The 144,179-nt window shown below is 47.5% G+C and overlaps 1 protein-coding gene across 4 annotated transcripts; it reads right to left on the bottom strand.

Annotated features, from left to right (window-relative positions):
• Nucleotides 1–26,637: 26,637 nt before the first annotated feature.
• Nucleotides 26,638–141,301, bottom strand: KCNQ2 (potassium voltage-gated channel subfamily Q member 2). Of its 4 annotated transcripts, XM_029612805.1 has the most exons (17): nt 141,006–141,301; nt 111,419–111,509; nt 107,128–107,254; nt 106,005–106,180; nt 105,513–105,638; nt 101,525–101,635; nt 100,949–101,044; nt 98,356–98,450; nt 83,418–83,441; nt 77,512–77,580; nt 59,077–59,106; nt 47,864–47,917; nt 40,756–40,979; nt 40,201–40,309; nt 37,202–37,333; nt 28,108–28,219; nt 26,638–27,449 (listed from the first exon to the last, which is right to left on the bottom strand). In XM_029612805.1, exons 1-17 carry the CDS (start codon nt 141,299–141,301, stop codon nt 26,730–26,732), a joined length of 2,592 nt encoding a protein of 863 aa, XP_029468665.1. In that variant the 3' UTR covers nt 26,638–26,729. The 4 variants fall into 4 exon arrangements, with proteins under 4 accessions (XP_029468665.1, XP_029468666.1, XP_029468669.1 ...); XM_029612806.1 differs by lacking the exon at nt 47,864–47,917; XM_029612809.1 differs by lacking the exon at nt 47,864–47,917 and having other exon boundaries at nt 40,201–40,306; nt 40,756–40,943.
• Between the last annotated feature and the right edge of the window lie 2,878 nt (nt 141,302–144,179).

Raw genomic sequence — 144,179 nt, 5'->3', positions numbered from 1 at the left:
ACCGTGGCAATTAATGAGTCTTCTTCTTGAGGGCTTTACCAGAGCACTGGTGCAGTATGTTGTAGCTGGTGATGTGGGTCTGAGGAAGTGATGGCAGTAAGAGGATGGTGGTGGGGACCGAAGTGAGGTGGAGGTGACAGTGATGGTATTGAGGGAGGGCTGAGGCTATGCTAACAGAGTTGTTCAACAAAGCCAATCTTAACATTGCCTGAGCAGAATTGTTGTGCTCTAATAATGTGCCATACACTTCTAACAGGAGCAAATACCTTTTATGAGAAAATCTATTTATTTGGTATTTTAGGTGGCTTATTTTACCAAAATAATATGAAAATCTCCAAAGAAGAGGATTAGGTTCAGATTTGGTTTTGCAGGAGGTTTAGTCCTGCTTTGGGAATGTCCATTACATCATGATCTTCTCAGTGCAGGTGGGTATCAGAGTGTTAACACCCTCACCCTAAAAAAATTGTATCTGGCACATTAGATGTAAAACACTGATAAGGAAGAGAATTTGAAAAGAAGCATACTCAAACTAAAGAGTAGCAAATGACCTAGACCAGATGGTTTATACCCCAGAGTTCTGAAAGAACTAAAAAATGAAATTGCTAGTAATTTGTAACCTATCATTGAAATTGTCTACTGTACCTGAAAACCAGAGGGTGGCCAATGTAAGGCCAATCTTTAAAAAGGGCTCCAGGGGTGATCCAGGAAACTACAGATCAGACAGCCTGACGTCAGTGCCAGACAGAAAACATAGAACCTATTCTAAGGCATAAAATTACAAAACATATAATTAGATATGGTTAAAAGGGACTCAGCCAACATGGGTTGACCCAATGGAAGTCTTGCCTCATCAATCTTTTACATTTATTGAAAGGGTTAGTAAATATGTGGATAAAGATGAGCCAGTGGATACAATTTTTTTGATTTTCAGAAGGCATTTGACAAAGTTCCTTATGAGAAAACCCTCAGGAAATTAAAAAAGTCATTCAATAGGAGGCAATGTTTTATTGTGGACTGTGAACTGGATAAAAGACAGGAAACAGAGAGTAGGATTAAATGGTCAGTTTCCCACTGAAGGAGGGTAAATAGTGGGGTGGCTCAGGGATCTGTACTGGGACAGGTGCTTTTTAATATATTTATACATGATATGGAAAAGCAAACACTGAGTGAGGTGATCAGATTTGTAGATGACACAAAATTATTCCAAGTTGTTAAATCATAAGTGGATTGTGAGAAATTGTAGGAGTACCGTGCGAGACTTGGAGTCTAGGCATCCAAATGGCAGATGAAAGTTAATGCAGACAAGTGCAAAATGATGCATTCCCTGCTATTCCAGTACTAGGACCCTCACACACAGCTCTGCCCTGCAGCACCTCCTGCTATTCCAGTACTGAGACCCTCACACACAGCTCTGCCCTGCAGCACCTCCTGCTATTCCAGTACTGAGACCCTCACACACAGCCCTGCCCTGCAGCACCTCCTGCTATTCCAGTACTGAGACCCTCACACACAGCTCTTCCCTGCAGCACCTCCTGCTATTCCAGTACTGAGACCCTCACACACAGCTCTGCCCTGCAGCACCCCCCCTGCTATTCCAGTACTGAGACCCTCACACACAACTCTTCCCTGCAGCACCTCCTGCTATTCCAGTACTGAGACCCTCACACACAGCTCTGCCCTGCAGCACCCCCTGCTATTCCAGTACTGAGACCCTCACACACAGCTCTGCCTTGCAGCACCTCCTGCTATTCCAGTACTGAGACCCTCACACACAGCTCTGCCCTGCAGCCCCTCCTGCTATTCCAGTACTGAGACCCTCACACACAGCTCTTCCCTGCAGCACCTCCTGCTATTCCAGTACTGAGACCCTCACACACAGCTCTGCCCTGCAGCACTTCCTGCTATTCCAGTACTGAGACCCTCACACACAGCTCTGCCCTGCAGCACCTCCTGCTATTCCAGTACTGAGACCCTCACACACAGCTCTGCCCTGCAGCACCCCCCCTGCTATTCCAGTACTGAGACCCTCACACAGCTCTGCCCTGCACCTCCTGCTATTCCAGTACTGAGACCCTCACACACAGCTCTGCCCTGCAGCACCCCCTGCTATTCCAGTACTGAGACCCTCACACACAGCTCTGCCCTGCAGCACCCCCTGCTATTCCAGTACTGAGACCCTCACACACAGCTCTGCCCTGCAGCGCCTCCTGCTATTCCAGTACTGAGACCCTCACACACAGCTCTGCCCTGTAGCACCTCCTGCTATTCCAGTACTGAGACCCTCACACACAGCTCTGCCCTGCAGCACCTCCTGCTATTCCAGTACTGAGACCCTCACACACAGCTCTGCCCTGCAGCGCCCCCTGCTGTTCCAGTACTGAGACCCTCACACACAGCTCTCCCTGCAGCACCCCCTGCTATTCCAGTACTGAGACCCTCACACACAGCTCTGCCCTGCAGCGCCTCCTGCTATTCCAGTACTGAGACCCTGACACACAGCTCTGCCCTGCAGCGCCTCCTGCTATTCCAGTACTGAGACCCTGACACACAGCTCTGCCCTGCAGCGCCTCCTGCTATTCCAGTACAGAGACCCTCACACATAGCTCTGCCCTGCAGCACCTCCTGCTATTCCAGTACTGAGACCCTCTCACACGGCTCTGCCCTGCAGCGCCTCCTGCTATTCCAGTACTGAGACCCTCACACACAGCTCTGCCCTGTAGCACCTCCTGCTATTCCAGTACTGAAACCCTCACACACAGCTCTGCCCTGCAGCACCTCCTGCTATTCCTGTACTGAGACCCTCACACACAGCTCTGCCCTGCAGCACCTCCTGCTATTCCAGTACTGAGACCCTCACACACAGCTCTGCCCTGCAGCATCTCCTGCTATTCCAGTACTGAGACCCTCACACATAGCTCTGCCCTGCAGCACCCCCTGCTATTCCAGTACTGAGACCCTCACACACAGCTCTGCCTTGCAGCACCTCCTGCTATTCCAGTACTGAGACCCTCACACACAGCTCTGCCCTGCAGCACCTCCTGCTATTCCAGTACTGAGACCCTCACACATAGCTCTGCCCTGCAGCACCCCCTGCTATTCCAGTACTGAGACCCTCACACACAGCTCTGCCCTGCAGCACCTCCTGCTATTCCAGTACTGAGACCCTCACACACAGTTCTGCCCTGCAGCACCTCCTGCTATTCCAGTACTGAGACCCTCACACACAGCTCTGCCCTGCAGCACCCCCTGCTATTCCAGTACTGAGACCCTCACACACAGCTCTGCCCTGCAGCACCTCCTGCTATTCCAGTACTGAGACCCTCACACACAGCTCTGCCCTGCAGCACCTCCTGCTATTCCAGTACTGAGACCCTCACACACAGCTCTGCCCTGCAGCACCTCCTGCTATTCCAGTACTGAGACCCTCACACACAGCTCTGCCCTGCAGCACCCCCTGCTATTCCAGTACTGAGACCCTCACACACAGCTCTGCCCTGCAGCACCTCCTGCTATTCCAGTACTGAGACCCTCACACACAGCTCTGCCCTGCAGCACCCCCTGCTATTCCAGTACTGAGACCCTCACACACAGCTCTGCCCTGCAGCACCTCCTGCTATTCCAGTACTGAGACCCTCACACACAGTTCTGCCCTGCAGCACCTCCTGCTATTCCAGTACTGAGACCCTCACACACAGTTTTGTTCTGCAGCACCCCCTGCTATTTCAGCATTGTTCTTAAGATCTTGTAACATATTTGTAAAGATGTTACTCTTTATCCTCTGTATTCATCAGAAAATAGTTTTAACCAAGTTATTATTTACATCCTGTGATCCGATGATTCATATTCCTCAACACAAGCTTTGGGAGAAGGATGTGTCTGACTGTCTGTAGCCCTGCAAGCAGCAGGAAACTTAGCATTACAATGTCAGAGGCCTGGGTGTTGCCTCGCTGGTACATTTCCCTGACAGCGTGCAGTGTGAGGTAGTGCTACAGCCTGTTTATATGAGAGCTGTGAGCTGAGCATGGAGTGAGCTATCCCTCCCTCTCTCCAGTAGCGTGTGTTAGCTCTGCCATCTAGTGAGACTTTACAGCCCCTGCAGGGATTGTGGCTCTGCAGAGTCAGTGGCACAGCTCTTCAGTACGGGTCTCTGTGCTTCCCCTGCTAAACTTACAGACAGCAGACAGAGGGGCTGGGTGCCTTTCTAGGTATCGAAGCATGGATGCTCGTTTGCCAATGTGTTCAGAGCAGCAGTACAGCTGCTTCAAGCTCCCGAGAACAGCAAGGAGTGGCAGCGGATGCAGGGCTCTGGCATATTCTGAGGTCTTACTGGGAAGAGGTGGCACAACCCCCTGGCATGGGCAGCAGACAGGAGGAAAGGAGAGGGAGTGAGCGCCTGCCTGCATGGCTGACAGCTGTGAGACAGGCAGGGACTACCGGGCCAAATGGTCCTTCTCTGCTGCCATGCACGCTGCGCCTGCCTGCAGTGCCTGCCGAGGGTTCAGGAGGGACTCGGCCTTCAGCTCTGGGGTGTGACGTGGAAGCTGTGAGCCGCTGGCAACAAGGGCGATGGAGTCAGGCGGTCAAAAGCAGCTCTTGGAATCAGGAGCATGGATTTCCATGGCTCTCACAGAACGTTCAGCAGTTCCCCGCTGCTAATGGGCACAGGAGTCACGCAGAACATTGTGGAATTTGAATGCATTTTAGATTGGTTTAAAAAAAAAAAATAAAATCTCTGTTTCCTTTCAGCAAGCTAAATCATCTCCTGCAAGCAAATTGTCTGATGTAAGCCCATCGCTCCCTGAGCCTGTGCTGCAGCGGTGGCCCCTCAGTCTGCCAGGCACTAGGATCGCTGAAGCGGCTCACACGACCTCTGGAAGCGGGGCCGTAGAGCTGACCACTGCTCCAACAGTAACAATCAGTGACTAATGAGAGACGGGGCTGGTGCATCCCCCTCCCCTAACCTACCTGTGGCACAGCGCCCCCCCCGGCAGGGGTTTGGCTCTCTTAAAGGAGCTTCTACCTGAGCCATTGGCCAGGGTCTGAATCTGAGTCTCTGCAGACTACAGAAAAGGTGGTTTCTGAATGACAACAAAGAGGTTGATATCCCAAAACATCTGAGGGCCTAAATTTAGAATCTTAACTTTGATTTCCAAGTTTTCAGTTGAAAATTCACTTAAATTTAGGGGCTAAAACCTTTGGTTGCAGAGTTCAAGCCTTCTATTCCTTTGCCTAGATGTGAGCTCCGGAGTTAGGTGTCTAGTTCTGAAAATCAGCGCTAAGCTCCTAACTTTGGGGCTCATTTTTACTAAGCTGCCGCATGTTTCTTGGAGGGTACTCGCGTGATAGGGACGTAAATACAGAAGTGGCTGGCTAGTGCCATTTTTCAGCGACGGGGCAAAGCAGGCGATATCGGGGCGAAATAGTGCATACCTTGGTTTATTGCGGTCTTAAGGTGTTTACCACAAGCTAAATGACCCCTATGGTTCCTGCCCTAACTCCGCCCCTGTAGCCACTCATATTTTAGCTCCCTAAATTTAGAAGCCTAAGAAAACCACTAGGAGTCTAAATTACACACTCAGCTCTAGTGCATTTTCAGAAGGGCCAATTTAGAAGCCGAAACCCTTTGAAAATTGGAGCAGATTACACGAGAACTCCCTGGTGAGATCTGGATGCTGAGAAACAAGGCAGGGGGGGGGGGGGGGCCTATAAAGAACAATGGCATTGAATACTTGCTGGAGCTCACCCCAGGTCACCCAAACCAGGTTCCATTTCATGCATGGAGTCCTGCCTTTCTTAGAGAAATGGGAAATAGAAGTCCTAGACACAATGGGGCAAAACAACATAGGAGTCATATTCTCCAAGTCAGTCCTCGTGATGCTGCATCATGGGGGGTTATTTTCCCCCAGTCAGTCATTGTGATGCTGCATCTTGGGAGTCATATTCTCCCACTCAGTCTTTGTGATACTGTATCGTGAGGTCATTTTATCCCAGTCAGTCATCATGATACTGCATCATGGGGGTCATTTTCTCCCAATCAGTCATTGTGATGCTGCATCATGGAGGTTTTCTTCAGTCAGTCACTGTGGTGCTGCATCGGGGGGGGGGGGCATTTCCCCCCAGTCACTGTGATGCTGCATGGGGGGGGGGTCATTTTCCCCCAGTCATTTCTGATGTTGCATGGGGGGGGGGGGTCATTTTCCCCCAGTCAGTCCTTGTGATGCTGCTTGTTGATATCAGGCACATTAGTTGTCTCCTTTCATCTGGCCCCGTCTCTTTGTTTCACTCTGCAGCTGACAGTTTAAACATGATTTTATACATCATTTCTTCCTTCTAGCAATCTCCCCAGACAGCTTAATTATGATTTCCTGAATATGAAATCTTTCAAATAAATCCTCTTATCTAGTCCTAGAGAACACACCATGTGCAAAAATCAGGCTGAGATAGGAAAAAAGACTCATTCTTATATGTAGAGAAGCTTACAGTCAAGTATACTGTTACACATAAAAAAGATTGAAAAGGTGAACACCGGTACCAAAGGCATTTTGTATGAAAGATTTCTTTGGAAAACAAAAGTGCAAAATAAGCCAAGGCAACTCAGCAAATAAAATGAAGCAAAGTGACTGTCTTTGCTTTCAAGGACAACCCAACTTTAACCTGGTTTCCTGTGAGTGGTGAGGGGTGACTTTGTGTCATAAGGGCAAGGCTAAGTTGTTCTTGTTATTTGTACTAGCAAAAGATTTGCTGTTACCATCTAATCTGAAATTGTGCATCAGTCATTCTCTGCGTGGGACTTTCTTCATGGCACATTTTCCTTGGCATCTTCTTGTCACATTAGTCATGGCACGGCCTCTACAGCACACTCTCCTTGGTGTATTCTCCACAGCACACTCTTCATGGAACACTCTCCATTCTCAACATACTCTCCTCAGTACATTCTCCATGGTACATTCTCCTTGGCACACACTCCATGGCATGTTCTCCATGGCACATTCTCTACAGTATGCTCTTCTTGGCACATTCTCCATGGTACATTCTCCCTGGCACACTCTCCATGGTACATTCTCCTCAGTACATTCTCCATGGCATGTTTTCCTCGGCAGATTCTCTACAGTATGCTCTCCTTGGCACATTCTCTATGGTACACTCTCCATTTATTTATTTATTTATTTATTTATTTATTAACTTTTATTTACCGACATTCGTGCAGCACATCATGCCGGTTTACAAAGAACTCAGGTGGGTGATACAATAAAACAATAAAACAAAAAAACAATGTACAAAGAATAAAATAAAAGTAAAACCATAACGATGTAACCTTGGAACAAAATCCATGGTACATTCTCCTCAGTACATTCTCCATGGTACATTCTCCTTCGCATACTCTCCATGGCATGTTTTCCTCAGCACATTCTCCATGGTACATTCTCCTTGGCACTCTCTCAATGGCATGTTCTCCTCAGCACATTCTCCACAGTATGCTCTCCTTGGCACATTCTCTATGGTACATTCTCCTTGGCACACTCTCCATGGTATGTTCTCCTTGGCACATTCTCCATGGTACATTCTCCTTGGCACACTCTCCATGCATGTTCTCCATGGCACATTCTCAAAGGTACATTCTCCTCAGTACATTCTCCATGGTACATTCTCCTTGGAACACTCTCCATGGCATGTTCTCCTCAGCACATTCTCCACAGTATGCTCTCCTTGGTACACTCTCCATGGTACATTCTCCTTGGAACACTCTCCATGGTATGTTCTCCTTGGCACACTCTCCATGGTACATTCTCCTTGGCACACTCTTCATGGCACATTCTCCATGGTATGTTCTCCTTGGCACACTCTCTATGGTACATTCTCCTTGGCACACTCTCCATGGTACATTCTCCTCAGTACATTCTCCATGGTACATTCTCCTTGGCACTCTCTCAATGGCATGTTCTCCTCAGCACATTCTCCACAGTATGCTCTCCTTGGCACACTCTCCATGCATGTTCTCCATGGCACACTCTCCATGGTATGTTCTCCTTGGCACACTCTCCATGGTACATTCTCCTTGGCACACTCTCCATGCATGTTCTCCATGGCACATTCTCTACAGTATGCTCTCCTTGGCACACTCTCCATGGTACATTCTCCTTGGCACACTCTCCATGGCACATTCTCCATGGTATGTTCTCCTTGGCACACTCTCCATGGTACATTCTCCTTGGCACACTCTCCATGCATGTTCTCCATGTCACATTCTCTACAGTATGCTCTCCTTGGCACATTCTCTATGGTACATTCTCCTTGGCACACTCTCCATGGTACATTCTCCTCGGCACACTCTCTATGCATGTTCTCCATGGCACATTCTTCACGGTATACTCTCCTTGGCACACTCTCCATGGTACATTCTGCTTGGCACACTCTCCATGCACATTCTCCAAGGTATACTCTCCTTGGAACACTCTCCATGGTACATTCTCCTCGGCACACTCTCTATGCATGTTCTCCATGGCACATTCTCCACGGTATACTCTCCTTGGAACACTCTCCATGGCACATTCTCCTTGGCATACTCTCCATGGTACATTCTCCTCGGCACACTCTCTATGCATGTTCTCCATGGCACATTCTCCACGGTATACTCTCCTTGGCACACTCTCCATGGTACATTCTGCTTGGCACACTCTCCATGCACATTCTCCAAGGTATACTCTCCTTGGAACACTCTCCATGGTACATTCTCCTCGGCACACTCTCTATGCATGTTCTCCATGGCACATTCTCCACGGTATACTCTCCTTGGAACACTCTCCATGGCACATTCTCCACGGTATACTCTCCTTGGAACACTCTCCAAGGTATGCTCTCCTTGGCACATTCCCTTTGGTACACTCTCCATGGCATGTTCTCTTTCGCACATTCTCCGCAATACACTCTTCATAGCATTTTTTGCATATATCATTTTTTGCATGGTTTTATGCTCACAAAGATACCAATAAGATATTGGCCTAAAATGAAGATGGAATAAACATTGCTGCCTAAACCATGATAAATGATAATTCAGGTGTCATTTCTCCTTCTGAATAATCCTTATCCTTTCAACCACTCACTGCTTCAGTTACAAATGCTTACTGGTTTCCATATTATATATATATATATATGGAACTATACCTAAATCCATATCCATAAATAGTACAAACAATACTATAGGACAAGCTATTAAGGATGAAAAAACTGGTTCATAGTCTGTTTCTCATGCCAAAATGTGACCTTGCTCAGTGTGCAGAAGCATCATAGAAAGCAAATAGGATGCTAAGGATTATTAGGAAAGAAATGGAGAATAAAACAGAGAATATCATAATGCTTCTGTATCGCTCCATGATGCGACCTCATCTTGAGTATTGTGGGCAGTTCTGGTCACCACATCTCAAGAGAGATATAGCAGAGTTAGAAAAGGTACAGAGAAGGGCAATCAAGATGATAAAGGGGATGGAACAATTCCCCTATGAGGAAAGGCTAAAGAGGTTAGGACTGTTCAGCTTGGAGAAGAGACGGCTGAGGGGAGATAAGATAGAGGTCTATAAAATAATGAGTGGAATGGAACAAATAAACGTTAATCAGTTGTTTACTCTTTCAAAAAGTCAATACACAAGAAACTGTAGGGCAGAAAACAATCTCCAGGGTCCATGTACTTGCAGACTTAGAATATGTTTTAATCATAATTCTCAGATGTATCATCAAACTATTTCCAAATTAGGTGACACTTGAGATTGTTTTCTGCCCTATTGTTTCTTGTGTATTGACTTTGGTTAGGGCAGTCACCTCCCTTTGATTCTAGTCTTTCAAAAGGTACAAAGACCAGGGAACACACAATGAATACATTTAAAACTAATAAGAGAAAATAATTTTTTACTCAACAAATAATTAAGCTCTGGAGTTCAATGCCAGAGGATGTGGTGAAAGCTATTAGTGTAACTGTATTTAAAAAAGGCTTGGGCAAGCTCCTGGAGGAAAAATCCATTAACCATTATGAAGGTGGAGTTGCAGAAATCCACTGCTTATTCTTGGGATAAGCAGCTTGGAATCTCTCTACCCCTTGGGATCCTGCCAGGTTCTTGTGGCCTGGATTGGCCACTGTTGGAAACAGGATGCTGGGCTTGATGGACCTTTGGTTTGACCCAGTATAGCATGTTCTTATGTTTTTGTAGCTGAAGAGGCTCTTTAGGTTCTAATCATTACTGGCAAAAGACCTCCTTATGCATTTACTAAAAATAAAGAGAACATATTTAGTGCTCAATAACTTTAAGATTGTGCTGTCACTAAAAACTTTAAATATATGCAGAAATATCACTAATTATTGCCTCTTGCATATGAAAATCACCAAATGATGTTATATGTCAACTAGAAAGGCCTTATTGGTGCAACAAAGGCCTTTGTAGGGGACATGTAACATCATTTGTAGGGGACCTGTAACATCATTTGTAGGGGACATGTAACATCATTTGTAGGGGACATGTAACATCATTTGTAGGGGACCTGTAACATCATTTGTAGGGGACCTGTAACATCATCTGTAGGGGACATGTAACATCATTTGTAGGGGACATGTAACATCATTTGTAGGGGACCTGTAACATCATCTGTAGGGGACATGTAACATCATTTGTAGGGGACATGTAACATCATTTGTAGGGGACCTGTAACATCATCTGTAGGGGACATGTAACATCATCTGTAGGGGACCTGTAACATCATCTGTAGGGGACATGTAACATCATTTGTAGGGGACATGTAACATCATTTGTAGGGGACATGTAACATCATCTGTAGGGGACATGTAACATCATTTGTAGGGGACCTGTAACATCATCTGTAGGGGACATGTAACATCATTTGTAGGGGACCTGTAACATCATTTGTAGGGGACATGTAACATCATTTGTAGGGGACATGTAACATCATCTGTAGGGGACCTGTAACATCATTTGGTGATTTTGATACGCAAGAGACAATGAGGTCTGTAACCAGCCACAGTCCAGACAGATAAATGCATCAGGCACATTCAGTAGTGCAGCTGCACAGCTGAATATATCCGGCTATCTTACGTTTAGCCAGCTGACCATAACTGGCGACTTTAGGACAGTTCTTTAGCCCAACCAGACTTACAGCCGAATTTTATTTCCCCTGCACGCATAAAAAATGGGGTTATGCCGTGGCCGGGCCTTGCGCGTGCTGTGCGCATCTTCAAAGGGACCCAGTCACACGTGTAACCCCGCTTTTCACACGCGCAGGGGAAGTAAAATTTGGCCACAAGTCTGGGCCAGATAAAGGGGCAGCCTGGTGGGGGGGGGGGGGGGGGGCGGGGGGGGCTGGAGGCGGCCGGTAGGGAAGGGACTGCTGGCGGGCGCAGGTTGCTACTGCTCCAATGGAAATAAAAGTATAAAAAGGTAGGAGAAAGGGCTTAGGGGGTGGGGAGGAGAGGAGAGGGGAAGGGAGGTTAGGGTAGGGGGTAGGGAAGTTCCCTTAATTGGAGTGGAGGGAATTGGGGAAGGCTGCGATGCGTCCCTGATGGAAATTTGCTTAAGTCACCACCCCCCCTTGTGCATGTTATAAAATCGGTGCATCCGTGTGTGCGCGCCAGGTAGTGTGCGCACATGGACACGCTCGCATTTCTTTAAACATCTACCCCTTAGCCGGCTAAGTCATACATCTAACTCTGAATATGGGAATTAGCCCAGTTATGCGCCCGGAGCGTCCCCCAACTTAACATCCCACTGTTAAATGCATTAACTTTGCGATGTAAATGTCTGTCTGTACTGTTAACAACACTGTACATATTGTATATATACATAAATATGTTGTTGTTTACAAATAAAATAGAATTACCCTAACTTAACTTCCTAAATTCTAGAGGGATAACTTTTTAGCCGGCTAGAATTTAGACAAATAAGTGCCTAAATGATCATTTAGCTGGCTAACCTCTGAGTTATGAGTGAGGACCTGAATGCTATTAGTTAGTGATATTTCTGCATATAGTTAAAGTGTTTAGTGACAGCACAATCTTAAAGTGTTTGAGCACTAAATATGTTCATTTTATTTTTGATAAATGCATAAGGATGTCTTTTGCTGCTAATGATTAGGCTATTGACCAGTTTTTCATCCTTTTTAAGAGGTTAATAGCGGGTCCTATAGTATTGTTTGTATTATGCGCTTTATTCTGAGGACACAGCCCATACCTGAATTACACTGCCACGATGTTTTGTACTTTTGGTTCTGTATCCATATGTACAGTATATCTTAGTGTGAAAAGCTTCAGCTTCCAGCAAAGCACTACTCATCGCTTCCATAGCATGGCTAGACACATACAATTAAGAGACAGCCCCTTCTCTGTGGAGCTGACAGTCTAGTTAAGACATACATACAGGACAAATAAGAGACGCTGGAAACAAAAAAGAGACGTTGGTAAGAGGCAGCTGTACATACACATCTAAAGAGATATCTCGACAGATATTAGAGTGAGAGAAAAATAAAATACAATACATGGCTGCGTCTAACCAACTTCCAGAACAGATCGGAGGCTGAAACTGTGCAGCTAACAGGAAAAATCTGCAAGCCAAACATTTAAACTCAAGCGGGAAGTAACCCCCCTCCCCCCCCCCCCCCCCCAATGTTTTCAGGCAGACGCATTAAATAATTGTAGCTCTTGAGAATTTGAAGGATGATGATATAAAATCTGAAAGCATTTTTTTTTAATTTTTTGCAAACATTGATGGGGAATCCAAACATGGTGGTCAATGTTGAGTTAGCTTTAAATTTTAACTGAGCGATACATAACTTAATTGACTTTTCTTGACTTCTTCTTCCCACCCCCTAAAACACACACAAACACACATCACTATCATTACTACCATCTCCAACTACACCAACGGAGAAAGGCAGTCACCAGAAGTAATGTGTAGATATGGAAATATCTGGCACTGCGTGCTAGTATTCCCTCTCAGAAAGAACGTGATCAACAATCACATAAGCAAATTCTGTTCAACTCCCTCCAAATTTGATTCTGTCGTCTGACTTCAGGACAATCATTCTACAAGAAGTGGTAATGATCCTCCAGCTAATCAATCAGACTGCGAGCTCATTAGATCCAATACCCCCAAGATTAATCTGTAACTTGAAACATGATCTACCCACCCTGGCTAACCAATATAATAAAATGCCATTCTAACCCAAGGCTGTCTACCCAGCTCACTCAAAAAGGCGGTTATCAAACCCATCGTAAAAGAAGCCTGGCACTGATCCTAAAATAATGGACTATTATCAACCAGGCTCCAGCCTCCCCTTCTTATCCAAAGTGGTGGAAACATTAGTTTACCTCAATTTTTTCAATTTCCTAGAGGCATACAATATCTTACATCAGGACCAAGCTGGGTTCAGGAAAGATCATGGAACAGAACTGGTTCAGTTGGCCATTGCAAACAGTATCCAGCTGTTTGAGGATCAAGGTGCTGGCGCCTTCATTTTCCTACTTGATCTCTTGGCCTCCTTTGATATGGTTGATCATCACTTCCTGATCCAGCGACTTAAGGACATCTGCATAGATGGCATTGCTCTAAAATGGATTGAATCATTCCTTGCCAACAGAAAGCAATTGGTTACATGGGCCAACAAACTGTCCTGCTCTAGAAAACTCACCTCAGGGCTCAGTGTTCTCCCTAATACTTTTCAGCATCTACATATATCCTATCTGTGACCTCATTCATTCCTTCAATGCCTATTTGCAGATGACATCCAACTCTGCATTAAATGGGATCTGACCAAACTTCATGCATTACCAGTCTCAATAACTGTCTTACAGAGATAGCCCAATGTCTTAGTAAACACCTATCCAGACTATACCCATCTAAATTGGAACTCCTCTGGCTCAACGGCCAAGGTCAGCCTCTAAAATCACTTCCCTCACTAACAGGACACTGCCTTATATCCTAAGGAGTCAGTAAGAAACCTAGAGGTTCAACTCAACCCAAATCTTACAATGGAATCCCAAATTTTGATAGTAACGTCCTACTTCAAGTATCTGTATCAGATCAAACAACTATGTAATTCCCTTGATACACACAACCTTGCTACTGTAATCCATGCATTAATCACCAACCAAATCGATTAATGAAATGTCTTATGCAACGGCATCTTATAATAGTTTGAAGCACCTCCAGGTCCTACAAAGTGCTGTTGCAAGAGTTTTGGTAGTTTCACAAGCTGATCATATGAAGTCTATTTTACATCCTCTTCACTGGCTCCCAGTAGAAAGCAGGATAAAATTTGTAACTCTCTGCTTTATCTACAAATGCTTAACAGGCCTGTCAAGGAGTGGTCTTACTATCTTCTTCTGAGTGTGGGATCAGGCTGGATGCCAGATCCACCTTAAATCCCATAGAGGAAAAGAGCTCTATGGGCAGAACCCTGATGGATAGGAAGAGCTCTATGGGCAGAACCCTGCTGGATAGGAAGAGCTCTGTGGGCGGGACCCTGCTGGATAGGAAGAGCTCTGTGGGCGGGACCCTGCTGGGCAGGTTAGGAGGCAGAGCCCAGCTGGGATCAAGAGGCCCTCCATGTCTCCAGGAATAGGAGCCCTCTCTCAGAAGTAATGTGTTGTAAGAGTACTGCAAAGGGAGGCAACTATTGTTGATATTATTTACTGGTTGTGTTAATAAAGTGAAATTGCATGAGAAAAGCCTAGTGTCATCATGGTTCCTGGTCCCAGTCATCCTCACAAGGCCCCTGGTATCTCTCTCTCAATGTCTTTTCCCTTACACGCCCTCAAGGGAACTCTGGTCTGCCAAAATGGCTCTTTTTTTTCCTTTCCTCCCTAGACTCTTGCCAGATAGTCCTGCATGAGACTCTGTGCTTTCAGCACACCAAACATCTGGAACAAAGTACTAGTAACTCTGCACCTGCAGCTATATTAGCTCGAGTTCAGAAAAAAAGGCAGGCCTTCTCCAAGGTCCGCATCTTCAGCCCAACTTCCTGAACCCTCTACAAAGGACCGTGTTATACACACCAGGGACACAAACTATTCACTAAAGGGATTCCCATGCCAGATCCCAGGGCTACTCTAATTGCACATCCTGATTCAACTGTAAACTGTCCTGATGCCTCTGTTCGTTTACATTTATTGTAATCCACCTGGAGGCCAACTTGAATATCAAATGTTCATCAATAAATTAATAAATCATAATACCAACTCAAGTACCTTGATAACAAATCATAGCCCCTCATAGAAATACTTCTCTTATTGTTATATCACCATATCAGCAAGATACTCATAAATACTCAGCAATTCCTGTGATTCACATGCTGTAGTAACATCTACTCCAAGGTGATCTGTAGGAACCTATGAGGGCTTCCAGAAAATGATCCAAGGGACCAACAACTGTCATTAAGTGCCAGTGACTTGTTAATAAGGCATTTAAGGTGCTTTTCAGTATTGTTATACATGCATCCTGTTGTGCTTCTTTCAATATATTATATTCCTAAATGTATTCTATCTGGTTGTGCAGATGTTTCTGACTTATGGGCACCACCGTATTTTTCTGTTTGGAGAGATTCACCATTAAAAAGTGCTAATGGTAATAATAATATGCTCCCAAAGCCTGGAGAATGTCGTTTACAGAGCACTTCCTGCTTCCTGCACACACAGACGCTTGCAGCCCCAGTCTTAAAGTTGGGTTGCCCTTCATACGTTTCTGAAGCAGTTAATGACAAAAGTGAAGGATATCCTATACATACAGTGAGTAATAATTCAGTAGGCAGTTTACATTCCATCCTGAAGGGTATGTACAGCATGTAACAGTAGATAATACATACAAATAGAGATTTAAAAATTGCTAGAGAAATAGATTTGCAAACTTGTTCTTCTGGGAAAAAAAAGGTAATTACAATTTGTAGGAGGCATTATATGTGTTAAATCATTCCAATTTACCATCCCTGGTTCATGCCTTCACCTAATCCCATCCCCAGACCTTGCTAGCAAGTGATTGGTAGCAGAGAAGAGGTTAAGTGCCAGCTCTGATCTGTATGGTACAGAAAGTGTAAAGACGTCAGGACCGGCAGCGGGGCTTCTCATGCTGCAAACAATCACATTTACTGTGTTATACAGCAGGATAGCATCACAGGGCATGTGGCACCAAGGGCAGATGCAGCTGAGTTCTCAAGGAAAGAAGTGAGTAACCACAGAAATAAGAGTCAATTTTTATTTACCAAAACATCACTTAAAATACGCCACAAAATTGCCTCACACACACACCACTCCTACTCACTCATACATTTAAAACATCCCATCACCAATAAACGCTGCGCCCTAAATCCATTGCTGCATCATAAGTTATTCATTGTTACGTTATTAAGTTAACATGTTATTTTCTCTACAGTTAGAACTCTCGCTCCTCTTTTCTTTAAATTTTTACTCTAGTTTTGTTCACCTCAGTCCCCTTCCCCGTTCTATGTATTTTCTACCTTCAGTTTGATGTAAACAGAAATGATGTAACCACTAATATTGGTATAAAAAAAAGCCTTTAAATAAATAAATAAATAAATAAATAAATAAATAGATAGATAGATAGATAGATAGATAGATAGATAGTATACATCACCAGTGCCATAGTTTTATACAATATACACCAAATGTTTTTCTTACATAATTTCCACACTCAAAAAAGGTTTTACTTCTTCACCATCATTTATCACTATGTGTTGGTCAATTAACAGTTTCATATCATCGTCATCACTTGAAAGATCCACTTCTTCACAATGCTTCTATAATAATGAAGACAGAATATTCGTCATCCCAAAGCTTGGATACCCCATTACCAGAGAGGAGGTCGCTACCCCGGTGTTGTTTGCAACCGGCTTTAAGGTTTTGAAGTCGGGTATTTCAGGTTATCATATGTTTCGGATCGATTTTGAATGGAGCTTACTCTTGTGAGCTATGCTGTTAGAAAAATTGAAGACACAGTGGGTGATAGAATTGCCGTTCCCCTGATGAAGCCGTGAGGGTGAAACAAGGGCCCCTTGTAGAGAGTTATTCCATGGACGTAATGGGGTATCCAAGCTTCGGGATGACGAATATTCTGTCTTCATTATTATAGAAGCATTGTGAAGAAGTGGATCTTTCAAGTGATGACGATGATATGAAACTGTTAATTGACCAACACATTGTGATAAATGATGGTGAAGAAGTAAAACTTTTCTGAGTTTGGAAATTAATTATGTAAAAAACATTTGGTGAAAAACATTTGGTGCATATTGTATAAAACTGTGGCACTGATGATGTACATGATTGTTTAGCTTTTATTGGTGATGGGATGTTTTAAATGTATGAGTGAGTAATATGAGTGGTGTGTGTATGAGGTAATTTGGTGATGTATTTTAAGTGATGTTTTGGTAAATAAAAATTGACTCTCATTTATGTGGTTTGGTATTTAGTAATATTTGAGAGTCTGGTGTAATTTCACCCACATTTTGCTACCTTATTTGGTTTCATTATACAGCATCAGCCATGTCACACAATACAGAGAATAATTTGCAACTAATCTATTCCATTACTCATGTCTGCTGACCAGAAAAACAATTTTGATCTGACTAAGCTCCAAATCGTATCTTTCTGAGGATGTGATGCATTAGCTTTCTAGAAACGTTGGTTCCTGAGAGGTATCGAATCTCACTCTGTCATCGAGGGTACCCTGCCACGAGACAGAAGGAGTGCTGAAACACCAGGAAATGAGGCATCACTCAGACAATTATCCTCTTAGTTTCATGGTCTGTATTAATGAAAGCATGTATCAGCTTTTTCTGCCAAACCTTACCTGATGTCACATCCATGTCTTATGACATCACAATTATGCATAGCATGAGGTCACTTGCAAATAACTGTAACTGCAAGTGGATATGCAATTAGACACAGATATTGCTTCATATCTGGCAACAATGAATCTATCACAACTGCTGAGGGAAGTAAATGAGGGAGGTTTAATACGGGTTTTCAAGCCATATTACCTTGACTTATTATGACTGAACCTCATATTCTACCTGTGCACTGCAGCCCAGCAGATGTCTTCTGCTGCAGTGGTCAATCAATTACTGTAACCACTCACTATATGAATGGTCTTCAAATTAACTCTCATCATGAATCATTATCTCCTCAGTGTCCCCACGGGCTCACTCAGTTTCTCCTTCCTGTAGCCTCTTTTCGCTTTGAAAAGCACCAGGAGGCTTCTCTAATCTGGATCACTTTGATCAGTAACTGGGCCTTCGCCAAACCCAAGATGACCACTCAAACTCTACCCTAGAAGTGATTTTATTACATATCTGGGCATTTGTCAGGAGCATTTAGACAAAAAAAACCTTGCGATTTGCTATTGAATATAGACTTCCAAGTCTCCGGGAGTAAAAGCAAGCTATATAAAGTAATAGCATTCACAAGGCTGGGATTCTACCGATTTCTGCAGATTGAGAAATTTCTATTGCAATGCAACCTCAAAGAGTCCTATCTAAGGCTCTCATCAGCTCTTTCATTTGTAATTGCATATGGAGCTGATATGCTCCTGCAGTATTTTAGCCTGGAAGCCATAAACTCTGTCAGCAAATAAAGCATTTGTGCTCTGATTGCATTAAAATAGGGTGAAAGGCATCAGCATCTACAAACCCTTGTGCCAGACTTGCGAGTGTCACTGCAGGGCCCAGGCGTCCCGATGACGATGGTGCAGGAAGTGAAGAAGTTCTGGGAGTCATCAACAAGACGCAGACATCGTAATGCTCCAATGGAACAAGTGGCCATCTCCAGACTATTATGGGATAATATCTTAAGCTGACTATGCAGCCATATGCTTGAACTTGCAATCACTTTCCCCAGAAACTCCCACAACGAGATTTTCTCTCCTTCTCTGGGGCAGACTCTGCTGAAGTCATTAATACTATGGGAATGAATTTAGCATAGATTCTCTCCCACTTCCATGCCTTTGAGCAAAGCTTTTGATCTATCAGGCCCTGAACATACTGCGTTGCCGATGGAAGGTAAGCTAAGCTTGCAGCTGCTGAAATAGCATTCATCACCAGTGAAAAGCGTCAGCTCCGGGCTCCACATAAAATGCACAGATTATTATTGTTAACAATGTGCTGATGCCAAGTGTCCTAACTTACCGGCAAACTTATTTCAAGAGTACTAATAATGCGAGCATCAGTTTCTTCTGACAAGACATCATGCCAGGAGCGTTGCATGCAACAGAATGGGAGGGAGGGAGGAAGAAAATGGATGAGCATTCTCTCCGACAAACCCCACAATTATAGCTTAGTTATTAGGGGTGTCCATAGCGTTTGAACTCAAGTTTGTCTTTCTGAAAGCAAACCTTCTGATGTTACATCCTCCTCTCTTTCTTTCATGCTTTTGTTTTAAGGCCAGGCATAAAGTACATATTGTAGGTGGTATAAAGTTATCATTAGACTCATGTGGAGCACCCTGAGACGGATCTTGTATCTTAAAGGCTACAGATAAATTGGATGTTGTTTTTGCTCTTCTGATATGATTTGGACACCTCACTACTCATCTCCTGGGAAGTGAGTCATGATTCCCACACAATTCCCGTTGGAATTCCAAATCAGCTGTCAAGTGATGAGAAAGTTCCAGATTGTGCCCTGCTTGTCCTCAATTGCTCATGAATATGCGGTGTCACTAATCACGATGACTCATCAAATTCATGAAAAGCAACATGATGTCATAGTCTGGCTAGATGGCTTCCCTAGAGGAATCTCATTTTTCCAGGCACTTAACTTACTGGAAGAAATCTATGAAATTCAAGATAAGTCAATCTTCAATTCCTTGGCTTTTTATGAGGCCTAGTTTTTTCTGGCTTATACCAGCTGAGCTCCATGTATTTTCCTTTTTATGAGGCCAGGTACTTAAGGCTTTTACCGGGGGCGGTGCACAGAATTCCCTGTCTATCAGCCCTTCTTCAACAGAAGATCTATGGCATTAGCCTTAGGGGTTCCACTGAAAGGAAATCTATGGAAATGCACTTCAAAGTTCAGACAGTCGAAGGATTTATTTGTCTAAGTTCATTCTGCTTCTAGAAATGTTTTCAACTACCACTCGAGATGTTCTTCTCGGATGATGCCACGATATCTGCCTCAGCAGGAATACCATGATCAATCCTATACTGAGGTTGCCATGTTGCGTCTGCGGTCACTCTCGGGGATTCATTGAGAGAAACTGCTTTTGCAAGGAAGGGTCAATAAGACATCTGATGTCACAGGCAACTCTAAGTAAGTAAATACATTGCAGGTACAGCCTAAACAACTTCTTCCAACAATGTTTCTACGAAGCCGGGCCAAGGCAATTGGCCCATGGTCTGTGAGGTCACTTGCAGAGGCAGGGACCATCGCCAGGTCTCCCCTCAGTCCTGGGGCTGAGGAATAAAACCAACATTTTAGGGTGACCCTTAGCGAGCACCAGGTTCTTGCAGTACAGCCCTTGGCTATGGGTCTGGCTTGGCTCCTTTAAAGAAAACAGGACAAACAAGTCCCACTGGACCTTGTCCCCTCCTCCTCTGTGGACCTGCAATAAACCAGGTCCCTAGAGGTTTCCACCCCGCAGGTGCTCTATCTGAAACGTGGTGGAGCATCAGCAGGGCACATGCACTATGTTCCTGCCCCGTGAGTAAGCTGGGGCAGAGGGAGGGAGGGAAAAGGCCCAGTGGGACTTTGCTTCATTTCTAAGAATCACAATTTACGTGGCAGGGCTGGCTGCAACTGCCTTCTGTTTTAAACACAAAATGAAATGAATATTTAAAAAATTGAAAAGGGACAAAAATCATCCAACAGCAAAACAAAATCATTAAAACAGACCCCTACATCTCATCCTCCAGTGGGGTGCAGCTCAGTTGGTAAACTGAACTATATTTTATGTTTTCATATACTGGCCATTAAGAACCTGACCTTGCACATAAAGGGATCTCCCGCACTCTAGATTCACAAGCAATGGCATTCTAACCTGACCCTGCACATAAAGGGACCTCCCGCACTCTAGATTCACAAGCAATGGCATTCTAACCTGACCCTGCAGATACAGGAATCTCCTGCACTCTAGAATCGCACGCAATGGCATTCTAACCTGACCTTGCACATAAAGGGATCTCCTGCACTCTAGAATCGCACGCAATGGCATTCTAACCTGACCCTGCAGATACAGGAATCTCCCGCACTCTAGAATCGCACGCAATGGCATTCTAACCTGATCCTGCACATACTGAATCTCCCGCACTCTAGATTCACAAGCAATGGCATTCTAACCTGACCCTGCAGATACAGGAATCTCCTGCACTCTAGAATCGCACGCAATGGCATTCTAACCTGATCCTGCACATACTGAATCTCCCGCACTCTAGATTCACAAGCAATGGCATTCAAACCTGACCCTGCAGATACAGGAATCTCCCGCACTCTAGAATCGCCGCAATGGCATTCTAACCTGATCCTGCACATACTGCATCTCCCGCACTCTAGATTACCAAGCAATGGCATTCTAACCTGACCCTGCAGATACAGGAATCTCCTGCACTCTAGAATCGCATGCAATGGCATTCTAACCTGACCTTGCACATAAAGGGATCTCCTGCACTCTAGAATTGCACGCAATGGAATTCTAAACTGACTCTGCACATACAGGAATCTCCTGCACTCTAGAATCGCACGCAATGGCATTCTAACCTGACCCTGCAGATACAGGAATCTCCTGCACTCTAGAATCGCACGCAATGGCATTCTAACCTGACCTTGCACATAAAGGGATCTCCTGCACTCTAGAATCGCACGCAATGGCATTCTAACATGACCCTGCAGATACAGGAACCTCCTGCACTCTAGAATCACACGAAATGGCATTCTAACCTGACCCTGCACATAAAGGGATCTCCTGCACTCTAGAATCGCACGCAATGGCATTCTAACCTGACCCTGCTGATATAGGAATCTCCTGGACTCCAGAATCGCATGCAATGGCATTCTAACCTGACTCTGCACATACAGGAATCTCCTGCACTCTAGAATCGCACACAATGGCATTCTAACCTGACCCTGCAGATACAAGAATCTCCTGCACACTAGAATTGCACGCAATGGCATTCTAACCTGACCCTGCACATAAAGGGATCTCCTGCACTCTAGAATCGTACGCAATGGCATTCTAACCTGACTTTGCACATACAGGAATCTCCTGCACTCTAGAATCGCACGCAATGGCATTCTAACCTGACTCTGCACATACAGGAATCTCCTGCACTCTAGAATCGCACGCAATGGCATTCTAACCTGACCCTGCACATAAAGGGATCTCCTGCACTCTAGAATCGCACGCAATGGCATTCTAACCTGACTTTGCACATACAGGAATCTCCTGCACTCTAGAATCGCATGCAATGGCATTCTAACCTGACTCTGCACATACAGGAATCTCCTGCACTCTAGAATCATACGCAATGGCATTCTAACCTGACCCTGCAGATACAGGAATAACCTGACCCTGCACATACATGAATCTCCGGCACTCTAGAATCACACACAATGGCATTCTAACCTGACTCTGCACATACAGGAATCTCCTGCACTCTAGAATCGCACACAATGGCATTCTAACCGGACCCTGCAGATATAGGAATCTCCTGCACTCTAGAATCGCACGCAATGGCATTCTAATCTGACCCTGCACATACAAGAATCTCCTGCACTCTAGAATCGCACGCAATGGCATTCTAACCTGACCCTGGAGATACAGGAATCTCCTGCACTCTAGAATCGCACACAATGGCATTCTAACCAGACCTTGCACATAAAGGGATCTCCTGCACTCTAGAATCGCACGCAATGGCATTCTAACCTGACTCTGGAGATACAGGAATCTCCTGCACTCTAGAATCGCACGCAATGGCATTCTAACCTGACCTTGCACATACAGGAATCTCCTGCACTCTAGAATTGCACGCAATGGCATTTTAACCTGATCCTGCACATAAAGGAATCTCCTGCACTCTAGAATCGCACGCAATGGCATTCTAACCTGATCCTGCACATAAAGGGATCTCCTGCACTCTAGAATTGCATGCAATGGCATTCTAACCTGACCCTGCAGATACAGGAATCTCCTGCAATCTAGAATCGCACACAATGGCATTCTAACCTGACCTTGCACATAAAGGGATCTCCTGCACTCTAGATTCACACGCAATGGCATTCTAACCTTACTCTGCACATAAAGGGATCTCCTGCACTCTAGAATCGCACGCAATGGCATTCTAACCTGACCCTGCACATAAAGGAATCTCCTGCAATCTAGAATTGCATGCAATGGCATTCTAACCTGACCCTGCACATAAAGGGATCTCCTTCACTCTAGAATTGCACGCAATGGCATTCTAACCTGACCCTGCACATAAAGGAATCTCCTGCAATCTAGAATTGCATGCAATGGCATTCTAACCTGACCCTGCACATAAAGGGATCTCCTTCACTCTAGAATTGCACGCAATGGCATTCTAACCTGACCCTGCCCATACAAGAATCTCCTGCACTCTAGAATCGCACGCAATGGCATTCTAAACTGACCCTGCACATACAGGAATCTCCTGCACTCTAGAATCGCATGCAATGGCATTCTAACCTGACCCTGCAGATACAGGAATCTCCTGCACTCTAGAATCGCATGCAATGGCATTCCAATCTGACCCTGCACATACAAGAATCTCCTGCACTCTAGAATCGCACGCAATGGCATTCTAACCTGACCCTGCAGATACAGGAATCTCCTGTACTCTAGAATCGCACGCAATGGCATTCTAACCTGACCCTGCAGATACAGGAATAACCTGACCCTGCACATACATGAATCTCCGGCACTCTAGAATCGCACACAATGGCATTTTAACCTGACTCTGCACATACAGGAATCTCCTCCACTCTAGAATCGCACGCAATGGCATTCTAACCGGACCCTGCAGATATAGGAATCTCCTGCACTCTAGAATCGCACGCAATGGCATTCAAATCTGACCCTGCACATACAAGAATCTCCTGCACTCTAGAATCACACGCAATGGCATTCTAACCTGACCCTGGAGATACAGGAATCTCCTGCACTCTAGAATCGCACGCAATGGCATTCTAACCTGACCTTGCACATAAAGGGATCTCCTGCACTCTAGAATCGCACGCAATGGCATTCTAACCTGACCCTGGAGATACAGGAATCTCCTGCACTCTAGAATCGCACGCAATGGCATTCTAACCTGACCTTGCACATACAGGAATCTCCTGTACTCTAGAATCGCACGCAATGGCATTCTAACCTGACCTTGCACATAAAGGGATCTCCTGCACTCTAGAATCGCACGCAATGGCATTCTAACCTGACCCTGGAGATACAGGAATCTCCTGCACTCTAGAATCGCACGCAATGGCATTCTAACCTGACCTTGCACATACAGGAATCTCCTGTACTCTAGAATCGCACGCAATGGCATTCTAATCTGTCCCTCTCCATGCAAAGCCAACTGATGATCCTCAGCTATGACAGAGCAGCTGAAAGTAGAGAAGGGCTGATTTATCAATATTTTGCAATCGTCCTTTCAGATGACTCAGCGAATGATTTCATGTGGGTTTGTTGAGTGCCATGAATCTATGATGTGATTTAGAGTTATAACATAAGATTAAGTAAAAATCAGAAATTTGTTTTCCTGTAACAGATACAAAATGAGTTGGAAGCTCCTCATTATACATCTGCAGGGGAGATCCAAGATAATGGCAGCAGCTAATGCACTATTGTTGAGCTCCTTCCCCAGGCATTTCTCTACCCTGTAATAGGGTAATGAAAACCTTCCACCTTCCCCAGGGATAATGCATCATTGCATTATTATGGACCTGTCACTGGGAACACAGCCTCCCGATTCACTGATGGTTGTTGAATGCACCAGGCCTATGATTCCCAGCCTGAGCAGATGCTCAGTCATAAAATTTTGCAGCCAAAGGGTCCCAAACTCCACTCCCCCCCCCTCCCCCCCAGGAGCATATTCTGCTCTGAAGCCAGTGCCTCTGCGGGGTTTTGCAATGGTGACAGCAGAAAAAGCAGCAGTGGGAATATAGGCAGCGGTGGCTACCTCAGAGGTGACAAGGTCCTCACAGGAAAGGATCTGCGGACCCGAGGAGCTGCCAGCGGCAGTGGACAGTCTCAGGAGCCAGGACGTGCTTGCCTTTTCAGTAGTTTTCCCTGAGATGCTCCTCTTGCAGGTGGACTTTGCGTTCAGTGCTAAGGAGGCTTCCTCTATGAAGTCTTGGCAAAGGGACTTTCTCTTCCACTTGGCATTGCTATGAGGGCAGTGACTAATTTAGAATCCGCATTGAAGAATGTTGAATCAACGAAAGTAATTAATGCAGACTTTGCTGAAGGATTCAGAAATGTTTACCAGCATCTTTGGATCAAGTATCTGAGAGCCATCTCCAGCATCATGGAAAATTATGGCAAAACTTGGTATGAGGCTATTTGACCAATGAATAATCTTGAGGTTAAGTTTGCCCAGACAACTCCCCACCAGAAAAAAGGGTGAAAACTGTGGAGCACAAGAATCTGGGACTCTCTGCAGTGTCCCATTCACTGATACAGGATATGAGGAAAGGCGAAATCGGACAAGAATTGTTAGAAACTAGGAATTTAAGGATAATCAATTTTCCAAATCTTGACTTTGACTTTTTAGAATTATTTCATTGATATTTAATTGAATTCTTAGGGGTATCAAAGGAGTCTTTACTTCCTGTTGTAAAGACCTTGTTTTTGTAAACACAGTAGGAAACTATAAAAGGGGATATAAAAATTCTCAGGCTACCCAGATTCCGAAGCTGCCCGACCCTTGGGTGGGTAGAGTCATGGATTCCTCACTGCCGTCTCGAGCTCTGCTTACTGGTTACCAGTGGGTCTTTACATTTCCATAGAGAGGGCGTTTATGGTGCAGACCTTCCTCAATGGAAATGTGTAAAGACCTTATGTATGTAACGCGACTCAGGTTGGGCAGAGGAATTCTATGAATGAGAAACGGGATGCGGTAGGGAGTTTGCATTAAGGAATCCAGCAAAGTGCAGAATGGCTTCTGAAGGGGATTCCTATCTCTTCTGCGATCGTGAGGGACTGAAGGGCTTGCTCTGTTTCTAGGTTGGAAGTTTCGGGACTCTTAGTTGTGCCCTGTAGTATAATTAATGTTAAGGAAGAGTATGCTGCAGACAGAATCCATCTGTGAGGAAGAAAAACCATCACACTCACTGATACAAAAAAAAAGAAAGCAGAGAGGACCACGGCTCAACTGCCGAGTGGTTAATAGAAAAGGAGGGTAACCCTGCAGGATGAGAGCACGAGAGGCAGAGAAGTGCACAGAAGGCCTCATCCCACCCCCATACTATGGCTTCTGGCTATGTCATCCTCTAGTTGTGTAAGAAAAGCTGCCTGCATCCAGGCCTGGGTTAGTGCAGACTTCGTGTGGAGCTCTGCCTGTGTTCATATATTTACATTTCCGGGACTGGCTTCTTTTTCTGGAAAATCATTGAGCTCTGTATTGTTGGCAAGAAGAGGTTCACAAGCTCCTCCGTGTCCTGGTGAGGAACCTCGGCAGTCTTCTCCTGGACAGGTTCAAGTGCTGGGAGGGGGGGTGTCAGCGTTATTTTGTGCCAGACCACCCCATGTCACTGTAAGGTCCCTCGCCTGTGGCTGACCTGGGTGGGGGTCCGCAGGGCGTGCAGAGGTCAGAATCCGTGTCCGATTCCCCCTCGGCGATGTAGGGTCGGACCTTGGCGCAGGACCCCACGGCGGCATAAGAGCCATTGTTGAGCATGTCTAAGTTCTCTTTGGACTGGGAAATGCTGAAGCCGCTGAAGGAGCGCTCCAGCTCCTCGTGGTCCACGGACGGGATAGAGATCGAGGTGTCGCTGTCCCGCAGGCCGCTGTCCGGGTGCTTGGCGCAGCCCTCCATGCCCGCTCGGCTCCCACCGCTGTAGGCCGATAGGGATCGTTCGTGTGTTGGCGGAGGCGGGATCCTGACCAGGGAGCCTGCATCGCCCACAGGCGAGGAGCCGTGGCTGTGCCGCTGATATGATGGCTGCTGCTGCTGCTGCCAGGAGGTGGAAGGTGGGCACATGTTCGAGGGCACGCCATGTGCTGGGGGCGCAGAGAAGGTCTTTTGCCCCACTGAGCTGGTGGAGCGGATGATTTTGGTGACACAGCCATTCTTGTCCATGTGCTCCCTGTTGTCCTCGGGGCTATGGTAGGGAGGTGCTGGCTCTTTGGACCCAAAGTACGCTTCGGTTTCAGAAGGCGGGATGCCCATCCTCTGCATGTAGATGTTCACCAGAAAGTCCAGCTTCTTCTCCATGGACAATACCTGCAAAAGTTCAGATGCTTTCAGAGCAGCTTCTTGGAAAGCAAGTTCCTCCCACCAGGACGAACCCTTCCTTTTGCATGACTGCAGTGTTTATGTTCAGAATAAGTGAGGTCACAGGTGTGTGTGTGTGTTTTAACATGAAATGACTTCTGTCTCTCTCTCCCTGCTCTTGTCTGCTAATTTTACTGTAAAAAGCACCGTTTCGGCATCGGTTATAAGCAGAGCCTGCAGCATCCCGGGTTCCTGCAGCTCAGAACGTCTGTGTGCATCGTCGCAAAGTCGCGTGCTTACCTCCTGACGCCATCCGAATGCATGGAAAGACAGATCAACGGACACCGTGCTCGCCCAAACCTTTTCATTGCACCAACATTATTACATTTTGGGCTGTTGAAGGGAACGTATTTGTCAAAAGCCAGACAAGAAATGGATGGAGTTGGTCCAACAAAAAGCTGCCTCTCACCAGTTCCAGAATAACCTGGCCCTAGCCCTGCAGAGCCCTTCTGTAGGTTTAGGTCTAAGGTTCCTGAGATCCCAGCTAAAGCCTGGAGCTGACTGACGATGCAGCCGCTGTCCGGCGGCATTCTTACCCAGCAACCCCACCAAGCACAGTGCAAAGCTTGTAAAACCCATAAAATAAGAGAGACCACTTTGGCCGTACCTGCTTCTCCACTTTTCCGAGTCTGCCCATCATACTGGGGTCCTCAGGCATCTCTCCGTCTCCCGGGCCTTTGCCCGCCATCGCCGAGCCTCGACCCACAATCTGGTCAACTCTAGCATGAAGACAAACCCCAGAGAGGCCCTGATGTTAGAAAGGCTTGCAGCCCGCTTCACCTCGCCCAGCTCAGCGCGCTCCCGTGGGACTTCCTCAGTAAGGGAGAGCGTCTGCTGCCGCCGCACATAACCTCGGGTCACTATGCAGAGTAAAGCAGCCACTCGCCGGCCCGCAGAACCTTGCAGTTTTGCTGCTAATTCTGTTTCTAGGGTAATTAACTGCTCGTTTGATGGTGCAGTAAGAGTGCTGGAAAAATGTTTTGCTTTCCCCCTCTCAGTGGGTTCTCTGGGGCCGCATGGGAAATGTTAATGACAGGGCAGGGAAGCTCTGCACTTCTATGTTTTGCATTGAATGTGCATGCGAAGGTGGCACCGTTGTGTCACACCAAGGCAGGAACTGGGACATCACTGAATGCATTTCTAAATTGCGCTGCGGCTTCTGCAACCTCACGATGCACTCCCGCAGAGCTTAAGGTGACGCCACTGAGTCAAGCAGCATGGCTGCCGTTTAGTGAGCTTGAATGCATGGAAAAAACATAATCTGTAAGGTGAGAGAGGGAAAGGGAGCGTTAGCTCCCGGAACCTAACCAAGAAATGTATTGTGCAATGAAAAGGAAGCAGTTGAGACATCTCCTGCTTTTATGTTTGCTAACTTTTAATTGCACTGAATGAATCGGGCAGGAGGAGGAAATGGGGAAAACCACACTGGAGAGAAACCTGGGACCGGCTCTGTTAAAAGCCATAATTAAGCGCACTCATGATTTCTCTCTCTCCAGAGGCCTTGAGCAAACTTATGTGCTATTCAGAATTGTGCAGACAAACTGACCCTCGGGCTCTTTGCCTCTCCGTGTTTTGGCCCCTGGTGAGGAGCATCCTTGGGCCTTGCAGTTTTACTCTTGCATAATGCTCCCCCGGATGCCACTGTACCAGCTTATCTATATGCATTCCCACCAGTGCAACATTTCTTTCTTCTGCAGCTCTGCAGTGTATCTGCCGGGGCCATGCGCAGTCTCGCAAGAGATGAGTTCATGGATACAAACAGACAAAAGCAAAAGAATGGAGCAGAGGGGGTGGGATGAGGAACAGCAGGCCGAGCATTCGTTTCAAGTCAGGACTGGGGCAGGTAAGCGCTGGCACAGCCAAGGTGGAAAAGAGAGGGAATAGGGTACCCTTCAAATTTAGCTTTGCGCTGCAGGAATATGCTGGTGAAGCGCCAGGATGCTCCGCCTTCCTACAACCCAAGCGTAAGGGGGGAGACAGCTGTGAAGCATGTGTTTAAAAATGGCAGACGAGCAATCAGTCTAGAGCCTCCCACAGGTAACACACACACACGCCGCAGGCTCCCCACCTCATCATGTGTGGCACACACACTCATTCTGCCGGCTGAATGACTTCAGAAGTCCGGATCGAGGGGGAAGGCTGGGTGTGTATGTGGAGGATCTAGTAAGATCATTTTGACCGTGTGGTCTAAGTATTTATGCATGGCAGCAAAGAAAGATCAGGAAGATACTAGCAAGTATCTGTAATGTAAGCAATAGAAAAGGCATTTCATTTCTGTTCATTTCATTTATTTATATTCTGCTTTTCAGGGACTGTAGGAAGTTGGGAGTATTAATACCAATTAAATTCTCTAAGTATCCCCCAGTATTCAGCCACATGTGTATCTCATTAATTTGGCCGAATCAAACCCCCAATCTTGCCTAATATGGAGGAGAAGGCGTGAGGGGGAAGTCATGCAATAGAGAGGAGACCTCCCAGTAATACAAGTCCTTCAGCTGAGTGCTAGACCTTCCTTGCAGGCCGATACAGTAAAGCGCGGCTGCGCTAGCGCGTCTTTTAACCCGCATTGGACGCGCGTTTTAAGCGCCTAAGCCGGATGCACGATTCAGAATCGTCTTTTATGCGTCCTTACTGCGTGCCGAAAAAGACGCGCTGCCATTAGCGCCTGACGCATGTATATGGTATGTTAATGATCAGATTAGCTGTTCCCCTCGATACAGTAACGCGCGCCCAAAGTAGCACGTCTTTAACCAGTATCTTGACCGCGTCTTTAACCTCTATATTTACCGCCTACCCTGACCCTGGCGTTAGTTTGGTGTTGTGCTCTGTGACAGTCAGAATCAAACCGGACAGCGTCATGGACAACATTTATATATTGGCTTTGGCGATCTTTTTCATTCGGATGAGAACCAGAATAAGAAATGTTTGGCGAGGGAATTGTAGTCAGCCGATTAGAGACAACGGCCAACAGGAGAACCCAGCTGCAAGACCAGAGGAAGTATGTTTGTGTTCTATTTTGTGAGTATCCAATGGTACTTTGGGCATCTCTGAGGCTCTGTGGGTCCAGCGGAGACATAGACGCCTCTACGGACATCTCTATGGTCGCCGGAGAGAAGGAAGCCGCGGAAGGTACGCTGCCTTGAGCGTCCGGAAAGTTTGGTAGCTGTATGGACATGTCCACTTCGAAATGACAACCTCTGTTCAAATGAAACCTTAAGGACATTCAAGAGGCCATGGAGGTTGGAAGCTGGGCCGCTGCCTTGAGCGTCCAGAAAAGTTGGTAGCCGTACAGACATATCGGTACTGCTACCAAACCTTCTGGGTGCTCAAGAGCCCATGGAGGTTGGAAGTTAGCCAGGCCTGAGACCATGGATGTCCACGCCATGGACGGTGGGCAGAAAAAGGAGCTGCCTTGAGCATCCAGAAAAGTTGGTAGCTGTACGGCATCCAGAACAGTTGGTAGCTGTTCAGCGGAGCGGATGGGAAGGCTGGATAGCTATTTATTATGCTACACTTGACAAATAACTTTTGGTATACATTTTTGGAATCTAAACGCATCGCGAGTATGGGTTTTTAGAAGAAAAAGTCTATCATGCTCCCTTCTTCAGGCAATGTCAAGAGGGGTCTTTATTGATTTCTTGTGAACAATTTTTAATTTTGGCATGGCAAGTGAGTATTGGAATTCATTTATGAAATGTAATGACAACTCCTCTTCAAATGTCAATTGAAATGACATGTAGGGAAGAGCAATTTAGGCAGCGCGCCCTGGATACTGTATAGGCGTTTGATAATGCCTATACAGTAAAATCGATAGCGAACACTAACTGCACTTTAGGCGCGCATTTGGCGTGCCTTGGCCACCACTTGGATTTGCCTACGATTTGAATACTGAATAGAGCGGACTGTGAACCAAAATGTGCGCACGCCAAACGAGCGGGCGATATACACTGCCGCACTTTTTTTTACGCGTCGGTACTGTATCGGCCTGTTGGTTTGGAGCCTCAGGAAGACATTGAACTGCCCTGGGCTCAGCTTTCCTTTCTGAATTCTTTCCAGGAAGCGGCTTTCTAACTACGTGGCCATCTTCTGCCCATTTATTTTTTTTATTTCTCATCATTTTTATTTACTTATCTTACTTATTTTGAACTGTGCACTTTTTAGCAATGACGCTGCTCTCATTATTCGACGACTGACGCTCTAGAACTGAGAAGGGCTCAGCTTGGGAGCAGCAGGGGGGAGGAGACCAATGAGGCTATCTAGACTACCTACACAGGTAGAGCCCATGACTGCATCGCATTTCCAAGAAGACTAGAATGAGCTGTAGGGAGGGAACATCGTGTTTACTTGGCTACTTTAAAACATCTGTATCATGCACCCTCCAGGGTTCAGGGCGGGCAACAGTCAAACGAGCATGGGCAGGCGGAAGATCTTTGGACATCAGCTGTGCTATTTCTGGTGCCTATGGGGACCTGAGTGTCAGAAACAAAGTTGAAGATGATGAGACCTGAAATGGCCTTCCTTCCGTCGGAGATGATGGATTTGGGCGTGCTCGGGGAAGACATGGAGACCACGGGTGGGTAAAGGGTTGAGAAGTCAAATAAAATACAACATGGCGATGGAGCTGGTGATGGTTTACATGTGGGAATTTATCTCCTTATCTACCCATAGTGCAAGAATCTCAACTGGGCAGACTGGGGGGGGCCAATATAATCGTTATCTGATTTTCTCTATTGTTACTATGCAAGTACTACATGAGAGTGAATGCCGGACCCCCGAGAGCTCAGCTCCTGACACTGAGTGTGGGGGCCATGAAGCTGTAATACAGGGGGGGGGGCTCCTGTCACTGAGTGTGGGGGCCATGAAGCTGTAATACAGGGGGGGGGCTCCTGACACTGAGTGTGGGGGCCATGAAGCTGTAATACAGGGCAGAGCTTCACTAGGGGACAGCATCCAGCAAGCTTTGTAATAAATCTCTTTTTTTCTCCCCTCCTGTCTGAGATCTGGTGAGCATTTCACTTTCTCACATTGTCACATTTTAAACACATCCTCCAAACCCCGGAACAGCTCAAAGCCTTCAGGGCTCCCTTTCCAGAAGTAAGCGAGGCGCATGCTGAAGCCGAGGGCCAAGCCATGCACGTCTCCTGCCCTTTGCCAGCTGAGGGCCAGGAAAGGTGCCTGGGAGTGAGATCCGTGCAGGGCTCGGCCCTCCTTGGAGCGGCCGTGCCGGTGCTGGATGAGGCGCCTGTGGGATGAGATTTCCTGCTCTCCTCGGAAGACGTCCTCCCTTGGGTTTTGCACAAGCGGCCGGAGGGCAGGCCAAGCTCACTCATGCTTCATTAGGCCTCATGCACGCATGCACAGAACAGGATTGGGGGAAACCCATTCTGTATCCTCCTGCCAAACAGTAGCCAAAAGAAAGGACAGAGAAAGCAGAGCGGGCAGACAAGAAACGGCCAAACTGCCGGAACCAGAGAAAACCTTTGCAGCGTTTTTTCTGCGCACGGTTCAGGCATTTCAGCAAACCCCTTCAGCCGAGCCAGGGCCCGCCTTCTCACCCTCTGGCCCGCTGTCGAGGCCAGTGCTGTGGTTTTACTCATCAGGGGACCTGGATTATGGGGAACGGGAGAGTCCTCAGCTCGATTCGGCTAAGGGATGTCGAGAGGTGCCGGGCTGTGAGGCTGATAAGCCGCCTTCTTCAGGGAATTTGGTTTGCTAAGCGATGGTTTGTCCGCGTGAGGCTCAGGCTTCTGTTCCGTCCAGCTCAGTATACGCGGGTCTGTGACATTTCATACGGCAGGAATCGCCAGCGCCCTGTGTTCTCCATAGGCCAATGCCCCTGCTCGTATCGCAAAACCTGCAGCGGGGTGGTTTGATAATCCTAAGGGGCTCGCCTGATATTCTGGCGTTGCTGCTGCTGCTGCTAACTTGGACCTGGGTCATGCAACGTGCTCACCGTATCTCACCCAGCTACCACCTTGCCAATACTGTCTCCAGACGGATGCAGGGAGATCGGGGGTAAGTGCCTGCCCCCTTACAGCGGGAGGAAGCTGAGCGCCCACTCAGGAGCTTAGGGCACTAACTTACCATTTCCTCCTGCAATCCCTGGGATTATAATCTGCGCAGGATCCAGGAAGGACGGTGACCTCCCAGGGCCCTGCTGCTCTCTGGGGGATGGAGGGGGAGAGCCATGAGCAGGGTAATTAAGGATTTCCTCGGGTAAAACAATAATAAGGCAGATGCTGGCAGAAAAAGACCCAAGTGCTCCATCCAGTCTGCCCAGGAATCTTCAGCTCGATATTCAAAAGCCATTTAGGTGGATAAGTGAAAACGTATCCCTTTAAATGGCAGTCTGGGGACAGGCGGGAGGCATTTCAGGGTGGGCCAGATATTCAGAGTTAGCTGGTGGCGCTGTGGGGCTGTGCCAGAGGTGGCCGGGTACATTCAGCGCCTCAGCCATGCCGCTGGATAGCCCCATTAAGTTAGCCGGGTAGCTGTATCTGGCTAACTTGAGCAGCCGCTCCGTGCTTGAATATTGAGTAGTTGTTGCTCTGTGCAGGCCACGCTTTCCTCATCTCCATCATTTATGCCCTGACATTCATCCCATGCGCTCGCTGCCTGCGTCCCTCTGCCCGGTGCCCAGCAGACGTCCCCGCAGCAGGGACTGTGAGCTGGGGGTGCAATCTCTGGGCTGAGATTAGGGGTGCATATGTGGCGGGGGCAGGGTATAACCGTGTACCTACGTGTGCTGCTTTACTCCTCCCCCAGCGCCTCAATAGCTTTCAGCGTGCAGACTTTCCTTTCCCTCTGAAAAGTGGCTGCACCGTCGCTGAGTTAAAAGGTCCCCTGTGCATCCCTGCTCTTATGTTCTCTGCTCTCAGGCCGCAGAGAAGCCAAGCAAGTGGCAGCCCAGCCCTCTCCTGCAGTCCCACGTGGGAGCTCTGCTGGATTAGTGGCTCCGGCCCGGGGCATCCACGCGTGGAACCTTTCTAACATCTGCACTCGTCTGCTGTTACTTCCCACCGCCGCAGGCAGAGCAGACGTAACCTCGTGCTCGTTAGGAGAAGCAAACCACCCCTCGCCTTCTGTACCACCGTGAAGAAGAGGCTGGAAGCCATCGCCTGGCCCGGCTTGGAAGGGGTTTGCCATAGAGAAAAGGAAAACGTAAAATTGCAGAGAGAGAGAGAGAGAGAGAGGCATTCTGGCAAATCCTAACCTAGGAGAGTATTGGGGTGACTCTTTAGGCAGGGCTCCTTTGGATGGATACTTCTTATGTCGGGGAGTTGAAGGGGGTGGGGGACCCACAATCATATCTATCCTGGCAAAGTAAATAGAAAAAAAAACACCAGCAGAATGCAGAATGAAGCAACACGTGGGGGGGAAGAGACCCACAGGGAGAGCCGCAGAACCCCAGGGGCGGAGAGGTGAGCAGAGGCTGGGAACAGTAGGGCAGGGCTCACTCCTGCTGATAGGTAAGAGCGCCGAAGCGGGAGGCAGCGATCTGTAACCCAGTCTCCCCGCTGCAATATCTCTGGACATTAAGCCAACAGCGGGCGAGGCTCCGACTGATCTGGGCAAGGACACAGACACAGCAAGACGAGAAGGCTGGCAACAGAACCCAGGAATGGAGCGGAGGAGGGTGTGCGGAGATGTCCCGGTCATCATCAACCGAGCCAAGGGCTTCCGTCTACAGGAGCCCGCTGCGAGGCTGGGAGGTTTTACTCATCCCGACGTAATCCTCCCCTTACCTTGCAATCCCCTTCCCAAAAACTAAAGGGGACCTCATGCAGCGGGCTCTGATAGGGAGATAGAGCATCAGCATTGCTGGTTTGCTTTCTTTTTTCACTTTGGGGATTTCAGTTCATTTAATGTTTTCTTTTTTCGGTTTGGATCATTTCCCAACCAAACCCCTCCCCCCAGAAAATCTAAAACAGAAAAAGGCCAAACTGGGCATCGCACAGACTTCCAACCATCCTTCTCCCCTGTACAATTCAACCCAGGGCCCAGACCTGCCTGCTGGGGTCACCCAGGCCCCTCTGACCCCACTCCTGCCGATGGGCTTCACTCTGGCTTCCCTTGGCCCCTACCTCGCCTCCATAAAGATATGCTGGGCTCAGGACCTGCCTTCCTGGCCCCCACTTCACCCCCTTCCCACAGCTGCCCATCAAAGAATGTCCCATTCATGCTGGCCCCAGGGAAAATGGCACCAAAGTGATGTCAGCAACATAAGAACATAAGAAGCTGCCATACTGGGTCAGACCAAGGGTCCATCGAGCCCAGCATCCTGTTTCCAACAGAGGCCAAACCAGGCCATAAGAACCTGGCAATTACCCAAACACCAAGAAGATCCCATGCTACTGATGCAATTAATAGCAGTGGCTATTCCCTAAGTATAATTGATTAATAGCCATTAATGGACTTCTCCTCCAAGAACTTATCCAAACCTTTTTTGAACCCAGCTACACTAACTGCACTAACCACATCCTCTGGCAACAAATTCCAGAGCTTTATTGTGCGTTGAATGAAAAAGAATTTTCTCCGATTAGTCTTAAATGTGCTACTTGCTAACTTCATGGAGTGCCCCCTAGTCCTTCTATTATCCAAAAGAGTAAATAACCGATTCACATCTACCCGTTCTAGACCTCTCATGATTTTAAACACCTCTATCATATCCCCCCTCAGTCGTCTCTTCTCCAAGCTGAACAGCCCTAACCTCTTCAGCCTTTCCTCATTGGGGAGCTGTTCCATCCCCTTTATCATTTGGGTCGCCCTTCTCTGTACAGCTGTAATGGTGGCGGCTGCACCAGAGACGGGCGATGAAGTGATGTCACTTTACCACTCTGCTCTATGTGGTTGGCGCCATTTTTCAAGACTCATTAACCAGGGCAGAAGTGAGCAAGTTTTGTTCCATCCCTTAACATTATTTTAGGGAACGACACAGGAAGAGGGTAAGTGGGGCCGCAGAGGGCGGACCCTGGCCCGGATCTATCTTTATGGGAAGAGGAGGAGAGGCCCCATTTGCTAGCAGCAGGGGTGAGGGTCAGAGGGGACCAGGTTACATTTTTCAGGGTTGGGAGACCATCTTTTGATTTTTTTTAAAAGTAGCAACAAATACAAAAATAGCTCGGAGTTTTCGGGTATTTTTGTAGGAGGTCATTTTCGGTTCATTCCACTCAGAATGAATTGAAAAATGGACGCATTCACTGCATGTTGTTATTGGCTTTTAATGAATGCCCATCTCCTGGGGTTCATTCTCCCAATTTGAAGCCAGAAAAGAGAGTGCAGTGAACAGCAGCTCAGGTTGGCTGCACTGCCCTCTGGCACCAAGTCCTGCCTCAGCTACAGATCCTCCGCTCTTTGTGCCTCCCGCTATGGAAGCATTCCCAGGTCCTACCAGCCCTTAAAGAAGCTCACGTAACCCAGTCTGCATGGCCATGGTCAGTAAAGGAGCCTCAGAGCCTGGGAAAACTCAAGGCTCATTCATTTCCTGCTCTGCCATTACAACAAGCCTTCAAGTGACCGATCTGATTGGCTGACACAAATACCATTTGACAAAGTGAAAAATCATCTGTTGAGAGTTTGTTTCTGTCTCCTTTTAACTCCCTAACTGTTCCTTTCTTTCCTGTGTGAGTGCATTTCAGCCCAGAGCACCGCTCGCTACCATAAAACAGAAAGGCAGGAGGTGTGTACGCAGGGTCTCTTGCCTGGACTGCAGGTTCTTGATGCGGGAAAGCATATCCAAATGCCCAGCAGAATACTGCTCGATCACATCCATCACATCGTAGGGACGCAGGCTCTCCTTAAACTTCCGCTTAGAGACCAGGAAACGCATAATACTGCAAGAGAGAGAGAGAGAGAGAACAGGTCAGCTTCCTCATCAGCCACATATACACCACATTTCTGAATCTATGCCCAGATGTAACCAGCAAGCATGAGGATCTCTGCCAGCAGCAGGCATGTGTGGATGGATGTACCATGCATGTGCACACCTGTAGTGTGGATGTACCATGCATGAGCACACCCTTAATGTGACTATACTATGCATGAACACACCCTTAGGGTAGATGTACCATGCATGAGCACACCTGTAGTGTGGATGTACCATGCATGTGCACACCCTTAATGTGACTATACTGTGCATGAACACACCCTTAGGGTAGATGTACCATGCATGTGCACACCTGTAGTGTGGATATACCATGCATGAGCACACCTGTAGTGTGGATGTACCATGCATGTGCACACCCTTAATGTGACTATACTATGCATGAACACACCCTTAGGGTAGATGTACCATGCATGTGCACACCTGTAGTGTGGATGTACTATGCATGTGCACACCCTTAATGTGACTATACTATGCATGAACACACCCTTAGGGTAGATGTACCATGCATGTGCACACCTGTAGTGTGGATGCACCATGCATGTTCTCATCTGTAGCATGGATATACCATACATGTGCTCATCTATAGAGTGGATGTACCATGTATGTGCACATTCTTAGTATGGATGTACCAAGCATGTGAACACCTAAGTGTGGCTGTACCATGCATGTACAAAGTTGCAGAGAGGATGTACCATGCAGGTGTACACCCTTAATGTGGTCATACCATGCATGTACACACCCTTAGGGCCAGATTTTCAAAGGTGTATGCGCGTAAGATATGCGCGTACCCCCCCGAAAACCTGGCCGAAGTACCCCCTGCGCGCGCCGAGTCTATGTTGAGTAGGCTTGGAGACGCGCGCAAGCCCCGGGACGTGCATAAGTCCCGGGGCTTTCCTGGGGGGGGTGTCGAGGCGGCACGTTATTTGGGGGCGGGGCCACGGGCGTGGTTCCGGCCCATGGGCGTTTTGGGGGCGTGGCCGAGGCCTCCGAAACAGCTCCGGGGCCTGGTAATTGCATACCGGCGGCCGGCCCGATGCGCGCAAGTTACGCCTGCTTCGGGCAGGCGTAACTTGTACAACAAAGGTAGGGGGGGTTTAGATAGGGCCGGGGGGGTGGGTTAGGTAGGGGAAGGGAGGGGAAGGTGCGGGGGGGGGGGTGGAAGGAAAGTTCCCTCCGAGGCCGCTCCGATTTCAGAGCGGCCTCGGAGGGAACGGAGGCAGGCTGCGTGGCTCAGTGCGCGCAGGCTGCCGATTTTGGGCAGCCTTGCACGTGCTGACCCCGGATGTTAATGGATACGCGCATATCTATTAAAATCCCGTGTACTCTTGTTTGCGCCTGGTGCGCGAACAAAAGTACGTGCGGGCGCAGATTTATAAAATCTACCCCTTAGTGTGGATGCACCATGCATGTACACACTTATATAGAGAATGTACCATGCGGGTGCACACCCTTAGTGTGGATGCCCCATGCATGTGAATATCTTAGTGTGGCTGTGCCATACATGTTACACAGTTGCAGATAGGATGTACCACGCAAGTGTACACCCTTAGTGTGGATGTTAACATGCATGTGCAAACCCTTAGCATGGATGCACCATGCATCTACACACTCTCAGAGTGGATGTACCATGAACATACACATTTGTACAATGAATATACCATGGATGTTTTCTTATATTAACAGCCTCAGTGTACAGCAAGAAGATATCAGTTCTGGTCCATTCAATAAATGCTTCTAATATTGGAGATGCTTTGATTATTTATTGATCTCAGTGGGGTTTTTTATGTTGTCATAAGCAGAGCAGACCTTGCAGGGGAGGCGTGGGGGATCAGCTTTGGGCTTGTGGTATATAAATGGAGATCCAGCATGAATCTGGTCACAACTGAGGGTAGCCCAAACTCGTAGCACTGGTAGTAAACACTGCAGGCAAGGAAAACACTCAGTACAGGACCTGGTACTTCTGGGAAGTGTCTTTTGCACTAAATGTTACTGGAGGATCAGAGGACGGTGTTAGCTGAGACATGGTGTTACAGCGGGGCACCTTTTATCTGAAGATCCTTTACCTGGCGAGTTCCATCATCCAGAAAAAGAAACTGTACTTCTCAGGCCCTGAGAAAACTATTTTTATGTGGCATAAAGGATATCCCGCAAGGAGCGACTCAATCTCCCCCCTTTGTTAACCTCCTGCACAGTTCACGTCTCAGCCCAGCTGTCTGAATCTCATAGTGCCACGTGTGGGAGAGAGAGCGGCAGCCATGAGGGGAGAAAGGGGGAAGGGGGTCAAACAGAGCCATGGGTAGGGGGAAGGGCAGGGGAAGTCCCATTAGCTGGAAATATCCAGTACCTAGAACGGTCTTGATCCCGATACTGCGTTTGGATATCCCATTCACAGCACCCAAGCTCGGGAGGAAAACCAGGAACCGGGAAGGTTTCCCAAGCGTGCCAATAGTGAGAGCAATGATGGGCTGGGGGTGGGGGGGGGGATAGTGCATGAGACCCCTGGGCACTGACGGAGGTCTCAGACTCACCTGCTGGGCAGGGGGCAGCCCATGGAGGCAGAGTAGGAAGCCCGTGTCTTACCCATCTCCATTTATACATAAATGCCCACGCAGTGACAAATAGCAAATGCTTGGGAAATAAGAGAGCCATTTGGCACTGACCTGTTGAAGGCACCAGAGTTTTCAGGAGCTGTCAGACATGAATTTGGTTGGGGGCTGTGTAAAAAGATCACCTGCCAGGTGCCAGCTCACCTTTCTTCTGACAAAAGTTTGCATGGTGACCATGTGACTCTGTAACCTTTCCTCTGGCTCTTACCACACAGCCCGGATGGAGACCTTGAGTCCGGGGGTTAGATCTTCAGTCATGAACTCACATGCACAGCTTTTGTTCTCATCCGGAAGGTCATCTCCAGGGAGACTTACTTCTAGGTGTAAAAGCAAAGCCCAGAAGTTACACATCAGGCCCCAGTCCAAGGATAAGCAAAGGATGCAAGTTAGACATAACACCGGTGTCATCCCTGCACACGTAACCAGAGTGCTAAGCGTGTCTCACAAACAGACGTGTGCGGGAACGTGTAAGCACTGGCACGCAAGCTCATTTTCTGTGAGATTTACATAATGGCTATTTTTTTTCCCCTAACTCAGTGTACGTCCTCCTGCTGGCACTATAGGAAACCTTCCTCGCTTTGCCGCGGTCCGTGGAACGGGCACAGTTTCCGAGCGCCAGACATTGGGTCACGCGCCACTGCCGCCTTCTCCAGCACGGCTTCCTAGGGCTCAGAGAAGGGAGCGCGTGGAGCCACGGCTGCTTGCCTCAGAGTCTGTAGGGAGTAAATTAGCAATTTATTACGTGCGCGCGAGAGCCGTTCACCTTCCGAGTTCTGCCGCGACGAGGCACCCTTTATGCGGAAGGCCTGCCGGCTGCGACTGCGATCTCCGAAACTCCAGCTCTTGGGCACTTTGCTGGGGCTGTCGTCAATGCTCTGGTCGGCGCTGGGGGACCTGCGGATGCCCTGGGCCTGGGGAGAGCCTTTTCCCTTGGAGGCGACACCCCGCGGGCTGGAGAACACCCGCTCCTTCAGGCTCACCTTCTGACTGTACGGGAAGAGAAGAAACGAGTTACAGGCAGAGCGAGCCCTGATCGGAGCAGAGTGGGCCCCATCCAAGGTGCTCCCAGACTGGGAATCATGCAGCATCCCTAAGATTGTCGTGGGGGACACAGAGCGAGCATGCAAAGTCTGCACCATCCCACACTTCTGCCCTATTTCCATCTGCAAAACTTACACGCCTACTACATATCGAGAGTCAGGAACCGAGGCAGCGCAACGTGCCGATGGATTTGTATAAGGAATTGCCTTGATCAGCTTCTCCCATGATGGAAGAATGTGTCTGGCTGCTGTTGGTCTAATGTACCAAACTGCCAGGGAAATACTGAAATACTAGCATGGTAACACAGGGGCATGCAGTCAACTCAACAACGCCTTATACGAACCAGCCTGTCAAAATATGACTTCTGGTCCCTCCTACTCCATGCAGAACTTGTAAAATCCTAGACGTGCAAGGTTATGGACGCCTGCATCAATCCCCTGAGTCTTCCGTTCTGAATTGTCAAGGTCCCACTGACCTAGCTTCCCCTAACTAATCTTCTGTCCCAGGCCCTCCATAAGGTAAGTGCCTGCTTGGAAGACTGGGCTTTAAGGTGGGGGCCCAGTTTCCAAACCCCGGCCTGGTGCAGGGAGGAGGCCGTGGCAGGGCCATCCCACGTGCATCCTGTCTCCCGGAGCATGCATCGGTTCAGAGAGTTAGTGCATGCAGTGTTCTTCCTCTCTCGCATTCTGTACAGAGTTCCTGGCTTCCTTCCGCTCTCCAGGCCATCATCGCATGAAGTTTAGGTGATTTAAGAGTCAAGGCATTAATAGCTCAGGATGCATCACACGATGCATTAATGCTGGGGGCCAGGAGAGCTGGAAATGCTCCAGAAGTCTGTACTTGGCCACATATCGGTCATTCCTTTCTGCTCAGTGTGGTACATGCAAGCTCGCTAGTGCGCAGGAGAGGGGAACACAACACGAGAGAGCTCTGGAAGGTCTCAATTATACATCAGGAGAGAATCCACATGCAGAGGAAGTGCCATTTCAGCACCCAATAAAGGTGGATGGAGATGGGGACAGACACATCTGGCACAGGGAGAAAGAAATGTCCCTCCTAATGCCACCCAGGCTGTCACTGTGACAATACAAAGAGAAAAACAGGGAGAGGGGTTCTGGAAGCTCACGAGCTGTGAGTTTGGGATTCTCAGGAGAGACAGAGGATTAACCCTGCCAACATGCTTGCAGGTGACGCCAGCGCTCAGGCCCCGTGTTTGCTGTGTCAGGGCCCCAGAGCAGAACCACTCAGCTTTACCACAGGGGGCCACGAAGGGGCGGAGTCCCAGGCAATGGCCCTGCATCCCCCCAAACGTGGATTTAACGCAAGCTCCGATAAAAGATGAGAAGGCCTCACTAAACAGACTTTTCTGTAATTATCAGGAATCCCCTCCAGCTTCTGGTGCCACAGCCTCAGGCCCACACTCGCTGCCCCACCCTCTGCATGGTGCCTGAGAGCGCCACCTAGCAGCCAACCAGGGATGCGCATTCAATTCAAACCAAAGGGAAACATCGGCTGCAAATTTACTTCCATTCATTTTCTTTTAAAATGTTGTTTCCAAAGGAGGAAAACGTCTGCAGGCTCCTCTTCTGATTCTCCTATCCCCATCTCTTTCTTCACAGGACAGGAGGGATCCCCGGCGCTCCTGCCCTGCTGGTGCTATGCTAGACTGAGGGCAGCAGCATTGCTAATTTATTGCATGCAAAATGGTGCCGGACACTTTTCTAAGCCCAGCCGGGGACGGCTCCTGCTCTGTGAGGTACAATAAATGTGATGAGAAGGTTCAGGGCAGGCCCAGGAGGGATCTTTTCCTCCAATGGGGCCCAACATTTTTTTGTTTCCTTTCTTCTTACTTTTTAAAATCTTGTTTGTTTCATGTTTTCAGTTAAAATAGAAAAATATCTCTGCATCTATGTGAGGCATGGTAGCATGTTACCGTTCTGTGTGCATCTATGTGAGGCATGGTAGCATGTTACCGTTCTGTGTGCATCTATGTGAGGCATGGTAGCATGTTATCGTTCTGTGTGCATCTATGTGAGGCATGGTAGCATGTTACCATTCTGTGTGCATCTATGTGAGGCATGGTAGCATGTTACCATTCTGTGTGCATCTATGTGAGGCATGGTAGCATGTTATCGTTCTGTGTGCATCTATGTGAGGCATGGTAGCATGTTACCGTTCTGTGTGCATCTATGTGAGGCATGGTAGCATGTTATCGTTCTGTGTGCATCTATGTGAGGCATGGTAGCATGTTACCATTCTGTGTGCATCTATGTGAGGCATGGTAGCATGTTATCGTTCTGTGTGCATCTATGTGAGGCATGGTAGCATGTTACCGTTCTGTGTGCATCTATGTGAGGCATGGTAGCATGTTACCATTCTGTGTGCATCTATGTGAGGCATGGTAGCATGTTATCGTTCTGTGTGCATCTATGTGAGGCATGGTAGCATGTTACCATTCTGTGTGCATCTATGTGAGGCATGGTAGCATGTTACCATTCTGTGTGCATCTATGTGAGGCATGGTAGCATGTTACCATTCTGTGTGCATCTATGTGAGGCATGGTAGCATGTTATCGTTCTGTGTGCATCTATGTGAGGCATGGTAGCATGTTACCATTCTGTGTGCATCTATGTGAGGCATGGTAGCATGTTACCATTCTGTGTGCATCTATGTGAGGCATGGTAGCATGTTACCGTTCTGTGTGCATATATTCGACACACGGTAACGAGTTACCCATCTGTATGCGCACATTTTTTTTGTGTAACCACACTTAGGCAGAATCTGCAAATGTACTAATGATGCTGTCTTCACAGATGCAAGGAAATGGATTCCCTTTCTGGCTGGCATCGTTCCTTGGCTGTGAGTGTGCCAGGAGTACTTTTAATTAAACTGGACAGTCTAAAAGGCTACAAAGAATTAAACACGTTTTGAATTTTATATTGAAGGAGCAGGAGGACTGTGGCAGGATAAGTGGCAATGAAGGAGTCTTGCTGTATTTTTTATGATTGTAGCTTCATTCCCCAAAACTGCATCCCAGCTACTTAAATAAAACCTATCGTGTGCTTCTCTCCCCCAACTTTCCTGGGTAATCTCATCCACCTACAAACTGCTCACCCACTGGTAGTTAAACTTCCTAAAACACCTCCTTAGGACTTGCATTCTAATTGTTCGTCAACCATCTCAGAAGAAGCACGAGGCATATAAAAGTGAGATGTACTCTCCACTTTAGAGAAAACATTTCTCAAAACGACGGAATTATGAACGTACGTGAACGGTGCACGAATGGACAGCAGCCAGGGCCGAATCCTTCACGACTGGCGCTACCGCTCACAAGTCTGAAACTTGTGCTAGCTCAAGGTCAATATCTGTGCATGCTCCCTACTGCCAACTAACGTCCCTTGTTATGGGGAGGTCAGCACGGAGATCTGTGGCCAAAGGGAGGGCTGCATCTTTTTCAGGGGTCTTCTGGTTCATGGTTCATCAGCTCGTGTGCTCTTCCCTGCTGCACCGTTCACAGACCATGCAGACCGGATTCACTCCCCCGTTACCAACCTGTATCATTGATGGGACTGCTCCCTCACCTTAAGGGAGTAGCAATTTCTCTTGCAGGCTGAATTCTTCAAACAGGCTTTTCGCCTGTGAAGGCCCACATTTTTTGGACTCATCTGACTACTCTGATTTTAGCTCTGGCCTTCATCTGATATTATATTAGTTTTTGCCTCATACTAATGTTTTGCAGGGGTTCATGTGATTAATGGAGCTTGCGATTGTTTAGTTCTGTTAGGTCAATTTCCTTGTTTGGATGTTTGCTTTGATTGTATTTTCTTGTTGTTTAATGCAGTTCTTGTTATTGTACATTGTTTGTTGTACTTCACTGTTTGTACATTAGTGAGTAACAAGTTTGAAAAAACTTGAAACTTGAGGCGTGAATCACCTGCTGGTGCTGCCAGCCTACCCCTATTTGTCCCCAGGTGCAGGGACAAAGTCACAACAAGACTCAACTCCAGCCCAGGCTCTGCACATCGATTTACTGACGCTACTAATCACTTGGACAGTGAGGGAATACAAGGGGGGAAACGAGGCTCCTGCCCAACGTCCAGACCTTGAGAGGGGCCCACGCGGGGTCAGATTAAGGGCACAGGTAAAGGATAATGAGAGTAGGCTGGTCCACACATCCTGTCGCAGACCATCCATGTCTAAAGCTCTAGCTGGCTTGATCTGTAAGAGGGAGAGAAGAAGAACCTGTTCCATGGAAATGACAGACGACAGGAGAGTCCTCTGAGGCGGTGGGAGCCTCGGCTCCACCGTGCATGAAGAATTTACTCTGGAAGCTCGCACTTACATGCAGAAAGCACGGGTTACGCACGCACATTTGCCGTTTTCATAAGGAAAAAGTTGATTTGATTTTCGGTTTGTTACAAATGGAATGAACCAAAGACATCCAAGCTTTTTAGGATCCGCTGAGCCCTGTTTGAGGCCAGCTCGCTGTGAATTTGATAAGATTATCCTGGCCATGCTTTAATCGTCTCTGCGCACGCATGAAACGTCCTCACAGACTGCCTGGCAGATGATAACAGAGAGCCCCTTTCTGACACTGCCCTGCAATTTCTATGCGCACGGTGATAAAAGCGCACGAGGATGGAGCCCTAGTCATACGACAAGAACAAACCAGCGAAGACAACCCCATGGGCCTGACTTAAAAGGGCAGCACGTGGGTGCAGAGGGCAGATCACTGGAAACAATGCTGAGAATAGCTTCTCAGACTGATAAATAATAATCACGTCTGCTCCCCCCCCCCCCCCCCCGCCCCCGCAAGAAAACGGGAATCAATCAGCGTGGGGAGCTGTGCTGGGAGAGTCGCCCGACCTTCACAGTGCCCTCTGCCTTAGACTGAGCTCCCTAAACTTAGACGGCTGTTGCCTCTCCTAGGCTGGAGCCGCAGAATGCCTAACGTCCCCCCCCGGCTGGCCCAAGCTTAGGGAGATGCGGGCGCCTGGGAACATCAGGCTCATCTGATTTAGAAATTATGATCAGGGGCCAGAAGCAGCAGGGACTACTGAGGCCTAAGTCAATTCCCCAACTCTCAAGGAAAATGTAATTCTAGCAAAGGATGCCTACCTTCTAGCAATGTCCTCCAGAGGTCACCTCTAGTAATGTCCTCCAGAGGTCACCCTAGTAATGTCCTACAGAGGTCACCTCTAGTAATGTCCTCCAGAGGTCACCTCTAGCAGTGTCCTCCAGAGGTCACCTCTAGCAATGTCCTCCAGAGGTCACCCTAGTAATGTCCTACAGAGGTCACCTCTAGTAATGTCCTCCAGAGGTCACCTCTAGCAATGTCCTCCAGAGGTCACCCTAGAAATGTCCTACAGAGGTCACCTCTAGTAATGTCCTCCAGAGGTCACCCTAGTAATGTCCTACAGAGGTCACCTCTAGTAATGTCCTCCAGAGGTCACCCTAGTAATGTCCTACAGAGGTCACCTCTAGCAATGTCCTCCAGAGGTCACCTCTAGCAGTGTCCTCCTGTATTGGTTGCCCAGGTTTTAGGCCTAGCAGTGTCCTCCTGTGTTGCTTGCAGGGTCTGTGATTATGTCACAGGATGACCTTCAGATCCCATTCAAACTTTACTCCTCTGCAAGACCCATCAGAGAAGCACATAAAGGAACCCTTCAAGTCCCACCAACTAAATCCACGCGTCTAACTTCCAGCAAAGAACGTGCACTCTCCACAGCCGCCCCTTCATCTGGAACAACCCGCCGACGGACCTAAGACTGCAACCCTGCCTCCTAACCTTCCGAAACAAACTCAAGACCTGGCTTTTCCTCCAAGCCTTCCCTTAAGTTCTAACATATCAACCTGCTTCTCAAGCAGACTCAGCATTATTGGGCAGCTCCCGCTCCAGCCCCAGTGTAGACATATGGATTCAACCTCTAGCTTTTGCTTTCCTTTTACTTCCTGGCTACTCTAGCCCCCAAGTTCAATCTCCCTGTTATATGCAACTGGGCTTTGGCCTTCCTGTTATATGGTTATTTAGTTAGTCCCCAAGTTCCATGTAAACCGGTTTGATATGAATCTTGTCATGAAGATCGGTCTAGAAAATGTAAAAATAAATAAATAAATAAATGTCAGCCTTTGTCCCGGGCTGTGAAATGTTATATGAAGAAGGTTGTTTGGGAGTGCGTCATATGGCTATGTACAGTGAGATAACATTCATACCCCTGCACTCCTTATCTGCAGAAAGAGACAACACAATTTCAGCACAAAAGCAAAGAGCATGAGAGCAGCTGGAAAGCTTAGTGCCCATCCACCAGTCCTGCTCAGCTTCATAGCTCCTTCCTCTGCTTCAGAGATCCCTTTCCCCTGCTTTCCTGAATCCAGATCTCCTGCATCCAGCACCCGGTCTCTGTCAAGAAATATTTCCTTCCATTCTTCCTGAATCCACAGATAAATAAACAGAGCTCTCTCCCTCTCTCTCTCTGTCTGTTTAAAGCTTTCATTTCATTTCTTCAGGTGTGGTGAGCAGGTGTCTGCACGGGTGTGGATACTGTGTCTTGTGAGGACAGCACTAAGTTGTGTCCTGTGCATGACTCCGAGTCCCCTGCAGCCCCCTGTGTGCAACTCCCGACACACGTCTCATCCTACTAATCCCATCTCAGCGTGACCTCTGCCTCCACAGGCCCCGCAGTGCTTTGGTGATCTTCCTCTTTACCCCTAGCTTTGTACCTTTGCTGAGGAGGGGAACTGAGATGGGGGGGAGAGGAGGGTGGGGGGTGGTGGTGCATGGAGCGCATGCAGTTAGTCAGCGCTGGCTTGGGGCTCACGTCCCCTGGTACCTAGAGACTCCGGCACAGCAGCTGCAAAGCTTCTCTCTGCATCTCCTGCCCTGACTGGAAATGAGGAAACAGAGTGGGATTAATCCTGCAAGGCGGAGAGAGAGCTCGCGATTCAGAGCCTCTCTAACCTGCTCCAGGGGGAACCTCGGCCCCCCCCCTCCAGGAGACCTGCTTCAGCTGTAGCTGCTAGAATTTGCCCCCAACACCCCCCTCCCTAAAACAAGCCTCCCTGCCTGCTCATGCAACCCCTTCATCTCCTCAGACAGGAGCGACTTGGGTGGGGGCAGAGGAAGTCACAGTCCCGTCTCTAGACATCGTGCAGCTTCATTTCTGGAGTCTGTCACCCCAGTTCCGCTTTAATATATATAAGAAGAAGTGGGAGTGAGGCTCTCAGGACGCCCCACCCTCCAACTCTCCCCAGCTGCAGCCGTGATCGGACGCAGAGCATTCAGGGTCACTGACTCCCGTAATTTCCCCAAACCCACTGGGTAATGAGGAAGAAAGCTATTCAGTCCTTTGCCTGCTGCCTCAGACACAGAGAGGCGGGGCATTCGCATAGGACGGGCTCTGACTTTGCATGGGAAGCTGCTGCTATATCCATAAGAGGGCCTCAGGCTCCAGAGCACGACAGCTCAGTAGAAGACGGGGGACAGACATCCCCGTTCTGCAGAGCTGTATCCCCAGGATCAACCTAAAGAAGAAGCCCGAGCCTGCATTAATAATGAGCTGGAGAGAAGGTCAGCCTGGAAATGTTACCGCCACAAGTATCCTTACTTGTGGCGGTAACAAGTTTAAAATGTGGCGGTAGCAAGTTTAAAATGAATAAGGACGGAGCCAGGCCTTGACAATGGGAAGTGACTGGATCAGCGAGCAGAAAAGACCACCCCAGCCACCAAGCAATCAAAGGCCTGGATTCCCTTCCAGACCCCTCCCCAAAGCTCATAAAACTCTGAGCCTCACAGGTGGGGCCTGGGAGTCTGAGGCTAAGATCTTTGAGGCAGCCCAGCCCTGCCCTGGAAAACAGGAGGACAAATGAGGAAGGAAGACCAATGTGCTGGGCCCCGAGGGAGAGAGAGTGACCCGGCAAAAGAGCAGGAAAGTCTGTGGAAGGAACCCTGCCCTGACTCTGTCCTTTAGAACAGCATTTTCCAGCCCTCTCCTGCAGACACCCCTCTCCTGCATGCACACCCCTCTCTTGCAGACACCCCTCTCCTGCAGACACCCCTCTCCTGCATGCACACCCCTCTCCTGCAGACACCCACCTCTCCTGCATGCACACCCCTCTCCTGCAGACACCCCTCTCCTGCATGCACACCCCTCTCCTGCAGGCACCCACCCCTCTCCTGCATGCACACCCCTCTCCTGCAGGCACCCACCTCTCCTGCATGCACACCCCTCTCCTGCAGACACCCCTCTCCTGCAGGCACCCACCCCTCTCCTGCAGGCACCCACCCCTCTCCTGCAGACACCCCTCTCCTGCAGGCACCCACCTCTCCTGCATGCACACCCCTCTCCTGCAGGCACCCACCTCTCCTGCATGCACACCCCTCTCCTGCAGGCACCCACCTCTCCTGCAGACACCCCTCTCCTGCAGGCACCCACCCCTCTCCTGCAGACACCCCTCTCCTGCAAGCACACCCCTCTCCTGCAGGCACCCACCTCTCCTGCATGCACACCCCTCTCCTGCAGACACCCCCTCTCCTGCAAGCACACCCCTCTCCTGCATGCACACCCCTCTACTGCATGCACACCCCTCTCCTGCAGGCACCCACCTCTCCTGCAGACACCCCTCTCCTGCAAGCACACCCCTCTCCTGCAGGCACCCACCTCTCCTGCAGGCACATCCCTCTCCTGCAGGCACCCACCCCTCTCCTGCAGGCACCCACCTCTCCTGCAGGCACATCCCTCTCCTGCAGGCACCCACCTCTCCTGCATGCACCCACCTCTCCTGCAGGCACCCACCTCTCCTGCAGACACCCACCTCTCCTGCAGGCACATCCCTCTCCTGCAGGCACCCACCCCTCTCCTGCAGGCACCCACCTCTCCTGCAGGCACATCCCTCTCCTGCAGGCACCCACCCCTCTCCTGCAGGCACACCCCTGTCCTGCACACACACCTCTCCTGCATGCACCCACCTCTCCTGCAGGCACCCACCTCTCCTGCAGACACCCACCTCTCCTGCAGGCACACCCCTCTCCTGCAGGCACCCACCTCTCCTGCAGGCACCCACCTCTCCTGCAGGCACATCCCTCTCCTGCAGGCACCCACCCCTCTCCTGCAGGCACCCACCTCTCCTGCAGGCACATCCCTCTCCTGCAGGCACCCACCCCTCTCCTGCAGGCACACCCCTGTCCTGCACACACACCTCTCCTGCAGGCACCCACCTCTCCTGCAGGCATCCACCTCTCCTGCAGGCATACACCTCTCCTGCAGACACCCACCTCTCCTGCAGGCACACCCCTCTCCTGCAGGCACCCACCTCTCCTGCAGGCACACCGCTCTCCTGCAGGCACCCACCTCTCCTGCAGGCACACCCCTCTCCTGCAGGCACCCTCCTCTCCTGCATGCACACACCCCTCTCCTGCAGGCACCCACCTCTCCTGCAGGCACCCACCTCTCCTGCATGCACACACCCCTCTCCTGCAGGCACCCACCTCTCCTACAGGCACCCACCTCTCCTGCAGGCACCCACCTCTCCTGCAGGCACACCCCTCTCCTGCAGGCACCCACCTCTCCTGCAGGCACACCCCTCTCCTGCAGGCACCCACCTCTCCTGCAGGCACACCCCTCTCCTGCAGGCACCCACCTCTCCTGCATGCACACACCCCTCTCCTGCAGGCACCCACCTCTCCTGCATGCACACACCTCTCTCCTGCAGGCACCCACCTCTCCTACAGGCACCCACCTCTCCTGCAGGCACACCCCTCTCCTGCAGGCACGCACCTCTCCTGCAGGCACACCCCTCTCCTGCAGGCACCCACCTCTCCTGCAGGCACACACCTCTCCTGTAGGCACACCTCTCTCCTGCAGGCACACCCCTCTCCTGCAAGCACACCTCTCCTGCAGGCACGCACCTCTCCTGCAGGCACACCCCTCTCCTGCAGGCACGCACCTCTCCTGCAGGCGCACCTCTCTCCTGTAGGCACGCACCTCTCCTGCAGGCACGCACCTCTCCTACAGGCACGCACCTCTCCTGCAGGCACACCCCTCTCCTGCAGGCACACCTCTCCTGCAGGCACGCACCTCTCCTACAGGCACGCACCTCTCCTATAGGCACACACCTCTCCTGCAGGCACACCCATCTCCTGCAGACACCCACCTCTCCTGCAGACACCCACCTCTCCTGCAGGCACACACCTCTCCATTCAGAGTTCCAGCACCGCCAGGATGGAGACCAATCTCTCAGCACATTCATTAGGGATATCCTGAAAACCAGACCGGTTAGCTGTGCCTCGCAGGAGAGGGCTGCAAGAAAGCTCTTGCCTTCAAAAGACCAGAGCCACTGGCTGGCAATGATCTGGCCTGGATGACCACGCCTCACTCTTGCTGTCATGCACCATCCCTTTCATAATTACTCAGGCTGAAGATCTGGCCAAGAGACACAGCCACCGAGGGCACAAATTACATTTGACCACAAAGATATTCCTTACTGCTTACTGATATGGTATGCAGCAACCACACCTGAACTCATATCTCAACACATAGGGCAGCGAATGCCTGTCTAGAACACACAGGTAAACACAGACAAAGTTCTCAGCTACTGATATTCACATACAGATAGCAAACAGTGGGTGTACAGTGCACTAGAACAGAATTGCATACACAGGGGAATATATGACGGTTGGCAGGATTATATTCACGCAGCAGGAAAAGGTGTATTAGGAGAGATATGCCCACATATATAGAGGGATACATGTGAGTATTAGCAGGTTTATGCCCATAGTAAAGGGATATCTGGAAGTATTAGAGTTATACATGCAACAGAGAGATGTGGGAGTATTAACAGGATTATGCACACAGCAGGGGAATGTGTGTGAGTATTAACAGGGAGGGTGATTATCAGCATAGGAAAAGGAGAGTATCATCAGAGTAATGCACACTGCATGGGGATGTGCGTATCAGCAGAATTACACGCATAGCAAAGGTCATCTATGAGTATAAGCAGGATTATCCACACAGCAGGAATATATACATGTGACTATTAGCAGGGAGGGTGAGTATTGGCAGCATTATGCACACAGCAGAGATATATGTGTGAGAAATGGTGAAATGTAGTTAAATTCCTTTCCTTGAGTCCTAGCAGACCAGTCTATACTTCTGAGATTCTCCTTTCACCAGCAGGTAGACGCAGAAAACTTCTTTCCTTTTGTTGCTACATATTTTGGGAAAGCCTTATCTCTGTCAGTAGCCTATTGCCCTAGCCAGAAATAATCTACTTATACATATTTTAGGAGACAAAGAGGTAGCAGAATACTAAGCCACCAATCAATATATTTATTGAATTTATAGACGCATTGTCTCTCCCACCCTTTTTCAGAGACATTCGAGAATGCGTACCCTTGTGTGCACATTCCCCTGCCTACTTGTTTGCTTCCTGCATCTCCCCACTATTTTACTTTGTGATTTTCTCTTTTCTGGGAGAGTTGTAGATTGGTCAACTAGGACTCAAGGAAAGGAAATTAACAGGTAAGACTAAATTTCACCTTCCTTTTCCTCCTGCAGACCAGTCTGTACTCCTGTGATGTGCCAGAACAGTGTTACATTGGGAGGGGTATGGCATCTATTGCTGTCTGCACTTTCCTGCCAAAACCTGTTTCCTCCCTTGCCTGTAGATCTAGCTTATAATATTTTATCAATGAGTGTAAAGATGCCCAAGTCACCGATTTGCAGATCTCCAGTGGAGATGCTGCTTTATATTCTGCCTAAGTAGACCATTAGGCCCTAGTCAACTGGGTCTTCAGGCCTACTGACACCTGCTTACTTAGTCCATCACTTCCTTGACCCATCTTGCAATGTGAGCTTTGGATGCAGCCTGCCCTTTCCTTGGTCTCCTAAACAAAACAAATAGCCTATCTGATACTTTGAAGTTATTCATGACTTCTAAGTATGTCATGAGAATTTTCCTAACATCTAAAAGATGCAGCTTTCCACATTCTCCTCTTCCTTCCTCTTTTGTGAATGTGGGAAGAGTTATTTCTTGATTCACATGAAATTCTGAGACCACTTTTGGAAGAAAAGAGGGGACTGGCCGTCTCGTGACCCTATCCTTGTGGAACATCAGATATGAATCCCTACACAAAAGCACTTGCAGCTCCAAGTCCCTTCTTGCAGAACATATCGCTACCAAGAAGACTGATTTTAATGTCACGTCCTTCACCGAGGCCTCTCGCAAAGGCTCAAGGGTGGGTGGGGAGTCCTCCAGGGCCTTCAGGATTAAATTCAGGTCTCAAGCCGGCACTATCCAACAAATTGGAGGGCAGACATATTTTACCACCCTCAGAAAGTGTGACACGCCCGGGTGGGACCCCACCGAGGATTCTTCCACCTGGCCTCTAAAACAAGCTAGAGCTGCCACCTGAACCTTCAAGGAATTCAGCACTAGCCCTTTCTCCAGGAATTCCAAGATCGCTCTTATCCCTGCATTAGCGGGAACTATGTTTCTTCTCTCGCACCATGGTTCAAATACCCTTCATACTCTTCCGTATGCTAGGGAGGTTGAGCATGTCTTTACTTTAAGTAATGTACTAATGACTACTGCTGAGTACCCCCTGACTTTCATTTTTCTCAACAGCCAGACTCTATGCTTTATTCAATTGTTTCGTATTATGGTTACACTAAAATGATGTCTTTTATTGCAGTGTTAAACACCTGCACATGTTTGAACAATGTTACATTCTAATAATATGTTCAATAAACTTTAAATTAAAAAAAAATATATAGACAGTAGGGACCCGGATCTTTCATGGTCATTGGACCCTGTCGCAGGAGGCCCTTGATATCTTCTAGCACGATTGGGTCCTCCTTCCACCACAGCCTCACCAGATCTCTGTACTATGGTCACCTGGGCCAATCTGGGGCCACTAAGATGACCCAGCCCCTGTGGTAAGAGATCCTTCTGAGGATCCTTCCTATCATTGGCCATGGTGGAAAGACGTAGCTCATTGGCCACTTTTGTATCAGTGCATCTTCTCCCCTTTCATGTCCATTCTTTGTTTCAGCTGAAATGCCCTTTCTGCCTTGGCATTTCTTTGGGTTGCCATTAAATCCCAGCCTGGGGCTCCCCATGCCTGTTCTGTTTTTACAAATGCCTCCTCCACGAGTTCCCACTCTCCGGGATCTAGTTTGAATCTGGTGAGGTAATCTGCCTATCGGTTGGGCCTTTCCTGCTCCATGTGCTGCTGACATGGCTCCCAGGTGAGCTTCCACCCACCTCATTAAGGTTTTTGCCACCTTTTGCAGCTGAGCACTTCCTGTGCCTCCCTGCTCGTTTATGTATGCCATCGCTATGGTGCTGACTGAGAACACTCTTACTGCTTGTCCCTGCAAGCTGGGGTAAAATCCCCTGAGAGCCATCCTGACTGCTCTGAGCTCCAATCGCTTTATTGTCCAGGATGCCTCTGTCTGTCCATCTGCCTTCTGCCCTTTGGCTGCCAAAATGTGCCCCCTCCCTCCCACCCTGTCTGGTTGGCATCTGTTGTTACTGCCCTTCAGACTAAGAAAAGAAGAACATAACAAGTTGCCATACTGGGTCAGAGCGAGGGTCCATCAAGCCCAGCATCCTGTTTTCAACAGTGGCCAATCCAGGTTACACGTACCTGGCAAGGTACTGCTGCTGCAATGTCAACCCTACTGTCATATTGGCACCTGGCATCCACCAATATAGGCTTTCCCTTGCTCCATCCATTAACCTTAGCCTCCTGTAGCAGTCCTGCCCCTTGCTAGTAGGGTTGCCTGAAGAGGGTGCATGTGCGCTTTTGCCCACGGGATTAAGTCTGTAGCTGCTCCATTGGTCGTAGCAATTTCAGCTATGACCTGATCCTGGGCTTTCTCACTCATAACCGGCCCTTCACCTGGCTCTCTTGGGTCATGAAGACCTTCCCTATCTGTGTATTGAATTGGGCTCCCAAATACACTAGAGACTGGGTGGGTTCCAACTGGTTCTTGTTCTCGTTTATGACCCAATCCAGTCTCTCCAGCAGTTGTCTGACTATTGCCATCAAAAAGCTGCTTTCCTGGTGAGACCTGGCCTTCATCATCCAGTTGTCCAGGTACAGGTGAACCAATTCACCCTGATTTCTCAAAAAAGCTGCCACCATTGCCCTTACCCTGGTAAATGTGCGTGGTGCCATTCCCAGGCCGAATGGCAGGGTTTTGAACTGAAAATGACCGCCTAAGACTGCAAACCTTAGATGTCTCTGATGAGACTCTCTTTTTGGGATGTGCAAATATGCTTCTAATAGATCCAAAGAGGTACGGAATTCTCCTTTCTTCATGATCACATAACTGATCTTAAGGCTTCCATCTTGAACCTGGGGATCCTTAGGTGTCTGTTTCCATTCTTCAGATCTAGTACCAGATGAAAGGTACCTTCCTGCTTTGGGATTAACACCTTTGATCTTCTGGCATTGGCGTAACCTTTGTAAAGATGCTTGAATGGCCTCTTTTTTCACTTGCGACCCCTCTGGGGAAATCATGAATGTTTCTGGAACTAGGGTGGCCAATTCCAGGGCATAGCCCTTTAGATGATTTGTAGGACCCACTTGTCCTTGGTAACTTGGAGCTCACTCTTTGAAGAACCTTGCCCACCTATCAGTGGCGTAGCCAGAATTGATTTTTTGGGTGGGCACAAGGTTAACATGGGTGGGCTGTAGGCATGCAGGTCTACTAATTGTTTTTTTACTGATAAATAATGCCAAATTATGCAGCATAGCATTCACATCTACGCCTAAGTATGAGGTTTATTTAATGATACAAACATAATTCACGGTGATTTGTGGTACTTTAGCCTTCTTATTATTACGATTTTATACACGGCTCCTACCTGTCCATAAATTTTGAGAGAGCGGTTGTGTTGCTTATATTTAAATTGCTAACATCTCAAAATATAGATATATATTTTTACCTTTGTTGTCTGATCTTTGTATTTTTCTAATCAGTTGGTCCTGGTCTCTTTTTCCCATTTTTTCCCTTATAGCTCATTTCCTAATTCCTTTTCAGTGTCTTTCTTCTATTACTGTCTTCTTCCCTTACACACACACACACACACACACACACATACACGCTTTCTCTCACAGACTCCCTCTCACACACTCAAGCTGTCACTCTCATATGCTCTCCCACCCCCCCACAAGCTCACATTCAAGTTCTCACTTTCTCACCCCTCCCCAGGCTTATATTCTTATGCACACACAGACGCACATCCAGGCACCCATTCTCACCCACACACATAAACCCAGACTCCCATTCTCACCCACAAACCCATGCTCCCAGTCTCACCCACACATATTCAAGCTCCCATTCTCATCCATACATATACACATTTAAGGTCCTATTCTCACCCACACATACACACATTCAAGCACCCATTCTTATCCACATATTCAAGCTTCCATTCTCACCCACCCACACAAACCCAGGCTCTCATTCTCACCCATATATACACACATTCAAGCTCCCATTCTCACCCACCCACAAACCCAGGCTCCCATTCTCAACCACACATACACACATTCGAGCTCCCATTCACCCACATATTCAAGCTTCCATTCTCACCCACATACACACCCAGGCTCCAGTTTTCACCCACACACACTCCCATTCTCATCCACACATACACATTCAAGCACGTGCACAGCTTCCGCTTTCTCCCCCAGAGCAGGAAGATCAGCTGCCTCTCCTGCTGCCACCGGCCTCCTGCTATCTTCTTCGGGCGTCGGTCGGTACTGCCCGCCGAACTTCCTGTCGGGGGGGGGGGAGCGGAAGCGCAGCGCACAACGTCCGCTTCCTCCCTCCCCCCCCCCAGCAGGAAGATCGGCGGGCCATAGGGCCCGACGCCCGAAGAAGATAGCAGGAGGCCGGTGGCAGCAGGAGAGGCAGCTGATCTTCCTGCTTTGGGGGAGAAAGCGGAAGCTGTGCGCAGCGCTTCCGCTCCCCCAAACAGGAAGTTCGGCGGGCCGTTTGACCCGAAGATAGCAGGAGAACGGGTGGCAGCAGGAGAGGCAGCTGATCTTCCTGCATTGGGGGGAGGAAGCGGAAGCTGCGCGCGCGCGCGCTTCCGCTCCCCCCTCAAGAGGAAGATCGGTTGGCCATGCGGCCGCAGCAGCGCTTCCCCACGTGTGCCGTGATGGCGCGCGAGGCGTGGGTTCTCTTGTTCGCTGTCGCGGGGATGGGATCCCGCGACAGCCTTGCAGTTCCGGTGCCAGTTGGGTGGGCCTGGGTCTAAGTTGGGTGGGCACCTGCCCACCCAGGCCCACCCGTGGCTACGCCACTGCCACCTATGAGTGGGATCAGAGAGTGGGCTCCCACACCATCTCTTGCCATCTCTCGGACCTCCTTCTCTTCTGGGGGTTCTGTCCCTAAACCCGTTTTAATTGCCCTGAAAGGGACGCCTCCCTTGTGCTTTGCATCCCCGGAGCCAAGGTCTTGGGGCTCTGCATTGCCTGAGTTTGCCCGATTGCCACCTAGAACCTCTATATGTGCTTCTTTTCAGGTCTTCTGGTGTTCTTTGCACCTTTGACTTGGAGAAATTTTTCTCTAACTCCTCGCCAAATAACAACTGCCCTTTAAAGGGAACTTTAGTTATGCAAGCCTTCGATGGAGCATCCACCAATATTTTCCAGTCATGACCTCCGTTGCTACTTGCTTTGTCAAGGATCTCATCAAGTCATATAATGTGTCTGCCAAGAAGGCTGCCCCTGCCTCTATCCGAAGTGACTCAGAAGAGCAGTCTCCTCCTAAGCCAGCTCTGAATCCAGCTACATAACCGCTGCAGACTGCACACTGCTGATTTGGATCTTTCTTCATTTACCTTTTCCTTGACATCCTGATGCAGCGGTAAAGACTTGGCTGGCATCTTCAGACCTTTTAGAGTGGGGGTCTCCCTTTCTTTTCACCAGCTTCTCCTGCTCCCCCAGCTCTTGCTGAATAAGGGGGCCCCGTTCTTCTCTTCTGACCAGCCTCACTGCCGTGTCTTTATCCTCCCCTACCTCTCCTTCTCAGGCTTCACCTGACTCCAGGTGGCACTGTCCTCTGCTAGGGAGAAGCCTAGGGGGCTCTGGCTATCCCTGGGGCATTCCGCTTCCTCCATTCGGGGCTTTTTGTAAACTTGTCCCTCCAACAGACCTATCCAAAGGGTGGCTCCGCTTGTCTTTATTTATTTTATTTATTTTTAATTTTTATATACCGAGGTTCTTGTATGAAATACAAATCACTCTGGTCTTCACTGCCTCTCAGTTCAGAACACGCTTTGTGGATCATTAAATAATCTCGGATGAGAATTCATTCTCACTTTCCTCCTCTTCTATGATGCTGAATGCTTGTCCTTTGCTACTCGGCCCTGCTTCCACAGGGTCCTCTGAAACATACTCCACCCCTTCCCTGCCACCTTCAGCCCTTCCCGGCTGTCTCTCTGGCCGGAGTAAGCTCCTCCCCATGGAGTGCCCTCTGTCCCTCCCTGGATGGCCTCCCTCAGTGGGTCCAACGAGTCACGCTTGTGGCAGAAAGAGCCCACTGTGGTGCTCTATTTGTGCTGGCGGCATTGGCAGCATTTTCTCCCCCCCCCCCCCCCCCCGGTGAGCCATTGCACCAATGCCCTCACTTCCAGGCCTCCTCAGTGTCCCCTTACAACAAACGGCTCAAACTGAGCTGTCCCGCACTCTGCGGGGGAAAGGGAGAGCTTGCACCAGCCTGAAAATATCTGGATTTCACCGAGGGCTCACGCATCTGTAACCCCTGCTATCCCAGCACACCTTCACCCGCCGGAGGCAGATTCCTACTGATGGGACTTCTGGCCATCCCAGAATATGCAGCAAACAAATGAAAGAAGCTCTCTGCCTCCATCTGCTGGTGAAAGAGGGGAATCTCAGGAGTACAGACTGCTCTGCAGGACAAAAAGGAAAGCAGGATTATGCACACAGCAGGGGGACATGCATGAGCATTAGCAGGGTTATTCTTACAGCAGGGGCATGAGTGTGAGCATTAGCAGAGTTACCCACCTGGGTGATGGTTCAGGCTGCTGTTCTTTCCTTAAAACAAGAAGCAAGAATATATTAGCAGCTGTGTAATGAGTTAAAGGCTGCTGCATTTATTGGTGAGAGATACTGACCACATAAGCAAGATATTGAAAGGTTCAGGAGGTGATGGTGAGAGAAATGTTTGGGATGGTAGGGGGAAGGTCAGGGTAATGAGCCAGGTACTAATTACAACACTGGGAATGTAGGGTAAATGCACCATGCTTCAGCCCTTTTCCCTATACAGTACCTCTGTCACACAGTGTAAAACATGTCTTAGTTAGATTAAGGGGCTTAATTCCGCAGGCCTCAGATGGCTGCATGTTGATATGCAAGGCTCAGTCATACACAAGTCCTCTGGGAGTACAGCTTGACTGGCACCAGTGCCTGGACTGTGAGAAAACACTGCGTACATGTGAGCAAAGCAGCGAACAATAGCAGAATCTGTGCAAACATTTCTTTCATGGCCAATGCATCCCAAAGTTGGTGTCTGGAGCATGGAAGCAGAGCAGCTGCACCAGCAAAGGATGCACATCATTCAGACCGCTCTAGGCAGCTGTCGTGCATCGTAGGGCTTCCTTGGCTATGAAGCGTGCTCCTCTGGACCCCTTCCCACCTCTTTCTGATGTTCATGCTCAGGTTTACTGAGATATTCGTTTTCCTCTCTGGGTTTCACAGCTTCCATTCAAATGGATTCAGGACTTTGTGTCTTCTGTTTGCTGAACACAAACAGCAAGTCTGCAAGTCCCAGAATGTTTTTGGATGGGAATTGTCAAACCTGGAAATAAATCATTAAGCACTTATAAAACACCCAGCTAAAGTCCAGAAAATGCATTCCAAGTGCATATGGAGCAGCGGAGTAGGGGAGAAATGAAAAGGACACTCTATTGACAGGTTCATGTGCAATGCACAGAACATTGCACTAGCTCTTGGTGCTATACGGTTGACAGGTTCACGTGCAACGCACAGAACATTGCACTAGCTCTTGGTGCTATACAGTTGACAGGTTCACGTGCAACGCACAGAACATTGCACTAGCTCTTGGTGCTATACGGTTGACAGGTTCACATGCAATGCACAGAACATTGCACTAGCTCTTGGTGCTATACGGTTGACAGGTTCATGTGCAACGCACAGAACATTGCACTAGCTCTTGGTGCTATACGGTTGACAGGTTCATGTGCAATGCACAGAATATTGCACTAGCTCTTGGAGCTATACAGTTCAGCCCATTTCCTTGTAAATGTTTGCTTAAAATATATAATATTAGATATGCATTTTTGGAAACTTTTTAACTAAGATGTTTCTTAGATGCTAAAAACATGAGGCCAGGGTGAAAGTGGGTGCTTTCTGGTTTAACCTGGCTGGGTTGTGATTAGGCTATAATTTTATGAGGAAATTGTTTGTACAGTATTCATTTTGATAATGGCTAGCTACCATACCTTTCTGAATTCCCCTTTTCTATTGTACTGAGGGCCAAATTTATAATAGTTTTTTTTCCCAGCTTTGGTATTGTTTTTCTAGCTTTGCTTATTCAAGTTTATGCTTTATGTTTTTTCTGGAAAATACTAACTAGAATGTAAAACAGAATGCTTCACTAGCCAACAGAATTAGATTAGTGTTGTCATGCTGGCCTGCATAGCGATGCACGATTTCCTCTGAAATTACATTTGAGGCTGCTGTAGCTCCCCTTGTGACATGTGAGTAATGAGTGCAACACTCAGACATAGTTTATTTATTTAGATTCACTTTCCAACGTATTATGACCTAATTTATATCATGATCCTTTTAAATGCCTATGGGGTTTTCTAAATAGCTGGGAGATATATCTAAATCTGTATACTTATACTAGCAAGTGCACCCGTTCTACGCGTGGGTGGCGAGCATTTTTATTGGCACATATGCTCTTGTACGGAAGCGTTAGCTGAAAAGGAAAAACGAAATTGTTTTCACCCAGGGCAAGGGACGTGGAGGCACATTTGCTAAAGCCACGGCTGGCTAAGTTTATTTATTTGGTGAAAACTTCTTTGTACATGACATTTTTGGTATAAACTCTATGATCTTTCTTTAAGTTGCCTTGTTGATCAGTTCCTAAGACCTTTACCTTGAATTGCTGAAAGGACTTTGTTCTTGAAAATGCAACATAAAGTTGTCCATGACGAAATATTGGAGATGGCAAATAAATACCAACTGAATCCAGTGTTTGTCCTTGGCTTTTGTTGATGGTCATAGCAAAAGCAAGTCTCAAGGGAAACTGTTTACTTCGGTATATAAAAGCATTTAAATAAATACATAAATAAATAAATAAACAAACAAACAAACAAACAAATAATGTAAAGGGAAGGTCAGGGTCACTGGGTGCAAGAATAACTCTGGGAATAAATATCCTGGCACCTTTAAAAGATCTGGTGATAATTTCACAGTCAATGACTTTTGACATCATTTGCTTGACGACCATTCTTGTGCCATTGCAAAGACCTCTTGTTGAGTCAAGGTTTCGTAGTAACATTACTACTGCACCAACTTTTAAGTTAAATCTATGAGGAGGCATACCAGCAGGTGTTAAACTGTTCAAAAACTTCATTGGATAGTTTGCTGCCTCCTCGGCGTTTGCACTGTCTTGCTGAATAGAATCAATGTTGGTATAGCATTTCAATTCAGATTGAATTTGTCTAAGGACATTTTCATTAAGTGCAAGTGACTCCTGGTTTTTTGGAGTCAGGATTGCACAGTTAGCAATGCTGTCATCTCCTGATCGGATGAGCTCAGGAAAGACAGCATCAACAATACATCCATTTGCTAGGCAGATTGGAGGAATTTCGAAGATGCCTTCCTGTAATTCAGGGTCTTGCAGGTTTCCATTTCCAAGTTGTAAAAGCCAATGGGAAAAGGCTGGGTTGTCATTGGCATGCATGTTTTCGCATAACTGTAGGACCTGAATATTTTTCCAACAGTTACTATTCTTCATGCATGAAGAAAGTATTTCGGTTCTGCTGCCATGTGGAACAACGGTGTTGCGATCCCCCCTGCTGCTGCGCTGCAGGAGGTCTCTTACCTTCCTCCAGAGGCCGCTCTGAAGCCAGGGCCTCGCCTACGTTCCATCCGGGACTTGCTCCAGGGCCTGAGAGGCCTAGCTGTGCCTGTGGCTTGCATGCCTCTGCGTTTGGACTTCCTGGTTTCCAGCCACGCCCGTTTCCCTAGGGGCTGGCCCGCAGCTCTCTACCCCAGTTATAGGACCAGCGGTGGGCGGTCCTGGCAAGCTCCTCCCAGGGAGTTGCCTTCTACCTCCAGTATTTAAGGACTTTCTGTTCACTTGCAAAGGGCCTTCGGATCAGGTCCTACAGTCGTCTGTATCCTTGCTGATCCAGGTCTTCCGTGATCACATATGCTTAGATGGATCCCTGTCCAGTGTCTCTGCCTTGATGTCTGTTTCTGACCTTGCCTAGATGTTTGTTCCTGTTTCTTGTCAGCCGTAAGGACTTCGGATGTCAGTATCCCAGCATCAGAGTTCCTGTTCGCCTGGGTCTTCCCCGCACCCTCCTTCTCAGCGTGGTCCGCGACCAGCCTTCCTGGGCTGTGTAGGGTGCGTCTGGGACAGGGTGGTCCGCGACTCAGTCCCACGGGTGGGCTGAGTAGGGCGCCCTGATGGACAGTGCAATGTTTCCGTCCAGCCTTGTCTACAGTGTCTGCTTCAGCCCTTGCCCGGATGTCTTCCTGTCTCTGCCTTGACCTACGTCCTCATCTGGTTCCTGAGCCTTCTGTCCTGTTGGGCCCTGGAGTGGCCAACAGGAGGGATTCGTCCCACGGGCTCTTGAGCTTCTGCCAGCCGAGGGGGCTTCGGATGTGAGTATCCCAGCATCGGAGTTCCTGCTCGCCTGGATCCTTCCTGTGTCTCGCTTCAGCCCTTGTCCTGATGTCTCCGTCTTGCTTCAGCCTGCTTCTGCCCCATCTGATGTCTTCTGTTTAAGGACTCTGTCTGCCCTCACCTCTGTCCGGCCTGCTGCCCATTGCCGTTCCCTGCGGCAGGTCCGAAAGGGCCGGGAACAGTCGGAGGACCGTTCATTAGTCAACTTCCCCGTGTTGGCTACCATGGGCATGCAGGTCCGGCTGAGGGTCGGACTCCCTGCTTCTGTTTCTGCCTGCCTGGCTCACCATGCCTGCTCAGCTCACCTCCCACGGTGGGGCTTGGGGCTCCTCCTTGAGTCCTGCCGTGGCCCAAGGGCTCACCACCACCCGCTTACGACGACCGCGCCCGCGCGCGCTCGTAACAAACGGGGAGAATTTGTCTGAAGTCTCCACCGAAAAGAAAGACTGCACCTCCAAATGGGTTTGTAGAAGGAACCTTTGGATCTTCAGCTAAGAGCTCTTTATAGAGTGTGTCAATTGCATTTACTGCATGTGCTGGGGCCATTGAAGCTTCATCCCAGATTATCAGTTTGGCGTTCTTTTGGTCATTTGTCGTAATACTCTCATGTCGAACATTACAGGTTGATGTTTCGTTTATTGGACTAGGCAGCTTGAAACGACTGTGGGACGTTCTGCCTCCCTCAAGCAACGTCGCTGCTATGCCTGTAAATGCACATGGCAAGACTAATTCATTTTTGCTATGCACATAGTGCATGATTGTGTTATAAAGGAAAGTTTTACCGCTTCTGCCAGGGCCATCAATAAAGAATAGATGTTTGAGCGAATTAGGGTTTTCAATTGCTTCCATGATGTTGTTGAAAGCCCTTCTTTGTCCTGTGTTCAGCATTTGAAACTTGTCTTGGAACACGGTTTTTTCAGCAATTGGATTGTAATATTTTCCAGAATGGATTGGGTCATCATACCTGCCGACTGGAAGTTCTAGGCGAAAATCTGCCAATGACTTTCCATGTATTTGAAGGACAGATTCTATTTCTTTTAGTGTGAAATAGAGAGCTTTTTGTCCATGAGGAAAGCATCTGTTATAACATGATAAATGCTGATTTAAGGCAATTGGGGTAGCTTCCTTTAGTAAGAGATAGGTTGACAATCTTGGTGATTATTTTTGTTATACTAGGTTCAATTGTCTTGAGGCTTGTTATGTGGATGCTATCCAGAGGGTGGTTGGCGGGATTCATTTTCTTGATGATTGATTGGATCTGGATGGTGGAGGAGGTGTCGAAACTTGTCCATTTTGATTTTACATTTGTGTTCAAACATATGGATTGGATGTTGTTGACGAAGTTGGATTGTATTAAATTTAATATTTTATTGTTAAAGAATTCAGCAAAATCATCCCTTTTGTGTGAAGTGCAAGTAGTTTTCTGAGTTCTCTTTATGAGGTATTGTACTATTGAGAAAAGCATTCTGGGGTTGTGATGAAATTTGTTGATCTTTTTTGAGAAGTATTCTTTTTTTGCATTGTTGATGGTATATTTATTTTGTGCTAGGTATATTCGGTATTTGCTTAGTGTGGCTGAAGTTTGTAATGCAATGGTCCCTTTATGGCAGCAATTTGAATTAATTCCTGTTTGAAATGCTTGGCATTGTTAAATGAACATGTAGCGTCCATTGGGCCAAGATAACTTTCTTCAATTTCGTGTTCATTGAAATTTTTGAGAAACAAAGCGGTGTTGCTGTTGCGACTGTCGCTGCCCGACATCTCCACTACGCCCACCTTACCTCTTTGGCGACTTCCTCTTTGCCTGTTGGAGGTTTGGCTGCCGCAGCGTCATCGTGCCATTCTCCTCCGGCGTCCCCGGACCGGCTAGACTCCGCACTCCATGTTTCCCAGCAGCCTAAGGGCACGTGCGCGGCTCAGCCCCGACTCAAGTACCAGCAGTGGTGCGAACCTCAGGGGCGTCCCCCTGAGGCGACATCATCTCCACTGGATATTTATGGTCTCTGATATCGCTAACTAATCGAGTTAGAAAAGGGTTTCCTTGCTACTCTGCCTCCTCGGACTTACCAGGGGTACCCGCTCCTCGGGGGCCTCGTTTCTCTTTGCTTTTCAGATCGCAGTCTGGAACCGGTACTCGCTCCTCGAGGGCCTACATTCCCGGACCTGCTACTGAATACCACTTCTGCCAGGAAGTCATCGCTGCCTACAACACCAGTGAGTTACCATCTCTCTCTCAGAGCATTCCCTGGAACCAGGTACTCGCTCCTCGAGGGCCTACTTCTTTCCAGCTCCTGGGCTGCTTCTAAGAGACTATTGTGTGAGTGTTACCATCAAGGACCTGCTCCTGATCTCTGCACACCCTGCCTACTCACTATATTCAGTTTCTCTACAGCTCAGTTATCCAGGATCGCTGTTCCAGTATCTGAGGGACTCAGCCCAGCCGGGCTCTTCCAGCTCACTACTGCCACCTCTGGTGGTTCCATATACTGTCTAATAAAAGAACTAGTGTGTGTCTGTCTTCATACTCTGAGCCTGACCAGTGGTCCCTCTCGGGATCTTCCCCCGGGGGCGGGGTCATCTCCCACGGCCCAAGGATCCACCCACAACTACCTCATACACTAACAGATTGCTAACTCCATGGATCTGGCACAACTTAATGCCTTGCAGGCTATACCGGGCCTGGCGCAGCGCATTGTGGAGCAGCAAGACGCCTTGGAGAAACTTACTTCAGCATTTCATCAGCTACACAGACAGAAGGTTCAAGGCACAACTTCCAACCAAGAAGGTCAGTTACAGGAGGTAACTTTGAAAATTGCTTTTCCAGTGAAATTCAGAAGGCCCGGGGCTTCTTAAACCAGTGCTGCATGCACTTTGCCTTACAGCCATCTTTATTTCCTACGGCTCTTTCCAAGACCATCTACATCCTTTCTTACCTGGATGGTAGGGCCTTGTCTTCGGCATCTAACTTGCGGGAACACAAGGACCTCATTTTGCAGGACATAGAAGGATTTATGGACTTGTTTAAATCCGTTTTCAATGACCCTGCTCGAACTGCTGTAGCCGGTTCTGCTTTGGTGGAATTAAAGCAGGGCAGCAGATCATTGGCTGAGTATGCCATCAAGTTCAAAACTCTTGCGGCAGAACTTCGCTGGGACCCCAAATGTCTCAAGGCACTATTTTGCAGAGGCCTGGACACCCGTTTAAAGGATGAGCTGGCTGCTCGCGAAACACCTGGCTCACTGGACAATTTAGTAGCCTTGGCCACTCAGATTGATCATCGGCTCTGGGACAAGGTGAAGGAACTCCGGCCTAAGGTGTTACTGGGTTGAAACAGGCTAGTTCTATATCCGCACCTTGGATGGTTCCAGTAATTCTTGCTGCTGATAAAGTTGAGCCGATGCAACTTGGTCATGGACATTTAACTTCCAAAGAAAGAAGACTTCGGAAAAAGCGCGGCCTTTGCATGCACTGTTTCAGCCCGGCCATAATGTCTCTACATGCCCCATTTGTCCGGAAAACGGATGGGCCTAAGTCCTGCAGGAGGAATGTTCTTAGGCCATACCGCGCCCTCTCCTCTGCTTTCTCTTCCAGTCTCTTTGACTTACGGACCGGTCACAGTTCAGACTCTTGCCCTGGTGGATTCAGGGGCAGGAGGCAACTTCATTCTCAGACGTTTAGTAGATTACTTGAGGATTCCCCTCCTCATGTTGAAAGATCCACTACTGATATCCTCCATCCATGGAGAGCCCTTACCAGGCGACGTGACTTGCCAAACCGTACCAGTTACTCTCCACACTGGAGCTCTCCATACAGAATTGCTCTCTTTCTTTGTACTGGAAAAGGCCATGCACCCTATCATCCTGGGGTGCACCAACCCCAATTTGACTGGGCATCCTTGGATCTCTCCCGCTGGGGCCCTGAATGTCATGGGAAGTGTCTTCAGGAGATCTTGCCTATCATGTGCATGCCTACGACTCCAGTGATGCCAGGGCTGCCGCCCCAATACGCATCCTTCAGGGATGTATTCTCCAAGGAAGCGGCTGATATTCTTCCTCCACATAGGCCCTATGACTGTGCCATAAGACTGAAGCCCAACACCGAGCCACCAAAGGGTAGGGTGTACCCTCTCTCAGCTCTTGAGAATAAAGCTATGTCAGAATACATTGAAGAAAATCTCCAGAAGGGCTTTATCCGATCATCAAAGTCGCCGGCCAGTACAGGCTTTTTCTTTGTGGGGAAGAACGACGGTACCCTACGTCCATGTATCAATTACCGAGGTCTAAATGAAATCACGATCAAAGACCGTTACCCCTTGCCGTTAATCTTGGAACTGTTTGACCGGCTGCAAGGGGCCAAGATATTTTCAAAGCTTGATCTGAAGGGGGCCTACAACCTCATTCGCATTCGGAGCGGCGATGAATAGAAAACGGCCTTCAACACGCAAGACGGCCAATTTGAGTATCTAGTAATGCCGTTCGGGTTGTGCAACGCACCCGCCATTTTCCAAAATATGATGAACAACATCATGCGGGATCTGCTCTATAAGAACGTGGTGGTCTACTTGGATGATATATTAATCTTCTCCCAGGATTTGGACACCCACATTGCAGATGTCAAACAAGTACTTCACCATCTTCGTGAACACCAGCTGTATGCCAAACTCTCTAAGTGTGAATTTCACAAAGACTCAGTGCCTTTTCTAGGCTATATCGTGTCAAAAGAAGGCTTCCAAATGGACCCTTACAAATTTGAAAGTATCAAGAATTGGTCCCAACCTACCAGCCTGAAGGCGTTAAGGAGATTCCTGGGATTCACCAACTATTATTGAAGCTTTATAAAGAACTACTCTTCTTTAACCGTACCCTTAACTGCGATGACCCGCAAGGGTGCCAACGCTTCAAAATGGTCAGCAGAGGCCATTTCCGCATTCGAGAAATTGAAGACTGCCTTTTCCACAGAACCAAGCCTGCAACATCCAGACCCCAACAAGCCCTTTATCGTCAAAGTTGATGCTTCAGATGTGGGTGTAGGGGCTGTATTAAGCCAAACAGGAGACTCGAAAGTCTTACGACCCTGTTCGTTCTTCTCACGAAGATTTTCTCCTGCCGAGAAAAACTATGGGATCGGCGATAAAGAGCTCTTGGCAATAAAGCTTGCATTCGAGGAATGGCGGCTTGGCTCAAAGGTGCTCAACATCAAATAACCGTAATCACGGATCATAAAAATCTAGAGTACCTTCATCACGCACAACGCCTGAATTACAGACAGGCCAGATGGTCCTTATTTTTTAATAGGTTTGATTTTGTGCTCAAGTTTCGCCCTGGAGAGAGAAACACCAAAGCAGACGCTCTGTCATGCTCTTTTCACTCGGAGGATGTGCCTGATGAGCCACAGCACATAATTGACCCAAAGAAAATCCTCTTGGCATCCACCCAGTCTGTGCTCGCTGGTAAAACCATCGTTCCAAAAAGACTCAGGAAGAAAGTGCTCTTTTGGGCGCACGTATCCAAGCTGGCTGGCCATCCTGGCCAATGCCGTACCCTGCTCAAGATACAGGAGCTATATTGGTGGCTTACTATCAAAAAGGATACCTATTCCCACGTGGCATCCTGCACCAATTGTGCTAAGAACAAACCTACTACTGGACAATCGTGGGGTCAGATGCAACCACTGCCAATTTCAGATCGGCCCTGGTCGCACATCGCTACTGACTTTGTAGTGGATCTACCTACTTCCGGAGGAATGAATACCATCTGGGTGACTATGGATCAATTTAGCAAGATGGCACACTTTGTGGTGCTCCCTGGCATACCTTCAGCCTTGGAGCTCGCAAAGCTCTTCATAAAGCACATATTCTGCCTTCACGGACTACCTTCTCACATCATATCTGATCGTGGGTCCCAATTCACGGCACAATTCTGGAAAGCCTTGTGCAAGTTATTTGACATCACTCTAGACCAGTGGTTCTCAACCTTTCTAATGCCGTGACCCCGCAATACAGTTCCTCATGTTGCGGTGACCCCTCGCCCCGCCCTCGCCCCGTGAGGGTGGGGTGAGGGCGGGGCTTTGGTCATATGGGGGCGGGGTTATGGATGGGGTTGGATTTTAGTGCACACTTATCATTTAATTATGACATTTATAATGTGAATGTAACTCAACTCACCATAGGTTCTCACATGCATGGCACACTGACCCATGATCGTCACGGGGCTAGATGTAAAAGTACAGTTTGTATCCACAGGAACCCCCCTGACCCACAATAATGGATGTAAAGCAGAATTATGACATTCCCCATACAACTCACCCTACAAAAAAGATATTCTGGTTCTAGTGACATCTCAGTAACAGCAACTCAAACTCCTTCTACTTCTAGGCTCAATAGCCCTACTTATGAAAAGACAGCAGTTTACCACCAATGCATGTCCTCTGAGAAAACACAACAAATAAGACCGATACAAACGCTTACATGCTAGCAAAATATCTCATCTCGGTAACAGACACAGAACCGACCTAACATACTCCCAGGATCTGTAGTAATGCACATAAACTAATCCGCACACAGTTACACCTGTATTATGGAATACACTCAAACAGGAGCAACCCTATCTATGAAAAGGCAACACTACAAATATTAAATCAGTCCCTAAAAACCAATACACCTCTTATTAGGAAAACAGAACTAGCAAGCAGCTATAGATCCCCACACAGAAATAATTGTAAAACTATACTAATAAGCAGAATAAATGTTTCAAAACAGCTATGAACATCCAACAATTAAAAACGCATAAAAACTATTAAACATTCTCCAAACACCAATAAAATATTTCAAAAAAGCAGACATCACACAATTAAAATGGCAGTCAAGAAAAATAAACTTAAAAAGCCACCTTTACTTACCCCCTCCAGCAGCTCTCCTACTCCCCTTCCCTGCAGGCCGTGGCACTCACCAGAAGCAGCAGTAGAAGCTAAGCTCTATACTTATGGTCCTCTTCCTTAGTGCCCATGTCTCTCACACACACACACCATACCAGTCATGCCCCCATGACCAGTTTCTGTCTCTCACACACCAATCATCTCCCAAACAGTCTTTGGCACACACACACCAGTCACCTTCCTGAACAGTTTCTCTCATGCCATACACACACACACACACACACACACACACACAGGCTTCCCACTCCCGTGTTCTACTTACATATACGGGCTTCTCACTCTCATAATCACTTTCTCACACACACACACACACCAGTCACCTTCCTGAACAGTTTCTCTCATGCCATACACACACACACACACACACACACACAGGCTTCCCACTCCCGTGTTCTACTTACATATATGGGCTTCTCACTCTCATAATCACTTTCTCTGTCTCTCTCTCTCTCTCTCTCACACACACACACACACCCACACACACTCACTCACTCACCAGTCTCTCACTCCCATGCTTGTTCTCTCCACATGCACAGGCTTCTCATTCCCATAATCACTTTCTCTCTGTTACACACACACCAGTCTCTCTCATTTCCATGCTCACTCTCCACGTGCACAGGCTTCTCATTCCCTGAATCACATTCTCTCATATTCACACACACACACCAGTCTTTTTCTCTCACACACACCATCACCTTACCAAGCAGTCTCTCTCTCTCATGCATGCACACTCACCCTGGTTTCTCACTCCCATGCTTTCTTTCACCCCCCACAACACCAGGCTTCTTACGCCCATGCTTTCTCACATACCCAGACTTCTCACTTCCATGCTTTTTCTCTCTCTCTCACACACACACATCAGTCACCTCCCTGACTAATGTCTCACACTCTCACATACACATCAGTCATCTCCCTGAGCAATCACTTTCATTGTCTCTCACATACACACACACATCAGCTCTCTGACCAGTCAATCACACACAGGCTGGCTGGCTGCTTCTCTCTCTTTCTCTCACTCACTTCCTCTTCTCCCCCGAGCACAAATGGGAGCTGCAGCAGCCTCCGCTGGCCAAGAAAGAAGAATCCCATCGGCCGCGGGAGGCTCATGCTGCTGTCTCCTTTCTCCATTACCGGCTGCTTCTATTGCTCGGGGACCGATGCTGCAGCCGCTGCTGCTACTTTTTCGCGCGGCGCGGCTCTCTCTCCTTCCCGCACACCACGATTCACTTCCTGTTCCGGGTCACGGGAGGGGGGGGCAGGCGCAGGAAGAAGAAAAGGCCCAGCCGCGGGTGCAGAGCTTCTTCTAGCGCCGCTGCCGTTCCCGCTGGGCTTGAACGTGCTGACAGCCCGGCGGCAACGGCAGCGGGAGAGACCGGGAGCGCGCGACCCCTGTGTTTTGGGCGTTCGACCCCCGCCGGGGTCGCGACCCATAGGTTGAGAACCGCTGCTCTAGACTATACTTCAGCCTACCATCTGCAGTCGAATGGCCAAACGGAATGGATGAATCGTACTATGAAGCAGTTCATTCAAGCTTATGTCACGTCACGACAAAACAACTGGGCCAAATTGCTTCCATAGGCTGAATTCGCCATCAACTCTCATCCAGCAACATCTACTGGATTGTCACCATTTGAAGTGGTTTATGGACATTCCCCAACACCGCCACTTCCACTGAAGCTCTCAATGATGTCCCCAGCAGCTCAATCTACTGCTGATGATTTCCATAATCTGTGGGTTCAGACAAATGACATGTTGATCAAAGCGAGTGACCGTGCTAAGAAATACTATGATACGCACCATTCGCAAGCCCCAGCTTCAAACCAGGAGACAAGGTCTGGTTGTCCAACAAGCACCTCAGACTTAAACTACCTTCATTTTGGTTTGCTCCTCACTACGTGGGACCATTTTCAGTCCTTCAACGTATTGGCAATGTCACCTACCGTCTGAAGCTACCGCTGGGGCTCAACATTCATAACGCTTTCCACATTTCACTTCTGAAACCACTCATACTCAGTGAATTTTCTTCCAAACCTCAAGATCCACCTGTGATCAATGCAGAAGACGACTTAGAATACAAAGTCGAAGAGGTCCTGGATGTTCGTAAAAGAGGCAATACTTTTGAATACCTTCTGAAGTGGGAAGGTTTTGGCCCTGAAGAAAACTCTTGGGAGCCTCAGGCCAATATTCTGGACAAAGAGATGCTTCGTCAGTTCCACCTCACGCATCCTTCAAAACCCAAGCCTGGTACCCGAAGAGGAAATTGCCCTTTGAAGGGGGGTACTGTTGCGACCATCGCTGCCCGATGTCTCCACTATGCCCACCTTAGCTCTTTGGCGACTCCCTCTTTGCCTGTTGGAGGTTTGGCTGCCGTGGCGTCATCGTGATGTTCTCCTCCGGCGTCCCTGGACCGGCTAGACGCCGCACTCCGCCAGCCTAAGGGCAGCCTAAGGGCACACGCGCGGCGCGGCCCCGACTCAAGTACCAGCAGTGGCGCGAACCTCAGGGGCGTCCCCCTGAGGTGACGTCATCTCCACCGGATATTTAAGGTCTCTGATATCGCTAACTAATCGAGTTAGCAAAGGGTTTCCTTGCTATTCTGCCTCCTCGGACTTACCAGGGGTACCCGCTCCTCGGGGGCCTCGCTTTCTCTTTGCTTTTCAGATCGCAGCCTGGAACCGGTACTCGCTCCTCGAGGGCCCTCGTACTCGGACTTGCTACTGAATATTACTTCTGCCTGGAAGTCATCGCTGCCTACTACACCAGTGAGTTACCATCTCTTTCTCAGAGCATTCCCTGGAATCAGGTACTCGCTATTAAAGACCTGGTCCCCAGGGGGGAGGAGTTAGCAATCTGTTATAGATCTGCTTCCCCAGAGGGGAGGAGTTAGTAATCTGTTATGAATCTGGATGATGGATACTCCCGTTGAAGGAGGAGTTAACAATCTATAAGCAATCACCTCGCCAGGGGCAAAGTAGCACTCTGTTACGGATCTTGCTAAGGAGTAGCAATCTGTTAGTGCTCTGCTCTTCCAGAGGAAGGAGTAGCAACTGTTATGCTTTGTTCCTGTAGAAAGATGAACCAGCACCCTGTATGATTCCCATGGGAAGATAGCTATCTGATATGGATCAGCTTCCGCAGAGAGAGGAGTGATGGTCTGATGTGGGTTGGCTCCCAGAGAGTGGTAGATGATAATACCGCTCTTATTAGTGTAGGAATAACACTTAGTAGAAATAGTGAATCCCTGGGCCGATGGCAGTTGACAGCGCCCTCAAGTGGAGATCCTGAGAGGGACCACCGGCTAGGCTGGAGTATTGTGACAAACACAGATAGTTCTTTATTAGACTGGAAGTAGAACCACCAGAGGTGGCAGTAGTGAGCTGATGTGCCCGGCAGGGCTGAAGTCCCTCTGATACTGGAACAACGATCTCTGAGTTGCTGAGCTGTAAGGAGAGACATAGGTAGTGAGTAGATAGGGTATGCTGGGCATAACCAGTGGTGGATGATACACTCACACTTGTAGATCTCTGTAGTGTCTTCTATATGCAGTATTCAGGAACAGGAGCCGCAGGCGAGTACTGGTTCCTGTAAGCAGTCTGGAATAAGAACTCACAATAACTGTGTATGGGATGGCTTCTGGAATAGAAGAGAGGCTAGGAGAGATTTAGGAACGTAGGCCCTCGTGGAGCGAGTACCGGTTCCTATCTGTTAATCTGTAATAATAATCCATAAGATACCGGTATGCGATATCTTCTGAGGAAGAAGAGAGTCTGAGAAAGGTATTAGGAACACAGGCCCTCGTGGAGCGAGCACCGATTCCTATCTGCAATCTGCTATGGTAACTCACGATCTCCGTATCTGCAATAACTTCTTAGACTGAAGGGAGCCTTAGCGATTAGGAACAGTGGCCCTCGTGGAGCGAGTACCGGTTCCTATCTGTAATAGGACTCACTGTGTTCATGTCTGCGATCGCCTCCAGGCAATAGGAGTAGTGAGCCTGAAGAACAAATTTACTGACCATCTGTATAGATACAAACTAATGGGGCAGAACCATCATTGATTTAGCAAACGGAAATCTTGCTTAGAATTTTTTTAGATTTTTTGAAGGGATTTACAAAAATGTTGAAAAGAAAGAGTCAGTTGATATACTGTATCTGGATTTTAGAAGGTGTTTGACAAAGTCCCGCATGAGAGGCTCCTCAGGAAATTAAAGAGTCATGGGACAGGAGGCAGAGTCCTATTGTGGCTTGGTAATTGTCTTAAGGATAGGAAACAGAGAGTAGGACTGAATGGTGACTGGAGAAGGGTAAATAATGGAGTGGCCCAGGGATCTGTACTGGGACTGGAGCTTTTTATTATATTTACAAATGATCTGGGAAAGGGAGCGATCAAATTAGCAAATACAAAATTATTCAAAGTTATTAGATCACACGCTGATTGTGAGAATTTGCAAGAGACTGGGGGATTAGGCATCTAAATGTGGACAAATGCAGAGCGATGCACATAGGGAAACAGTGCTGGGTTCTACAGTAGGAGACGGCACTCAGGAAAAGGAGCTTGAAGTCATCACAATCCAGTCTTGAATCTATGTCATTTGTAACATCAAGCATCACCTCTCCATCAATTTGACCTGGCCTATCATTTTTATGTAGTTTAATCCCTGGTATCACAATGACCCATTAGTTATCCTCCTTCCACCAGGTCTCTGAGATGCCTATTATATCTACATCTTTGTTCTGTGCTATACATACCAACTCACCAGTCGTATTTGCTGGACTTCCAGCATTCGCATACAGACAATTCAAATTATGCTTTTTTAAACTGCATTCACAACCTGCCTAGCAGTTGAAATGGAAACATTTATCTCCCTCCGCTCATTATTTAAATATGCCTGGACAGCTTCTGCCTCTATCACAACCGTTCTCTCAGGATAATTTAACTTCCCTGTCATGCCAGTATCCTTTGAAGATACCTCACTCCAAACCATGCACTCCTGAGGGACTGATATTTTTCTCCAATCACCTTGGTAAATGTTAGCACCAGCAGCCAGGTTCTTCCTGGGTTAAGGTGGAACCCATTCTTTTGCCACAGGCTCCCCTTTCATCAAAATGGTGTCCAGCTCCTAACCAATCTTAGCCCTCGTCCCTGCAGCATCAGTTCAGCCCCGCATTGAGGCCACGTGGCTCTGCCTGCCTCTGGGGTCCTGCAGGTGGAACGGCGAAAGCCTGTCTGAGAAGGCAACCCTGCAGCTTCTGGATTTCAACTTTCTACCTAAATTTGGCTTCCAGACCTCCTTCCCACACATTCCTATCTTGTTGAGGTCCATATATGTACCATGATCGCCGACTGCAACCTGGCGCTGTTTAACTATCTCCGTGGCACATGAGATCTGCCACCTTTGTACCAGGCAGGCAATTCACTAGGCAATCTTCGTGCCTACCAACCACTTATACATATTTCTCTGCGTGTGTGTGTGTTTCTACTTAATGCTGACAATTGATTCAGAAGTAATTAATAGCTCAAGGTTTCTTGGCTTTGCTGGAAATATCGCAGCGGGTGTGGAGTCATCTCCTCCTTTTAGAACAGTGGCTGATCTCTGTTCTCTACAGTCAGCACAAATCCGTCTGAGGACCCAGTCCTCTCTCTTCCACGCACTTCTGAACATGATAAGAATGCTTTCTGGCCCCTATTTTGCCTCACTATCAGATTATGATCCATTTTCCAAGCAACGAAATATATCTCTTTATGCACTCTCGGTCAAACCAGCAATGATAGTGAAAGAGAGAGAGTATTAATTTCTAGGTCACTGATGAAAAGCTGCTCCTTCCTGCAGTCCCCGTCCACTGGAGATTACTCCGTGCTAATAACTGCATGAAAGATTCATTTTCCACCATGCGAAATAAAGACATCGCCTCACCGCACATCATAGGAAGGTTTGTCCAACAGGCAAACCTTCGCTCTGCCTCCTGATTTCACGGCTGGAGACAAGGAATGGTGACAGGATCCCAAACCTCCCATTAACAGTCTGATACAGGAGCTCCCATGGATCTCATCACCTGATGGATCACCCCATTTGTCTCTGATGTCAAAAAAACCATTCAGTTTTATGAGTCTCAGCTCTAAGAGAGAGTAAGAGACCAGCTGATAGGCATAAAAAGGCATGAGAGAGCTCCCTCAGAAACAATGCCGGTGGAAGGGGATATCCAGCCGTCCTAGGTGCTGACGTTCTCTCTCTCTCTCTCACCGCCCTTCCCCCAGTCGCACAGAGTGCACCTCAAGCGCTCTGTTTATAGACGTGATCTCACTCACATCTCCGCCACGCTCGTCTCTGCTGCCTCCTTCTGTTTCAAAACAAGCCGCCCTTGCATTCACCTGAGGTTCCCCGCTTACCGTGACACCCTAGGTAGCCGCCTAGCCCGCCTAATGGTCATGCCGGCCCTGCTCAGCAAAGGAGAGACATCAGGGAGCCCATCGAGAGTGCCAGCTGCAGAGATAACAGCTTGGCTTCCCACACAGGCTTCATGCTAAAGACTTATGCGTCTCAAAGCAACCATACAAACCTTATTGTTACAGATTCCACAGCTATGCACCCTCCCCTCCACCAGGGGACCTCAGAGAGTACATCCCCCAGGCTGTCCAATCTCCTCCCTCCTGCTGCACCAACACTACTTCACTTTGCCCTGTCAGACCCAAGATGCTTCTGCATCGAGTCTCTACTGGCTCCTTGCCCCAGCCATTCTTGCCTTGTGGCCTTTTCAGGCCTTATCCTTGCTTTGTCTCATGGCCTCTGGGCCTTCTCATCCCAGTCTTGCCTTGTCCCATGGCCTCTGAGCCTTCTGGCTCTCTTTGCTTTGTAGCCTATTGTGGCCTCCTCCTGACCTCTTTCCTATCAAGGCCTTGCTTACCTCTCTGGCCTCTCTAGGCCTCTCCCTGTCTTGCCCCTCGGGGCCTATCTGTATTCCTGCCTTTGGGCTTTGTGTTCCATGTTCTGTGTTATCCTTGCCTTGCCCTGCCTGTCCCAGCCTGAGGTCCAGTCTTACCTGCACACTGCTCCCGAGTACCAGCTTTACCTGCACTCCCTTACCGTGCAAACCTTGGTTCTAGCCTTCCCAACACGTCTAAGGCCTGCTTCCACTGCACCAGACTGCCCAGGCCTTGCCGACTCACTACTCCGGGAGCGATGGCCCCCGTGCTCCGTCTGACCAGAGCCATAACGTTTATGATACCAATAAGAGCTACATTGAAGGCAGACGACCACCCTGGCCCACAGCTTTAACAATGAACCCTAATGTTTTAATGCAACTCGTGGTTTAGTGAATATGAAGTCAGGCACATCAGCTCAGTTCACTGACGTTCTGGAAAGCTAGACACAACATGGACTGGATTAATTATATTGAAAGATCACACTTGTAGCTTGGATTTTAGACTTTGACTCCCCTTTCCTAGCTGAATCTCTCCACAGTCCCACTCGAAAGTGAGTTTGGATTGAGTGCAGTTTTTAAAGCAGAAAGTAATGTTTGCACGGAGTAGGCCCGGAAATGCGCGTTCCCTCTGCTTCCGCTCCTGTGGTGATCTACAAAGAGGAGAAGATGTCCCTCACCCCCCCCCCCCCCCCCAGGTCTAACCTGAATGTAAGTCCTGACTTGCTCTTCAAGTTCCTCAGGAGGTCCAGCTGGTTCAGTGGTGGAATTAGCCTGAGACGGTAAAAGGAGACAAGTGTTAGAGTCATAAACGCACGCACCCCTGCTGACAAGCACTCCCTTTGCCACTCTCCTGATTATGCAGGCAGCATTTCTACAGTGCCTCACTGCAGTGCCAGAAAAAGCCTAAACACTAAACTCTCTGCTCCGTGCTTCACTGTGTGCTAAGCAGAATGACCTAACGCCTGTATAATACTTATACTGCCCATGTAATAGTCAAACAGGAAACTGCAGACCAGCGGCTGCTAATCTGGAATTCATCATTCCACAGCTGAAGAGTGGCGGGTGGCAAATCCAACATCGGTTATCAGAAAGGGCTCAGGAGCAAGCCAGGCGGCTACAGAGCAGCAACCAGTGCCGGGTGAAACGATGGAAGCTGCTTTTAAGAACATAACTGCTCCGCGTTCGGATGTGCGGGACCTAACGGGGAAGGGCCGGCCTGAAGGTAGCAAAGGGTGATGATGCCTTACTAACCTATCAGAAATCCATGCAGTGGACGAGAGACTCCTGAGATAACTAAAAGGTCCTGGGATTGGTGAAAAGATAGGAGAGAGAGATTAAGACTACAGGATCAGGTTTTACAGTGGAAAGAGGGGGATGGTGGATCTGTACTGGGACCAGCATTTCCTGTATTCGTTAATGATCTGCAAAAGGGACCAACAAGGGAAGTGATTGGATTTGCAGATCGATGCAAAAATATTCACAGGCAGATTCTGAGCAAGTGCAGAAGGACCTTACAAGACTGGACGGGCTGGAGGACCCCAGTTTCCGAAGCCCATGATAATACGGGCGCCAGTCAGAGGATGCGATAGTTAGGCCGGGGGGGAGAGGGGGTTAGAGGGCATAGAGACCCTTGTTTAGTTTTAAATGGGTGCACTGGCGACGTCCCATTGGACCCCTGTCAGGTCCTGGTTGGTCATCCCCAGTGCACCAAGGGATTGATTAGCTAACGGCGGGGGGGGGGGGTATAAAATGGGGCGTTACCTTGTTCCCCTCCCTCCCTCCCTTTCCTCGTGTTTTGGGACATTTTTATGGTTTATTGCAGCTTGGGGGGTTGGCGGAGTTACCAGAGCCATGGTTCTTTCGGGGCGGGGCTGAGAGCAAGGAATCCACTAGGTGGCGGGCTTTCTTGGCCCTGGTTGTTTGAGTTGCACGTGCCTGGGTTCAGCCACATGCTTGGGACCCCTTGCTGGGGCTGTGGTGGGGGTCCTGGTTAGCGGTGGGATGCCGATGGTCATTACAGGTTTGGTGGCCTGTGAAGGGATCATCTTGCTGGGGCTGTGGTGGGGGTCCTGGTTAGCGGTGGGATGCAGATGGTCATTACAGGTTTGGTGGCCTGTGAAGGGATCATCTTGCTGGGGCTGTGGTGGGGGTCCTGGTTAGCGGTGGGATGCCGCTGGTCATTACAGGTTTGGTGGCCTGCGAAGGGATCATCTTGCTGGGGCTGTGGTGGGGGTCCTGGTTAGCGGTGGGATGCCGATGGTCATTACAGGTTTGGTGGCCTGTGAAGGGATCATCTTGCTGGGGCTGTGGTGGGGGTCCTGGTTAGCGGTGGGATGCCGATGGTCATTACAGGTTTGGTGGCCTGCGAAGGGATCATCTTGCTGGGCTGTGGTGGGGGTCCTGGTTAGCGGTGGGATGCTGCTGGTCATTACAGGTTTGGTGGCCTGTGAAGGGATCATCTTGCTGGGGCTGTGGTGGGGGTCCTGGTTAGCGGTGGGATGCCGCTGGTCATTACAGGTTTGGTGGCCTGCCAAGGGATCATCTTGCTGGGCTGTGGTGGGGGTCCTGGTTAGCAGTGGGATGCCGGTGCCATTGGTCGGCCCCTGTCACATGGTAGGAGCAATGGACGGCTGGTGCCATCTTGTGCTCCTACCATGTGACAGGGGCCGACCAATGGCACCGGTAGCCCCTGTGACATAGTAAAGGGCAAAGGCTATCGGCGCCATTTTGAATACTGGCAGCCGATGGCCCGAGTGCAGGATATGGCTCCAGGACCCCCGCTGGACCACCAGGGAGTTTTGGTCAGTCTTGGGGGGGTCAGGAGGGTGGGGGGGTTGTAGTTAATTAAATTTAAAGGGTTGGGATGGGGGTTTTTTTTTTGGAAATGAATACATACGTAACTAATGAACGGATCGGGTTCCCCCGAGAAAGGATGCAACGGATTTGGCTCCCCACGAATACGAATACTGAATGGGACGAATCCGTCCCTGCTGCACATCCCTACGGAGAATTATTTTGGTGACTGTGTTATTGTAAGGAGCCGAGGGAGAGGGGCCATTAGTCCTGGCTGCCCTTATTATGGGGAACTGGCAGATGAAATTTAATGTGGACAAATGCAAAGCGATCCACATACATTTACATTTGTTAAAATGTGCTAATCGCATAACGCAAAGTGGTCTAAGCATTAGCAATGCACAAATGAAAACATTCGTATCCCATATAGGGATAAATAATCCAGACTACAGGTACCTAAGTCTGGAGAAAGAGCTCGGGGTCAGTGTGGACGATACTTGGAAATCCTCGGGCCGGCGTGCAGCGGTGGTTAGGAAGGCAAATAGAAAGGAGTGATTTGGAAAGGAATGGAGAATAAAACGTGAGTACTGTGTGCAGTTCTGGTCGTCCCATCTCAAAACGAACACAGCGGAAGCAGAGAAGGTACGGAGAATGAGAAACGAGACGGACAAGCTCCCTCATGGAGAGAGGCTACACAGATTAGGGATCTTCAGCTTGGAAAAGAGAGGCTGAGAGGGGACTTGACAGAGGATTATAACAGCACGAGTGACAGTGGTTTTACTCTTTCAGATACTACAAGGGCTGTGGGAGTAGATTTAAGTGATTTACTCTTTCAGATACTACAAGGGCTATGGGAGTAGATTTAAGTGATTTACTCTTTCAGATACTACAAGGGCTATGGGAGTAGATTTAAAACAGACTGCTGAAAGTTTTGTTTTTTACTCTACTCACAGTCAAGCTATGGAAATTGTTGCCAGAGGGTCTTCTAGCATAGCTGGGTTTTTTAAACCTGGAGGAAAGGTTTATAAACAATTATTAGCCACCGCTTATGTCTGGGAGTGGGCACCAAGAAATGGATCTACTCTTTGGGATCTGCCGGATGCTTCTCAGAGATCCACACTGACCAGCGTCAGAAAGCAGGATGCTGGGCTTGATGATCGAGCCCTGGCGTGTTTTATGTTCTTAACAATTACTGATGGCATAACTATCAATCTTCATTCGGCATGAAGTTATAGTGTAATTATGCTGACATTATCTAGCAATTAAACTGTAATGCCACTGCAAAAACACTGCTCAAAACAGATCCTCTGCATTTCAGAGTTCCTGCCCACCATCTCGCCGTGTTTATCACTTACTGACTGACGGATGCATATCTGAGACACGATGCTGGGTAGTGCTGGCTCTGCAATCACTTGGAGGGTCAGCAGTTTTTGCTAAACATGACTGTGCTAAAAATGCTTTTTATTTTGCATTAAAAAGCTGCTGTCGATTTTTAGATACTGCTATAAAAATAGTTTAAATCTGCACTTGGAACAGAGTTTTGCAGTCTGCTGAGGAGTAAAGGGAGCCTTGGCAAGCTGTGGTGGCAAACAGTAAGAATCCCCTCATCCGACCTCCAGCCCCTGCCTGGGGGGCCTGAGCTGGCTAGCGGTGCTGGCACTCCTCCTCTTAAGCAGAGTCCACATCTGTCCGCCACGTCTACCCCTCAGTGCTCACCATTACTACAGTGTGGGGCAGGAAGAGAACAAACCGACCGGTTCATGGTCTTCACTCGAGCATTCCCAGCCAGCCCGGGCACAATGAGCCTTCCTCTCCTGCTAGGGATGTGCATTCGTTTACAATGAAATGGGGAATTTTAACAACATTTTCTGTTTCGTTTCCAATTCATTTTTAAAACGAAACAAAAGAAAAATAACAAAATTTTCATTTCTTTGTGTTTGTTTCATGTAAACTATTTTTCACCACCAATGTCAAATCCCCCCTCCTGGACCCCCCCCCCCCACCTCCAATCTTTCCCCCACCCTGAACTCTCTTACCATACGTTTCTTCCTTCCTGGGGCGGGAGGCTATTCCGGCCGCTCCTGCCCTGCCTGTGCTATGCTCAGAAATGGCACTAAGAGGCTGAGACTGGCAACCCTGTTCCTGTCTTCCGTACAAAACAGCAGTGCCCAGGCCCAGACCCAGGCTGGTGCCATCTTCTAGGAAAGAAATGAAAAGTGGAGTCGGCCTCAATCCTAAGCATTGCACAGGCAGTGAGGGCTCACTCCTTCCCCATGAAGGAAACAAAACCTGGTCAGAGGGGTCAGTAAGCGGGAGATCCCCCAATGGGGGCCTGACATATTGCTTTGTTTTGTTTTTACTTTTGGGTTTTTTTCTTCATTTGTAAAATTTTGTTGTTTATTTCCACAACAACAACAAAAAACCCAAACAACAAAAACATTGAAGAAAAAACTGAAATGAGAAACAAAATGTAAGGGGGAAAGTGTCTGTGTACAGCCCTGTCCCGCCAGCCAGTAACAGGAGCATGCAGCGCAGTGGGGGGGGGGGGCGGCTGCGAGAACCCCCTCACCATCACAACCCACAACTTATCGTCACGGTACAAAGTGCAACACAGCATGAGCCACAACGACAATACACAACACACTGAGAAAAGCACAGGTCCAAGCACATCAGGAAACGGGGGGCGGGAGAGTGCTGCCCCCATCTGTCACAAGTCAGAAGCAGGACTCTAATTACTCTAGGGCACATGGTCCGGGCTGCCACCAAGAGAACAGTTATCCATGAGTAGTCCCTGCCGATGGGAGCCATGCACACCCCGGCAGCACGTCATGTGACACAACCCACCATGTCACGTGACTGCTGCCAGGATCCAGCTCAGGTCTGCTACTCACTTTACCAGTGCAGAGGACTGGTCTGGTATGACATCACTGGATGACATCATCCAGAGCGTAAGGAAGTAATTCCAGAGCATTGGTCTGGTGTGACATCACTGGATGACATCATCCAGAGCGTAAGGAAGTAATTCCAAGCAGCCAAAAGGAGCAGATGAGGTGAAAGTTACAGAGCAGCTGTCCAGTGCCCATTGGCTGCGCAAAGTATCATTTCTGATACATTATTTATCACAGGAAGGATGGCCTTGAATGACAGGGTGAAAAATTCCTTTCCAATCAGAGTCCACCCCTGTGCAAGAGAAAGGGAGGAGGCTGAGGTCTGGGGTTTTGCACAGCCAGAATATATAAACAAGAGACCAATGGAAAAATACCGACCAGCTTGATATGAGACCAACCATGGGATCAAAACACTGCGGGACTAGACACAGAAGCTGCCATTCAGCGGAGGGGTGATGTGCAATCAGTAGCAACTTCAGACAAGAGGGAGACGAGAGCTAAATTCATGGCCCAACTCCTCCAGTCAACTGCGCTCCACTGGCGAAGCAAAGGCTAATTAGAGCACTTTGCTTTTTCGGTAACTTCGAGCTGTAATCAGCTCTAGGAGAGGAGAACCGGTAACTAAACCAATGATTCTTCTCGCCTTTCTCAGCCTTTCTGGTGGAAGAGTGGGCGAGGCACACACAAGGGACAGGGGGGCACCTTCCATCCGTCCGTCCGTCCTGGCCCTCTCCCTTATCACACTGAGGCTAGGACTGAAGGAGGCAGGTGTGCTTTGCATACATTAAGCATCTGAAGTTGCTCCTCTCATGCTCACTCCCACGTTGGTTGTCGGAGAGGCAGGGGACAGCGGTGGACGATACACTACACAGCCTTATTCTGGGACCCTGAGGACATACCCCACTTCCGGTCACATGCACTTCATACCTGGATGCCCCATACGGCTGCGAACTGGACAGGTGGGTTCACCAAAGTAAAGAGGAGAAAAAGGAAGCCAGAAGGAAAAAGAAAGTCATGGAAAATAAAGTGAAATTGAGCAGCCTGCTGCAGATGTTCCCTGCCCTGCACAGAATCCGGCTGTGCCTGAAAGCCGTGCATTATCATTGATTACAAGGAATGGGAGCTGTCGGTATCCATTCTGGCACGCATCTGAATGCACACTGTGAATGCACACAATGGGGCGCCTTTCCTGTCTCCTGTGAACGGGAACAGCGCTCTTTCATCAGAAACAGGTATTTAGCAGTTTAAATTCAGAGTCACAATGTACAGTACTACGGGAATTTATCAAAATGCCAAAAAAAGCGTAACACGGGAAGAAAATAACAAGAGAAGCCCAAAGGAGATCATAGCAGGAGGGAGCGTGCGTCTCCTCTTCCCTCCGGCCTCTAGCGACCATTGGCAGGAGCTCAGGAGCTGCTCAGGAGCCTGCCAGGCCGATGCAGTAACGTGTGCCCGGCCCAGCGCACAGGTCAACGGGCAGTTGGACGCACACTATGGACACGCTAGACTAATAAGGGGATTAGCGCATCCAAAACGCGCACCCAAACAAACGGGTAGCCAATAGCACTCATCACATGTAAATTCCTTGTAGATGGGACTATCAGCTGTTACCCCGTGATGCAGAAAATCGCCAGGCGCCCAATGCACTCTTTTTAACACAGCAAACTTAATGCCAGCCCTGGAGCTGGCATTAAGTCATTCCAGGAGTCAGGGGCTCATGGCAACGAGATACAACCATGGCTTGTGGTCCGCACCCTCCAAGGCTGATTCCTACCCCTGTCCTATCTTCCCATGTTTTCTTTATTATCCTGAATGCAATGCATTTCACTCCTCGTTCATGATTTTTTTTGGGGGTTTTTTTTTAAAAACTTACAACAATGCAAGCCAATTTTCAGAGCAGCACCGAAACTGTCCAGTAACTGTCCCCCCTTAACTTTGCCTAAGGTCTCGGACAAGAAAAATAACAAGAACAGAAAGGTCGCTTGATGTCAGCTGGGGATCTTTCTGTTTAATTTCATTGCGCTTGTCCTCGCTCTCCCTCCCCACGTCTCCTGGGCACCCGATGCATTTGAGCGCTAGGGGTGCACAATTTATCCTAGTGCGTCCTTTTTAGCATGGCAGTTCACTGCAATATAGCATCAGGTGCCCAGGAGAGGTGGATGTGCGTGGATTAGGAAAATGAGCGTCCATTTAACCGCGTGTGATATTGCATTGGCCCCTCTGTGACCCAACCTCATTCAGTAGAAGAAGACAGCAGGCTCTGGTAGGAGAGCAGGGGGAGGGCCACAGCCTGCTGCAGAGTATCGGGGTGGGGGTCACATTAAACACCCTACTTTTTATTATGTGAGAGTTGCACTGCATGGATTACGCAACATCCCAAAAGGCAATCGTTATATGCGGGGCAGAGTTCCAAAACGTGTTTGTGTTTTTCTTCTGAGACGTGGGAGGCCATGTTGGTATTCGTGCGCAAGTGGGAGACCTTGCATGTGAAACAGAGGCCACCCCTCTCCCTGTCACCCATGAACTTCGCAAACGTTTACAAAAACCTGCCAACTGCTTCCCACACCTTACTGCAAGCCATGGAATGGAAAGTGTCCTCAATGCCCACGTGTAATCTTCTCGGGAACAAGAAATTGTGCAACGACTTGGACAGACATTAGTGTCAACATAAAGCATTCTCCACTGTAAAATGTGTCTTAGTGCTGTACAGGAACGTTAAAGAACTCAGGGGAGCCCGATATACTGAGACATCTTCCAGGCTTCCTGAAAAACTTTGCTAAATCTGAAATTCATTCTAAGCCGAATAGCGAACAGATCAGATGCTCTAAAGGTACATGAAGATGTATCTGTATATAAAGGGTTTACTCTGCTGTGCACATAGACTTCCTAGATACAGCTCACAATGTTTTCAGGATAATTGCTGATGGCTTTGGACATCAACAGAATACAGGAAGCCTGAAGCTATTCCCTGATTGCACATCTTGCATAGGTCATAATGTGTGCTGGCATGTGAGCACTCAGGTAGTGCTGACCACAAGACTCCATGGAGCTGCTAGATCACAATTCCAGTTACTCACTTTAATACTTTGCTTGCTCAGAGCTTTCTGGGTACAGAGAGAACACCGAACATGCTGATCAAGTACGTAGTCAGCATTCATTTTAGTGCTTTCTGAATATAGTTCCTCTCTTGATTTTTCTTTTTTTTGTCTTTAATCAGAATATTAACTTGGTCATGTGTTGTATTAGTTTGCTTCCCCTGCCAGGAGAATAGTGACTTTAATGTGTGTTACACTAGTCTGCTTCCCCTGCCAGGAGAATAGTGACTTTAATGTGTGTTACACTAGTCTGCTTCCCCTGCCAGGAGAATAGTGACTTTAATGTGTGTTACACTAGTCTGCTTCCCCTGCCAGGAGAATAGTGACTTTAATGTGTGTTACACTAGTCTGCTTCCCCTGCCAGGAGAATAGTGACTTTAATGTGTGTTACACTAGTCTGCTTCCCCTGCCAGGAGAATAGTGACTTTAATGTGTGTTACACTAATCTTCTTCCACTGCCAGGAGAATAGTGACTTTAATGTGTGTTACACTAAGCTTCTTCCCCTGCCAGGAGAATAGTGACTTTAATGTGTGTAACACTCATCTCTTACCCCTGCCAGGAGAATAGTGACTTTAATGTGTGTTACACTAGTCTGCTTCCCCTGCAGGAGAATAGTGACTTTAATGTTGCTATTCTAATGTATCAATAGGCTGAAATGTAAATAGTGACTGCCAGGAGAATAGTGACTTTAATGTGTGTTACACTAGTCTGCTTCCCCTGCAGGAGAATAGTGACTTTAATGTGTGTTACACTAGTCTGCTTCCCCTGCCAGGAGAATAGTGACTTTAATGTGTGTTACACTAGTCTACTTCCCCTGCCAGGAGAATAGTGACTTTAATGTGTGTAACACTCATCTCTTACCCCTGCCAGGAGAATAGTGACTTTAATGTGTGTTACACTAGTCTGCTTCCCCTGCCAGGAGAATAGTGACTTTAATGTGTGTTACACTAGTCTGCTTCCCCTGCCAGGAGAATAGTGACTTTAATGTGTGTTACACTAAGCTTCTTCCCCTGCCAGGAGAATAGTGACTTTAATGTGTGTTACACTAGTCTGCTTCCCCTGCCAGGAGAATAGTGACTTTAATGTGTGTTACACTAGTCTGCTTCCCCTGCCAGGAGAATAGTGACTTTAATGTGTGTTACACTAAGCTTCTTCCCCTGCCAGGAGAATAGTGACTTTAATGTGTGTTACACTAGTCTACTTCCCCTGCCAGGAGAATAGTGACTTTAATGTGTGTTACACTAGTCTGCTTCCCCTGCCAGGAGAATAGTGACTTTAATGTGTGTTACACTAGTCTGCTTCCCCTGCCAGGGGAATAGTGACTTTAATGTGTGTTACACTAATCTTCTTCCACTGCCAGAAGAATAAATAGTGACTTTAATGTGTGTTACACTAATCTTCTTCCACTGCCAGGAGAATAGTGACTTTAATGTGTGTTACACAAGTCTGCTTCCCCTGCAGGAGAATAGTGACTTTAATGTGTGTTACACTAGTCTGCTTCCCCTGCAGGAGAATAGTGACTTTAATGAGTGTTACACTAGTCTGCTTCCCCTGCAGGAGAATAGTGACTTTAATGTGTGTTAGACTAGTCTGCTTCCCCTGCCAGGAGAATAGTGACTTTAATGTGTGTTACACTAATCTTCTTCCCCTGCCAGGAGAATAGTGACTTTAATGTGTGTTACACTAGTCTTCTTCCCCTGCCAGGAGAATAGTGACTTTAATGTGTGTTACACTAGTCTGCTTCCCCTGCCAGGAGAATAGTGACTTTAATGTGTGTTACACTAATCTTCTTCCCCTGCAAGGAGAATAGTGACTTTAATGAGTGTTACAATAGTCTTCTTCCACTGCCAGGGGAAAAGTAACATGGACATGTGTTACAGCAGTGATTCTGTTCAGGATTTGCTAGGGAATTAGCAATCCATTAGCGATCTGCTGCTCGAGTTAGCAATCTGTTGTGGGTTAGACTGCGGAGTAGCAATCTGTTGGAAATCTGATGCTTGATGGGAGGAGCAGTCAGATAGGAGGAGCTATCTGTAAAGAGAGCTCTGTATAGCAGGCTCCTGGAGAGGGAGGAGTCAGCAATCTTGTAGTGTCTCAGATATCGTCTTGCTAAGGAGTAGCAATCTGGAATTCATCTGATATAGTTGTGGGTGGTGGGCCGATGGCAGATGACTACGCTCTCGGGAGGATACCCCGAGAGGGACCACCGGCTAGGCTGGAGTATGGAGACAGACACACATTAGTTCTTTTATTAAACAGTTTATTAGAAACCACCAGAGGTGGCAGTAGTGAGCTGAAATGCCCGGCAGGGCTGTAGTCCCTCAGGTTCTGGAACAACGATCCCAGGATGGCTGAGCTGTTGAGAAACTGTAGAAAGTGAGTAGGCAGGGTAGGCAGAGTTCATGAACAGAACTAGATGACAAAACTCATGTAAGGTCTCAAGGAAGCTCAGGAGCTGGAAATGATTAGGCCCTTGAGGAGCGAGTACCTGGTTCCAGGGAAAGCTCTGAGAGAGCGATGGTAACTCACAAATGTTTGTAGCAGTGATAGCTTCCAGGCAGTAGAGAATCTTCAGAGTGTCCAGGAACATGGGCCCTCGAGGAGCGAGTACCGGTTCCTATCTGTAATCTGAAAGTAAAGAAAAAGAGCGAGGCCCCCGAGGAGCGGGTACCTCTGGTAAGTCCGAGGAGGCAGAGTAGCATGGACGAAACCTTGCTAACTCAGTTTGTTAGCTTTTTCAAAGACCTTTAAATATTGGAAGCAGATGACACCATCTCAGGGGGACACCCCTGAGGTTCGCGTCCTTGCTGGTACAAGAGTCGGGACACGAGCGCGCACCCTAGGCATCAGGACAAGATGGCGGAGTTGCAGCATCGAGCCGGTCCGGGGACACCGGAGGGAGGCAGCATGGAGGCGCTGCGGCAGCCAGCCGTCCATCAGATCTGGAGGGAGTCGCCACAGAGGTAAAGAGGGTGGAGTGAGGGCGTCGAGCAGCGACGGATGCAACAGTACCCCCCTTCAAAGGGCAATCTCCTCTTCGGGTACCAGGCTTAGATTTGGAAGGATGCGCGAGGTGGAATTGATGAAGCATCTCTTTGTCCAAGAGATTGGTCTGAGGCTCCCAAGAGTTTTCTTCGGGGCCGAAGCCTTCCCAAATCAGAAGGTATTCAAAAGTCTTGCCTCTGTTATGAACGTCCAGAATCTCTTTGATCTTGATTTCTAATTCGTCTTCTGCAACGATGACAGATGGATCTTGAGATATGGAAGAATCTTGCAGAGTGTTATTGATGATATCAGCAGTAATGGCTAGAGCTGCTGTGGACGTCACTGAAGGTTTCAGTGGAAGTGGTGATGATAGAGTACGTCCAAAATCCACTTCTAAAGATGACTCTCCAGTAGAGTTGCTGGATGAGAAATGAAGTAGAATTCAGCAGTAATGAGTAGTTGCTATGGACGTCACTGAGGCTTCAGCGGAAGTGGTGATGATAGAGTACATCCGAAATCCACTTCTTAATGGTAGCATTACCAGTGGAAACAAACTAGCTGGTTGCCAGAGATATCTTCTTCGGATCAATATATGCTGTGGCTCATCAAACACATCCTCCGAAATTGCTTCCTCGGTGAGAACTGAGGAAGGAGACACTCGTCCTTCTGGTGGCACCAAATTGATTCTCAGACCCAGGACACCATACCAGCCCCATGTGGAGGAAGTACACCAACCGCCTCTTCAGAGAAAACATCTCTGAAGGATGCATCTTGGGGCGGCAGTCCTGGCCTCACTGGAGTTGTAGGTATGCATATAATAGACGAGATCTCCTTAAGGCACCTCCCATAATACTCTGGGCCCCACGTGAGAGATTCAGGGATGCCCAGTCAATTGGGGTTGGTGCATCTGCAGCCAGAGTAACCCTAGGACAATAGGGTGCATAGCCTTTTCCAGTACCAAGAAGGAGATTGTTTCCATATGGAACATAACAGATATCTCTAGGTTTATAATCTGTGAATGCGGATAGATGTTGTATCTTCTTCGGATCTATAATGTGCTGTGGCACATCAAGCACATCTTATGAGTGAACGAGTGTGACAGTGCGTTTGCTCTGGTGTTTCGATCTCCAGATCGGTGTGCGAGGCGAAGGTACACAAAAGTTCTTGTGATCTGTGAAGACGGTTAATGTTGAATGCCTTTGAGCCAAGGTGAACGTAGAAGGCGTTATAAATATCAGCAGCCATGAGATGAACTGCCGTGGACGTCAGTAAGATCGTCAGGAGAAATGGCGATGTAAAGGAATATCCAAAGCCCACTTCAAATTGTGATGCAGTAAAGGATCTTCTTGTTTGACGAAGGGACTCCTCAGGTCTTCCACCAGATGTCTGAGAAAATGGTTGCCTCCTGCCCCTGAGTCCATCAGGGCAGGATTCTGAACCGTAGCCGGTTCGCAGATCACGGAGACTGGGAGAGAGGGCGGAGGAGAAAATGCAGTATGGCCCAAGAACAGTCCTCCCGCAGGACTTAGGCCCGTCCGTTTCCTGGACAAATGGGGCACGCAGAGACATCATGGCCGGGCTGACCACAATACATGCACAGGCTGCGTTTCTTCCGAAATCTTCTCTCCTTGGAGGTCAAGTGTCCACGACCAAGTTGCATTGATTCTTTATCGGCAGCAGCAGTTACTGGAACCATCCGAGGTACAGTGGTAGTACTAGCCTGTTTCAACCCAAGGAACACCTTAGGCCGGAGCTCCTTCAACTTGTCTCTGAGCCGGTGATCAATCCGAGTAGCCAAGGCTATTAATTCGTCCAGCGAGTCAGGTGTCTGGCAGCAGAAAGCTCGTCCGTTAAGTGGGTATCCAGGCCTCTGCAGAAGAGTCTTGAGACAATTGGGGTCCCAGCGTAGTTCCGCTGCAAGAGTCTTGAATTCTATGGTGAATTCAGCCAGTGATCTGTTGCCTTTCTTCAAGTCCACCAAAGCAAAACCGGCAACAGAATTACAAGCAGGGTAATTAAAGATGGATTTAAACAATTCCATAAATCCTTCTATGTCCTGCAAGATAGAGTCCTTGCGTTCCCACAAGGTAGATGCCCACGACAGGGCTCTTCCATCCAAGTATGACAGGATGTAGGTGGTCTTCGAAGGAGCCACGGGAAATAAAATTGGCTATAAGGTGAAGTGCATGCAGCACTGGTGCAGAAAGCCCCCGGTCTTCTGGATTGGATTTCTCCGGAAAAGTGTATAGGAGCCGCCAGTGGTACAGCAGTTTTAAAGTTACCTCCTGTAACTGACCTTCTTGGTTAGAAGCTGTGCCTTGTTTCCTCTGTGTGTGCAGCTGATGAAATGCTCAGTAAGTGTCTCCAAAGTTTCTTGCTGCTCTGAGATGCGTTGGGCCAGGCCCGGTATAGCCTGCAAGGCAGAGAGATGTGCTGGATCCATGAAGATAACAACATCCCAAAGTTGAAGCCGAATCCACTGGAGTTAACAACATCCCATATTTAAGCCGGGTTCACTGGAGTTAGCAATCTGTTGAGGATTTGCTAGGGAATTAGCAATACATTAGCGATCTGCTGCTCGAGTTAGCAATCTGTTGTGGGTTTGACTGCGGAGTTAGCAATCTGTTGGAAATCTGATGCTTGATGGGAGGAGCAGTCAGGTAGGAGGAGCAATCTGTAAAGAGAGCTCTGTATAGCAGGCTCCTGGAGAGGGAGGAGTCAGCAATCTTGTAGTGTCTCAGATATTGTCTTGCTAGGAGTAGCAATCTGGAATGAATCTGATATAGTTGTGGGTGGATCCCTAGGCCAATGGCAGATGACTACGCCCTCGGGAGGATACCCCGCGAGGGACCACCGGCTAGGCCGGAGTATGGAGACAGACACACATTAGTTCTTTTATTAAACAGGTTATTAGAAGCCACCAGAGGTGGCAGTAGTGAGCTGATATGCCCGGCAGGGCTGTAGTCCCTCAGATACTGGAATAACGATCCCAGGATGGCTGAGCTGTTGAGAAACTGTAGAAAGTGAGTAGGCAGGGTAGGCAGAGTTCATGAACAGAACTAGATGACAAAACTCATGTAAGGTCTCAAGGAAGCTCAGAAGCAGGAAAGGATTAGGCCCTCGAGGAGCGAGTACCTGGTTCCAGGGAAAGCTCTGAGAGAGCGATGGTAACTCACAATTGTTTGTAGCAGCGATAGCTTCCAGGCAGTAAAGAATCTTCAGAGTGTCCAGGAACATGGGCCCTCGAGGAGCGAGTACCGCTTCCTATCTGTAATCTGAAATAAAGAAAAGAGCGAGGCCCCCGAGGAGCGGGTACCCCTGGTAAGTCCGAGGAGGCAGAATAGCTTGGATGAATCCTTGCTAACTCAGTTTGTTAGCGTTTTCAAAGACCTTTTAATATTGGAAGCGGATGACGTCATCTCAGGGGGACACCCCTGAGGTTTGCGCCCTTGCTGGTACAAGAGTCGGGATGCGCCGGTCCGGGGACGCCGGAGGGAGAGGGCATGGAGACGCCGCGGCAGCCAGCTGTCCATCAGACCCGGAGGGAGTCGCCACAGAGGTAAAGAGGGCGGAGTGAGGGCAACGAGCAGCGACGGATGCAACAGATTCTGAACAAGTCTGCTTCCCCTGCCAGGAGAATAGTGACTTTAATGTGTGTTACACTAATCTTCTTCCCCTGCCAGGAGAATAGTGACTTTAATGTGTGTTACACTAATCTTCTTCCCCTGCCAGGAGAATAGTGACTTTAATGTGTGTTACACTAGTCTGCTTCCCCTGCCAGGAGAATAGTGACTTTAATGTGTGTTACACTAGTCTGCTTCCCCTGCCAGGAGAATAGTGACTTTAATGTGTGTTACACTAATCTTCTTCCCCTGCCAGGAGAATAGTGACTTTAACGTGTGTTACACTAGTCTGCTTCCCCTGCCAGGAGAATAGTGACTTTAATGTGTGTTACACTAATCTTCTTCCCCTGCCAGGAGAATAGTGACTTTAACGTGTGTTACACTAATCTTCTTCCCCTGCCAGGAGAATAGTGACTTTAATGTGTGTTACACTAGTCTGCTTCCCCTGCCAGGAGAATAGTGACTTTAATGTGTGTTACACTAATCTTCTTCCCCTGCCAGGAGAATAGTGACTTTAATGTGTGTTACACTAATCTTCTTCCCCTGCCAGGAGAATAGTGACTTTAATGTGTGTTACACTAGTCTGCTTCCCCTGCCAGGAGAATAGTGACTTTAATGTGTGTTACACTAGTCTGCTTCCCCTGCCAGGAGAATCGTGACTTTAATGTGTGTTACACTAGTCTGCTTCCCCTGCAGGAGAATAGTGACTTTAATGTGTGTTACACTAGTCTGCTTCCCCTGCCAGGAGAATAGTGACTTTAATGTGTGTTACACTAATCTTCTTCCCCTGCCAGGAGAATAGTGACTTTAATGTGTGTTACACTAATCTTCTTCCCCTGCCAGGAGAATAGTGACTTTAATGTGTGTTACACTAGTCTGCTTCCCCTGCCAGGAGAATAGTGACTTTAATGTGTGTTACACTAGTCTGCTTCCCCTGCCAGGAGAATAGTGACTTTAATGTGTGTTACACTAATCTTCTTCCCCTGCCAGGAGAATAGTGACTTTAATGTGTGTTACACTAATCTTCTTCCCCTGCCAGGAGAATAGTGACTTTAATGTGTGTTACACTAGTCTGCTTCCCCTGCCAGGAGAATAGTGACTTTAATGTGTGTTACACTAATCTTCTTCCCCTGCCAGGAGAATAGTGACTTTAATGTGTGTTACACTAATCTTCTTCCCCTGCCAGGAGAATAGTGACTTTAATGTGTGTTACACTAGTCTGCTTCCCCTGCCAGGAGAATAGTGACTTTAATGTGTGTTACACTAGTCTGCTTCCCCTGCCAGGAGAATAGTGACTTTAATGTGTGTTACACTAATCTTCTTCCCCTGCCAGGAGAATAGTGACTTTAATGTGTGTTACACTAATCTTCTTCCCCTGCCAGGAGAATAGTGACTTTAATGTGTGTTACACTAATCTTCTTCCCCTGCCAGGAGAATAGTGACTTTAATGTGTGTTACACTAGTCTGCTTCCACTGCCAGGAGAATAGTGACTTTAATGTGTGTTACACTAGTCTGCTTCCCCTGCCAGGAGAATAGTGACTTTAATGTTTGTTACACTAGTCTGCTTCCCCTGCAGGAGAATAGTGACTTTAATGTGTGTTACACTAGTCTGCTTCCCCTGCCAGGAGAATAGTGACTTTAATGTGTGTTACACTAGTCTGCTTCCCCTGCCAGGAGAATAGTGACTTTAATGTGTGTTACACTAGTCTGCTTCCCCTGCCAGGAGAATAGTGATTTTAATGTGTGTTACACTAGTCTGCTTCCCCTGCCAGGAGAATAGTGATTTTAATGTGTGTTACACTAGTCTGCTTCCCCTGCAGGAGAATAGTGACTTTAATGTGTGTTACACTAGTCTGCTTCCCCTGCCAGGAGAATAGTGACTTTAATGTGTGTTACACTAGTCTTCTTCCCCTGCCAGGAGAATAGTGATTTTAATGAGTGTTACACTAGTCTGCTTCCCCTGCAGGAGAATAGTGACTTTAATGAGTGTTACACTAGTCTGCTTCCCCTGCAGGAGAATAGTGACTTTAATGTGTGTTACACTAGTCTGCTTCCCCTGCCAGGAGAATAGTGACTTTAATGTGTGTTACACTAGTCTGCTTCCCCTGCAGGAGAATAGTGACTTTAATGTGTGTTACACTAGTCTGCTTCCCCTGCCAGGAGAATAGTGACTTTAATGTGTGTTACACTAGTCTGCTTCCCCTGCCAGGAGAATAGTGACTTTAATGAGTGTTACACTAGTCTGCTTCCCCTGCCAGGAGAATAGTGACTTTAATGTGTGTTACACTAGTCTGCTTCCCCTGCAGGAGAATAGTGACTTTAATGAGTGTTACACTAGTCTGCTTCCCCTGCAGGAGAATAGTGACTTTAATGTGTGTTACACTAGTCTGCTTCCCCTGCCAGGAGAATAGTGACTTTAATGTGTGTTACACTAGTCTTCTTCCCCTGCCAGGAGAATAGTGATTTTAATGTGTGTTACACTAGTCTGCTTCCCCTGCCAGGAGAATAGTGACTTTAATGAGTGTTACACTAGTCTGCTTCCCCTGCAGGAGAATAGTGACTTTAATGTGTGTTACACTAGTCTGCTTCCCCTGCCAGGAGAATAGTGACTTTAATGTGTGTTACACTAGTCTGCTTCCCCTGCCAGGAGAATAGTGACTTTAATGTGTGTTACACTAGTCTGCTTCCCCTGCAGGAGAATAGTGACTTTAATGTGTGTTACACTAGTCTGCTTCCCCTGCCAGGAGAATAGTGACTTTAATGTGTGTTACACTAGTCTGCTTCCCCTGCAGGAGAATAGTGACTTTAATGTGTGTTACACTAGTCTGCTTCCCCTGCCAGGAGAATAGTGACTTTAATGTGTGTTACACTAGTCTGCTTCCCCTGCCAGGAGAATAGTGACTTTAATGAGTGTTACACTAGTCTGCTTCCCCTGCAGGAGAATAGTGACTTTAATTTGTGTTACACTAGTCTGCTTCCCCTGCCAGGAGAATAGTGACTTTAATGTGTGTTACACTAGTCTGCTTCCCCTGCCAGGAGAATAGTGACTTTAATGAGTGTCACACTAATCTTCTTCCACTGCCAGGAGAATAGTGACTTTAATGTGTGTTACACTACTCTGCTTCCCCTGCCAGGAGAATAGTGACTTTAATGTGTGTTACACTAGTCTTCTTCCCCTGCCAGGAGAATAGTGACTTTAATGTGTGTTAGACTAGTCTGCTTCCCCTGCCAGGAGAATAGTGACTTTAATGTGTGTTACACTACTCTGCTTCCCCTGCCAGGAGAATAGTGGCTTTAATGTGTGTTACACTAGTCTGCTTCCCCTGCCAGGAGAATAGTGACTTTAATGTGTGTTACACTAGTCTGCTTCCCCTGCAGGAGAATAGTGACTTTAATGTGTGTTACACTAGTCTGCTTCCCCTGCCAGGAGAATAGTGACTTTAATGTGTGTTACACTAGTCTGCTTCCCCTGCCAGGAGAATAGTGACTTTAATGTGTGTTACACTAGTCTGCTTCCCTTGCCAGGAGAATAGTGACTTTAATGAGTGTTACACTAGTCTTCTTCCCCTGCCAGGAGAATAGTGACTTTAATGAGTGTTACACTAGTCTGCTTCCCCTGCAGGAGAATAGTGACTTTAATGTGTGTTACACTAGTCTGCTTCCCCTGCAGGAGAATAGTGACTTTAATGTGTGTTACACTAGTCTGCTTCCCCTGCCAGGAGAATAGTGACTTTAATGTGTGTTACACTAGTCTGCTTCCCCTGCCAGGAGAATAGTGACTTTAATGTGTGTTACACTAGTCTGCTTCCCCTGCAGGAGAATAGTGACTTTAATGTGTGTTACACTAGTCTGCTTCCCCTGCCAGGAGAATAGTGACTTTAATGTGTGTTACACTAGTCTGCTTCCCCTGCAGGAGAATAGTGACTTTAATGTGTGTTACACTAAGCTTCTTCCCCTGCCAGGAGAATAGTGACTTTAATGAGTGTTACACTAGTCTGCTTCCCCTGCAGGAGAATAGTGACTTTAATGTGTGTTACACTAAGCTTCTTCCCCTGCCAGGAGAATAGTGACTTTAATGAGTGTTACACTAGTCTGCTTCCCCTGCCAGGAGAATAGTGACTTTAATGTGTGTTACACTAGTCTGCTTCCCCTGCAGGAGAATAGTGACTTTAATGTGTGTTACACTAAGCTTCTTCCCCTGCCAGGAGAATAGTGACTTTAATGAGTGTTACACTAGTCTGCTTCCCCTGCAGGAGAATAGTGACTTTAATGAGTGTTACACTAGTCTTCTTCCCCTGCCAGGAGAATAGTGACTTTAATGTGTGTTACACTAGTCTGCTTCCCCTGCCAGGAGAATAGTGACTTTAATGAGTGTTACACTAGTCTGCTTCCCCTGCAGGAGAATAGTGACTTTAATGTGTGTTACACTAGTCTTCTTCCCCTGCCAGGAGAATAATGACTTTAATGTGTGTTACACTAGTCTGCTTCCCCTGCCAGGAGAATAGTGACTTTAATGTGTGTTACACTAGTCTTCTTCCTCCGCCAGCGGAAAAATAACCTGGAGATGTGTAACACTAGTCTCCTTCCTGTGCCAGCTTCACAGGAAATTATTTTGTTTTTTTAAAAGTGATGGCACATTGCATTATGGGCTGAATAATGAAGCTGAGAAAGGGACTATACCTGGGCTTGCATCAGAAGACAAGCTGTGCCATGTGACTCCAGCAGTGATCTGGAACACTGCAGCATTTCCGGGGCATCCTACTTCCCCATTGTTCCTAGCTATCAGAAGGGCCCACGTCTGCGGGCTGGTAACATCAGGAGTCATTAGTCGGGAAATGCAGATGTGATAGCCAGTGATGCCACTTCCTAATCACTGGAAACAGGTAGCAGGAAATGCACTACTAGTAGGACTGTCCTGAAATCTTTAACATCTAGTTATTCATACTAATTAAATTACCCCAAATCTGGAATACATGAGAAAAATCCTATTTACTATTTATTTCTATTATTATTATTATTACTATAAGAGCCTCTTTATCTGTTTCTGTTGTGTCCTTATTGCTCTGTCTATTTGTGTTGATTTGACTGTAAGCTCTACTGAGCAGGGACTGTCTCTTATGTGTTTTGTACAGCGCTGTGTATAGCGAGTAGCGCTATAGAAATGATAAGCAGTAGTGGAGTGAGGTTAGCAGAAGTTGATGATTAATAGCAAAGAAGCACTGATTTAATTAGCCTGAGAAGGTAGCGGAGTTTCCAAAACCTCTTTATTCGGGAATACAACAGAAATATGGAAGCTGGGGGCTTTGTCTGGGTTTCTAGTGCTGGATGAGGCATCTGATCTCCTGCTGTGAGGTTACCTACAATATTCCCAATATGACTGTGGGAGAGATATGGCTAGTGATATTCATTCAGCACTTGCCTACCTGAAACCCTCTGTTAATCCTGCAAGTTCTGTGCTCTGTTTGCGTTACTGTATTGCAGAGCAAAGCAGGCAGACGGTGCATTATGCGCACACTCACCTGCAGGTGGGTTCACATTCCCGACAGATGCTTAATCACGCTCACACGTATTTATGCTCTCATGTGCACAGTCCCATGTAAGTTCATGCATACGCGTACACCCTCCTGCTGAAGGCGTGTTCTCAAACCCAGTTCTCTCCCAGCTTATACTGGTACCAGAGTCTGTCACACTCAAAGCTCACTCTTACAGTGATAAGAGGGTCACATGTCATGTGGAGCTGCCTGCATATACCGAGAGAGCCGCAGACACGCGTGGTTACACAGCCTCCCACATGCACACCGTGCCATGAGCCTCGCACACACATTTGACGTGACATGCAATTACCTATGTCCCGAGGGCTGCTCTCGGAGGGGTCCTCAGGCGGCGCAATGGTAAAACTGTCACAACACAATGTTACAAACTATGGATGGGATAAAGGTACAGAAAGAGATAATGAAAACAAAATACATAACAAAAAGAGCAAAAAAAAAAATAAAAATTAAGTAATATGAAAATTACAAAGAGCAAAAGAAACTCAAAGTGCAAGCCGAACTGAGAAAGAAGGTGAAGGTCAGCGAGAGCATGGCGAGGACTGAGGACTGAGGTCGGTCAGCGGTGGACACGCACGCTGCGCCCGCTGCAGGGATGTCGGGACAGCTACCTGTACATGGGCACGGTGACCGTGCGCTCGTAGTACTGCCAGGTGGAGTGGAGGTCCGTCCGAGTCAGGTTAGTGGCATAGAATCTCCAAGCAGCCTGAGGAGAGACGGAAGCAGGTCATTGCACGCAGTCTAAGCCAGCAGGCAGCACGCGCTCTCTCTCTCTGCTCGGGGCACTGCTAGCAGGAAATGGTCACAGGAACAGCAGCTGCTTTACGCCTCCTGCTTTTGGCCATGGCTGTCATGTCATCACTTCCACGGGGGGGTCAGATGGCAGGCCTTAACCCCCCTCCCCCCATATTGTACAGGTTCTCAAGCTCATGCAAAAGGCCAAGAAGGGAGCATGTCTCAGAGGCATTACGTGCCTGCCACCCTAGTAATCCCAGATCTAAACCCTTCTTCATTTGCTGTGAATGTGAACCTTTATCAAGTCCACCGAGGAGAGAGAGGCTATGAGAACAACATTCACTTGGGCACAGGATTATTTTAGCAGAAGAATCCACTGCAGTGCAGGCCCCATATACGAATTAAAGTAAAACTGATGCAGATAACCCTTCAGCACTCTCTCTCCCCTGGAATCCCACCTGTCAGCTGCCCTCATACTTATTAATAAGAGATTACAGTATCAGGAACCCAGGAACCAGGGCTTTTAGATGGCCCCAGAAGAGCAGAGAGCGGCCGACTCGGCCCTGCACTTTTACATTCCTGTTGCACTGTGTCAGTGGCCCTAAGTAATGCCAACTACAGATCCCAGCCTGCAATGGAACAACCTAATAGATCAGGGGTAGGCAACCCTCAAACAGGTTTGCTTTGCAGATATCCACCATGAACATGCGTGAGACATATTTACATACCATGCATGCCTCATATGTGTTCACTGTCAATATCCTGAAAGCCAGGCCCAGAGCTGACTACCCCTGTAATAGATCATAACTCATAAACTCAACAGGAACTCAGATTACTGGAGAGGGGGGTGGCATCATTTAGGGGGTTTGTCCGCAGTGCAAAACCCCCGAGAAGCATCCCAGAGGGACTGCGGCTGCAGGATAACCCTCCTTTCACACGCAGGATAACAGGTGGCCTGAGACCTCTGAGTGTGCAGGACTGAGTCACGCTGCTGCATGGACTGTGATGTCTATCTCACAAGGACTTCACAGCCACAAGCCGTCCAGAGCGGCGCCGGGGCTTCTGGGAGAATGATATGGCAGATTGGTTCTTTCCCTCCTCATGAATAATTAGCATCATGCTTCCTTCAGCCTTCCTAAAGCAACTTCTGCTGGGGTCTGATGATGGAACAGCGACCATTCAGCTGCTCCTAGTGGCCTCCGCTCAGAAAAGGAGGATTACAATGTGCAGCCTCCGCTCTGGCCACAATTTAATGCAATGCAGCTTCCAAGCTTTTTAGATTGGCTCCAAATATTTCGTCTTAAAGCAGAAAGTCGCTTCTGGATTCTCCTCCCCGTTTAATAGCAAAATCCTGCCAGCCCTACACAATTGTAGAAATTGTAAAAAAAAGATATCTTTTAGGGAGCACTGAGTTTGTATTTTTCATATTTGGAGTTTCTCATTAACTACATCCATAGAATAAATGGAAACATCCTTGCAGTTAAAAAGTGAAAGTCCAGCTGTCCTGGATTTCCCCTTTTATTCATGATTAGAATGTTGAAAAAGAAAATCCCAAATTTCACCTGCCAACAATAAGCAGAGCTGGGCCAATTGAAACCAGCCTTCAAATGAGAGTCTGGAAATGGCCTGGAATGCACAGAAATGCCAAATCACTTTGAAGATTAGGGTGAATCTTGAACTGGCCCATCCCTGCATCTCCCTCCTCCTCACCCTCTTAATCAATGGTTCTGTGATGTCACAATCCAGGCTTTGTGACATCACAGTATGGAATACGCACCCCATACAACTTCCCCCAGAGGAGTCTGAAAATCATTCTATTTGCTTTTCAAATACTTCTGCTCACCTGCATTTGCAGAAAAAAAGATATAAGGAGCATACTGTCACATGAGTGAGGGAGGGCTGATCAGAAAGCAAAGAGGAAGAGTTTCTGGGCCTCAAAAAAAACAAAACAAACCACTTCAGTAATCAATAATCAGTGGTCAGAAGAAAGAAAAATCTTGGAAGAAGCAAAGAGGAGGTCATGCGGTGTCAGGAGAGTAAAAAGAAAAGAAGTGTAACTACAGCCAAGCCTTGTGGCATCCTCCTGTATGCAGATCAGCCCGCCCCCGGCTCTCCCTGCCGTCCACATTCATTCTGCTCCCTCGGGTGACCCTGGCAGTGGCGGCCCCTCCCCCTGCGTCACTGGGGACGGCAGAAATTGCACCTCCCACACACTGCCTACAAAAGAAGCGCCTAGGAGGTAGGCCGAAGCGCTGCTGAAGGAGGAACGACTTATTATTAGAGGGTGAAAACGCAAGGCGCTCCCTCTTTCTGATCCAGCTCCAGAAATGTGACCAGGGCGAGAAAGAGTGCTGACCATTTTTATACTCCTTCAGCAGCACAATGCAAGGCGAATCACAGAGCCCCCGGGCGGACACCGCCTTCACTGCTGTGCGTTATAACCGGCGGCCATCAACCCCGGCTCCTGACCTGTATCAGCCCTGCGGCTGGGTTCCGCCTCTTCTCAAAATGCTTCTGGCGATGCTGCTCCTGTACCTTCAGGGCAAACCCCGAGCCCAAGATCCCCTGAAACCAAAAGCAGCCACAGTCAGTCGGGGTCCCTGCGCAGCCCCTTCCCGAGGAGCAACGAAGCAGGCAGATGAGTTCTCGCTTGAGAGGGGCCTATGACCAGCGGAGACAAATAGCTTTCTGCTTGCTATGGCGAAATGAGAATTGGTGCCTGGGAGGTCACTGGTGGTCAGTGTGATGCTACCCTCTGTGCAGCATAGGAAGCTCACGGGGGTCACAGAACTGCAGGGGATCGGACAGCCTTTCTTGGGACCGGACGCTTCCGGAATGAAAGGTTGCGAAGCAGATTGAGGCTGCTAACATTACAAAGTCTGTACAGTGAGGGCTGAAGGAACTTCCTGCAATGGAGCTCTGTAATAGGGGCCCCCCCTGCAGTGCACAGAGAGATTCCCCCCCTCGCCCACACAAGCTGGCAGGGTGCCACAGCCCACGATGTAAAGCAAGCGGCTATAAAAAGTGTTAAGGGGACCGACTTACAGCAGGGAGCGCGAAGAAGGACACACCAATGAGGGTAAAGGTCGCGGCCAGGAGACGCCCATTCCAAGTCTGCGGATACTTGTCCCCGTAGCCGATGGTCGTTAGGGTAATCTGGGAAAAAAGTGAATAAAGTCTGTGCCTATCAGTGGCCTGTGTCTTCCAAGTGTATTATAATTGTACAGTGCAATACACAGATTTCTGTTCTACAGCAGCACCAAGAAAAACAAAAACACATCAGATGTTGGGTTACTGGGACAGAGTGCAACAGTAACTTAGTAAATGATGGCGGATACATCCAGTTTGCCCAATATTCTTCCTCTCTGGTTCTCTACACCCTGGGAAGATAAGTGCACATATTCCCATACCCAGACCAACACTAGCTATCCCCACTCCCCCTGTTCCCACCCATAGAAACACAGAAACATGACGGCAGGAAAAGACGGCATGGCCCATCCAGTCTGCCCATCCTCCCAATTAATTTAGCTTTATAATTCCCATCACTTCCTTAGAATAGAAACATGACGGCAGGAAAAGACGGCATGGCCCATCCAGTCTGCCCATCCTCCCAATTAATTTAGCTTTATAATTCCCATCACTTCCTTAGAATAGAAACATGACGGCAGGAAAAGACCACATGGCCCATCCAGTCTGCCCATCCTCCCAATTAATTTAGCTTTATAATTCCCATCACTTCCTTAGAATAGAAACATAGAAACATGACGGCAGGAAAAGACCGCATGGCCCATCCAGTCTGCCTATCCATGCAATTAATTTAGCTTTATAATTCCCATCACTTCCTTAGAATAGAAACATGACGGCAGGAAAAGACGGCATGGCCCATCCAGTCTGCCCATCCTCCCAATTAATTTAGCTTTATAATTCCCATCACTTCCTTAGAATAGAAACATGACGGCAGGAAAAGACCACATGGCCCATCCAGTCTGCCCATCCTCCCAATTAATTTAGCTTTATAATTCCCATCACTTCCTTAGAATAGAAACATAGAAACATGACGGCAGGAAAAGACCGCATGGCCCATCCAGTCTGCCTATCCATGCAATTAATTTAGCTTTATAATTCCCATCACTTCCTTAGAATAGAAACATGACGGCAGGAAAAGACCACATGGCCCATCCAGTCTGCCTATCCATGCAATTAATTTAGCTTTATAATTCCCATCACTTCCTTAGAATAGAAACATGATGGCAGGAAAAGACCACATGGCCCATCCAGTCTGCCCATCCATCCAATTAATTTAGCTTTATAATTCCCATCACTTCCTTAGAATAGAAACATGACGGCAGGAAAAGACTTCATGGCCCATCCAGTCTGCCCATCCTCCCAATTAATTTAGCTTTATAATTCCCATCACTTCCTTAGAATAGAAACATGACGGCAGGAAAAGACCACATGGCCCATCCAGTCTGCCCATCCTCCCAATTAATTTAGCTTTATAATTCCCATCACTTCCTTAGAATAGAAACATAGAAACATGACGGCAGGAAAAGACCGCATGGCCCATCCAGTCTGCCTATCCATGCAATTAATTTAGCTTTATAATTCCCATCACTTCCTTAGAATAGAAACATGACGGCAGGAAAAGACCACATGGCCCATCCAGTCTGCCTATCCATGCAATTAATTTAGCTTTATAATTCCCATCACTTCCTTAGAATAGAAACATAGAAACATGACGGCAGGAAAAGACCGCATGGCCCATCCAGTCTGCCTATCCATGCAATTAATTTAGCTTTATAATTCCCATCACTTCCTTAGAATAGAAACATAGAAACATGACGGCAGGAAAAGACCGCATGGCCCATCCAGTCTGCCCATCCATCCAATTAATTTAGCTTTATAATTCCCATCACTTTCTTAGAATAGAAACATAGAAACATGACGGCAGGAAAAGACAGCATGGCCCATCCAGTCTGCCTATCCATGCAATTAATTTAGCTTTATAATTCCCATCACTTCCTTAGAATAGAAACATAGAAACATGACGGCAGGAAAAGACCACATGGCCCATCCAGTCTGCCCATCCATCCAATTAATTTAGCTTTATAATTCCCATCACTTCCTTAGAATAGAAACATAGAAACATGACGGCAGGAAAAGACCGCATGGCCCATCCAGTCTGCCCATCCCCCCAATTAATTTAGCTTTATAATTCCCATCACTTCCTTAGAATAGAAACATGACGGCAGGAAAAGACCACATGGCCCATCCAGTCTGCCTATCCATGCAATTAATTTAGCTTTATAATTCCCATCACTTCCTTAGAATAGAAACATGACGGCAGGAAAAGACCACATGGCCCATCCAGTCTGCCTATCCATGCAATTAATTTAGCTTTATAATTCCCATCACTTCCTTAGAATAGAAACATAGAAACATGATGGCAGGAAAAGACCACATGGCCCATCCAGTCTGCCCATCCATGCAATTAATTTAGCTTTATAATTCCCATCACTTCTTTAGAGATCCCCTGTTTTTGTCTCATGCTTTCTTCAATTCAGACGCTGTTTTTGTCTCTGACACTTTCATTGGGAGGCCGTTTCACGCATCCACCTCCCTCTCTGTAAAGAAATATTTCCCAAGATTACTCCTGAGCCTTCCCCTTTTCTACCTCATCACATGAGCTCTCGTTCTAGAGCCTCCTTTCCATTGGAAACGGCTCCCCTCCTGTGCATGGAAACCTCTGAGATATTTGAATGTCTCTATCCTATCTCCCCTATCTCGCCTTTCCTCTAGGTGCACACATTCAGATCTTTAAGTCTCTCCCCATGTGCTTCAGAACAAAGACCATGTTAGTAGCCCCCTCTGGAGCGACTCCATCCTGTTTCTATCCTTTTGAAGGTGGGGTCTCCAGAACTATACTCAGTATCCCAAGTGAGGTCTCACCAGGGACCTACACAGGGGCAATATCACCTCCCTTATTCTGCAGACCTTTCCTCTCCCTATGTGGCCAAGCAGCTTTCTGGCTTTTACTGTCGTTTTATCCACTGTTTGTTACAAATTTTGGTATCATCAGTAAAAAGACAAACCTTCCCTGAAAACTTTTCAGTTATACCACTCATTAAAATGATGAAAAGAGCCGGTCCAAGGTCCAATCCCTGAAGCCCATCGCTGGTAATATCCTCCTCCTCAGAGAAAACTCCATTTACCACCCCCCTTTATCGCCTCCCTCTCAGTCCGTTTCTAACCCACTTAGGCACTCTAGGACCCACACCAAGAGCGTTCAATTTATTTATAAGTCGCCTATGTGGACCCGGGACAAAATCCTAGTACATCTCATCTAGCACTGTCCCCTGATCCAGCTCTCTGGTCACCCAATCAAAGACATTGATCAGATCTGCCTGACAAGATTGATCTCTGGTAAAACCCTGCTGCCTCCGATCTCGCAATCCCTTCGATTCCAGAAACTGCACCGTCCTCTGATTCCCTGACTTTGCTCACCACAGAGGTCAGGCTAAGCGGCCGGTAGTTCCCAGCCTCCTCCTTACTTCCACGAGTATAAATAGGAACCACGTCGGGGGTCAACGAGCAGGTTGGGAATGCTGGTGATAATGTGAAGTGTACTCTTTGTATCATTATCTCTGTTAATTGCCTGTCTGTATTTTGTATTTCCCATGTATATTCAGTATTTCCCAGCTGTAATGTTTCAACAGGTTTTGATGTCATGCCTTATTTGACTGCTTAATAAACTATTTTGGAAAAAAAAAAAATAGGACCTACGTTCGCCCTTTCCCAGTCCTCCGGAGCTGCTCCAGACTCTAAAGGAGCACTGAAAAGATCAGCCAGCGGAGCTGCCAGGGCATCTCTACATTCCCTTAGTGCCCTCGGATGTGTCCCCTCCAGCCCCAGCGTCTTATCTGCTTTAAGTTTAATTAGCTCCTCACAAACACACTGCTCTGAAAATCGATTGAGGTTTTCCTCATTTTCAATCTTAATACACAGGGTCTCTGTTGCATGGGAAGATACTTACCAGACCCCACCAGAGGGCATCTGCATAGGTGTCAAAATGATCGTTTTCACCCTTCTCCGCCAGGTACACCAGGAAAGAGGCCAGGATGAGGCAGAGGAAACCGATATACCAGGCAGTGATTAATTCCTGCAAGACAGTGAGGAGTGGTGAGAGCGGGGACTGCATGCATCCTGAACATAAGAGCTGCCAGTCTCCTCTTTCCAACAGTGGCCAGTCCAAGTCACAAGTCCTCGGCAGGATCCCAAAGAGTAGACAGAGACCAGGCTGCTAACGCCCAGGGATAAGCAGTGGCTTCCCCCTGCCTGTCTCAGTTCCAGGTTAAATATGGGGAACACCGTGGTGCTGGAGATGCTGGGACCTTGAGCTCTGATGTCAAAGTTCCTATACAGCAGGATGTTTATATCCCATGTCGTAACTTACAATACAATGTAAACATGATAAATGACGGTCCAAGTGCTGGCTGCAGGTGACGGGTGCTGAACGATCTCCTACCTTGCTGTGTGCATACACCACGGAGCCCAGCAGCTTCCAGGTACCCCCTCTGCGGTCCATACGGATCATGCGCAGGATCTGCAGGAACCGTAGGCTCCTGAGGGCTGAGGTGGCGAACACGTTCCCCTGGGAGCCAGCGGCCAGAACGGCGATGGAGGCGATCAGCACCATGATGTCTGCGAGCAGAGGCAAAGAGGACAGGGCTGAGGGGACCCGCACTTTGAGTCAAGGCTAACCTCGGAGTGCCCGCTGCTCCCTGCCCATAGCCTGTGAACCGCTGACACCCCCCCTCCCCCCTCAGCACGCTTCTCCCAGGTGTGCAGCAGTGCTCACATTGCACAGTGCGTGTGCGACTGCTGAAGTAACACCAGTGAGTGGCACGGTTGCCACGGCGTGAAATCATGACATGCAGAGCACCGACACGGCTTCCTGTGGTGACACCTTTTACTGGAGCATGCGGAAGGGTCACGCTTTCTGTGCGCGTGGCAGTGCCTCAGCCTGTGTATCCAGCTGCGGTTCTCGGGGGAGGGGGGGGGGTGTCCTGAACCTGCCAGCTTCTCAGTCCAAATTATAATATGCAGTGCTGAGCTAAGGAGGCAGCAGGAGAATTATTCGAAGGCGCTCCTGCAGCTGGCCATCAGAGAACACATGGAGCACATCTGGCGAGAGGGCGCGTGTTCGTCTCAGAGACTCACCTGCATCCTGCTCGCAATATCGGGACATGAGATTGGAGGCTGCAGTTGTGAAAATAATAATGACACTGCACATTAAAGTCTAGGAGCCCCACGCGCCCCCAAAATAAATAAATAAATAAATAAGTACAGCAGAGTCCCTGAACGTAGGTTTCTAGGTTAGACAGAAAGTGATCTTCAGTGAAACCTAGGAACCTAGTGAAAATAAAAACCTACATTTAGGCACCCAACTCTAATACATTTTGAAAAGGACCAATTTAGGATCCAAACTCTGAAAGTCGGGAGCCTCCAGGCTGCTCAGAAAGGAGCGCGTCGGGGCAAGGACGGCGACATTACGGAAAAAGAGCCTGCGACATCCCCGGGGCTGGGAGTGCTTGCTCCATGAGGGGGGAGCGAGCAAGGCTTGCGCCGTCGGCGCTCTTCATTATTACCAATGACGCAGAAGGGCTTCCGGGCAAACTTTAATCTTCCTCTCCAGCCCCGATAGCGACAGCAGCAGCCTGCAGCCCAGATCCTCACAAAGTACTCCACGCCGAACACCACGATGGTTACAATCTCCTGCGGGAGAGAGCAAGGGTGAGGGGTCACAGTCCACGGCACGGGAAGGAGGAGAGGGGGGAGGGCTGCGCGGGACAGATCCCTGAGAAAAAACATTACGGTGGGTGGAAAGCAGTGAGGCCGTGCAGGAGGGCTCCTGAACAAGGGGCAGCTCAAGGCAATCTGCTGCCCCACCACCCCCCCCCAGGGCACGGCACAGGTCAAATCATGAAGAGAACCTTGGAGGGAACGCAGGGGTCAGAGCTGCCACACTCCCGGAAACCCTACCCCCCCTGGAGAAGAGGACGATGCGTGAATGGTGGGGCTCTGTGTGTGGCAGACTCTCTCCAGGTCACTGCAAGGATTTGAGGCATCCCAGGCAAACATTACAGCTCTGCGCCGCCTCCTTCCCACTACACACTACTAAACATTGTACGTGAAAAAAGACAGTCAGAAGCTTCTGAGGTAAAAATATCACAACAACATGTCTATTATTTTTATATGCATTGCTGTGCTTCCATCCATACGGGATTAGGCCTATTGTATAGTGCGTTTGAGGTGAGCGTGGACCTCAGAAAGCCATGAGGAAACTGAATTGCAATTACAATATAATAAACCTCCCATACCAAAACAGCACTAACTGCCAGCACTCAAACAGTAACAGCCCTACCTATGAAAAGGCAACACCACAAATATTACAGCAGGCCCTAAAACACCAATACACCTCCATTTAGAAAAATGGAACAAGCCAGGCTGCTACAGATTTCTACATAGAAACTACATGCCAGCGGACATTTCATGTTGGTCATACATGAAGAACATAGGTAGGCTCTCACCAAACACAGGTAGGCTCTCACCAAATACAGAATGAAGATACCATAGAGTTTAAATAGAAACATTTAAACAAAAACTGAACTGGAAACTGCAAGAAGCCAGACTCTGTATGGAATCCAACAATGGAAAAACAGAAATACTTTCATTCCACATAAAACAATAATAAAATCAAGAAATATAACACATCAATCATAATAGTAAAACTATAGAAAGATTACATATTTCAAAACAGCTGACAAACACAACATCATTCAGTATTAAACTCAAAACTTTTTAAAAGGTTCTCAAAAACCAATAAAATATTTCAAAACAACAGACACATCAATTAAAATTAATAAGAATAAAAAAATTCCCCTCTCTCCATAGCTAGGATCTTTTGATTTCCAGTCACCCTGAGATTCTAGTGGTTTGGGGTGGGAGGACGCACAAATGTTATCTTTTCTCTTTCTCACACACACCTACACAAGCCCTCTTTCATACACATACCCATACAAGCCTGGCGCTACTGGGTGTGCATACTGTGCATTTTGCACCTGGGAGGGGGGCCAGCGGCAGCAAAAGAGGCCACGGGACTGCTGGAAGAGCCCAACCCACCAGTGGTCAAAGAGGAAGAGAGACCGTGATGTTTCCTTTAATCTGTGAGCATGCATGCCCACATACAACTTTTCCCATGGGCGTGCACAGCTTCCATTCCCCTGCGCCCAGCTCAGGAAGAATGGCAGGCTGTGGTGGAGCACTGTGTGTGTGTGTGTGTGTGTGAGCATGTGTGAAAGAGAGAGCCTGTGTATATATGTATGTGTCTGTGAAAGTTTATGTGTGTGTGTCTATATGAGAGCAAGTATGGATGTGTATGTCTGTGTGAAAGACTGTGTGCATGTGCATGTGTGTGTGTCTATGTGAGAGCCTGGGTGTGTGTATGTCTGTGTGAAAGCTTGTGTGTGTCTGTGTGAGAGCCTGGGTGCATGTCTGTATGAGAGCCTTTGTCTGTGTGAGAGCCTGTATGTGTGTCTGTGTGAAAGCCTGTGTGTGTTTGTGAGTGCCTGTATGCAAGTTTGTGTGTGCCTGTGAGAGCCTATGTGTGACATTTACACTCTCATAGGCATGCACACACATACATAATGTGTGTGAGGGAGAAACAGCAAGTATATGTGAGAGAGAGGGAGTGTGTTTGAGAACATAGGCATGTATATGAGAGAGAGAGTGTGTGAGAGAATTAATGTGTTATTATTATGTGTAGGTATGTGTGTGTGTGTGTGTGTGTGTGAGAAAGAGAAGATAAAGTTTATGTGTCCCTACCTCCCCCAATCCATGACAATCTCAGGATGACCGGAAATCAAAAGATCCTAGGTATGGAGAGAAGGAGATTTTGTAATCCTTATATGTTTTAATTATTGGGTGTAATTTAATGTTTGGATATCTTATTCATCAGATGTTTTGAAATATTTTATTGGTGTTTGGGAAATGTTGAATATTCTATTCATTAACTGGTTTGAAATATTTATTCTTTTCATAAATATGATTTTACTATTATGATTGATGTTTTATATTTCTTGATTTTATTATTTAATGTTTTATGAAGAATGTTAATGTTTCTGTTTTTCCACTGTTGCTCTGCATATTGAGACTGGCTTGTTGTGGGTTCCAGTTCAGGTCTTCTCAGTACATTTCCATTTATACTTTCTGATCTCTTTATTCAATATTTGTGTTCTGCATATGTGACTGAGATGAGGTATTTTTCTGGCATGTAATTTCTGTGTAGGGATCTATAGCAGCCTGGCTTGTTCTGTTTTCCTAATAGGTGGTGTATTGGTGTTCTAGGGCCTGGTATAATATGAGAAGTGTTGCCTTTTCATACATTTATTTATTTATTTATTTATTTATTATTTTTGTTATACCGAGTTTCATGACTGATATCACATCAACCCCATCAACTGATATCACATCAACTGATATCACATCAAACATAAGTTTGTTACTGTTTGAAAGCTAGCAGTTAGGATTGTTTTGGTATTGAAGGTTTACCAGATTGTAATGATAATTCCATTTATTCATGGCTTTGTGAGGGCCAAGCCCACACCCAACACACATTACAAAATGTCTAATTACTTATGAGTTCCAAGAGTCTTTTTTGCAGGATTTTCGGGTTGACACCAAAGGAGTACATGTAAATATAATATGAATCTTTAAGAGCTATTTTTGCCTTAGAAGACTGTACTTTTGAATGCTTTTTTCCTGTAAAATCTATTATAAATAAATAATTTAGTTGTGTGTGTCTATAAAGGGTATTGGAGTGTGTGTGTGAGTGTGTGTGTGTGTGTGGGGGGGGGGGGGGGGCGGGTAGCATGTGTGCAAGGCTTTAAGGGTTGCCTGGGGTAACTATTACCCTTCCCTTGACCATGGATTCTGACCCATGGTTGGGTCAGTTTTTAAAAATATACAGGCTCCTTTTCTCTCTCTCTCTCTCCCACACACACTCACTCACTCTCCCACACATTTACACAGGCTCTCATACACAACCTCTTCATACACGTACCCTCACACACGCATATAGGTTCGCTCTCTCATAGACACACAGGCTCTTACCTTCTCTTTCTCTCATACATGCACACAGATTCTCACACACACATGCAAACACGCTCTCAAATACAGTCTCTCTCTCACATGTACACACAAACACACACAGGCTCTCACACACAACCTCTTTTTCTCTCACACATACACAGACTCTCACATACATTCTCTCTCACACATACACACACAGAGTCTCACAAAGACCCTCTTTTCTGACATACACACTCACACATGCATACAGGTTCTATTTCTCACGCATAGATACACATGCATACAGGCTGTCTCTCATACACACACAAACACACACACACACAGACACATATATCCTCTCACTCTCTCTCACACACACACACAGGCTCTCACTTTCTCTTACATACACACACTCACATGCACATTCTCTCAGGGCCTCCCTTTCTCTTCACGCCACAGGGGGATGGGGTTCACCATGGCCCTGCCAGTCCTCTCTCTTTAGACTGTGGGATGGGGTCCCCTGCAGCCTCTCTTAGGAATCTGGCATAGCAGATGAAGCGTCCAGGGAGTAATGTTATGTGCGGGGTCACCTTTTGCTAAGAAGGTAGCTGCTTAAGTTGAGGGTTTTGGATGGTTTGTGTCTTGGTTTTACTCGTCATGATTTATATATTTAATTTTGTTTTTCTTTGTATATTATGGATGCAATTTTTTTTTGTAAGCCGCTTACAACTTTTTCAATAAATAATAAATCTTTGTGCAGACACAGCAGAGTTAAAAACAGCACAATATCCAGGGCCGAATGCAACCTACCAGTATGTAGAGTGTCCCCTCCGAGCTCTTCTCATACTCTTTAATGGTGGAGAAGACAGAGAGCACCAAGCAGGAGAAAACCAGGAGGAAGCTAAAGAGAATCAAAGGCACAGAAAGATCACTCAGTGAGCGGAGAGGGCACTGCGGCAGGGGCATTGCACATAAAATGTAGAATACACCACATTAAACAATAAGGGGCAGCAAAAGATAATGCTAAAGGACTCCCCAGAAGTGAAATGAAATCAACCAGAAAGTCGACAGGAATGCCAAACTGAAGAGAAGGTCAGCAAAGCCCTGAACAGCTGAGCTTACTCTGCCTCAGTCTCCTGCTGGTCCTGCTGCTTGGGACTCCTCCTCCGCAGCAGCTCAGGTTTTCAGGCTCTCCCTCGGGAATACGCCAACCTGTTTATCAGATCTGCTTCATGCAAATGTGTCTCATGTATATTCATGAGGGCTGAGAGTATGGGGCTTTCCACAGCGCAGTGCAATGAGCCGGTAAGAGCTCCTGCGCTCAGCAGGCATTTCCGCTGTCACTCGGGAGCAGCTGCGGATGTGCCTTACACCCTGGGACCAGGGCTGACTCTGGGGGGAGGGGAATCAGGGTGGCTTTCAGGAAGGGGGAGAGCACAGCTTCTTACCACTCTCCAGGTCTGTAATCCTGACGAGGGACACCTCTGATCCTACCTGTCTTATTTAAATACGAAATAGATTGGTACTCAGGGATTGCCAACGAGCAGCAAACGTATGAGATCTGTCATGCTGGTGGAATGGGCCTGAGGGGATCTCCGGCAGACTGTGGGAAAAGCACCACCACGTACCACAAGCTTTCCGGAGATCCACCCTGGTGCATGGCACATCTGAACACAGGGGCGGCGCAAGGCAACGAGATGGCACCCCCTCCCAGTCAAGATATCCACAAGGTTTTGCCTTCAAGCAGGGCAACTCAGGATGAATCCTGGTGGCAGCGCTCAGAGCACTCTCACTCACTGGGCAATTATATTATATTATATTATATTATGTAAGGAAGAAAGGCCACCAACTCCCCTAGACTGACATGGATTAGCAGTGCTGGGCACACGTTCTCTCTCCCCCTGACCTCTGCACTCTCTCCATTCCCTTCCCCAATACTCCAGTGCTGGCCTTTGAAATACAGAAAATATACATTCTCTGAATATAGAAATCACATATCCCAGGATCACACATCACCAGCAGAACTGAGCCCCCAAAATCTCCAAACACAAATTTCAAATTTTGTCTAAATAACCAAGAAGTAGAGCATACACTGCTAGACTATACCTTGGCCTAACACTAACTATCTGGGAACTTGGCTGTAAGACATTACAAGAAAAACTCCTGAGGACCTTTGTAAACCGATGTGATGTTTGCTTCAAACATTGGTACAGAAAAATTATTAAATAAATAAAATAAATACATGCAATCTCATACCCACACACACACACAAGATCCTCTCATACACACACACACACACACACCACATAAGATCCTCTCGTACACACAAACAAAAGATCCTCTCTTATACATACACACACACACACACACACACACAAACACACACACAAGATCCTCTCATACACATACACACACACACACACACACACAAGATCCTCTAGTACACACAAACAAAAGATCCTCTCTTATACATACACACACACACACACAAACACACACACAAGATCCTCTCATACACATACACACACACACACACACACACACACACACAAGATCTTCTCATACACATACACACACACACACAAGATCCTCTCGTACACACAAACAAAAGATCCTCTCTTATACAAACACACACACACAAGATTCTCTCATACACACACCCAAAAGATCCTCTCTTATACACACACACACAAGATCCTCTCATACACACACACACACACATACATACAAGATCCTCTCGAACACACACACACACACACACATACATACAAGATCCTCTCGTACCCACACCCAAAAGATCTTCTCTTATACACACACACAAACACAAGAGCCTCTCATACACACACACATACACAAGATCCTCTCGTACACACACACATACACACACAGTCTCTCTCACCCACAGGCAGTCACACTCACAGGGACATTCTCTCACTCATATTTGTGCAAGTAGATTTTCATGGGAACAATTATATGCATATTTGTGAAAATTCAACAGTGTGCACGTAAGTACGGAGCCGTCCCCCAATCTCACTTCCAGGAATACTTCACACGTAGAAATCTCAGTCACATACTTTGATCCATATAAGAACATAAGAACATGCCATACTGGGTCAGACCAAGGGTCCATCAAACCCAGCAACCTGTTTCCAACAGTGGCCAATCCAGGCCACAAGAACCTGGCAAGTACCCAAACACTAAGAAGATCCCATGCTACTGATGCAATTAATAGCAGTGGCTATTCCCTAAGTCAACTTAATTAATAGCAGGTAATGGACTTCTCCTCCAAGAACTTATCCAATCCTTTTTTAAACCCAGCTACACTAACTGCACTAACCACATCCTCTGGCAACAAATTCCAGAGCTTTATTGTGCGTGAGTGAAAAAGAACTTTCTCCCATTAGTTTTAAATGTGCCCCATGCTAACTTCATGGAGTGCCCCCTAGTCTTTCTATTATCCGAAAGAGTAAATAACCAATTTACTTAAAATTCCTTCAGCTCGCTTTGCTCCTTGTTTCGTTGGACCATTTCCCATTCTCCGACGACTGGGCAATCTCACTTACAGTCTGAAGCTACCATCTACTTTAAAGATCCACAATGCATTCCAAGTCTCACTAATGAAGCCATTGATCCTTAGTAAGTTCTCCAACAAGATACCTGAAGCTTCACCTATAGATGCAGCACGAGTCAGAACAAAAAGGTGAGCCTGCGTGCTGCGGTGACGTGGGATGCTCATGCCGCTCTAGTTTTGTGAGGCATTGAGATGAGGCAAATGCTGCAGGGACATTTTTTTTGGGGGGGAGGGGCATTTTTTGCTGCCCCAAAATTCTGCCAGCTGAAGCGGCTGCCTCACTCTGCCTCATTAGAGAACCACCCCTGCCTGAACATGCACACAGGAAGCTGTGCTGACACCTTGATATACACTCACAGGCAGTTGTGCTCACATGTGAACATGCACACAGGAAGCTGTGCTGACACCTTGACATACACTCACAGGCAGTTGTGCTTACATGTGAACATGCTCACAGGAAGCTATGCTGACACCTTGACATACACTCACGGGCATTTGTGCTCACATGTGAACATGCACACATGAAGCTGTGCTGACACCTTGACATACACTCACGGGCAGTTGTGCTCACATGTGAACATGCACACAGGAAGCTGTGCTGACACCTTGACATACACTCACAGGCAGTTGTGCTCACATGTGAACATGCACACAGGAAGCTGTGCTGACACCTTGACATACACTCACAGGCAGTTGTGCTTACATGTGAACATGCTCACAGGAAGCTATGCTGACACCTTGACATACACTCACGGGCATTTGTGCTCACATGTGAACATGCACACATGAAGCTGTGCTGACACCTTGACATACACTCACGGGCAGTTGTGCTCACATGTGAACATGCACACAGGAAGCTGTGCTGACACCTTGACATACACTCACAGGCAGTTGTGCTCACATGTGAACATGCACACAGGATGCTGTGCTGACACCTTGATATACACTCACAGGCAGTTGTACTCACATGTGAACATGCACATAGGAAGCTGTGCTGACACCTTGATAATAACATAAGAACATAAGAAGTTGCCATGCTGGGTCAGACCAAGGGTCCATCAAGCCCAGCATCCTGTTTCCAACAGAGGCCAAACCAGGCCATAAGAACCTGGCAATTATCCAAACACTAAGAACATCCCATGCTACTGATGCAATTAATAGCAATGGCTATTCTCTAATAGGGATGTGAATCGTGTCCTCGATCGTCTTAACGATCGATTTCGGCTGGGAGGGGGAGGGAATCGTATTGTTGCCGTTTGGGGGGGTAAAATATCGTGAAAAATCGTGAAAAATCGTTAAAAAATCGAAAAATCGAAAAACCGGCACATTAAAACCCCCTAAAACCCACCCCTGACCCTTTAAATTAAATCCCCCACCCTCCCGAACCCCCCCCCAAATAACTTAAATAACCTGCGGGTCCAGCGGCGGTCCGGAACGGCAGCGGTCCGGAATGGGCTCCTGCTCCTGCATCTTGTCGTCTTCGGCCGGCGCCATTTTCCAAAATGGCGCCGAAAAATGGCGGCGGCCATAGACGAAAAAGATTGGACGGCAGGAGGTCCTTCCGGACCCCCGCTGGACTTTTGGCAAGTCTCGTGGGGGTCAGGAGGCCCCCCACAAGCTGGCCAAAAGTTCCTGGAGGTCCAGCGGGGGTCAGGGAGCGATTTCCCGCCGCGAATCGTTTTCGTACGGAAAATGGCGCCGGCAGGAGATCGACTGCAGGAGGTCGTTCAGCGAGGGTTCCGGCGCCTCGCTGAACGACCTCCTGCAGTCGATCTCCTGCCGGCGCCATTTTCCGTACGAAAACGATTCGCGGCGGGAAATCGCTCCCTGACCCCCGCTGGACCTCCAGGAACTTTTGGCCAGCTTGTGGGGGGCCTCCTGACCCCCACGAGACTTGCCAAAAGTCCAGCGGGGGTCCGGAAGGACCTCCTGCCGTCCAATCTTTTTCGTCTATGGCCGCCGCCATTTTTCGGCGCCATTTTGGAAAATGGCGCCGGCCGAAGACGACAAGATGCAGGAGCAGGAGCCCGTTCCGGACCGCTGCCGTTCCGGACCGCCGCTGGACCCGCAGGTTATTTAAGTTATTTGGGGGGGGGTTCGGGAGGGTGGGGGATTTAATTTAAAGGGTCGGGGGTGGGTTTTAGGGGGTTTTAGTGTGCCGGCTCACGATTCTAACGATTTATAACGATAAATCGTTAGAATCTGTATTGTATTGTGTTCCATAACGGTTTAAGACGATATTAAAATTATCGGACGATAATTTTAATCGTCCTAAAACGATTCACATCCCTATTCTCTAAGTATACTTGATTAATAGCTGTTAATGGACTTCTCCTCCAAGAACTTATCCAAAACTTTTTTGAACCCAGCTACACTAACTGCACTAACCACATCCTCTGGCAACAAATTCCAGAGCTTTATTGTGCATTGAGTGAAAAAGAATTTTCTCCGATTAGTCTTAAATGTGCTACTTGCTAACTTCATGGAATGCTCCCTAGTCCATCTATTATTCAAAAGTGTAAATAACCGAGTCACATCTACTTGTTCAAGACCTCTCATGATCTTAAAGACCTCTATCATATCCCCCCTCAGCCGTCTCTTCTCCAAGCTGAACAGCCCTATCCTCTTCAGCCTTTCCTCATAGGGGAGCTGTTCCATCCCCTTTATCATTTTGGTTGCCCTTCTCTGTACCTTCTCCATCGCAACTATATCTTTTTTGAGATGCGGCGAACAGAATTGTACACAGTATTCATGGTGTGGTCCCACCATGGAGCGTTATAGAGGCATTATGACATTTTCCGTTTTATTAACCATTCCCTTCCTAATAATTTCTAACATTCTGTTTGCTTTTTTGACTGCCGCAGCACACTGAGCTGACGATTTTAAAGTATTATCCACTATGATGCCTAGATCGTTTTCCTGGGTGGTAACTCCTAATATGGAACCTAACATCGTGTAACTACTGCAGGGGTTATTTTTCCCTATATGCAACACCTTGCACTTGTCCACATTAAATTTCATCTGCCATTTGGATGCCCAATTTTCCAGTCTCACAAGGTCCTCCTGTAATGTATCACAGTCTGCTTGTGATTTAACTACTCTGAATAATTTTGTATCATCCACAAATTTGATAACACCACTCGTCGTATTCCTTTCCAGATCATTTATATATATATATATTGAAAAACACCAGTCTAAGTACAGATCCCTGAGGCACTCCACTGTTTACCTTTTTCCACTGAGAAAATTGACCATTTAGTCTTACTCTCTGTTTCCTGTCTTTTAACCAGTTTGTAATCCACGAAAGGACATTGCCTCCTATCCCATGACTTTTTAGTTTTCATAGAAGCCTCTCATGAGGCTTTGTCAAACGCCTTCTGAAAATCCAAATACACTACATCTACCGGTTCACCTTTATCCACATGTTTATTAACCCCTTCAAAAAAATGAAGCAGATTTGTTAGGCAAGACTTCCCTTGGGTAAATCCATTTTGACTGTTTTCCATTAAATCATGTCTTTCTATATGCTCTACGATTTTGATCTTGAGAATAGTTTCCACTATTTTTCCCGGCACTGAAGTTATGCTCACTGGTCTATAGTTACCCGGATCGCCCCTGGAGCCTTTTTTAAATATTGGGGTTACATTGGCCACCCTCCAGTCTTCAGGTATAATGGATGATTTTAATGATAGGTTACAAATTTTAACTAATAGATCAGAATTTTCATTTTTGAGTTCCTTTAGTACCCTAGGATGCATACCATCCGGTCCAGGTGATTTGCTACTCTTTAGTTTGTCAATCTGGCCTATTACATCTTCCAGGTTCACAGTGATTTCGTTCAGTTCGTCTGAGTCATCACTCCTGAAAACCATCTCTGGAATTGGTATCTCCCCAACATCCTCATTAGTAAACACGGAAGCAAAGAATTCATTTAGTCTTTCTGTAATGGCCTTATCGTCCCTAAGAGCCCCTTTAACCCCTCGGTCATGTAATGGTCCAACCGACTCCCTCACAGGTTTCTTGCTTTGCATATATTTTAAAAAGTTTTTATTATGAGTTTTTGCCTCTATGGTTAACTTCATTTCAAATTCTCTCTTTGCCTGTCTTATCAATGTTTTACACTTAACTTGACAATGCTTATGTTTTATCTTATTTTCTTCAGATGGATCCTTCTTCCAATTTTTGAAGGATGAGTTTGTGCTCACATGTGAACATGCACACAGGAAGCTGTGCTGACACCTTGATATACACTCACAGGCAGTTGTGCCCACATGTGAACATGCACACAGGAAGCTGTGCTGACACCTTGATATACACTCACAGGCAGTTGTGCTCACATGTGAACATGCACACAGGAAGCTGTGCTGACACCTTGATATACAGTCACAGGCAGTTGTGCTCACATGTGAACATGCACACAGGAAGCTGTGCTGACACCTTGATATACACTCACTGGTAGTTGTGCTCACATGTGAACATGCACACAGGAAGCTGTGCTGACACCTTGATATACACTCACAGGCAGTTGTGCTCACATGTGAACATGCACACAGGAAGCTGTGCTGACACCTTGACATACACTCACAGGCAGTTGTGCTCACATGTGAACATGCACACAGTAAGCTGTGCTGACTCACAGGCAGTTGTCCTCACATGTGAACATGCACACAGGATGCTGTGCTGACACCTGAAGGTGCATAAATAGAAAGCTGTGCTTAATCGCTTATCCCTGCATACAGAGTGCTGATAAAGAGTCAATGGTGGGTATGAGGGAGTCCACCAGAAACTCCCTCAGACTATCTTTAGGGACAGGGCACAGCTGTCTCACCCGGGCTTCCTTAAGATCCAGACCCACAAGGAATCATGGGTGAAGGCAGGAGCCCCTCACCAGTGAAAAAGATCTCAGCACGTAGAAGAGTTAGGGCGGCCCTGGGGAACAGATAGGAACCTATTTCTATCAAAGATCTGCTCTGGGCGATGTCTGTGTGCTACCTGAACTTAAGGTGAGCTGCATTTGTTTGACTTTTCTTTCACTGTAAATAAATCGCATTTAAAAGAAACAGCCAGAAGCTGCCTCCTTATTCCTTCTGGCTGTTCCTAAGCCGCTATCGCTAACTTACCACAGTGGGATTCTCAACTTGGACCAAGTTTCACTGCAGACAAATATTAGACCTATCTCTTGAGTATTTATCTCAGCTTGTCTATATGTAAAACTGTAAGTGCCTAATCTCATTTTGACTGGTAGCTCAGACATTTCTTTTCCTCACTCACAGGCTGATACAGTACAGTGCACTCCGATGTAGTGCACTGTTAACCCGCGATCATTACACGCGCTTTTCGATGCGCTAGCGTTATCCCTTGTTCAGTAAGGGGTCGAAAATGTGCATCCAACCCCCCTGAACCTAATAGTGCCCACAACATGCAAATGCATGTTGATGGCACTATTAGGTATTCCCGCGCTATTCAGTAAGTAAAATGTGCAGCCAAGCCACACATTTTACTTTCAGAAATTAGCGCCTACCCAAAGGTAGACGCTAATTTCTCCAGGCACCGGGAAAGTGCACAGAAAAGCAGTAAAAACTGCTTTTCTGTGCACCCTCTGACTTAATATCATGGTGATATTAAGTCGGAGGTCCTGAAAGATACAAAAAGTTTAAAAAAAAATAAAATTTGAAGTCGGCCCACAGCTCGTGGGTTGAAAACCGGACGCTCAATTTTGCCGGCGTCCGGTTTCCGAACCCGTGGCTGTCAGCGGGTTTGAGAACCGATGCCGGCAAAATTGAACGTCTGCTGTCAAACCCGCTGAAAGCCGTCGCTCCTGTCCAAAAAGAGGCGCTAGGGACGCGCTAGGGTCCCTAGCCCCTCTTTTTACCACTGACCCTAATTTGAATACTGAATCACGCGCACAGGAGAGTGGCCTGTGTGAGCGCCGGGAGAGCGGGCGTTTGCCCGCTCTCCTGCGGACTTTACTGTATCAGCTCGTCAGGAAGGGAGACAGTGATTGCTGTGAGAAGAAGCCAGAGATCAAGATGATGTAGATGATCCATGACCATAGGGATCCTTCTCCGTTCCCTGCACAAGTATATGCGCCGAGCAGCTTTTAGGAGTGCACACTGCATGTTACTGGCGTGGTATTTAATCTGTAGAGGTACCTGCGTGCATGAGCCGACCTGGGAATTCTTGCCTTCCCAGGGAAACAGAGAGATTGTAAGGAGAGCGATGTAATCTCCTCCTCACATCCAAGACAGCACAAGCTGACCCAGTCCCGTTTCTCCGCCAGCCTCAGGCAGCAGGTCCGTAACCAGACTCTGCCCGCTGCTCTAATCAGAGGGCAAATCAAAATGCTTTCAGTTATGGGAGAAATGATTATTAATCTGCTGCTCAGCTAGCTGCAGCAAAGGGAGCACAGCTCAAATCGCTCCCACTAATCCAATTAGAAAAATAATTAGGAGGCAAATAGAAATCAGTTTGCTAAAGCTCTGAGCATCTGAAATGTGAGCCCTGTATGGAAGATTATTCAGGGAAATCCGCAGCCCTGGCTCACGAGCTGGACCTGCTCGCCCCCATTTTTAACCCCCAGGGCCAGGGTGCTTTCCATCTCCTGCACAACCAGAAGCAGTGACAAAGGGTAACTAATTAGTAAACTCAACGGAGCCCTGCGGGTCAGAGAAATCCCTTTGGGTCCTTGCAGCTTGTCTGAACATCGCTGGTTTCCAATGGCTGCTTCCCTTACTTTCCTGTAGTCGGTACTGAATGTAAGTCAAAATGCCATGGGGGCGGGGACACCAGTGCTAAAACATCTCTTTCCCATTATCCATTGCTTAATCACAGGGATACCCACCCTGGTAGTGAAAGGGGACACTTGGGGTCAACGGGCAGGACCAGTGCAAGCATATTTGGTGCCCTAGGTGAACCTTCGTTCACTCACTCTCCCTCCCCCAGTGGCAGTGATTCCAGCAGGGCACTTCCTTCCTTGATGGTATTGGCTGTGGTACTGCACTCCTCTAAGACATCAGACTGGCAGGATTTTGCTGCTCCCCAAAATCTTGGCGCTCTAGGCCAGTGCCTAGTTTGCCCTAATGGAGGAATCGGCCCTGTCAGCAACTCAACCTCATGCTCTCTTCAAGGTGGAGCTGAACAGTGCGAGGAGCAGCAGGGCGTGCAGCAAAATCCTTCCAGTTCAGACTGATTTTATCATGGCGTTTTCAGGTCGCCATCCTGGACAGGTGACCTCAGAGTTTCAGGACAAATTTATGTATTAATATGGCATCCCTTGGCAGAAAACCCCCCCCAAATATTTGGTTAGGAAATGCTTAATGACCTGGTAGCCTCCTTATAGGGAATAGGAACAGAATGCATTATAACAACAACCCTGCAATGGTTTTCCTCATATCTAACTAACCAAACATTTCAAGTAAAAATCAATAATTCGCCATCAGAAAAAATACAACTTAACACAGGAGTCCCACAAGCCTCAGCTCTTTCTGCCACGTTATTTAATATTCATATGTTGCTTCTCTGCCATTTACTGTCTGGTCTTGGTTTAGTTCACTTTATTTATGCAGATGATATGCAAATTCTCATTCCGATCATCGATTCCATTGAATCTACATACAAAAAAAACTGCCATGTATTTATCCTACATTAAACAACTTCTATCTCATACGAAACTCATACTGAACATGTCTAAAACAGAAATTATAGTATTGGAGAGAAAAACATCCAATGATCCTTTACCACCTTTGATTTTGGAGGGCAAGCAAACGATAATACATCCAATACAACATGTCCATGACTTGGGATTTATCATTGACAATAAATTAAACTGCAAGACACATACTCAACAAAAATCAAAGAAGGATATTATAAATTATTAATCCTAAAACGATTAAAGCCATTCTTAGACCAAAATGACTTCAGAACTATTCTTCAACTCCTTATTTTTGCTAATCTCGACTACTGTAACGCCGTTCTTCTAGGATTACCATTATCCACAATACGTCCTTTGCAATTTCTTCAAAACTCAGCAGCGACAATCCTTACAGAAACAAAAAAGCACAAACACATTACTTGCAGTTCTGATATCACTCCACTGGCTTCCTATAAAATATAGAGTAGAATACAAAGTATTAACAATCACTCACAAAATCATCTATGGAGGAAAAACGGACTGGCTCAATACTGCCATAAAAATACACACACCACAGCGTAATTTACGCTCAGCCAATCAAGGCTTATTATCTATTCCCTCAATAAAAACTGCTTAATTAATATAAGTAAGAGATAGAGCAATCTCACTTGCCAGTGCAAAATTATGGAACTCACTACCTGTTGAAACTCGCCAACAGCAAAACATAAAAATCTTTAAGGAGGTTAAAACATGGCTGTTCAGGAAGGCATACGCTGATGTTAATTGATATATACCCTTAATATATATTATACATTATTTGTTACTTTTACTTTTATCATTGAAAAGTTTTATCCGTCATTATATTTTATACATATCTTATCATTGATAACTATTACCTGTTCTTATAACTTTTAATTACGCCAATAATATCTACCATATACCATCTGATAACCTCTTATTTTAACTTTGAAATGTTTTATCTGTTCTTAATATTTTACATATATCTTAACGTTGATTACTTTTTATGCGTTTTTATCACTTTTATGTATTTAATGTATTGTAATAGGAAGTGAACTTGGATTAGCTATTCTTATACAAATGCTGTAAACCGTTATGATGGAATCTACACCGAATGACGGTATATAAAAATGTGTAAATAAATCGTAAATAAATAGATACACGAGCTCACAGGTTTGCAACCAATTGTGTGTGTCAGGGACTGAATGAGAGAGCACAAAGGGAGAACGTAAAACAGTGAAATTGTGAGGGGGGGAGAGGTTGACAGTAATCTGCCAGTGAAAAACAGTTTAATTCTTCCTTGCAACCTGTAGCTTTCAGAGTGCACGCTTGATATTAATAAAGCAGTGAATCTTGCAGTCGTAAGAGAGGACACCGACTAGGAGAAATGTTTGTTACTTTCGCGTTCACAGGCTTTGCTTTTTCCTCTGCTGGTTTTGGTTTTACTGTTAAGTGATCCAGACGTGACTTTCTGTGGCTTTAATCCAAACAGTGTGGTCAGAATCCCCTTCCCTTCATGCATCCAGGCAAGCTTAGAGAGCCCATTGCAAACCCAGGAGCCGTGAGGGCACAGCCAGCCCTGGGTGCAGGGAGTGACATCGCCAGGACAGCGCCTCAGCTAACTGGCATAAGGCTGCAGCGCAGAAGCCGAGAGGGCGCACGTTTGCTGATTCTCAATGCGACGGAATGGATTTTCTGCTAATTCAATTAAAGAAAAAAGTTCCATTTCAGCCTCTGCTAATTGTTAGCCAAGTTCTCTTTGTTTCCGCAAGTAATAGAAAGTGTCATTAATTATGAAGACGATCTAATTTCCAACCGAAATACATGGTTTTGTCTGCCAAGGGATGCCATATTAATAGATAAATTAGTTGTGAATCTGTGAGCTCATCTACCTGGGATGGTGGATAACCAGTGAGGGTGGATAACCCAGCTTGGATAAGGAGCGATATCCTGTAGGACGGTGTCCTTAGTAGTGCAAACCAGAATCAGTGAGCAGAGAGGAGGAGCCATCGGCTATTCTGTTACTATTCCCTGTAGTGGGGTTACCAGGTCATTGAGCATTTCCAAACCAAATATATTGTTTTATCTACCAAGGGATGCCATATCTCTCTATATTATAAAACTATTAGAGGCTCCGGATGCCCATTGCATTACATCTGTGCATGTATAATATAATGGGATGAGCAGCTCGACCCCCCTGGCATCCTGCCAGGTGCTTGTGTCCTGGCTTGGCCACTGTTGGACACAGGATGCTGGGCTTGATGGACCCTCGGTCTGACCCAGAATGGCGTATCTTATGTTCTAATGATCTCATGGACCTGTGGGATAAAGGCAGTGAGGGAGGAGCACCGAAGTCTGCACCATGAGGCCAACGAGTGCAGCAGTGGTGTCCCCACCAGCACAACAGAGAAGGAGGAACAGTGGCACAGGCAGCAGAAGAGTCCGCAAAGGAAATAAAAATAAAAGAACAGTATAAGAGCTAGTGGGGGGTTCCCAGGCCCCAACAGCACAAAAAACAAAAACAAAAACCCGAAAGCAGCAGATGCAGCAGCAGCAGAAGAGCTGAGGCCTGGGGAGCAGCACCAGTGCAAGATAAAGTGCAGAGCTGGCATAACAGGGGGACAGGATGGTGAGGGTCCCGGACTCCACCAGCACAGAAGACAGAGAGAAGAGATGGCAGGCAGCAGAAGGGCTGAGAGGGGCTCCCAGGCCCCACCGGCTGTAAGAAGATCATCTCAGAGCCTGAGATGGGAAGAGGAGGAGGAGGGGACAGAAGAAAGCCAGAGATGAAAGGGGAATAGTGTGATAGTGAGGAGGGGGGCTGAGGGTGTACTGTGCGCGTGAGAGGGGCTGGAGGAGAGGGGTAGTGAGAGAGAGCGATGTGGGGCGGAGCATGCAAATCCCCACGACACACCCACCAGTACTTCCTTCTCCTCCACCACACACCCATCGCTTCACCCCCTACTCTCCCATACGTGCACACCTCCTTACACACCCAACCATCCATGCCAACACCTCCCCCCCACACACACCTCCCCCTCACACCACCAACCTCCACTTCCTCCCACCCCCCCACAGACTCATTCTTACACATCAGTGAGGCGGGAGGGGCATGATCTTCCCCAGCCAACTCATTTCACACCATTCCCTTCCCAACACACACCCTACTCTAATTCACAATACATACACACCCCTGCCCACACACACACACACACCCACACAGGAGGAAAAGGAGGAAGGAGAAAGTGGAGTGTGCAAGAGGGAAGGGCACTGCTTCTATCCACATCCTCAGTCATTCCTGTACAACCCCCACACCCCTACTCATACGTACCCCACTCCCAGTCACACACAAACACCACACTCCCAGCCACTCAATCATTCCTCGACACACACCAATCACTCACAACCAACCTCACAGCACATACAAACAACTCCCTGCCCCAAACACACATATACAGAGTTGGGAGAGTGCACACACACACACACAGAGCCACCCACGTGCCTGCATACCCTCCCCAATTCACCCTTAATACCACTCACACCAGCCCCATAACGAACACACGCTCCCTCACACCCCCCCCCCCCCACACATACAGACACCTACCCCCATTCCTCCACCCTCTTCAGAGCAAGTAGAAGACACCGAGAATGCACACATCTGCTAATGGAGTCATAAAACCCGCTTTTTGAGGTCGTCGTGCAATTATCACTTTCTCTTTTTGGGTTTTCCATTAACTTCCATGCACACTCAGTGAAGAGGAAAGAAGGGAGGGCTGGGATCATGAATTCTATCGCAGTCTCTCCCCCCACGCCTTTCCTTTCTTTAAAATCATTTGCCCTTCTCAGCCATTCCTCTCCTCTCCCATCCAGGCATCACTTTGGAGTCTAGAGCAGCGAGCACTGGGAGGGCTGGTGTCGGCGACTGAAGCTAGCAGGGGTGCAGCTCCGAGTTAAATCATAACATAGTTTTCAACTTGCGAGCTCATCAGTCCATGATGCTGAAGAACTAAAAAAGAAGTTAACAGAAGCTGAGGTGGATAAGTGATATTCCACAGGTTTTCAAGCTTCTACAACTGGCAGCTGGGAGAAGTCCCTTAGCATTTTTGGATCAGAAATCAGAGCAACAGGAAGGGCCAGGTTGGGTGGCTCATATTTGCCATTACAGTACCCTGTAGTGGGGTTACCAAGTCATCAGGAATAAGCTGATCCCAGTTCAATATTTACCCCATCACATTTATGGACTTGTAGCACTAGTTCAGGGGTGGGCAATTCCAGTCCTCGAGAGCCACAAACAGGTCTGGTTTTCAGGATATCCACCATGCATACTGATGAGATCAATTTGCATGCATCGCTTCCATTGTATGCAGATATATCTCTTTCATATTCCTGATAGATATCCTGAAAACTAAACCTGCATTTGAGGATTGGAGTTGCTCACCCCTGCGTTAGTTTCTCTAAGAAAAGGATATAACTTAACTCCATGGATGTAATGGAGCAAAACTAGGGCTGGCCCAACCTGTCCCTGATGACCTGGAGTCACCTGATAGCCCTTCTTATTAGTTCAGGGATGCGTAACGCCATCCTTGAGGGCCATAAACCAGTCAGAATATGCATGACAGTGATTTGCATGCACACTGCCTCAATAGTAGGCAAACCTATTTCCATATTCATTAAGGATTGTGGCCCTTGAGGACTGGAATTGCCCGTCCCTGCATTAGTGGTATTGCTTTAACATTAGGCAAGAGATATGCCAGCCAGTCCCTGCACATTGATCAGGTGGGCCCAGCCAGAACCTGTGGCATTTCTGGGCTTTAATTGACTTGTATTTGATAAGAAGGAAAGCACAACTTCTTATTTAAAGCATCCATTTTCTTAATAAAATTCAAAATACAATTCAAGAACAACTGTGAAACTGAGGAAGAGGGTGTACACAGCAATGAAAGAAATAAACAGAGAAAAACTCAACCTCTGAAATCGTGAAAGGGAATGGAGAAAGGAAATCACATTGCAGAGCCTCTTCTTGGCTAGTTTTCAACCTTTTTTTCTAGTTAAAGAACTCTGTTCTAATATACTGAGGACAGGATCTTTAAATCTTATTATGTCTCCCACACTAAAGCATCTTGGGATTTACAGCCCACTCTGTCTAGTGCAATGTTCTCAACCCACTCCTCAGGACACACCCAGCCAGTCAGATTTTCAGGATATGTGTGGAACAGATTTGCATACAGTGGCAGCAGTCCAGGCAAATCTCTCTCATGCATATTCATAAGGGGTATCCTGAGAATCAGGCCTGTTTGTGGCTCTTGAGGTTTGGAGTTGGCCACCCCTGCTATAAAGCTCAGAATAGGGATGCAGTCATTTGATAACCCTAGCTCATAGGACTACAAATCCCACAATTCCTTGGTCTGGCAGTCAAAAGCAGGACCTGGTAAAACCTTCCTGGTGTTTATGTAATGCTGCCAGAGCCCAATAAGGAGCAGATTAGATTAGGATAGGAGTTTGAAAACCAGGAGCGGACATAGCCTTTTGCTGAGAAGGCCTCCTTGAAACAGACCAGCTGCTGGCAAACGTTCCCTGACTAGCAGGACTGCATTTTAGCCCTGCGCATCCCGATGATTCACCGGTCTTCAAGGTGTAGGCAGAAGTGTTTTGAGACAGGTTGTCCTACTGCACGGATGAAGAGACAGATTCACTTTCACGCTGGTTTTATATCTCTAGGGGAAAGGCAGCTCTGCCTGTGCCAGATGGCACCCAAAAGCAGTCTGAGATCCAAGACTGCCAAGCAGCTCCTCAGTCGTCTCTGAGCACTTTTCCCGATTCCCATCCCAACAGGGAAATCTGTGTCAATCTCACCCAACAGGAGAAGGAAATGTCATTGCCTGATGTTGCTGGGAATTTTGCTGTGAGCCAGAATAAACAGAAGCAGAGCTTTCATTCACTCTGCTTCCAAGAAGACGCAGATTTCTTGAGGAAGGGAAGCCGGTGCTCTCATTCTCTCACCAGGAAGAATCAGGGGTGCGGTAACTCTGCAGCACCAGCCCATTTGCTATTTGTAAAAATTAGCAAAGGGTTTGAAAGCCAGCAGTACTTCAGTCCCCCAGAAACCGAGGCTCTGAAGAATCTCTCACTTTCCCACTGTTCATGCTGACCAGGCTGCTGCACCTCCATGAGAATTTCTTTTCTATTACTGACAGAAGTACCTTCACAACCTTTTAATATTTAATACAAACAGAATCCAAAGAGGATCACGTGATGGGCATAGGACTGGAAATGTGTCATTCAGGAAACAAGAAGGCTGCAGAGGCCCAGCCGTCCCTCTACTCATGGCCAGATCCAAGGGTGCCACGCTGGCTGTGGGCGCTGAGATCTGCACCAGGCTCATTTATCCATCTGGCAGCAAAAGCTTCTCAGCTCTCCCTCAAGGCCTTAAACAAACAAGAATATCCTTGTTCCAGACACCCGTCTGTTAAAAAAAATCTACAAACTGCACAGCACACTTGAGGGAGTCCTTGTTGCACACACAGACAGTCCCATTCTCCTACAGGTGGGATGGATGGATGCACATTTCTATTGCATTTACAGATACTTGTGCTCCAGTTCTTATTCTATATTGAGCAGTGGCATGCAGTCAGGGCCTTCAAGAGATTCAGTGAATCCCCAGTTCACAGGCGTCACTATAGAGTGGCAAGCACCACCCCAACTTTATACATTGGATCAGGCAGGGGTAAGCCAAACCCATTCCGATCAATGGCGTCACGCCTCCCTCTACCTCCCTAATGAGTAGCAAGAGTCACGTTTATCCCAACCTCATCTCCTACTTCTAGGAAAAGTAAAAAGTCATGGGATAGGTGCAGATGTCCTTTCGTGGATTGCAAACTGGCTAAAAGACAGGAAACAGAGAGTAGGATTAAATGGACAATTTTCTCAGTGGAAGGGAGTGGACAGTGGAGTGCCTCAGGGATCTGTATTGGGACCCTTACTTTTCAATATATTTATAAATGATCTGGAAAGAAATACGACAAGTGAGATAATCAAATTTGCAGATGACACAAAATTGTTCAGAGTAGTTAAATCACAAGCAGATTGTGATAAATTGCAGGAAGACCTTGTGAGACTGGAAAATTGGGCATCCAAATGGCAGATGAAATTTAATGTGGATAAGTGCAAGGTGATGCATATAGGGAAAAATAACCCATGCTATAATTACACAATGTTGGGTTCCATATTAGGTGCTACAACCCAAGAAAGAGATCTAGGCGTCATAGTGGATAACACATTGAAATCGTCGGTTCAGTGTGCTGCAGCAGTCAAAAAAGCAAACAGAATGTTGGGAATTATTAGAAAGGGAATGTTGAATAAAACGGAAAATGTCATAATGCCTCTGTATCGCTCCATGGTGAGACCGCACCTTGAATTCTGTGTACAATTCTGGTCGCTGCATCTCAAAAAAAATATAATTGCGATGGAGAAGGTACAGAGAAGGGCTACCAAAATGGTAAGGGGAATGGAACAGCTCCCCTATGAGGAAAGACTAAAGAGGTTAGGACTTTTCAGCTTGGAGAAGAGACGGCTGAGGGGGGATATGATAGAGGTGTTTAAAATCATGAGAGGTCTAGAACGGGTAGATGTGAATCGGTTATTTACTCTTTTGGATAGTAGAAAGACAAGGGGGCACTCCATGAAGTTAGCATGGGGCACATTTAAAACTAATCGGAGAAAGTTCTTTTTTACTCAACGCACAATTAAATTCTGGAATTTGTTGCCAGAGGATGTGGCAGTTAGTATAGCTGTGTTTAAAAAAGGATTGGATAAGTTCTTGGAGGAGAAGTCCATTACCTACTATTAATTAAGTTGACTTAGATAATAACCACTGCTATTACTAGCAACGGTAACATGGAATGGACTTAGCTTTTGGGTACTTGCCAGGTTCTTATGGCCTGGATTGGCCACTGTTGGAAACAGGATGCTGGGCTTGATGGATCCTTGGTCTGACCTAGTATGGCATTTTCTTATGTTCTTATGTTCATAGCTGGGCCATAAATCTTATTGTAACTTAATGAGCTATGGCTGGTTATTATCAGAGTTATAAGTGCAAGTCAGAACACCTAGCACTTGCAGACGCTGAATTAAAACCAGAGAAAATGAGAATATAAGAAACTGCATATGATTGAAGAATCTAAATATGTACACCCTGGAGGAAAGGAGGAGCAGAGGAGATATGATACAGACTTTCAGATACTTGAAAGGTTTTAATGATCCAAAGGCAACGACAAACCTTTACCATAAGAAAAAAATCAGCAGAACCAGGGGTCACGATTTGAAGCTCCAGGGAGGAAGATTCAGAACCAATGTCAGGAAGTATTTCTTCACGGAGAGGGTGGTGGATGCCTGGAATGCCCTTCCGGAGGAAGTGGTGAAGACCAGAACTGTGAAGGACTTCAAAGGTGCGTGGGATAAACACTGTGGATCCATAAAGTCAAGAGGCCGCCAATGAAGAGTGGGTGACTCGCCAGAATGATGGCTACTGCCTGGACACAATACCCTTATTCAATAAACATACACATGGTTACTGTGACTCCAACATCACTCTAAGCTTCAACAGCAAGAGGAAATGTGGAAAAAAGGATTTGCACTCACAAAGCTGGGAGTAGCTGGCTTGTTACGGCGGTTACTACCCCAAACCAAATGTGCCTGATACTTCACTTTCGATGCACATCCAGCATAGCTCTCTGCTCCAACGGCAGGGGAAAAGAAAAACTGATACTTCACGCATACCCAGCATAGCTTCAACGGCAGGGGAGAAGAAAAAAGGATTCACACTCACAAAGCGGGGAGTAGCTGGCTTGTTACGGCGGTTACTACCCCAAACCAAATGTGCCTGATACTTCACTTTAGATGCATATCCAGCATAGCTCTCTGCTTCAACGGCAGGGGAGAAGAAAAACAACCAATAAGGGCTGTATAACATAGTCTGGGTTAAAACAAATAAGCATGGGTGTAGCTTGCTTATTGCGGCGGTTACTACCCCTACTACCCCCTAACTAATCAAGCTTGATATTTCACTTGGATGCAGCTCCATCACTGCTCTCTATATTAATGGTGGGGGAGGAAGGGAAATAGAACCAAGAGCTAAAAGAAACAGATAAGTATGAGAGAAAAAATGTGTGAAGCTTGCTGGGCAGACTGGATGGGCCGTTTGGTCTTCTTCTGCCGTCATTTCTATGTTTCTATGTTTCTATGAATACCCATGGACAAAGAGCTAGCAACTGGTTTGTGGAGATCCTGAGCTCGTAAAGCCTTTCATTATTTTGAGAAGATGTTATCTCATAGAAAGGAAGGCCTATGAGGAAAATATTTCCTGTATAGACTCTTTTCTTTATTTCTGTCGATGTTATTGTAATAACTATTGCCTTGATTAATCTATGTAATGCTTATTGTGATACTGTGTGTTTATTACTGATATTCACTTTGATATTATATTTGCTGATTATACAATTTTCTACCAATTTTTACCATATTTAGTTAGCTAAGTTTTGCTTTTACAAGATTGTGTGTTCTGTGACATAATATACCACCACTCAGCCCACCTTTCAACCCAGATATGGAGAGATTTTTTTAATTCTTATTATTTCATTAATAGATGTTGTCTAATGTGTCTGCTGTTTTGAAATATTATATTGGTGTTTTGGAATATTTATAAACAGTTTTATGAGGTTTTTATTAATAGAAGCTCTGTTTAGTTATTTTGAAATATTTGTTCTTTTTATTAGTATGGTTTTCCTGTTATGATTGTTTTCTTTTTCTTTATTTTATTGTTTGTTGGTCTCTTATTCTGCCTTTCATACGGGTCTGTCTGTTTTCTGTATGTGTTATCATGATGAGGGATTCTGCTAGTGTATAGTTTTTGTGTAGGGGTCTATAGCAGTCCATCTTGTTCTGTTTTCAATAGGAGGTGTTGGACTTCTAGGACCTGATGTAATATTTGCACTGCTGCTCTTTCCTGGGTAGGGTTGTTGCTGTTTGAGTTCTAGGAGTTAGAGTTGTGTTGATATGGTAGATTTGTTTCTTGGGCTAAACTGGGCAAGCTGTGATAGCTTTTATTGGTGCTATGTAAGTATTATCCAAAAATACTTTACATGAGTTATTGAGAGAATATAGGACCTGTTTTTAGATGTGAATGTCTCTGATCTGACATCTGAAGAAGGGACTTATGTAGTTTTATGTGGCTTTTGTAAAATATTTTTAGATACATGTATTTTTTTTTTTATTTTACAGATGTTTTAGGCAGCCCGGCTTGTTTTGTTTTCTAAATAGGAGGTATATTGATGTTTTAGAACCTGATGTAATATTTTCAACATTGCTTTTTCATAGGTAGGGTTGTAGTTTGCGTGCTGGCAGTTAGTGCTGTTTTTGCTTTGGGAGGTTACTATATTGTAATTGTTTATTCTTGGATTTCTGAGGGCCAAGCCACACCCATTACATGTTACAAGTGGCATAGCGAGGGGGAGCAGGGGTGGCCAAGGCCCCCAGTTATTGGGCCTGAAAATTCTGAGCCCTGTTGCAGAAGCAGGCCCAGATGAGATTGCAAGTGGCCAGGCCCAGCACTACGGGTGTGCACACCATGCAACTGCACAAGGCAACACATGGGGGAGCAGTGGCCAAGAAGAAGAGGAGGTCCACGGCTGAGAACAGGAACCTGCAGGTGGCCCCCATTCCACCAGCAGCCAAGAAGAGGAGGTCTGGGGTAGAAAAGAAGAGACCGCCGGTGGACCCCATCCCACTGGTGGCAGAAGAAGAAGAGGCTCACTAGGAGGATGCCCATTCTCTCAATCCTTCTCTGTGCTGGTGTGTGGTATCCAAAACATGTGCAGCTAGCACATGCTCTATGCTGATCTCGCAATGCACAAGATCAGCATAGAGAAAGTTCTAGCCTTGGGAGAATAGAGTAGCGCAGGGGACAGCACACAAGGAAGAGAAGCAAAACTGGCTCCCCAGTCTGCTCCTGATGGTATATGTGTGAATGTGAATGAATTAGAGCCTGACTGGGGAATGTGTATGTGAATGGGAACCTGACTGGGGTGTAGGTGTGAATGGGAGCCAAATTGAGTGTAGGTGTATGTGAATGGGAGCCTGACTGGGGTGTGTGATGTATGTGAATGGGAGCCTGACTTGGCTTGTAATTGTGAATGGGAGCTTGACTGGAGTGTATGTGTGAATGGGAACCTGTCTGGAGTGTATGAGTGTGTATACGAGAGAGGGGGAATTTGTGTGTATGTGAGTGAGGGCATGTGTATGAGAGAGATAGGGAGCATGTATGCGAGAGCCTATACATATGAGAGAGATGGAGTGTTTATGAGAGCCTATGGGAATGAGAAAGAGGGACTAGGCATGTGTATGAGATCCTTGTGCATGAGAAAGAGGGAGTTTATGTGTAAGTGTGAGAAGAGAGAGAGCATGTGTGTATGAGAGAGAGAGAGAGAGCATGTGCATGCAGGTGTGTGTATGAGAGAGATGGAGCTTTCATATCTGTGAAAACTTGTGCATATAAGGGAGAGGGACAATTGTGTATGTGTACATAAGAGAGGGAGCATGTGTGTATTAGAGAGAGGGAGTGTGCGTGTGTGTGTAAGAGCCTATGCATATGAGAGAGAGAGAGGGAGTTTTTATGTGACAGCCTGTGTGTATGAGAAAGAGGGAACTTGTGTATATGTGTGAGAGCATGTGTGTATGAGAGAGAGGAAACGTATGTGCAGGTGTGCATATGAGAGACAGGGAGTTTGCATGTGTTTAAGAGCATGTGCATATGAAAGAAAGGGAGCTATGCACTAGATGCCTAGTAGTAGCCCAAATGATGACCTACCAGTGAACTTCCTGCACTTAGCCATCAGAATGAACACTAGAACCACTGGGAGACAGGTGAGACATACAGCAGGTTGTGACTGAGAGGAAAGGGGTATTAGTGAGGGAAGGGAAGGGGGTGAGAGTGAGATATGGGAAGGGGAAGAAAAAGGGAAGGGGAGAAAAGGGGTGAGGGTGTTGAGTGACTGAGAGAGGAGGGAGGTTGGTGAGTGACAGAAAGAAGGGAAGAGAGTGAGGGGAAGGGAGGATTGAATGACTGAGAGGGAAGGGGAGGGGATGAGTGGCTGGGAGAGAAGGGAGGTGAGAGTAGGGAAGGGGGTTGAGTGAGTGAGAGGGAAGGGGAGAGGGTGAGTGACTGAGGTGAGTGAAAGGGAAGGAAAGGGGGAAGGTGGACTGAGGAAGTGGAAGAGGGGAGTGAGAAGGAGAGGACAAAAGGGTGCGTATGTGTGAATGAACATGTGTGTGGATAAGAGAGAGAAGAGAAAATGTGTGTGTTCCCCTCCTTTCTTGCCCTCGTGCTCCCCTCCCCCTCCACTAATCCAGAACAATCTCAGGGTGACTGGAAATGCAAAATTCCCAGGTATGGCAAGAGGAACATTTTTGTCCTTATTAGTTTTAATTATTAGATGCTATTTGATTTGTCTGGTATTCTGAAATATTTAATTTTTAGGAAATGTTTAAAGTTGTTTTTTTTTCTTTATTATTTATTAGATACTCTATTCATCATCTGTTTTGAAATATTGTCTTTTATTAGTATGGTTTATATTATGATGGATTTATATTCCTTGATTTTGTTTTATGAGGAATGGTGATGTTTCTGGGGGCGTATTTTTTGTTTGATTTTTTTTGCATTATTGCATTGCATATGAGTCTGGCTGGGAGGGGAGAAAGGATGGGGAGCACGACTCTTGGGGACTGGGAGGGTAGGGGAGTGATACTGCTATTGCTTCTGTTTCTCTGAGATGGGAATTAGTAGAATTCGATTTTTTCTGTCATTTTTGGGAAATGTGCATCTGAATATTTCTATATTATATCTCTGGTGTTATAATGCAGGTAGAGTCTGGCTTTTTGGGGTTTCCTATTCAGCTTTTGTCTCCAAATCTCTCTTTCTAATTTGTTGTCAGTTATTCTATATTTGGTGAGGGGGCAGGCAGTGTCCTGTATTGAGGCTGCAGTGAAGTGTGGAAGAATTAAAAAATTTAACATCACAATCCTTGGCTCTTGGTCTTATTCTTTATCAGAGAATGTTTTGTTTGCTTGCAGTACCATGGAGGGAAGAGGGAAGGTTGTAGGCCTGTCTGCGGGCAGGGAAGCTTTTGCCCCATAGACTGTTCGTAGCAGTCTGTCAGTTTGACAAAGTCCCCCATGAGAGGCTTCTAAAAAAATTGAAAAGTCATGGGATAACAGTCAATATACTTCTATGGATTACAAACTGGTAAAAAGACAGGAAACAGAGAGTAGAATTAAATGGTCAATTTTCTCAGTGAAAAAGGGTAAACAGTGGAGTGCCTCAGGGATCTGTACTTGGACCGGTGCTTTTCAATATTTATAAATGATCTGAAAAGGAATACGACGAGTGAGATAATCAAATTTGCAGATGATACAAAATTATTCAGAGTAGTTAAATCACAAGCGGATTGTGATAAATTGCAGGAGGACCTTGCAAGACTGGAAGACTGGGCATCCAAATGGCAGATGAAATTTAATGTGGATAAGTGAAAGGTGTTGCATATAGGAAAAAATAACCCTTGCTATAGTTACACGATGTTAGGTTCCATATTAGGAGCTACCACCCAGGAAAGGATCTAGGCATCATAGTGGATAATACTTTAAAATCGTCGGCTCAGTGTGCTGCAGCAGTCAAAAAAGCAAACAGAATGTTAGGAATTATTAGGAAGGGAATGGTGAATAGAACGGAAAATGTCATAATGCCTCTGTATCGCTCCATGGTGAGACTGCACCGTGAATACTGTGTACAATTCTGGTTGCCGCATCTCAAAAAAGATATAGTTGTGATGGAGAAGGTACAGAGAAGGGCAACCAAAATGATAAAGGTGATGGAACAGCTCCCCTATGAGGAAAGACTAAAGAGGTTAGGGCTGTTCAGCTTGGAGAAGAGACGGCTGAGGGGGGATATGATAGAGATGTTTAAAATCATGAGAGGTCTAGAACGGGTAGATGTGAATTGGTTATTTACTCTTTCGGATAGTAGAAAGACTAGGGGGCACTCCATGAAGTTAGCAAGTAGCACATTTAAAACAAATTGAAAAACGTTCTTTTTCACTCAATGCATAATTAAGCTCTGGAATTCATTTCCAGAGGTTGTGCTTAAGACAGTTAGCTTATCCAAAAAGGATAAAAAAGGTTTGGACAAGTTCCTGAAGGAGAAATCCATAAATTGCTATTAGTGAGGTTGACTTAGGAAATAACGACTGCTATATCTGGCTTCAGTAGCATGAGATCTTCTTAGTGTTTGGGTACTTGCCAGGTTCCTATGGCCTGGTTTGGCCACTGTTGGAAACAGGATGCTGGGCTTGATGGACCCTCGGTCTGACCCAGTATGGCAACTTTTTAAGTTCATTTCTTTTATGGGGTTTCTATTAGTTTCTATTCTATTCTTGCCGTTAAGCATTTCTACAAGGAGGATTTGGGGGGGGGGGCGGTGCCAGGGAGGCAACACAAATGCATTGGCCCCTGGGTGCCAGAGACCCTCGCTACGCCTCTGGTTACAACAGGCCAAATGCCATATGGGTTCCATGTGTATTTTTTATCTCTTGGGGAGAGGAAGATAGCAAGTCTGCTGTAGACTGGGGTGGGGAGGGCAGGCGGCATGTGTGGAAGGGGAGAGGGGGCCAGAGGGAGCGAGACTGGATCCTCTGCTCTAAATGTCACCGCATACCACTGAAATCAAGCAATGGGAACAAGACACCAAATGGTGCCAGACCCAGAATGCAGAAGAAAAGACAATTCACCAAATGCCTCTGTGCCCCCACCACCCTTACTGTACCTAGCAATGCAAGAAGGAAACGCTCCCACCTGGAGCTTTCCTGACATTGGTGAAACCTATAAAAGTCTTGCAGGGCTTCTCCTCTCTGTCGCTGAGTAAGGGATACGGATTCTAGGGTGGCACAAACAGGCCCGGTTTTCAGGATATACAAAATGAATATGCATGAGATAGATTTGCATGCACTGCCTCCACTGTGTGCATATTCGTTATAGATTTCCTGAAAATCGGGCCTGTTTGTGGATCTTGAGGACCAGAATTGGCCACCCGGGTCTAATATAAAACCCTGCCAGTCTTCTTTCATCCTTCAGAAGGGTTAAGTCTGGCCACCAAATCATTCTCACAGGTTATGACTATCAGTACACGGAGCGGAAGGGAGGGTCCAGTCAATTGACTTGCAAAGTCCCTGCCCTTAAGATCTTACAAAGAGGCCGGTGCTCCACACCTGAGTGGCCAGCAAGAATCCTGTCGAGGCTGGCAGGGGAACCGAGCCGCACCAGGGGATCGTCCTGTCAGATTAGGCAGGTCCTCTGTGATGCAAAGCACTTCTCGGGCCTCCCTGCTCATCCCATCCCTCTGGAGCAGCAGAAGGGGCAGCATGTCCCTTCCACGTATCCATGGTAACGGTACTCCGCAGCATCCTGCCATGGGAGGAGAGGATGGCATTGTCCCCAAATTCTCAACCTGCTCCTAAGAAACATGTGCGTGGTCTGAGTCACTTATTCCCATGAGCTGTCCTCTGTGTCACAGCGCTCGGTCTGTTTCCCAGAACAAGCTGAGGGTGAAACGTAATGCAGGCGACCAGCCGCCTTCATCAGGCCAGGGAAAAATCAGAGAACGAGGATGCTGGCTGGACCGTCTGCAGGGCTTTACAACTAATATTAAGGAGAGGGTGCAGTAGTAGGGGAATGCGCCTGCTCTTCGTCCAGTCACGGAATTTCTGTCTTCCTTTGCTTTCATGAGTAAGGAAGGCCTGGGAAGGAATGAAAAAGTAGAATTTGCAAGATTTGGGGTCCCTCTGTGTTAGTCTCGTAGTGTCTGGTCATCGTAAGCTCCAATGTCTCAAGATCCTGGCTGGTTTGGAATCTCCTCTGCAGAATCGTGTTTGCCAGGCCTTACCCCCAGGACGTCTCTGCCCATTGCTCATCTGAGAGTTCTGTAACATTCTGGGGGCCTTGAGCAGACGTTAAAGGCTTAGCTGCTGATACGACCTGCTTGCTACTGACTTGCACCTCTCTAACAGTGACAGCATCATTGTTACCGCACCAGTTCATTTCAGAGAATATGATTCAAACCAGGACTGAGGGCATTCAAATGACATCACCCTACTGATTTCAGCACATGTGTGAAGCTCTCCGAAAACTACAGTTCATAAGAGAGGAACAAAAACGGAGCATCACCTTGCAATGCCACAAAATTGCATTGGAACCATTTCTTCCTGGCAAGGAAAGGCCACGTAGGCCAGAGAGAAACAGTTCATCATCACAGGACATCCAAAAAAAAGATGATGATTCTTCCGTTCCTAATGCAAATTGTACTAGGAAAATTACACGACTACAACTGCAGCAATAATATGGGGCAGGCTCAATGGCCTACTCTGCATCTAAACTGTAAGGTTATTTCTCCGTGGAGCCTACTGGCTCTGATCTCTGACAATTAAATTGAACGTATATTTTCCAGCGAGAAAGAGCAGTGCACCGGCAGCAAAGGGTTAATGACAGTACCATCTGTTTTGTAGGGTGAGCTGGAAAATCAAGGTAGCTCAATTTACCTAGAAGAAAAATGTAAAGCACCAAATATCTACAACAATAAAACCAGAAACGTTTTGAAGGGCTGGGGCTTGGGGGGTGGGAAACTGCTTAGTAAAGAGAGGCCACCCACCCTGGGAAAGCACCCGGGGGCCACTGTTCCAGCCCTCTGAGGTCCCGTGGCAAAGAGCCTGAAGCCCCTTCTTCCATTCCCTGTACGGGATCTCATGTCATAGGATCCCATTCAGTGGCAGGACAGGTCATGCCATCCACACGTGGCCCGGGGTGTGCGCCCTGCTCTCAGCACGCTGCGTTCATATTTCCCTTTGTCTGCACACACACACACACACACACACACACTGCGAGGAGCCCTGCACACATGAATAAGTATCAGCGGTGTACGTGTGACTCACTGATCCAGTCATTCACAAGCAACAAAGCCAATGCCAATATAGGGGGCTTCCCTGTTATCCTACGTTTGCCGAGTGCACCTTAGAGGCAGAAAGGACGGCACACCATGAACAGAAGTACATTATAATGCAGCTTTTGCAAAGACTCATCAGCGTAGCCGGTGTTTATGTACGCTGCAGGAATCCAGGTGTGTATCCTTAAAAGGCATGGATACCCAGCTCGCTCACAATCCATGCTTCCTTCACCTGCCTCCTGCCTGAGTTTGCAACCTGCGCTGAGCATGCATTCCTACATTAAATCTAAGAGATGCAGAAAGATACTCTTCCCACTGCGCTTGTTGTCAAGTTTTTCTCTTCTCTCATGTGAGAAGCCCAGGTCAGAGGTCGGAAATCCAGCCTTGGGCTTCTCATGGCAGGAATGTGGAAGGAGGTTGTTTTTTGCATACAGTTTTGCACTTAATGTATTCAGCACAAGGAGAATGAATAGAGGCTAATTCTATTCTCTGAAGCTGGTTTGATGGTGAGGCCTCAGGGAGTCTCTGGGAAGTTGCCTCCCAGGCCTCCTCAAACGTCCTTTCACTCACAAAATGGCTGAGAGGAGCAGGCAGCCTTCACTCAGTGGTTGCACTCAGTGGTTGCTCTCAATGTAGAACTGAAGGCCACAGACATCAGAGAGAAATGGAAGGCAGGGATCCCCAGCACAGCCCAGAATCTGGGGGTCTGCTGTGAGCTGAGGACAGCGGGAGGAGCTGCAGACCCCTGCGCACAGTATCTGGTGTAAGACCACAGTCACAGCCACAGATCTAAGCAGAAACTGCAGGAAAGAATCCTCAGAAAATGAATGAACTAACAGGAAAAAAAAGGCACTGAAATAAAAAGACCTGCCCTACAGTGATCTTTGTTTGCCACATCTGGCTGACTTTGTGCACTGACAGATCTGCTACAAACCCAGCCCGGTACAAACCGTCCCCATTCATGGCTGCTGCCTTTTCCGTGAAATCTGTATTTTTACCCTCAGGTCAGTGAAATCTCTGAAAAGGGGCCTCTGCAGAAGAGCCAAATATTCCCTGACACAGAGCAGCAGGGAAAGGTGGGGGAGGGGAGGGAGCCCGAGTCTCAGCCCGGTCTTTGTCTCTTCAGTCAGCCCTCGTCATTACTATGGTGACTGCAAGCAGAGCATCGCAAACAACCCCAACACTCAAAGCTGAGGAAAGGAAATCTGAAGAGAGTGGCACAGACAGACAGGCATTGCATGCACACATTCGCCTCCGAGCCATCGCTAGCTAACTCTCCAGCTGAAATAAACCAGAAATGCATGTGGCAAGGCCGTCGACTGCGAAAGACAGAAAATGTCTGCTCGATTAAGCTGCAGAAAATGAGACCTCCCCTGAATTCCCGGCTTCCTAAGAGCAGCAGGCAGCCACCCTCTACGTGAAGCCTGCCCTGGGGGGGTATTCACGGGTGCCCTGCCGGTTAAGCAACAGTAGTCCTTAAGCAACTTTGTCCTGAGATGTGACCAAGTGTTACAACACAACACAGCAATCTACCCAAGGAGGCAGGTGGTGCACTCTCCTGCCGCCAGGGTCCACCCGATGCCAACCGTGCTGCCCAGGAAGGCTGCCGGCAGGGATCAGATGGCACAAAGCGTTCCATGCACCCGGGAATGGTGCATGCATGCTGGCACGCGGAGGACAGGTCTGGTGCATGCATGCGGGGACGCGGAGGACAGGTCTGGTGCATGCATGCTGGCACGCGGAGGACAGGCATGGTGCATGCATGCTGGCACTCGGAGGACAGGTCTGGTACATGCATGCTGGCACTCGGAGGACAGGTCTGGTGCATGCATGCTGGCACGCAGAGGACAGGCATGGTGCATGCATGCTGGCACTCGGAGGACAGGTCTGGTACATGCATGCTGGCACGCGGAGGACAGGTCTGGTGCATGCATGCGGGCACGCGGAGGACAGGCCTGGTGCATGCATGCTGGCACGCGGAGGACAGGTCTGGTGCATGCATGCGGGCACGCGGAGATCAGGTCTGGTGCATGCATGCTGGCACTCGGAGGACAGGTCTGGTGCATGCATGCTGGCACGCGGAGGACAGGTCTGGTGCATGCATGCGGGCACGCGGAGGACAGGCACGGTACTCGGTACTCACACATAGGCATGGTATATGAACGCCCAGCCGCGGGGTCTCTCCAGCACATTGTAGAGGAAATTCTGCAGTTTGCGGTAAAAGGCGTTGCGCTTGGGAGGCTTCCCCGTCCCGGAGACCCCCGAGCGGGGTTTGCTGAGGATGCTGCCTCGCTTGGTGCTCTCCGACCCCACGATGAGCAGTGCCCCATCCCGGCTGGAGTCCGGGGCACCCGGATCGAGCCCCACGAAGCCCACCTTCAGCTTCTTCTCGCTGCCAGGGGCTGGGTACAGCCCTCCGTTGCGGGATTTCTGCACCATGGCCGGCGGGGGAGGGGGAGGCAGGGGGCAGTCCCTGCTATTTCAGCGGGGCTCCGTGCAGGCCGGGCCGGGGCAGGGGGCGGGCCTGGAGCCCGGGAGCATCTAGGGGGAGCATGGCGCGGGTGCAGGCAGGGGCTGTGGGGTGGCTGCAGCTGCTCTGCCGTCTCCGGTGGCCGCTGGTGGAAAGTGAGAACCAGCAGCCCGAGAGAGCAAATCTCTGCAATCTCTTCGCCAGCTCCTCCCAGCTCGGGTAACCCTTTCCTGCCTGCCCAGCTCCAGTCCTGAAAGCTTGCAGAGGGAAGAGCGGGCAGGGAGCAACCTGCAGGTCGTACTTCGTGTGACTCGGGAGAAGGAATGGCCGAAGATTGCTGAGAAATGCAGTGCAGCGCATGCTGCGTGCAGCTGAAGAAGTGAGTGCAATTACATTAAGCGAGCTGCTGGCAATAAAAGCGACCTCTCAGCTTACTGCTGAGAATGGATTGGAAAGTACACATGGGTGTGCCTGCCAACAATCAGAGCAGCTAAAATCAAAGCAAGGAAGCCTGAGACCTTTAGACGGTTAATGAATGCCCCTTCAGCACCCGAATGTGAAATTCCTCATACGGGGAAGCAACGCGCAGGCTGTGAATACCGTACGTAAGGGGGATCCATCGTGTTTTCTTTACGCGATCTTAAAGTCTCAATAAGCACGGTCGTGAGCTATCTCTCGCGCACAGAGCCCCAGTGCCCCAGCCTGCGGTCTCTCGTGGGCCGGAGCAGAAGGGTTAATAGGAGCGGGAGCTGTCCCTTCAGCACGGCCGCGGGGAGCTGTTCCTTCAGCACCACCAGCACGGCCGCGCCAGCGCCGCGGGAAAGCCCCCACGTGATAGCTTTCCCGTCCCAAGCACCGCGCCTAAGCACATTTTCAAAGGCCTTTCTCGCATTCTTTGCCTACGACGGGGAGAATCTTCTGCAGAGAAGGGATCTGCACATAAATCGATCGGTTTCTTTGGTCAATAAGGTGGCGCCACGAATTAAATACTTGGAAAAATATTAAAACTGGGTATAGGTGAGAAGTCTCACAAACCCAACATTTTAATAATTCGTCTCATTGTTCTCCTTCATATTTTTTTTTTGTTTTTATATGGAAATAAAACTTTTTTTTTTTTTTTTTTAACAAGGACAAGCACACATTAACTCACAGTTAAACCAAATAATAATCATAGTAATCTTTCTGGATTTATTGTCTACGTTTTCTTTTAATAAGAATTCACCCAAGACAGAGTAAACAGGACACAACAGCTTATTTCAAGTCGGTATAGAAGCATAAAGAAGATGGAAATCTAAATCAGGCTGTAACCTTGAATAAATAAATACACGATAGTTCACTAAGGGCCAGATTCATTAAGGCTTTTCTCCCCCTCCCTGTCTATGGGAAAACCCCTTAAAGGTCAATTTTAAAATATCTCCTGTATTGCTCACAAATAAAAAAACTTTTTAAAAGGGGTGGAGCACGGGTGTGGTCTGAGCAAAATGTAACCACGTAAATAAATAAATAAAGGTGCACATAAGTATTTATGCACACAAGCGTGCCCCGGGCTCCCCGACCATGTAACCTTACTTCTGCTATGCATGGTGTGTAAGTATTAAAATAAAATTATCAGGTGAGCCAGCAGGGTTTTTAGGGTTGGAGTTAAAGGGGTAAAAGGGAGGCTAAATAAAAGGGGAGGGGGGTTGGGAAATCTGATCCATTAACTGGGTGAACTGGGAGTGAACTAGGAAAAAGGGCTATTGCATCAGTGCATGTATCTAATAAAATCCTCCCCACTTATGCAGTAAAGCTTGTATTTGCATGCACATGTGCGCACCCATATAAAATTGTGCACACATGTACAAGCATACAGCTGATTTTATATCATACGTGCATATACACACATATGTTATTAAATGGCCACATCACTGGGCGCGAGCCGGCATACATGCATACATGTACCCCCATACGGCTGTTTGAAAGTTACCATCCCCATGAAGCAGGTACTAAATAAAGTGGCATGCACTGTGTACAATTCTGGTCGCCGCATCTCAAAGAAGATATAATTGTGATGGAGAAGGTACAGAGAAGGGCGACCAAAATGATAAGGGGAATGGAACAGCTCCCCTATGAGGAAAGACTAAAGAGGTTAGGACTTTTCAGCTTGGAGAAGAGACGGCTGAGGGGGGATATGATAGAGGTGTTTAAAATCATGAGAGGTCTAGAACGGGTAGATGTGAATCGGTTATTTACTCTTTCGTATAATAGAAAGACTAGGGGGCCCTCCATGAAGTTAGCATGGGGCACATTTAAAACTAATCGGAGAAAGTTCTTTTTCACTCAACGCACAATTAAACTCTGGAATTTGTTGCCAGAGGATGTGGTTAGTGCAGTTAGTGTAGCTGGGTTTAAAAAAGGATTGGATAAGTTCTTGGAGGAGAAGTCCATTACCTGCTATTAATCAAGTTTACTTAATGAATAGCCACTGCTATTAATTGCATCAGTAGCATGGGATTTTCTTAGTTTTTGGGTACTTGCCAGGTTCTTATGGCCTGGATTGGCCTCTGTTGGACACAGGATGCTGGGCTTGATGGACCCTTGGTCTGACCCAGTATGGCATGTTCTTATGTTCTTAGCTATTAGCAGCAAACGCTGTCAGGAAGTTAGTCAGTCCATTGTATCAACCATTAAAAGCATGGCAGAAGATTCAGACTTCACCTGCTTTCCCCAGTGGAGGCAGTCATGTTTGGAATTGCAGGCCTGGCAGAAAAGTTTATTTTTACAAGAAAATGTTCTCACTGGGATCTATCAATACCAAAATCCTATATGGGCATGTTTGGATCAGATGACCTCTATTAGGTGATTTGA

The sequence above is a fragment of the Rhinatrema bivittatum genome, chromosome 8 (genome assembly GCF_901001135.1).
Source record: "Rhinatrema bivittatum chromosome 8, aRhiBiv1.1, whole genome shotgun sequence".
Taxonomy (NCBI): domain Eukaryota; kingdom Metazoa; phylum Chordata; class Amphibia; order Gymnophiona; family Rhinatrematidae; genus Rhinatrema; species Rhinatrema bivittatum.
The sequence above is the reverse complement of the archived record's forward strand: the minus strand, read 5'-3'. Positions and strand labels throughout refer to the sequence as shown.

Bases quoted from the DNA above. Each gene is read 5' to 3' on its own strand.
- KCNQ2 (XM_029612805.1), bottom strand. From the start codon at position 141,301: ATGGTGCAGAAATCCCGCAACGGAGGGCTGTACCCAGCCCCTGGCAGC. The intron at 111,510-141,005 runs GTGAGTACCGAG...GATTCTCTTTAG, and splicing joins TTCATATACCATGCCTATGT to CTTCCTCCTGGTTTTCTCCT. The intron at 27,450-28,107 runs GTACGGCCAAAG...GAACTTTTGCAG, and splicing joins TCGGAAAAGTGGAGAAGCAG to GTATTGTCCATGGAGAAGAA.